General features: G+C 41.4%; 4 protein-coding genes across 10 annotated transcripts in view; all 4 read left to right on the top strand.

Moving 5' to 3' along the window:
• Positions 1-24,360, top strand: part of LOC311057930 (synaptogyrin-1-like) — a gene marked incomplete at its 3' end in the record, with an annotated part of 27,181 nt that extends 2,821 nt beyond the window's left edge. Inside the window, exons 3-5 of one of the 2 annotated variants that reach the window (XM_084075133.1) lie at positions 18,598-18,835; positions 21,220-21,365; positions 24,115-24,360. In XM_084075133.1, the coding sequence (XP_083931259.1) occupies positions 18,598-18,835; positions 21,220-21,365; positions 24,115-24,360 (630 nt within the window). Of the gene's footprint in view, positions 1-18,597; positions 18,836-21,219; positions 21,366-21,841; positions 22,279-24,114 lie in introns of those variants that run through there. The other variant, XM_084075134.1, reaches the window with a different exon arrangement.
• Positions 24,361-30,519: 6,159 nt separating this feature from the next.
• LOC311062279 (D-aminoacyl-tRNA deacylase 1-like) lies at positions 30,520-50,265 on the top strand. 2 transcript variants are annotated; one of them, XM_084081183.1, is made up of 6 exons: positions 30,520-30,613; positions 31,511-31,601; positions 32,763-32,998; positions 34,663-34,760; positions 43,177-43,343; positions 48,295-50,265. In XM_084081183.1, the coding sequence occupies exons 1-5, from the start codon at positions 30,571-30,573 to the stop codon at positions 43,330-43,332; spliced, it is 624 nt and encodes a 207-aa protein (XP_083937309.1). In that variant the 5' UTR covers positions 30,520-30,570; the 3' UTR covers positions 43,333-43,343; positions 48,295-50,265. The 2 variants fall into 2 exon arrangements, with proteins under 2 accessions (XP_083937309.1, XP_083937308.1); XM_084081182.1 differs by having other exon boundaries at positions 48,139-50,265.
• Positions 50,266-53,611: 3,346 nt separating this feature from the next.
• LOC311060225 (sodium/potassium/calcium exchanger 3-like) lies at positions 53,612-123,832 on the top strand. 2 transcript variants are annotated; one of them, XM_084078357.1, is made up of 17 exons: positions 53,612-54,220; positions 58,321-58,449; positions 100,210-100,286; positions 107,099-107,173; positions 108,104-108,188; positions 109,047-109,150; positions 110,982-111,056; positions 112,805-112,830; positions 113,240-113,293; positions 113,781-113,914; positions 115,113-115,273; positions 115,826-116,105; positions 116,499-116,665; positions 118,038-118,152; positions 118,595-118,707; positions 119,650-119,715; positions 120,301-123,832. In XM_084078357.1, the coding sequence occupies exons 1-17, from the start codon at positions 54,010-54,012 to the stop codon at positions 120,451-120,453; spliced, it is 2,025 nt and encodes a 674-aa protein (XP_083934483.1). In that variant the 5' UTR covers positions 53,612-54,009; the 3' UTR covers positions 120,454-123,832. The 2 variants fall into 2 exon arrangements, with proteins under 2 accessions (XP_083934483.1, XP_083934484.1); XM_084078358.1 differs by lacking the exon at positions 110,982-111,056.
• Positions 123,833-139,937: 16,105 nt separating this feature from the next.
• The window catches only part of LOC311063209 (ras and Rab interactor 2-like), a 52,370-nt gene continuing 48,128 nt past the window's right edge, over positions 139,938-144,179 (top strand). For 2 of the 4 annotated variants that reach the window (XM_084082492.1, XM_084082495.1), the window contains exon 1: positions 139,938-140,177. The gene's annotated coding sequence lies outside the window, so the exon portion shown is untranslated. Of the gene's footprint in view, positions 140,182-144,179 lie in introns of all 4 variants that reach the window. The other 2 variants (XM_084082494.1, XM_084082493.1) reach the window with 1 other exon arrangement.

Here is a 144,179-nt window from a genome sequence, read left to right as displayed (position 1 = left end):
GGGTCCCTGGACCCCTCTTTCATAACGTCATCAATGCATGCTCGTGCCTATTGGTGGTCTAAGTCCACATACCAAATGTGGACTTGGTGGCATGCTGCAAACTGGAGTTATAGCTGTTTAAAATCCCGTGCTCATCCCGTGCTCATACGGGGGCAGGGGGTCCCTGGACCCCTCATTGAGAACTTCAGCAATTCGTGCTCGTCCCTATTGGTGGTCTAAGTCCACATTGCAAAGTTGGAGTTGGTGGCATGCTGCGAACTGGAGTTATAGCTGTTTAAAATCCCGTGCTCATCCCGTGCTCGGACATAACATACGTTGGGGGTCCCTGGACCCCTCTTTGATAACCAGTGGTACGTGTGGGCAATGAGAGGAGAGATGACATAGGCAGTGTCCACGTGCATGTGTGTGTGTGTGTGTCTGTGTGTGCGTGTGTGTTTGTATGTGTTTCTTCTTTGCCGTGCTCATCCCAGGCTCATACGGACGACGGACGGACGGACGGACACGGAGTCAAAGCCACGTATAGAGCGGTTGGCACCGCTAAAAAATACATTTTATTCAGAAAAAAAAGTTACATTGTAAAAGATCAGAGTACTGTCAGAGTACTGCCACACACAAATACACACCCACAGGCAAGCACAGAACAAAAATGTCCTGTCACTCACGTCCTTTTGTGGCGGCCAACAAACTGGCCACAGTGAGAGATGTGATGTTATCAACAGGAACACATTGGAGGTGAGACCATAATCATGAGCAGACAGTATCTCTCTCTATTCTCTGTTTTTCTATCAAATAGAAAATAATGTGTGTGTTGGGACATTGTAGATCAACTCTTAAGTTGACTACAAGCGACACCAGCGTGGGACAACAGAGTATATATAACTGAGGCTTTAGTGGCCTCAGGGAGTCAGGCTGCTGTGTTTTGTGATGATGCATGCATGGCAGGCAGGGTGTGAAGACATGGAGAGGTGACAGACACAGTGGAGAGAGAGAGGAAGCTCATTAGCTAGCTAGCTAGATAAACAGAGAGGGAGAGTTACACATAGAGACAGAACAACAACTAGGACCCAGAGAAGCTGCAGTGGGGAGATAGCGTTTCTACTACAACCTTTTCAGGCTGTGACCCCCCCAAAATAATCATATTTGAACTGAGGACCCCCCACCCTGACAAGCACTTGGAATTGTAGGAGTTGAGGCATTACATTTAGTTTGACTCGGTTCCACAGATAAATATTGTGGGGGGGGGGGGAATAGCCGATCTACAAGCTCACAACACCTCTCGTTGCAAGGCAAATCTATTTTCAAAGATGTTGCCTCTTTCTTATATTATTTGACAATTTGGCCAATGTTTGACCAGTTTTTTTTTCTTTCTTTTATTTGTAGGTATTAAAAAGGTCTTAAAAGTCCTTAAATTGTCACTCCACTGTCATCTGGGGACCCCCCCCCCCAAAAAAAAATCATGTGGGGACCAAATTGTATGGAATTGTCTATCTCTATGGGTCTAAGTGAAATCGCTTTGGGCACTGTGTTGTGTAGAGGCCCCTCAATATGTGATTCACATTTGGGGTTGATTGGCAGACAAGTTCAGGATTTCTGACCTTATTTTGTAAAACTAGATTTTCAGGCGGTTTTGTGGCCTGAAAATCAAGTAGCGCTGATGAGAGCACTATGTCACTTGAAGCTTAGCTAATCAAATACGGATGTCAAGATTGTGACCTCCTCTTGGCCAATCAAATCAATTTGACATGTTTGTGACACCCACACATACGTGGCATCCGGTTTGTCACACTCACATCGCAATTGTGATATAGGATAGGCTTTGACATAGTTTAGTAGTCAATTATAGCTTATATGGAATATCAAGAATCTGTATGATACATATTTATCACTTGACTCCATGGATGATTTGAAGAAAATGAAAAATGGTAGAAAATCCATAAATATAAAATGAGCGTGACCTATATGGAAAACTGTGTCATGGTCCAAGAAATCCAGGGTATATATATTTTGTTTTATTGTATGACCTACGGTTCAGCCTGCAAGAGAAGTTTGGCACTGATTGATCAAATAGTTTCTGAGATTAGTTTCGGATTTACAGACTCACACACAGACACCCCCCACACACCCCCCCCCCCCCCCCCCGCCCCCCCACACACACACACACACACACACACACACACACACACACACACACACACACAGGGGCAAAAGCAAACCCCTGCCTCTGGCCAATCCGGCCTGGCGGAGATAATAATAATGGATCCCAGAGGATAGAGCTGTTTCCACATTAGCTATCAGGTACAGTACTCTTCCTTAGTCACAACATATCGTTGCTGTCGGGTAGAAACCTCTTATCTCCATATTTGTAAATTAATGCCCTGCATGTTCATACTGTTTTTGAATTTGAATCCTGAAAAGTAACAGTTTTGGACATAATGAGGTTTCCACCCAAAAGTCATTATCATTTTGTGTTACATCATATTCTGACAGGTTAAGTCCATACTCTACCACCAGCCTGCCCTGGACAGTAACCAAGCAAAGTTACTTGAGTACTTTCTACTTTGCCTAAGTAAATTATTTGATTATCTGTACTTGACTTGAGTATTTTTGGATACTATATTTGGATGACTCCACTACGTTTCAAAGACAAGTATTGTACTTTTGAATCCACTAAATTTCTAGGAAGGCAAAAAGTACTGCATTAACCACTTACTCACTTACCACTTACTTAACCACTGACTCTCCTACTTCAATTATGGCGAAAATAGCAGATCTACAAGCTCACAACGTGTTGCATCGCGAGGCGTTAGCATAGTATTTTAATATTTCAATGTGCACTCAATACTGATGACATACATACACGCAGGCACACACAGTCACGCACGCACGCACGCACGCACGCACGCACGCACGCACAGCGGTGCAAAGTAACATTTACTGTAGCCTACTTAAGAACAATTTTGAGGTGCTTGAAATTTACTTGAGTATGTACATTTTTCAATACTTTATACTTCTACTCCACTAACATCTCAGAGGCAAATATTGCACTTTTGACTCCACTACAATTATTTGACAGCTTTAGTTACAGGTTACTTTGAAGAGTTAGATTAGCATGCACACAAATAATGCACTGCATTCTTTCATCTTCTTGCCACACACACACACACACACACACACACACACACACACACACACACACACACACACACACACACACACACTACACTACACTTAGCACCCACTTGTCAGAATTCTGACACAGAGCTTGGTAATGATTTCAAGCAGTATATTCTTAGCAGTCGGATGGAGTCAGCATGGATGTGTTTGTTTGCTTGTTAATACAATATGACTTATACAATCGGGGTGGTTTTAGTTTGTCTCCCTGCTCTTCTATTGAGATATTTAGATCGTGTCAAAGGTCACGTCTCGCGTAGACAAGATCGGACACAAATTTTGACCTGATGGTCAAGATTCAATTTATCCCCTGAGCAAGCAGGCAGGCTCTATTAGCTCATGGTTAAAAAAATGTCAGCACTTGCTCAGGAAACCGGGTTAGAATTCAGGGTAGAAGAGGAAAGTTACAGAGTGCAGCTTTAACTGCAACAGTACAGTACAGTTAAGATACTGTAGTGTCAGATCAATGGAATTCACCTCGTTTTGGCTGTTGTTGTATTTTCATAATGGTAACAAGTACATACTTGTCTGGTACTCTATGATCATTTAAATCAAATGTTAATCACTTGAACCCTAGCGTCCATATTCTGGGCATAATTGGCGAACATTTGGTGAAAATAGGCATACATTAACCGAAAATAGCAGATATTGTAGATCTGTTAATTTCAGCTAAGAGCTTATTGGTTTAGAGGGAGAAAATGAGGGGTCTAAAGATAGACCCCTGTGGGATCCAATTGAACGAAATATTCAGGGTTTAAAACGGTGGTTAAGAATGAAATGTTCTCACGGAGGTGTGCTGTAAAGACTTTGAGTTCTGGATCCAGTGCACTTAGACTAGAGGACAAGGAGAGACAGAGAGGGGAGTGACTAAGTGAAGTGAGAGAGTGAGAGAGTGAGAGTTGGGAGAGCAAGAGAAAGAGCAAATCATACCTTTTAGAAGACAAGGAGAACAGTGCAAGATAAATGATGAGAAGTGTAGATAGGATAAATGGAAGGTCAGGGTGGTGCCCTCAACTTATGTACTCATCTGTGCCTGCATCTGTCTGTCTGTCTGTCTGTCTGTCTGTCTGTCTGTCTGTCTATCTATAGCTATACTTTACTTACCTCTTTCCCTTTTCTCCTGTGTAAACACACGCACGCACGCACGCACGCACGCACGCACGCACGCACGCACGCACGCACGCACATCATGGAATTATATGAGCAACTGCTACCATGGTGACGGCAGCAATCAGATATCCCCACAGTCCAGACCAACGCACTGCTGCAGACAGTCAGTATAAGTGCACATGCACATGCACATGCACACGCACACGCACACGCACACGCACACGCACACGCACACGCACACGCACACGCACACGCACACGCACACGCACACGCACACACACACACACACACACACAAAATGCATGTGGCTGTACCTGGATTATTCTACAGTTCAGCCACGTTGTTGTGCATGAGTGTGCAGAAGCCTGAGACTAATTCCATTTAAATGAATGCAGCTAGTGCATAATAGTGTTATATGGCAACTATTACTGCACCGTCCTTTCCTTCAGGTGTACATGCTGAGGACACTCAGTACAACGCTGTCATACAGTAGGGTCCAGTCTCAAGCCGTTAGGTGACCTAACCTAGTGGTTCTCTTTTTTCTTTTTGTCGAGGACCCCCAAATTGATATATATTTGGCCATGGAACCCCATCTGAAAATGTTTTGTTCCAGGGACCCTCAGAAGAGAAGATTTATGTAAAAAGCAAAAATGCATAAATTCATTTTACAAACATTGTTTGTCAAAAATAGCAGATGTACAAGCTCGCAGCCTGGCACAAAGTGACACGCTGTGACATTGTATATCTGCTATTTTTGAATAGCCAGCATACCATTTTTTTTAATACAAATTTCACATTTTTGAGAAAACTTAGGTTAGGATTTAGAAGATGTTTTTAAAGTCGGCCTCAGGTCTAAATGGGTTAATGTAACATCAAAACCACTTTAACCACTTTAACCCTATTTATAGGGTTAACGTGGTTAACATGGTATGATCACTTTAACCACTTTAACCCTATATACATAGGCTATTTGAATCATTTGAACAACCCCCTAATCTGGGGGTCCTTCACATGAAAACGTTTGGGAACCACTGACCTGACCTATGAGTCCACTTTAATGTTCTCTAAAGAACACTCTGACCATTGTTTATACAGTTAGTTCAATTAACACTCGGGATATTACTGTGTTCCAGTGTTTTGGTCTGCAGTGTTGTTTTTTGGGGTCTTTTGTGTGTGTGTGTGTGTGTGTGTGTGTGTGTGTGTGTGTGTGTGTGTGTGCGTGTGCGTGTGCGTGTGCGTGTGTGTGCGTGCGTGTGCGTGCGTATGTGCGTGCATGCGTGTGTTCATGCATAATATTGGCAATTGTGAAAGAAATACTCTGACTTGTTACTTAAGTAAGGTACAGAGGCAATACCACTCTGTTATAAGTAAAACCTATACTTGAGTACATTACATAATTATTCACATCAAGTGCCAAAAGTAAAATAACTTATACACATGTTTTTTGAAGATATTACAAAATATGACAATTCTATTTTTGAAAATAGTAGATTATAGTAAATAGCAGAGAGTAAATTGTCTCTGTCGGGTGGAAACCTCATCCAAAGCTCTGTCCAAAGCTGGTAATTTTCAGGATTCAAATTCAAACGTAGCAAAAATATCAGATCGACAAGCTCAAGCTCGAGCTTGTAGATCTGCTATTTTTGATACTTGTGTGCGACGTATTGGTATGATCAAGTAGGGTAGGGAAAAAACACAAAAAGTTTAAATCCACCACTGCATATGAGTGTATGTGTGTGAATGCCATGTGGCCAGGTCAGGTGTCTGCTCTTCATACAGGAGCCAAAATGATTTTTAACCCAATCAATCCGGGAACGCGTACTGTGTTCATTTTAGAATTTTAGCTATAACCATTATTTTATACTTTGGGCTACTTTTTGAGTGAGCTTGTAGATCTGCAATTTATTTTGAAAAGTCTTGAACAATTTGTGCAAATCTTTGAATATACATGTTCTTTAAAGCGAGCATTTTTTAACTGCTTCTGGGGATTCTACAAATGATTTCTAAATCCTAACAGTTGTTTTGTAAAAAATACTTATGTTGCTATAATATCAGTGGTTCTCAAACTTTTTCAAGTCAAGGACCACCCAAAATGATATGTATTTGTCCGTGGACCCCCCCCCCCCCCCCCCCCCATCTCAAAATAATAATAAGGACCCCCAGAAGCAATAAAAAGTTAAAAATGTATATACTGTATACTATTTCAAAATTGTTCTCGATTTTTCAAAAATAGTAGATCTACAAGCTCATAGCGCAGCACTCGTTGCACATCTGCTGTTTTTTGTATAGCCAAATAAATCTAAAATGACAGAGATGCGTTTCCGGATTGAATGGGTTAATCAATACAGCAGCTGTTTTAAATCATTCACAACCAGCTTGATTGATCCGAATGGAGTGATATATGGAAAACCTGCTGAATGGCAGTAGTGTGCAGTGTGCTACTGTGCTGTACATGCATCTCTGCACAGTCAACTATACATTCTGCCTGCACACAGCCTGCTGCCATATTTCTATGTTTATTTGATTGGGAGATATTGGATGTTGCTTGTATGGTATATCCAGAACTAAAAGTAGCATTTCAAACATGAGAACATGTATTTTTATGATATTCCATTTAATTGGTAAAACACAAGGTTTGTATTTGGGACTGAGTTTGACCTTTGGTCAAATAATGTAAGCCAGAGAGAGATTTCACCCAACTTTGTGTGGGCTCAGCTGTAATGCAATCAGTTCAGAGTTCCTGGCCATTGTAGAGTCCAGGTAAGAGGTGAGAGGCACAACAGTCATTTTGATAAACCTTTTGTTCCTTGGTTCAGAGGCATTGACAACCTCTGTCTTGTCTTGATTATCAGAAGAAGTCTTTTGTATTCATTTAAACTAATCAGAGTAATCATTACTCCTTCCTGGGCATAGGTCACAGGCAGCAAATGTGTAGTGATGGGAGCCAGGTCAAGATGGCTAAACAGTCAAATATATACAATTTTATTATTCTTCAGTCTTAGGTCTGCAGTGTGTAGTTAAAATGATTAAAGTCTTGATAACTATGACTAGTATGGTTAACAAAGAGAAATGTCATTTAAGGAAAATATTCTGTCTTAAAGTAACTGTTGTCTTTGTTGACTCATTGTATTTCTAACTGCTGTTTGCAATTGTGAATGTATAATGTGTGTGAATTTGAAGCTTAAGAGATGTTGAACAAGAAATACTAAACCAGCCTTTGTGTAAAAGTAAAGTTTGATAATTGGAAATAAGACAAGGTAGCACATTGTAAGAACATGCTAATGTTATACCAGAGTGTTTGCGGGGGCTCGGCCACGACCCTTTCAGTATTCATGTATTTGATTTGTGATAGGCCTACATGAATTGGGGGCTGGGCTTAAACCACCTAGCCCCTTGTTGCAGAAGGTAACAGTGTATAAAGTGCAATGTTTTGGTGATTCAGGTACACTCTGTGATTGGCAATGCAGGTGTCAACGTCTGTAGAAATAAAAGCATTTATATTGACAAACCCTCTTTTAAACTGGATCCTTGTTCTTCTTGCACTCAGGGAATAGTTATGGAATAGTGTTTTTCCTGTCTGATCAATGGACCAATATACGACACTTGCATACATTCACACATGCACACACACATTTGCACAGACATGCGCATGCATGCACACACGCACATGAACGCAGTCGCACAGAACTCATTTTATTTACTGTAGTGGAAAAAGTACCTAAGTACAATTTTTACGGTTCATACTTCTACTCCACTACATCTCAGAGGCAAATGTTGTAGTTTTTACTCTACTACAATTATTTTACAGCTTTAAGTTACTCAGACTACTAGTACAAATATACAGTGCTTTATTTTATACTTTGGCTATTCAAAAATATCTACGAGCTCACAACGCATCACAATTCAATACCTTGTGAGCTTGTAGATCGTCTATTGTCAAAAAGGTTGACATTTTTAGAAAAATGTCAGTAGTACTGTAGGTATATGTTGATGCCAATACATTTGTACTTTTACTCAAGTTAGATTTTGGATGCAGCCGATGCAGGCCTCGTAACGGAATGTTTTTATATTGTAGTATCAATTCAATGTGCTTTACACCATTGGTTCTCAAAGTGGGGTCCGGGGACCCCCAGGGGTACTTGCTAAATGATGGATAGGAACCTACCAAATGGACCCTTATGGGTCTGTAACTCTGAGAGTGTACAAATGGAACCAAATGGACCCTAACGGGTCCATTTGGTTCCATTTGTACACTCTCAGAGTTACATTAACTTTGATTTTACAATATAAATTGGGGTCCCAGAGATATAAATGCCATTAAATGGGGGTCCGTACTCCGTAGCCCTAATGCATGTCAAATTGAAATTAAAATGGTAGAGAATCACTGCTGAGAGCCGTAAAAATCTAATCTTACGGGGGTCCCTGGCTTATATTTTCAAATGGGGGTCCGTGGGCTAATAAGTGTCAATTTGGGGGTCCTTGACATGAAAAAGTTTGAGAACCACTGCTTTACACAGAACATCAAGCAAAGGAAACACAATTATACAATATCATTAGGATGCATAAAACTAAAGAAGTAAACACATAAATAAAGAAGAGAAAGAAAAAGAAAAAAGAAACGTTACTCAGTCAAAGGCAAAGGAGAGGTCTTTAGTTGTGTTTTAAAAGAAATAAGACACACAAACACGCACACACACTTTTGGCTACACCGGCGGCCTCTAATTTGCCGTGCGTAAGTGACCTTCTGATGATCACAAGACCAAGCAGGACCCCACGTGGTGTCCTCCACAATGCCCGCTTTCTTCAGCAGCAGCAACCTTGTGATCTAGCTGTCTAAGGGCTCAGAGAGGCTGAGAGAGAACACACACACACACACACACACACACACACACACACACACACACGCTGCAGGCAGAAGAAAGGGGGATGGTGTGGAGGGGATTCACATAAGTCTCCGCATTAGTGTCACATGGCTCATCTCCTTACTGTGTCTCTATGGGCGAGGGAAGAAGCAGGTGGTGCAGATAACTGAGCAGCCGGTGATACTATCAACCTGGTAGAGACCAGGCAGGAAGGGGACTCCTTTTCTCTGAGCCTGAGCCTGATAAACTGAAAGAAAACACACGTGCTACAACTATCGATTATCTTCTTAGAGATTATTCTATCGATTACGTTTCCGATTAATGGAATGATGGAGAAGTGCGTTTAAAAATAATATGCGATAAAGCTTTTCTGCCGGTGCTTAGCAATTATGAAGTATTATAATACTTGACTTTATAAGTCATTCTAAAATGCTTTATAATGATTATTGTTATAAATCATTATGAGTATTTATAAGTGCATATAACTATAATTATACAGTGTTATAAGCATAATTCTCATAATAACATATGTGTATAATGCATTATAGACATGGGATGCATGTCATTGAACTGATGAACCCGTCTGTCTGATCTGCATTTTTCTCCCTCAATGGGTTGAGCTTTCACCTTAACTTGCACACAGGCATTGACCTTTTAGCACATGTAGACAGTGAGGAAGCCCGTTTTTTCACTTCCCCCAAATCAAAACTGTTTAATAGTGTTTTTATTTAAACGGCTGAGAGTCCCCGCTACGGGCTCTGACGCTCTGTTGTCATGGCCACAACGCCACACAGAGAACGGCAACAGCGGTACAAAGTTATAAAGGAGTTTGATTTAGCGCCTGTGTCCTCAGACATCCTTTTCTGAGCTGAGCATATCATTTCCATAGCACATGCTCACACATTGACACGCTTCGACGCCGGGTCGTAAATGACAGTGTTGTCACACACACACCACACCACAGGATGACATGAGCAGCTTCCTCTCCTAAAGTGTAACTATGAGCACATAACCCAAAAGCCTGCATATAGTTTGGGGGGCTCACAATCCCCGGGTATGGACTAGTGATAGATTAATCTGCCCCAACTTTGCCCTGTGTTTACATAACAAAACAATTTTAAAAAAAAGTTTCCCTCTATACCACAGATATTAGCCACTGAAGTAGTGTGGTGGTGTTTATACCTGCAGAAACACATTGCCCTCTTGCTGTATTTTGGTGTTTTGACTGTTTGTTTTGGCAGCCCAAAAACATCCCCGTTATCAAAACAACATCAAAATACAGCGAGATGGCGGTGTGTTCCTGCAGGCAAACACCACCACACTACTCCAGTGACTGATGATGACTGCTGCATGAAGGGTAATGAATGGAAAATGTACTCCTTGTTTTGTTATACTGTATTACGCCTTTAAACCATTAAAACCGGGAAAGTATCTGTGTCATTTAGTATTTTTGCGTTGGCTATTCAAAAACAGCAGATCTACAAGCTCACTCGTGACGCTCTGCGAGCTTGTACATCTGCTATTTTTGAACATTTTTGAAAAATCTTGAAAGTGTGTGAGAACCACTGATTTAGAGGGCATTTGTAGAATCGGCCTCAGGTCTTAATGGGTTATGCCCTGGGGTAACACCAGCACAATACCGTACAGATTCTGACTCTGACAGTCTGCATGAAGGCTGTAGTGTATTCACCATCACCATTCTATTCAGCATTAACACTGCGGTCACTGTACTGTAGTACATTAGGACAGATTGAAACTAACTTCATGCTTGATGTTTGAACCTCTTGAACCCTATCGAGTCAGTACTGCTGACTGACTCAATAGGGTTCAAGAGGTTCAAACATCAAGCATGAAGTTAGTTTCAATCTGTCCTAATGGCAACGGATATTCAACCAAGTTTTCCTTGTGACATACTATATCTTAGGGGGAAGATTTACATATTTACGTACCATAATATGACCAAATGAAAGGTGCTATAAAGTAACAATGTAATTCAGGGGTGCTGTGCATGAAAAAGTTATTTGCAGGGGTGCCCTGAGCCACAAAGGTTTGAGAACCACTAATATAAGGGCTTAACAGGTTCTTTGAATGGCAGTGGTGCTACCACTTAAGAGCTCAGACAAGTTGGAGTTTCCTTATTGATATTTGAAGAAAAAAGAAGATGGCTATTATTGTGCTTGGGTATTATGTTCTGTTGTGGTCCAAATGGTAACTGTCTAACAGGTCGGCATTTCATAAACATTAGTCCTTAATTGGGCCTATTTGTATTTACAGTTTCAACTGAGTGTAAATTGAAGGGTTAGTGCTGCTGGAGGAACAGTGTCGTGAAGGGTTGGTTCCGTGCAGTGGAGTAAACTAAAGTAACTAAGTACATGTACTCAAGTAAAATGTTGAGCTATTTTTACTTTGGAGTCTTTACCAATGTTCAATACTTTTACTTCTACTCCACTACATCTCAGAGGAAAATATTGTATTCTTCTTACTTCAATGCAAACTTTAGTTACTAGTTACTTTGTAGATTTTGATTATCATTATGAAAACATACATTACCCACTTCAGCCCTTTACATTTCGTCCATTTGAAAATAGTCGATCTACAAGCTCACTATGCGTTGCGATATGACGCATGAGCTTGTGGATCTGCTATTTTCAAATGATTTTTATACATTTTACACATTTAAAAACATGGGACATTCTACATAATTAGTACTTTCTACTACCTAATACATTTGATGCCAATACTTTTGTTTTGAATTCCAGACATTTACGTGTATTTCTACATGGCAGTATTGATACTTTTACTCAAGTAAAACATGTGAGTGCTTTTTCCACCACTGAGTGTTGGTTCGGTGAACACAGGGACACTGGGCTGTCAAGTGGCAGTCCAGTGCTGCTGAAGGGCGACACAGCGAGGCAGCGTGTCAGCTAGCAACCAGAGAAATAGCACAGTCATTCAGTAGGCCCTCTTGACTGCCATGTGACAGCGAAGGCAACTGTAACCATGAAGAGGGCGTCTTCATGAAACCCAATCAATTTGGCCATGCAGGACACAATTCTTTATCTCTATGTGTGTCTGTGCATCTTACTGAGAGAGAGAGAGAGAGAGAGAGAGACAGGAAAGGAGAATGGGAGAGACAGGGAGACCCCCGGGGATGAGGTTGTTTCCCTCCAGGCCATCACAGGGGATTATGGAATCTATTTGCGCTGCACCATAATAACCTGCAGGACTACAGGTGTCAGTGTCAATGCCATTGTTAAACACACTCACTTGATCTCTTCTGCAGCCAAATCAAAACGTCAAACAGCATGGCTTGGTATTCTCCAGCGATCAAGCTAGGGTCACGTAAATATTGTATTAATTTTTTTTCAGGACTCTTGATCTCTTGCACTCTTGGATTATGGTTGCTTTTAATCCTACTATCCTACTATAAAATACAGAAAACTCTGTCAATCCGTCAGTCCATCTGTCTGTCCTCAGTCAATGTTTCTCCTTAGTGGGTTGAACAAAATTGGTCTGAAATTCTGCATGGACATTAACCACCGGCATATGCAGGGAGAGACTAGCCTGGGATCAATACCATTTTCGGGTTTCTGATCTGGTCTGGAGCGGAAATAACTTTCCGTCATCAGGCTGCCGGAACCCACCACCAGAACCTACAGCGGCGTGCACCTCCAAAATTATGTGGGGAACAAAAACAGTGTGACGCCAACCGGAACACACCACCAGAACACGATAGTTTTTTTCCTTTTTTCTAAACCGGATCACACGGCTCAGTTTTATAATGAATACCAGGCTTTCCTCCGTGGTGGAAAGCCTGGTGACGTGAGGTTAGGGAGAGACAGTGGAGATTTTCGCAGGCAGGGACTGATGAAAATATATTTTTTAAATTTTTGTGAACTCTTGTCACTCAATTAAAACTGTGTAGCCTGTAATCCAGACTGTTTCGCTCCGTTCGTCAGATTTTTTTCTCTCACTTCACTTCAGTCTGGAAATCATGCTATTTCCAAGGGGCGGAGCAAGGCGGGACGGGCACCCAGGAGCCACGGCTTCTGATTGGTCTGTGGTGCGGGGCAGGACTATTGGCTTCCAATCTAAAGGTCAGTGGGCGGGGCGGGACAGAGCCTTCCAATGTAAAATTCGAGTCACTTTCTGATTTGCCTGCGTTAATTGGTGACATTTGGAAATCCGGCTCAAACAGGATGATAGCCAGACGGACAAGCGAAGTGAAGAAAAACAAAACGCTGAACGAGCGCCTCCGTCTGGATTCCAGGCTAAAAACTCTGTCCATCCCTTCTCATCCATTCTTCTCCTCACTGGGTTGGTCAATCAAACTCTATAGATAGATTGATAGATAGATAGATAAATACCTTTATTGATCCTGCGGGGGAATTTCAGAGGCAGCACAGCAGCAGTTAAGAGTTACAGAATTACAGGAACAGAGTAAGGAAAGTACTGTCGTATACAGCAATACAAAGGCAAGAAAAACAATAAGAAGCACCGTCAATACAGAACAACAGTATTCAACTATCCTGCACTATGCAGAAAAACAACGACACAAGGTTACAGTGTCCTCACCGTACCGTATCCCGCCCCAAAACAAATAAAGTGTCCATTACAATCAGTGCAATTCCATTATGGGATCTGTAATCATGGTCACGGTCGCTTTGGCGGTCCCATCCATTCTGTCATGATCAGATGGTGAACAACCAATTTCAGACTTGTGTTACCAACTGTGTTATACATATTCTTGAAATATACGTATGTATTCTTGAAAATTGCATTTTTAATTCATGGCAAAAATGTGTCTACCATAATTAGGAGGATTGATTGTCAGTGTCTTTAAAAACGCCAACAGAGGTGAGACATCTCACTATCTCTCTCTCTCTCTCTCTCTCTCCCTCTCTCTCTCCACATTATTTCAATGGTGCGTGCGTATTTGTGTGTGTGTGTGTGTGTGTGTGTGTGTGTGTGTGTGTGTGGGTGTGTGTGTGTGTGTGTGTGTGTGTGTGTGCGTGCGTGCGTGCGTGCGTGTGTGTAAGGGCAGTATACATCATGGCTTGTGGCATGAATCATGATGTTTCATAAGGAAGTCAGCAACTGTATATGGAGCAATACAGGGAGATTGTGTGTGTGTGTGTGTGTGTGTGTGTGTGTGTGTGTGTGTGTGTGTGTGTGTGTGTGTGTGTGTGTGTGTGTGTGTGTGTGTGTGTGTGTGTGTGTGTGTGTGTGTGTGTGTGTGTGTGTGTGTGTGTGTGTGTGTGTGTGTTCTCTCCAGAGCCCCCTGTGGGCAGAAGCATAACCAATAATGAGCAGAGAGAGAGAGGAACGGGAGAAGACGTGGTGGCAGTTATGATGCAGCCTGTCTAAAAATAGCGCCCCCTCTGGCCCCATCATTCTCCTCCTCTCTTCCCCTCCATCCTGCCATCTGTCCATCTCACCATCCCTCCACCTCTCTTCTTAACGAGATGAGTCGTGGATGGATAGGTGGTGTGAGTCATCACAACCCCCCCCCCCATCCATCCACCCATCCATCCACCTATCCACCCATCCAGCCATGCATCCATCCAGCCATCCATCCATGAATGCCACTTATGGAAGGGAGACAACACACAGAGCAGAGAGAGAGAGAGAGAGAGAGATAGAGAGAGAGAGAGAGAATGGAGGAGAGAGAGGTAGAGAGAGGTGGGGGGGGGGAGGATGACGGAGAGAGGGAGAGAGAGGGGGATAGAGAGAGGATGGGGAGAGAGAGATATCGGGAAGATGAAGTGAGAAGAAAGGTTGTCATTGGTTGCAGCAGACCCTTTCATTTTGCCATTATATGACAAGAACCACAATGTCAGCTGCTGTTGTCATGTACATTCTGTAGGATATTACTGGTCTGCCTTTTATTCCGTATCATAATTTGCCACCTTAAAGTCGTAACTTTGTCAGTTACAACAAAAGTAATACTATTAAACACTATGTTTTATTTGCGAGTGTCTGCCTCCGCACACTTGTGCCAAAATTATGGAGGCATCGATAATGTACCGAAAATGTAGTTATTTATGTATTTTAGAATGTATTTTTTCTGACAAGGTGTTGTTGAGTTCCAAAATATCCTAGGGCGCTGGGACCCTACAGCATTCCTTTGTGTGACGCTGCAGTATGATAAAGTAGTGTGTTAAGTTACGAAAAAACACAAAAGTTAGAATATAGAGATTTCTGCCCGACAGCAACAATATCAACAAAACGGAGCTACAAGCGGTAACTGGTAACACCAACACAGACTACTAAAATGAATCATAAACAGTATGACTTTTAAAATAATAATAGTAATAATTATAAGTTATAAGTTCAGTTGTCATGTTTCGATGTACAGTGGGACAGTTCCACGGGAACCAAAACTATTCCTTTCATTGAATCTTCCGTTATTAATTGGTATGTGGCATTGTGAAAAGGGGCCCCGCCATGACAGCTGTGGGGACTACTACTGAAAAATACTAATCTGTGAGAATTGCAACAGTAGCAGTAAGGTAGTTGGACATTTACCAACAACAACTGTGGTTATATGGGTGTGTACACAGCAATGTGTAGGTTTTGTGACGTTAATACCTAGATTTAGGGGATTGGAGCTGGTAGCTCTGAGTTCAGTGGAGGTTGACAAGATGTGGTTAACCACACAGCTGGAGGTAGATGATATGCATAAATGTTGATGTGAAATAGCGTTTGGAAAGACACTTTGTATAGCCTTGTTGGTGTGCAGACTGTTTCTAGGTCTTTTCTTTTCTTTTTTACAATAAAGAGAACAACAGAGTGATTATGTATTCACTCAGTTATTGATTTATCTCACCAGTTGATATATTAGCCTGCAGTCCTAAGTTCCACAACATAAGCAATAGGTGATAGAAAAGGTATCAAATCATAGTAGGAATAGAATGCTTTTTTTATTGTCACTTACATGCACTTACAATACAGCTGTGGCAACATTACAGTCAGAAGAATTATTGTTCTTACCAGTGATAATGTATCCATTCATAACTTTGAGAGTGTACAAATGTAACCAAATAGACATGTAAGGGTCCATTTGGTTACATGTGTTGTTCTTAAATTAACATCAGTGAGATAGAAGGAACAGCAGCACTAGTTCAACACATATCTAGACAAACAATGTTCGTACGAACAGATGGTCCAGTGATTGGGACATGGCTGCAGCCAGACTGAAAGGCACAGATATTAGACCTACTTGGCCGTCCCTACTGGAAGGGACGGAAGTGCCACCTTGTTGATGGTGTCCTTGTGGCAGATGTCACCTGCTACAACTACAACACTTACAAGAGCGAGGGAAAGTGCTATTCTTCCACCCTTGCACACAAATGATCTCGCAAGCGTATCCTCACTGCCTCATGGCCTCAGGGCAACTGTTTACAGTTACACAACCCCATCTAAATATTAATATTATGCTGCATGGGCATCATTTTACAAAGTGAATAGCTGGACAGGAGAAGAGCTGATGCGTCTTTTGTGTCCTCTCAGGAAAACAAAACAACAGCGTCAAACTCAAAATACAGCTTGCTGCTCGGAAGTGACAGATAACAGTAGGTAATGTAGGTCAACAACACATCTGCTTTTACCACTTTCAACCCTGGTGTCCCTATTTTGGGCTTGTCATTATAGGAAGAAAAATGCTTTAAAATGTTCATAAATCTGTCTCAAAATAGAGAAAAATAGCAGTTCTGCAAGCTTTGCAGAACTCTTCTACTCATTTTATGATGAAGTAATAAGGCTATTAGAGGTTGATGGCCCTCCTGTGCCCTCTCTCCACCTATTGAATAAAGAACGTATTAACGGAGAAGATGAATCGGAAACAAGCGCAGCTTTATCTCAACAACTGTCCCATCTCATCTGACCAATGCTTAACCCGGACACCACTTGCTACAATTAGTTATTAGTTATATTAGTTATCACACACAATACTTAGAAATAGATAATTGTTTTGTTGTTCAAGCAGTGATAAAAGATAGGTATTAAGTGCATCCCTTTAAGGCAGACATATAGATGACGTTCTGACTGAGTCCTTCAGACATTCTATACACACTTAGTTCCTCTCTTGTTCTTGTTAGTTTGAGCCGTGAGTCATTATTTAAAAGACTCTTGTCTGCACTGTTTGCATCCGTCACTTGTCACACATGCACACCCGTACGTGCATGCGAGCAGCACACGCACGCACGCACGCAACTATACAGCTGGGCAAACCAAACCATCTGCCCCAGGCTTATTATTCTATTTACACACACACACACACACACACACACACACACACACACACACACACACACACACACACACACACACACACACACACATTTGCACAGATATTTGGAAACAATCACTCAACAACACTAAACTAATATCACTATTGACGAGAGTACATTTTACAGTAGGTGCATTGTTTACACAGACACACAGACACACAGACACACACACACACACACACACACACACACACAGACACACACACACACACACACACACACACACACACACACACACACACACACACACACACACACACACACACACGCACACACACACACAGCCTCGTTCTAATCCAATGCTGCCGGCATAACAAGGCCCCTAGAGGTTTTTACACTTTTTGTCAGTGGGCGTGTGTTGCCTGATCCTCTCCATTATCAACGGATGTACAAAACAGAGAGCTGGGCAAGAATACTAATACTCTCTTTGTGTGTGTGTGTGTGTGTGTGTGTGTGTGTGTGTGTGTGTGTGTGTGCGCGCGTGCGTGCGTGGTATCGCATATTAAAAATCTAAATGTGTCCCACTGAGACGAGAGGAGAGGAGAGGAGAGGAATCCACTGGTTGCATAGTAACTGATCCATCGATTGACTCCATTTTGTTGACTTCTTTAATGAATATCCATGGAAAGAAAAACATACGTATTTTCAGTGTAAATTCATTTGATTTGTAACCAAATGTACCAATAAGGGTCCATTTAGTTACATTTGCACACTCTCAGAGTTAAGTAGCGCTGATGATTTTAGTGTGTACAGCTGTGATTTAAGATGTTAGGTTCCCTCAGCCCTATGTTAACCCCAACCTTTATAGGACCCTGGGAACATGGGATCCTGAGAACATAGTGTAGGACCCCAGGGCACATGAGAACACCTGTGAACATAGGGTGCGGGGAAGATAGGATCTTGAGAACATAGGCCTTTGGTGACCGAGCCCTTTCAGTAGTAGCCCCCAAAATTATGGAATGAGCTCCCCTCCCATATCAAACTGGCCCTCACCATCGAGACTTTTAAATCTCGACTTTATTCCTTGGCTTTTGATCCCGTTTGAGAGTTCTGTGGTCTTTTCTTTGTTTCACTGTCTGCTGACGCTGCTGCGTCTTGTATTCTATAGTGATGTGTCTCCTTTTGACCGCTTATCGTGTGGTGCTTCCTTCCTCTCTCTCCAGCTCTTCTCCATTGTAATCTTCGGCTGCATCGCCAACGAGGGCTACACCAACCGTCCCGATGAGGTGGAGGAGTTCTGCATCTTCAACCGCAACCAGAATGCCTGTAACTATGGCGTCTTCATGGGCTCCATGGCCTTCCTGTGCTGTGTGGCCTTCCTGGCCCTGGACGTCTACTTCCCCCAGATCAGCAGCGTCAAAGACCGCAAGAAAGCTGTGCTGGCCGATGTCGGTGTATCAGGTAAATAACTACTTTCCATCCTCCGTTATTATTTGAATCCCTATTTTTATGGCACTGCTCCTCAGAGTCAAGCCGTCTACAAGAGAGTCGGTGTGGTTTAAAAAAAAAAAACATGGTATTTTTATTAAATATTTTCAAATTATACTAATTAAACAAGACAGAGCATCAACTCCCAAACACACCCACCCCTCAGACCTGTACCAAGAAAATACTATACTTGTAGCAATATTTAAAGAATAGAAAATTATGGAAAGACGATAACATTGATGGAGGGGGGGGGGGGAGACACATAGCGTACATACACATGCACCCATACACATCTATCTATCTATCTATCTTACATTATCTTCTACATGCAGATATTTCATGACCTCTTAGATCCTTTGAAAACAAATAGTGGTGGTAAAGTCCATTTGAAAAGAATCAGTCGCCTGGCTAATAGAGTGCAAAAGGCCAGTGTGTTGGATTTGACTTCATTCAGAGATACATCCAGTGGTGAAACTTTATTGTGAAATAGGGAGAATGGGCTAATGTTGCTCAAGAACTTTATAGTATCAAGAATATCAAAGATAGATTGGAGGTAAAAAATGATGCAGTGCTGGGCACGTCCCAAGCATAATTATGAGTTAAAACATGTGCCTCCTGCCTCTAGCGAGGTGCCACTCCTCGCCTAAATAAAACAGTATTTCCAGAATGTAAAAACACGTCTGCCATGGACAATCTTCTGTTGTAATCCATTAGCCCAAGTAAGACAAGGAGACCTTGATGTCTGAAATACACTCCTCTACATATAAATGCTTTAATGCATTGGAGAATGAAGAGATATTGGACAGACTTGAAAGAATGATCAGTAAATTAGTGATGGGTGGCAGAACAGAACAGAAACAACATGTCCATTTAGTACCGGAATCAATGCAACTGATCCTGATACATACATACAGCTGCACTGTATATCCTATCAATTGTGCGTGATAATTTCCTACAATTTGTCTCCATTTGGAGATTATATTACTTCAGCAGTCACACTGAACCCATCGCCAAAACAATCAGGGCCTCCTTGGTGGGAGGCTGAAACATGATGACCTAGCCAGAGAGAGAGAGAGAGAGAGAGAGAGAGAGAGAGAGAGAGAGAGAGCGAGAGAGCGAGAGAGAGAGAGAGAGAGAGAGGAGAGAGACAAGTCATATTTGAAGAGTCTTCAATAATAATAAAGGGGAATAAAATATTGTCAAACTCTGATCATTAACACGGTCATTCATGTGCTGTGTGAGTTTGTAACGTCCCTGAATCCTAACAAGCTCTGAGACACATGGTGCTTCATCGTGTCATCACAATACTTCACTGTGTTGAAGTGACCTGACTGAGACAATGACAAGATAGTCGCTTAATGATAAGTTTCTCTATTGTCTCTCTGATGCTTAATTTGCTCCGTCGTATAACGGTGTCGTGCGCCACAAATAGCAGATCTAAAAGCTCACAAATCACATGATTGCATCTTTAGAAATTTCACCAATTTACATTTTCTAAACCTCTGACAGTATGCAATTTAATAAATGTGTTTCTTTTTACTTCAGGAGAACGTCAGTACAAATGATGATACAGTTAGCGAATGCTTTGTGTTAGTCTCATGCAAGATTATCGGAGATCTCTGCCTACCAATGTGTCTGCTGTCATCTAAATTCATTAGAGGGGTTAAAACTGAGTTAAAACATAGAGTTAAAAGAATTGAATTTAAATAGACTTTAGGATTCAGGAAAGGGCACTTCTTAGGATTCAATTTAGATGTCACCAGACCGATCGTCTAGCTATGCAAGACTTTGTATGATTGTTTAATTGATGTTTTTAATGATAAAATTGTATATACATGGACATATACTGTATCTGTGCATATCTGTTAAAAGGATCAAACTCAGAAAAGCTTGAGAATGTATTTCCATTGTGGTTCCTTGTGTTTTTGGGTTGTTGTGTGGGAGGGGGGGGGGGGGGGGGGCAGAGACATAAAGAGAATATTTAATCAATAATGAATACACTCATAAAATGTCAACGTACCAACTAGACAACTAAAATAGTGAAACACTACATGGTTACTGTGTTAAATATGGTGTTAAACAAACATCAGATGACTGCTATGCTGTTACTGCTATGCTGTTACATGTTAAGACTGTTAGACCTCAACCCTGTGGTATCTACTATCTACTTCCTTTCTTGTACTCTTGTACACTCTGTGGAGCAGACGTGAAATGATGAGGAAATGTAGCCTTTTTTAAATGCTGTGCTCTCCACCTTCTCTCTCTCTCTCTCTCTCTCTCTCTCTCTCTCTCTCTCTCTCTCTCTCTCTCTCTCTCACACTCTCTCTCTCTCTCTCTCTCTCTCTCTCGCCCCCTAGCGTTCTGGTCCTTCATGTGGTTTGTGGGATTCTGCTTCCTGGCCAATCAGTGGCAGGTGGCCAACCCTGAGGACAACCCCCTGAGAGAGGGAGGGGACGCTGCCAGGGCCGCTATCACATTCTCCTTCTTCTCAATCTTTACCTGGGTAAGAGCTCTGTGTGTGTGTGTGTGTGTGTGTGTGTGTGTGTGTGTGTGTGTGTGTGTGTGTGTGTGTGTGTGTGTGTGTGTGTGTGTGTGTGTGTGTGTGTGTGTGTGTGTGTGTGTGTGTGTGTGTGTGTGTGTGTGTGTTTATTATATTTTATACATTTGTAAACTTGTGAAATAGGACATTCTGCATAATGAGTACTTTCTACTTTTTTTTTAACAAAAGTAGTTTGATACCAATACCTTTGTGCTTTTACACAAGTACATTTTGAATTCCGGACTTTTACTTGTAACAGAGTATTTCTACATTGCAGTATTGATACTTTTACTTAAGTAAAAAAATTGAGTACTTTTTCCACCACTGTGTGTGCGTGCGTGGTAGTGGTGTGAGCACACTCGTACGCATGTGAGCACCTGCGCGTGAACGTGTGCATTGGCATTCATACTGTATGTGTGTGTGTACATATTCCTCCGCAGGGTGCACAGACTCTCTTCTCGCTGGATAAGTTAAAGACTGTATCATTTGAAGAGGAGTACAACAAACTGTTCCCCTCCCAGCCTCATCTTCCTCTAGTCTGATGACTGTGCTGTCATAACCCTGTCTTCCTCTGCTGCTGTAGCCCTCTTTACCTGCACCACACACACACACACACACAGCCCTGTGACTGACACTACTGTATAGTATCAGAAAGGCAGGGCTCTCATTACCCTGTCTGTTACACTATTTTAATGGAGTTTGGAGGAAATGTTTGATGTTATGCTGTCTCGCCTTAAACTTGTGTTTTATTTGACTTTCATAATGACTTTTACAGATTTTGTCTTGATTTTTGGTAAATAAAAAGCCTATATACAGTAGCTACCTTGTAAAAAATAATGTTTTTTAACCACATTAACCCTAATGTCCCTATTTTGGGCATGCCATTATATAGGCCGGTGTCACGCAGGGACTATAGCAGATCTACAAGCTCATAATGTGTTGTGATGCACTGTGCGACACTGTCGTATGGCGAATTATGAATCTGTTTTAAATGGTTAATGATTAAGACAACAAAGGCTGAAGGTATAGCTGAAGGTATATGTTGATTTCAATCTCCTGTCTGTCAAGCGACATACTAAAGCCTATACCGCTTGTGCTATAACCACGGCCTGCTTCTGTGGCGCACGCGGAACTGCCTCTCTCCTACAACAACAACTGCAGACAATTCTTTTGGCCGATAATATTTTTTGACCGCGACAGAGGCGCGCTGTTTCAAGCTAACTCGGCACCGCCGAGCTAGCTAAAGCGAGCAAGTAGCCGTGCCGAACGTTGCAAAGTTCGCTTGAGCCGACTCAGCGGCGTCCGAGTAATGCACTGATAGGCACAGAATCGTAAATCATGTTTTGGCGAGAGCGTTTGCCCCAGCTGCCACTCAAAGTGGCTACTGGCCAATCACAGCGCGTCCTTGCACAAGTGGTATAGGCTTAGGGATGACGCCTGACAACCCTGTTGCAGGTCTGTAGGTCATTCCCTAAGTGTGAGGGGTCTTACAGGTCTGTAACTTATGGGGGCCAGAAAACAGACAGCAATCAATGAATGTTTCAACCTAATAGGACCTATTAGGTTGAGAGTGTCAATGATTTTCACAGCTGACAACCCATCACATTGCAACTCTTTGTGAGCTTGTAGATCAGTTATTTTTTGAAGATTCCTCAGATATGTTCACCTTTAATGACGTGCTTAAAATAAGACCAGCGATTCTCAACCTGTGGGCCGGGGCCCGTTGGTGGGCCGTGAGGATACTGCAAGTGGGCCTCCAAATAATTGGAAAAACATCATCATCAAATCATTGTATTAATATATAACATTATTATAGAAAAAAAAATTAAAAAAAAAGTGTTTTCATTGTGATACTGATAAAAAGGAACTTAAAGTATACTACGTCCATTGATCCAAGCCGGAACACAATCGATGTATTGATCATTTAAATAAACATGCTCTGAAAATCCACACAGCCCACCACTAAGTGGTCAGATGGGTGGGCCATCAGATTTTCAATGGGCCCCTGATCCAGAAAAGGTTGAAAACCACTGGTTTAGACACACCAGTACATCTGAAGAGCAATGAAGCAGCATCCTGGTACCAATAGACACTTTGGGCGTAAATCAGCAGCATTGTTATCTGAAAATGTATTTCTCTCTCTCTCTCTCTCTCTCTCTCTCTCTCTCTCTCCCTCTCACTCTCTCTCTCTCTCTCTCTCTCTCTCTCTCTCTCTCTCTCTCTCTCTCTCTCTCTCTCTCTCTCTCTCTTTATGTTGAAAGACCTCTAATTATCTCTCCACAGTGAGATGTGAGGTGTTTGACAGTGCTGTGCCTCGGTTGTTTAATCATGCACACAGCCACAGCTTAATTGCACTGTCCCTTTATCCGGTGTTGTTCAAAGTGGCAAATCCTATTATAGAGCCGCAAAGAACAGATAAATACATTTTATACTGCATGAGAACTAACATACGTCTTAATGACTGAAGCTATCTAACAAGCTTTGCTAACTTTCTTGCCAACTAATCAACTTCTGCTTCTCTCTCTCTTTGTTCTCTCTCTCTCTTTCCACTTGTATTGTTTAACTCCCAACATCTCTGCCATAATACCTTCTCAAACCTGCTCACACCCCCTGTTTCCAATCTATCCTTTTATCCATACCTGTTCCATCCATCCATCCATCCATCTGCTTCCGGCACCTGTCTGTCTGTCCATCCCTCCATCCATCCCCCAAGGCTGTTCAGTCATTCCTGGGCTTCCAGAGGTACAAGCTGGGGGCCGACTCGGCCCTGTTCTCAGGGGAGTACACGGACCCCAGCCAGGACCCAGCGGCAGCAGCAGCAGCAGGAGGAGGAGGAGAAGGAGCCCCCTACACCTCGTACACCGGAGGTGAAGACACGGAGAGCCCAGGAGGAGCGCAGCAGGCCAACAGCGAAGGGGCCTTTGATGGCACCGGTGGCTACCAGAGGCAGGACTACTGAGGGGGGGGGGGGGCTTAGAGAGGGTGGGTTGGGTTGGGGGGAGGTAGAGTTATAAGAGAGGGGGAGGAGCTTAAGGGTGAAGTAGCCCATAGACACTGAATTAGGGTTTGCACGTTTTGTTTGCAATTGCTCCACTGATTGCTATAGTATACAGTGGTTCTCAAGCTTTTTAATTTCAAGGACCCCCATAACTCTGAGAGTGTACAAATGGAACCAAATGGACCCGTACGGGTCCATTTGGTTGCATTTGTACACTCTCAGAGTTATATAGACATGTAAGGGTCCTTTTTCGAACCCCCTCAAGGAACCCTGAGGGGTCCCTGGGCCCCACTTTGAGAACCACTGCTATAGTACAAAAACGATGGAGGCTAGATCTCTAGTCAGAGGTTTTCAGGCGACTTTACCCATAACATATGAAGGGTTGAAGATTCTGATTACTTCAGGAGTCAGTCAGTCAGTCGGTAGCCGGAAGAAGTTGATTTTCATCTGTACTGGAGATAGAATAGAGGGATGTCAAATCCATGCTTAGGATTTGGGGAGTTAAGTGCCAGTGAGAGTTCTGTTGGGGAGGGGTTGGTGGTGTAATGCCCAATTTATGCTCCGTCATACATATAATATAGCCGAATATAGCCAATCTATAAGCTCACAACATGTTGCATCCGCAACATGTTATGAGCTTGTAGATTGGCTATTGCCGGCGCTCCACACCGTCGTACAACGAAGTATAAATGGGGGTTAGGAAGACGGGTCACCGTGTTGCAGATCGTTGCTTGTGACCACATTGCCTTCATCCTCTGAGGTCAACTATTGCCATGCTATCTGACCAGGATCAGCATTGAAATACAGACAACACATGTACAAGCAAGAACATGTGCACGTGTACACGCACAGGTACACATGAAAGAAAACATACACAGCACAATGGTTTAGATTTAGAACATACACTAGTTTCAGACAGTTGACAGAATTCCTACAGTAAGTGGTGCATTATAGTTCATCTACCCAGGCAAGGCAACTGCTGTTGCATATCAGACGATAATCCCCAGAAGGTTTTGGCTATAGCATAAGTAGCTTTGTTTTGAAATATTTTAACCTAAACACTGAGCATGTTGATGAGTGTAAGGACAATTAAACCTGATTTATACTTCTTCCTATGGAGGAGTATAAATCTGCCTTTAATGTCTAACCTTTTCTTTCTTTGGGTGTGAGAGAGCATATAGGCAGCTGTGAGACTAATGTGTTTCTTGTTTGTCAGACGAACAACACACTTTTCTTTCCTTGACTGTTGCCTTAGTGTTGACTGCCAAGCAAAATTGAACTAACACAGGGCAACACATATTGTACCCAACGCATAGTATCACAGTTACCTTTCTCTAGCCTTACAGCAGAAATATAGCTACTGTAAATTCTTTCATCTTTTTGTGCTCAAGCACGTAAAACCGCGAACAAAACTTGTGTGTCTGTCACAGGTAATATCTTAATGCTGGCGTGCAGTGGGTTAGTCCCCACTGAAACACAGGTACTATCTCATATATTTCAGGCCAGTAGGCCTATGAAAGAATATCAATAAGCTGCAGGTATTTTATCTATTCATTTATGTTTTTTTGACAAATCTACAGAGGAATTCATGCAGGATGGACCTAAGCTGACACCACTGAATATTATGATCAAATATGGACATTGCATCATCTCCAATTTCTGACGTGAAATATCTTTCTCTATAAATATATGTAAATCTGTAATTCAATATATAGGGGTGTGTGGAAAAGAAGAATATGGCTTTATTTTAGGGCATTATGCTAGTTCTGTACAAAAAGAAGAAAAAAAAAGAAGAAGTATATGGCCTATTGTATTAATTTAGTGTTATCGTGTCCAGATAAATGGTAAGGTCATCCTTGCCTCATCGTCCATGTTGCTTTCAGAGTACGGAGATGTTTTTATTTTGGAATAATAATAATTACTATGGAAAACACGGAAAACAAAAATGTGACCAAACTATCAAAGAACATAGTATATATAAATATATCAATGTAGATGTAGGATTGTGTGACGTTTCTCTGTGAGTTCCAGTAAAAAGCAAAATGTAAAAAATAAATAATAATAATGATAATAAAAATTAATTAAAAAAAGGAAGAAGAAAAAAAAGATGGTGTACAAATGTATGTTTTTGATGTGTTGAATTTTAACCAATAAAACTAAAAGAAATACTGACAAAAGTATAATTTACAGTCTGGTCCTTGTTTTGATGTATAATTTATTTGTTTTACTGTAAAGGGCAGAGGTGGGCAATTATGTGTTTTTGATCTACCGGTACAGTAGATCATGTTGGGCCTTTAAAGTATAGATCAAGGGATCATTTGAAAAACCCAGTCAAAGACATCCATTCATTTCTTTGATAAGACTTTCCTCTGCGGATAGCCAAACTTTATCATTAATATTAAAGCAGCACTATGTAACTTTCCTCTTCTACCCTCGATTTGAACCCAGTTTCCTGCGTAAGTGCTGACATTTTTTACCACTGAGCTAATACAGCCGGCCTGCTTCCTCGAGGGAAAATTGTAATCTTATCCATCAGGTCAAAATTTGTGTCAGATCCTGTGTCTAGGTGAGACTTGACCTTTGACACGATCTAAATGTCTCAATTGAAGAGCAGGGAGACAAAATACAACCACCCCAATCGTGTAAGTTATACTGTGTTAACATACTCTACCATACAGATTGGACAAAATTACATTTTATTAATTTAAAAAAGTTACATAGTCAAGCTTTAAATGATTGACTAATTCAGTGCATTATTCTGATTAGTAAAAGACTAAAGAGTTATTTTCACTGTCTACTTGGCTGGTGATGGCAGCATACAGATCTCAGCAGCCTTGGAAAAGACAAAGTTGCCTAGAAGATCACATGCCCGAAAAGACTCCCCACCCCTGGGGATAGTGCCCTATCTTTCCTTTTTGCAAATGTTCTTCAGTGTTTTTCCAGGCCAAGGACCCCTTAGCTAAGAAAGAGGGACAAAGCAAGGACCGCCTCTATACTGCCTACAATTCCCAATTGTGTTGCATATTAAACTTTTTTCTTTCTTTTTTTGAGAAAGCCTTCCATGCAACTTGATAAGAGGATTTCAAAGCTAGCTCACCATATTTATCTCTTTTCTTTGCCTAAACATAGTAGATCTACAAGCTCACAACGCCTCGCAGTGCAAGGCGTTGTGAGCTTGTAGATCTGCTATTTTTGGCTATTGTTTACCATAGGGATGCTAGGGTTCAAGTGGTTAATGTAAATAAAATAAAAAGCTCTTATCACACATAGATTTGGTGGCCCCCCTTTAGTAACTCTGAGGACCCCCTATAGTAGGCCTACCGGACCCCCTTGTTGAAGAGCCCTGCTTTATGTTGAAGGAAGGCACACCAACCACCAGACACACTCTGGTGCAGTAAGTGGCGGTATGCACCCATATATGCAGCCTCATCGTGACCGGTCATAGAAAGGAAAGGAAGAAGAAGAAGAAACACTTCCGGTTCGAGCTGTCATGGCGGCGTCCTTGGGTAGATGTTTCTGTGTTCGATAAAACACATCCGATCACAGTTTATAGAAACAATTTAAATATAACATTCACCACCATGAAGATCAGAGACTTCGGTAAATGGAACGCCAGAGTGTCAATTGTGTACGCTATCGGTGTATGGACTATGTTAGGCTCTTTGGGATACATGAAATACACAGGTCGACTTGATGTACCCCCCCAACCAGGTGACTTATTGTCCTCCTTACCTTTTTTCATGCATTATTACAGTGGTTCTCAACCTGTGGGTCGGGACTCCCAGGGGGGTCTACACATGTCATCCCCAGATGACAGTGAAGTGACTTTTAATACCTCAAGATTCTTGAGTCAAGAATTGCCAAATTGTCAGATGCTATAAGAGGCAAAAATTGTGAAAATTGCAGATCTACAAGCTCACAACGCCTCAAGGTGTTGTGAGCTTGTAGATCTGCTATTTTCACAATATTTTTCTGTGGAACCGAGTCAAACAAAACTCCTTAACTCCTACAATTCCAAGTGCTTGTCAGGGTGGGGGGGGGGGGTAATATGATTTTTTTTTTGGGGGGGGGGGCAGTTCAAATATGATCAGTGTGAGGGGTCGCGGCCTGAAAAGGTTGAGAACCACTGCATAATTATATTGTGCTAAAACGTGGAGTAGATCTAGCCGCAGGCAACTGTAGATCCTATTTTTATCTGGAATCTAGGGTTGCAACACCAACCCTTGACAGCCCATACATCCAAACAGAAAAGTCCTATCTGATTGTATTAAACAATAAACTCACCAACATTGCAGCTGTACGGAAAGCTTGAATTATTCTCTAAATGCAAAGTTTTTGTTTCATAACAAAATGCACCGTAGTCATGTTATGAGCTACCTTCTGTCAATAAATTCCGTGCAGATGATTATTTTTCTAAGTGTTGGAGTTTCCAGATTCCAGATATTAAAAATAGAATCTTAAGAGTTGCTTGCGGCTACGTAAGTAGTATATTTCCTGTTCCTGTAGCGTGAGGCAGTTTGATATACAAGTACTGTACACCCCCTGAACATGATAGTATGTCACCCAATCCATCCAACCTTTGAGCAGGGAGGCATTGGGTCCCATTTTTATAGTTTTTGCTATGACCCTAATACCACAAGGCCACGGAGCTGGTTATTTGAAACGTAATGTAAAGTAAAAATACCTCAATTTGTTTTATTTAAGTACAGTAGCTTGACTAAATGTAGTTACTTTCCACTAGGGATGGAACGCTTTACTGAAAGGTGTGTCACTAACCGTTAGGACTAAATAACTGCTCACAAAAGTCTGAGTAGACATTAAAATGACCCCAAACATGTTTGAAAGTGAAATATCCCTTTAACCGCGGTTATCCGGCCACAGTACAAAGGTTAAACGTTGACCAAAAAAGATACAAATGCCCATCCCTACTTTCCACTACTGCTTGCTTGTTACTGAATCAATACATTATTCTTGTTACTCCTCCACTTTAGCTAAGAAAGAAGAGGAGGAGGAGCCTAAAAACCCAAACGAATTTGTGTATGAGACTGCACACTCAAAGTCTACCATCACCTACAAGGAAGGCTTTGTTCCTTACACAACACGTATCTACAACTTTATCAAATCCTTCAGCGGAGAAGAACCTGGGACAGGACACAACAAGTAGCTGTCCTGTGGATGAGAAGCACCTGGACTGTAATGTTCTCAATCATTTTCATGTCAAGGATCCCCAAATTGATATGTATTTTGGCCATTGGCTATGGATGAAATTCCAGAGGATAACATGTTAAAATGTGTACTGTACTTTTAACAAAAACAATCCACGCAACATACAGATAACATTGAAGATGCAGTTAAACATTTATTGTGTATAGATGAAATTGCACTCTACCTAAAATCAGCCTTGCATTGGAGTGTATGTGTATACTTGTGAGTGTGTGCAAGTACAATTATCTGTATGAAAGTTAGTTTGTGATGCAAGGGAATAATGCATAATGTGTACATATGTGTGATGCACCTTCATGTCCAAAGAGTAAAGAAAGCAAAGTCAATGATCTATCTAAAGTTTAAACCTTGTTTAATGTACAACATTTACAGTTCAAGAACCCATAAAATACTGAAATGGCCTTTATGCTTGACTTGTAAATAAACTTTGTTTTATGTGGTCACTGGGAATTGGTGTCCTTTGCTATACATTGCAAGTACAATTTTACGTTGTCCCATTGGCATCATAGCGTTGAGAACGCAGTGCAGGTTTTGATAGTAGATAACACCATTATATGCTGCAGCACAGGGGAGGACACTTGGTTATTAGAATTGTTAAAGCAAAAATAGTAGATCTACATGAGATCCTGATGTTTACATTGATTGCTCGGTAATAAAACTCCTTGTTTCTTTGGCAACACCGGCTGTCACACTGGCACTATCACTTCATTAGGCTGTATTATCTCCTGTAACTGCAATCTGAAGGTAAACATTACTCTTTTACTCAAGTAAACAATCTGATGTGACAATGAACTTGGAAGTACAGGCAACAGAGAAGACGCGCTACCATTTGTCCGCCAGCAGAGGGCGACGATAACCGCATCAAGATTTAAAGGGGCAAGGCAGAAGTCGTGAGAACGTGTCTGGTCCGTGCCGCGCCGTGCACACTCCTCCAACAGAACCAAAACAATGAGAGCCATCATTCAGAGGGTCACCAAAGCGAGCGTGACAGGTAAGCGTCCATCCCGAACACAGCCCGTTTACAGCTGTGGCATGCAGGACAGCCTTTCGTAGCGTGACAGCGACACTTAAATTGGTGACACAACATTAATGACCCAGGTATGGCAGCATCATGGTAGCTAGCTAGGTTAGCAATAGCATGCTCCGTGGCTGCTGCAGTAGTTACCCAGAGAGTGGCCTTGAATTGATTCAAGACTGTCATATTATGTGATGGTCTTGGATGATTTTCTAAATAGTGTTTGCACTTTCTCCCTTTTTGGCCCGTACATCTACATAAACGTTTAGATTCCACATATAAAGTGCTTGCCCCATGACCACAAATGTTACAATTATGTACGGGCCCTCAGAAGTACCCGTATATTCCGTATTATTCAATAAAAAGCATTTTTAATCCGATCGGTGGCCATTTTGTCCTTATGCTTTCAACGACGTGACCCTATCGGTTGGGAGGTGTATTGCACTTTTGACACGTTATAACTCCATGAGAAAATGGCCACCGATCGGATTTAAATGCTTTTTATTGAACAATACGGAATCTACGGGTAAATCTTAGGGCCCGTACAGAATTGTAACATCCGAGGCCATGGGTTAAGCACTTTATATTTGAAATCTGAACGTTTATGTAGATGCACGGACCAAAAAGGGGAGAACGTGCAAACACTATTTTGAAAATCATCCAAGACGGTCATGACAGATGATGACCGTCTTGTGATCCAAGGCTAACTCAGCCCAGAGAGCAGAGATGCTGCTGGAGTGCAGGTGAAATGTGTCAAATACCAACGAGGGTCTTTGGTTGACAACCAAAGACCCTTGTTATGTATATACTGTCATTCTTTGCAGTGTTGTCCTAATGACGGCACTCACAGCAGTGTCACTTGTTCTGTTGCAGTGGGAGAGGAGCAGATCTGCTCCATAGGGCGAGGACTGTGTGTGCTGCTGGGGATATCCGTGGAGGACACCCAGAAAGATGTGGACTACATGTGAGTGTGTGTAGCACTGTGCAGAGTAACAATCCTGAGAGTTAAATCTGTTTAACGTACGTTTTTTATAGTGACTCGAATGCTATTGTGTCCAATCTGTATGATAGAGCATGTTAATATGCTGCTGGTGGTTGTATTTGGTCTCCCTGCTCTTCTATTGAGACATCCTGTCCTTTGACACAATCCTGTGGACCATCTTTGACACAACATTTTAATTTGGTTTCTCTCCCCTGAGCAAGCAGGCAGGCTCTATTAGAACAGGAAAGTTAGATAGGCAGCTTTGCCATTACGTGTCCAATTGGTTACATTTGTACGTACTCAACAGTTACAAGTTGATAAAAAAAAAAACAATCCATGGGGAGGAACAGGCTATCCTCCTCAGTTACGACTTTACAGTGTGGCATTGACCTTTCTCGTGATACAGTCTGCTTTGGAGGATGTGATATTCTGTTGTTACATAGCATAGGCTACTTCACACCGTACAATACTTACATAATATATATAATTAAAATACTAAATAGTAATTGAATTATTTAAAACATAACTGTGCCTATTTCTTATAGCAGCGCTCATCAGCTGATAGATGGGTCCTGTCTGCTGATTTATTTATTTTTTGTTCACTTAAGAGCTCCAGAGACCACTGTTATGGATCAAACACTACAGCAATGGTTACTATCAGGGTATTAAGTAAGACAAGTACAAGACAAGTACATCCCCTGCACATGACGGCTAGTATGTCACATACAAGTGCACCCTCTGCCTGGAGATGAATCTAGGATGTCTCTGGGACTTGCCCCCAATCCAACCCTTGATGCTGAGTGCCAAGCAGGGAGCCATGTCTATATTATAAGCCTTTGGCATGTCCTGGGCCTGGCTGGGGGCTTGAACCCCAACCTCACAATCCCACTCAGTCTTAACCACAAGGCCACTGAGCCGGTCGGAATATAGAGCTTTTCCCTTTTTAACAAAAAAAAATGAAAGCATCGGCGGGCCATCCAACGGACCACTTAACACGCTGCCATGTTAAGTGGTCAGGCGGGTGGGCCACATACATTTTCAGAGCATGTTTATTTTAATGATCAATCAATCGATTGTGTTTCACCTTGGATCAATGGAACTAACGTAGTGTACTTTAAATACTTATGTTTGACCTTTTTTCAGAGTTCGTAAGATCCTCAACCTGCGGCTGTTTGAGGACGACAGTGGCAAGGCGTGGGCCAAGAGCGTGATGGAGCGGGAGTATGAGGTGCTGTGCGTGAGCCAGTTCACGCTGCAGTGCGTCCTGAAGGGCAACAAGCCAGACTTCCACTCGGCCATGCCCGCCGAGCTGGCCCAGCCCTTCTACAACCACCTGCTGGAGAACATGAGGAGCGTCTACAAGCCAGAGCTCATCAAGGGTGGGTGGGTGCGGTGGGCGAACCCACATGCTAGGGCAGCCTGAGCGATTTATGACTTCAAATCAATATTATGATTATTTTATATGATTATTTAGAAAAAAGGGATAATGGGAGATCTACAAGCTCACAATGCATTGGGATGCGACACGTTGTGAGCGTGTAGATTTCTTATTTTTTGCACGCTACGATTTTACAAACAAAGCATAAAACGGGGCTAAGTGGTTAATCAGATTATTTTAAAAAATCTATTAGAACTTTTTTTGTGTCATGTATAAGAGAAAAAAGTATTTAAAAATAAACTTGCTTCTCGATTATTTGATTCTTTCGTGAACAAAAGTAAGTGGGTTAATGGTTCTAAATAACCCATATTTTAATGAATGCGATCTTGACAATCAATGTGTTAATACAATATACTGTAACTAGCACATCTGCAGTGACATTGTCAACCAGTAGGACACATACGGGTTGACAATGTCACTGAATTCATTAAACGTCTATTTTATTTATCTATTTTATTTATTGAAATGTAGTTCGGAACTCGTTTCAATTACCTCCTTCAATCAGGAGAGGACATAAAACCTACGGAATGTAACTTTAAGCCTCAGACATGTTCAGTGAAACCACAATCTGCTTCTTGGAGCTATCACCAAAAATGTTCTATTTTTGAAAGTTGTCGTTTATTTTCAGCATAATGACAAAACGGAAAAACAAAGGGGGTCATTGTTCTAGGCGTAGCGTCTTTAACGCCGTCACCAGAGGGATATTTAAAGGCTATTTAGTTTACTAGGAATAACCTGGTATCATGTGTTTTCCGTGATGATAAAAAAAACAAAAAAAACAGAGGGGGCGCATTCGTTACCTTTTCTCGCCATAAGTTTGCGTCACCGTCTCAGTGAAGGTCTCACTTTAGATGGTTTCATCCGGTGGAAGAATACGTCAATTGCAGTGGCGGTGAATTGGGTCAGCCCACTGGGGAGCAGGTGCAGAGAACACCTTGTCCCGGTGAGGGAGGCAGAAGGTTTCCTAATTAGGAATTAGGAAACACACACACACACACACACACACACACACACACACACACACACACACACACACACACACACACACACACACACACACACACATAACCCCTCCATCCCCCCCTCCAGAGAGAAAACATGATGATGCAGCACTTTTCTTTCCACCACAGCCTACAGCTTCATTGTGCTGAGGGTGTCATTAATCTGGACGAGCCACCGAAAGAAAGGAGAACATTTAAGTTTAAACTTCTTGTCCTCCTCCACTCCCTTCCCTTTCTCCCTATCCTTTTTTTGTTTTTTTCTTCTGGTGTCCCCGTTGTTTCAAGCTGCAAAGTCATACGGCAACTAAACAAACTCCTGATTCATGTTTAGTGTCTGAATACACATGGACTTCCAAAACATAACGTCACTGTCGGGTGGAAAAACCTTGTAGAGTACGTTAAAAAAAACATTCCTTTTTTATTATTATTTTTAAAACATTTTAAAATAGTGAAAATATCGGATCTACAAGCTGTGAACTTGTAGATCTGCTATTTGCACTTCTTTTGTGCAACACTTTTGTATCATGAAGTAGGGCATCATTTTACGAAAACACTTGATGCCCGAGAGCAACGATATCCTTCTGTTCTTGTATTGTATTTCTAGATGGGCAGTTCGGGGCCTACATGCAGGTCCACATTCAGAACGACGGACCCGTTACCATCGAGTTGACGTCACCTACTGGACCCACAGACTCTAGACAGGTACTGTACTGCTGAAGGAAGCAATTATTGTGCGCTTGTAGCTCTGATATTTTTGAAAACGTTTGAGAAAATCTTCTAGAAACTTTTCACCTATGACAAGCCTAAAATATGGACACCAGGGTTAAAGGGATATTTGTATATATTCATTACTCATTTATATTTGCATTACATTTTGAAGTTGGATTGTATTTAACCCATTGAGACCTGGAACTGTCTCATTTTTTACACTTTGGGCTATTCAAAAATAGCAGATATACAAGCTCATAGCTTGTAGATCTACGAGCTTGTAGATCTGCTATTTTTGAAAGATCGTGAAAATGTGTGCAAATCTTTGAATATGTATATTTTTAAAGCGAACATTACAAATCTTTGCTTCTGGGGGGTCCCTGGAACAGCATATTTTGATGGGGGTAAATACATATAATTGTGGGGGTCCTTGACATGAAAAAGATTGAGCACCACTGATATAGAAACATACGTTTTTCAGAATACTGTTGAGATTTAGGAGACATGTAGAATCGGCTTCAGGTCTCAATGGGTTAATTTTCAATGTCTTTATTTAGGAATTGACTAAGGTGAAAATATCTGTCCCAGATATACAAACAGTCTTCCTCTTATTGAGGTGTCTTCCATCATTGTCAACCACTAGGTGGTGATGTATGCCCTTGTGATTGGTCTTGATTTAATCGTTGTTACCCATGCTAAGTAGAGCAGTTTATTTTAACCTATAGTTGCCAAGATGAGAATATAAAACCAATACAAATATAAACCATCCTTTGCAAGCATCTGGCTTGGTCTGGATTATGCATTCATCAGTTTAAAATTGCGATTTTGATTTATGGTTAAGTTCAATATATATGAATCATAAACGGCTGTAATTGTGTCGCATTTTGCTTAATTTTTTTTTTTTAATAAGCACACTGTTAAAGGTGGGACAAATGTGCCCGTCGCAACGTGGCGCGTTGTGAGTTTGTAGATCGGAAGAGAGGGATTAAGTGGATAAGCCCCATTTCATACTTCATCATACAGATATAGCCGAACTACAAGCTTTGAAGCTTCGCCTATAATGGCCTACCCAAAATAGAGACGCCAGGATGAAAGTTGTTAAACCTGATATGAAGGTATAACTCATCTGCTTTGTCCTCAACCATTCACCCTCAACCACTTGAACTCTAGCATCCCCAATCTAAAGCAAGCTATCATTTAGCAGAAATAACCCATCTACAACCTAACAACGTGCCATGTTGCGACACATTGTGAGCTTGTAGATCGGCTATTTTCTGCAAAGATATTTAGTGTACAGCAAAAACAAGAGGGGACATGGTTTAGAGTCCTTGGGAATCCGGTCAACTAAGTGTAGGGTTTACATGGTTAAAGCTAAATGGACTAGATGCTGCACCACCATTCCTAGGCAAGATAAAAAACGCCTCCCTAACCAGTCCAGACCCTTTTTTTTTTAAGGGGGAGACACCCCTCGTAAGCCAATGGCCTTGCATTCCACCCATTTTGGATGTTTATTTATTATTCATTCCCGCTGTCCCCCTGAATGTGTCTGTGGTCACTTCCGTGGAACTTTGCCAATGTTCTGATGCTAAGGCTACGGGCTAGCGTTGGCTCCTCTTCCCCTCCGGGGATTTGGCTGGCTGACCCGATAGGGGGATGTTAAAGCAGCCCTCAGAATTTTAATCTAGCCTGTTAGGGATGTTTTGCGGAGGAGGAGAGGGCTGAGGAGTCAAAGCCAAGGCTGGACATAAGGGATAACGGCCCAGCAGTGGTGTAAAGTAACAAAGTACATTTACTCTATTACTGTACTCAAGTACACTTTTGAGGAATTTTTACTTTATTGGAGTGCTTCCAATTTTCAGGCAAATATTGTACTTTTTACTCCACTACAATTATTTGAAAACGTAAGTTACTTTGTAGATTTTGATTATTATTACAAAACATACGTTAACCACTTCAGCCCCATGCATACTACGCAAAGTGACGCGTTGTGAGCTTGTAGATCAGCTATTTTCAAAGCATTTTCATACATTTGGAAACATGTGAAATGGGACATTCTGTAAAATTAGAACTTTTACTTTCATTACTTATTTCAATGTGAATACTTTTGCAGTACATTTTTAATACCAGACTTTAATTTGTAAATGAGCATTTCTACAATGTGGTATTGGTACTTTTACCTTAGAACAAAATGTGACTACTTTTTCCACCACTGCGGGCCAGTCAAATAGGCTGAGGCCAGCAGCGGGATAATCAAGTGATAGCCAACAGACACTCTGACACTGTTCCCTTTCTTTCCATGAATCAGGGATTTTGTCCCATTGGGGGTCAAGTGGCCTGCACACAGTCCTACTGCACAGGAAAATGAAAACCATAGTCTTTGAAATTCCTTCCGCAATGTCAAAGCATGTCAAAGTTGACATGAGCCATCTTTTATTAAGAAAAGATGGCTCATTTGTTTTGTTGGTGTACATGTACCTGACGGCTTAGAATACCCAGGGTGGTACGTTGACATTTTGTGACGAAACTCGACAACAATACAAAATATTATTAAACATCAAATAAGGCTATTTTGGGGTGAACATGCATTTGAAACAAAGTTCTGCAAGGTCACAACGCGTCGCGTTGTGAGCGTGGAGATCGGCTGTTTTCGGCAAAGACATTTGGTGTAGAGCTGTAGCTTATCATTATTGCGACCGTAGGTCGCACTTACTACAGAAAGCTGCTCCAGGTGTCCGTCCGTCACTCCGTCACTCCGTCACACACGTCACACTTTTGCCCTGCTCATATCTCCGCACCCATTGCCCCGATCCATGCCACATTTTGCACACACACTCCTTACCTGCCAAACTACACCCTCCAAGGACCCCCGGAGCTCCAGGGACCCCCAGCTGCCTCGGGGACCCCCAAGTGTAAAAAATGAGCACATGTGGACAAATTACCAAATGACCACCCCAACGGGGCTGCTCACGGGGCATTCCCGGGGACCACCCACTCCTGGTGCTCCAGAACGGATGCAAAAGTGGTGGCGCCCCCAGTGGAGGACCCCCTGCCACTGCAGCTCACATAAAATGCCAAACAAAACTATCCATTGCCCACACAACTAGGAACCAATCGCCGTTACAGCCCTCTTCTGTATACATGTGACCTACGGTCGCTTATCTCCCGATTAGGGAGTCTTACTGGTGATTAACATTTAAATAATTGATATATGAGAAAGGAACGTAATATGCTTGCATATGCATAGGTCTACTACACAGTCACTTTAGATCAGTCTGCCAAATAAGTGTTCACGCGCTGGTTCGTTCTTCTCCCCCACATTTGTTTTTTTTGCAGCATAAACAATTATGCCCCCCCCCCCCCCCCCCCCTCCCCCCGTGGTTCAGTTCTAAAGCACTCTGATGGGTTAATGTGGGAATAACATAGATTTTTGTCTCCAATTCAACCGTGTGAATAATGCAATATTTTTTTGCAATGTTGCCTTTTTTTTTTTTTTGCATGAATTGTCCTTCATAAATATATTCTTGGCTCCTATGAAAGTTTTAGTGGGTGTGTTAGCAAGCCTTTTCCAACGGGGGAAGGCATATCTGCAGTAGCTTAGTGTTGTGTTAGATGGACTATAAAAAATAGAGCGAGAGAGAGGGATATTGTTGAACCAAGGGGTTTTGATTGCAGCAGTGAATAACGCATGGATTAAAGTTCTCAGTTGCCACGACTGATTTCAGTCATTTGGATTCCATAGAAGCCAGCATGTCTTCTATGGGAAGCATGTTGCACAGCGAAAATAGCCAATCTGAAGATAGGCTATATCCGGTTATTATTTTAAGATTTAGAGCATTTTAAGTGGTCAAATATGTTCAGAAGCATCTTTCATAAAATCTTAATTGTATTGGATATTCTATATTAAAGAAAAGGTTAAAGCCTCAATCTATGATTTCTTCACCTGGTTGGCTGTTTCACAAATCGCACATTACGACTTGGTCATACAAACATTTTCAGTTGTGAGATTTTATTTTGCTTCAATCCATGCACGGTAGGCCCACTGAAAATGGTTGCAAGTGGCTGTGTGAGAGGCGGTTTACATAGTGATGACAATAGTTCCATTCTAGTGACCACATGACAGCCCAGAACAGCTCCAGATGAGGACAGAACACATCTGGCCCTTGGTTTTCACAAAGACCATCAGGGAGCTGGAGTAGTGATCTCGGGTCACCGATGGGCTCTTCATTGTTCATTTGATTGTTTATATCACTGGTTCTCAAACTGTGTGTCGGGACTCCTAGGGGGGTCCCTAAATGATTGTGGGGTGTCCCCCCCCCCCAGATGATTTGCTTAATGTGCAACATTTGTTTCTTACTCAACAGTAAAGCCAAGATACAGGACTTTTAAGACCTTTTTAATGCCCCTAAAAGGAAAGAAATACCATATTGACTACTGTATATCATATCAAATGGTCAAACATTGGCCAAATTGTCAAATATTACCTAAGAAAGAGGCAACAATTTTTGATCTACAAGCTCTCGCAACACGAGCCGCTGTGAGCTTGTAGATTGGCTATTTACACTATTTATCTGTGGAACCGAGTCAAACTAAATTTAATGCCTCAACTCCTGCAATTCCAAGAGCTTGTCAGAGTGGGGGGTCCCCATTTCAAAGATTATTTTGGGGGGGAACCACTGGTAATAACAGTATACCAGTTATTATCAACGGGCCCCTAGGATATTGCGGTGGTCCCCCATATAAATGTGCAAAATACAAATATTTTAATGATAATATTATAACATTATCCAGAAAAGGTTGAGAACCACTGCTTCATACTAATTTCTGACACAGTAGATCTTGAGTGAATATGCTGCAGTTTAACTACATGAACCCTAGCATCCCTGGGGGGAAATTAGGTGAAATGTATAATCTACAAACTCACAGCGTGACCCCTATTTTTGGCAAAGATATTTAATGCAGAGCAAATACAGGAGGGTGCCCAGTATAGGGCCCTGGAGGACTTTGGTCAACCAAGTATATTTACGGGTTGCGTGCCCAGGGCCCACAAACTTTGGAAGGCAGTCATAGCCAATTGGAATGGGATCTGAAAACGTATGGATGTCTACATCTGGATCACATGACCTCAGAGATAATGTGTACCAATTTGTGTGAGTTTTGGACAAAATCTGCAAGAGTAGTAGCAAAAAGTGTGTTTTGAATAATACGCAAAATGGTGGAAAATGTAATCTGATATGAAGAGTGATGATCCAAAGAATGCAGGGGGAAAATATATTTTTATTGTACGACCTATGGTTTCAAGAGTTATTGGCCAAAACGTGAAGTGGGCTGTTGTAGTGTTACCATGAGGTCAATGTGAAAAATTTGGGGTGGAGGTTCTTCCTTGGCCTACTGCACGGCACGCTGGGAAAGACCTAGCCGGTTGAATGTCTAAACGGAAGTACCGGAATTTGGCGGAAGTACCGCCCCAGGAAATGACGTTGATGCTTTACAAATCTGTTTGCATTCTCTGTGAATGAAACGAGTGTTGTGATTCCACGGAAATCACAACAGGGGGGAACACGTAAGACAGAAGTCCTGCCCCTATAGACACACTCTGCTTTAGGTCGTGACCAGGCTTTTCTCTTCGCAGATGAGGGCTGGGAACGAGGCTAGGCCTGCTGTGAGTGTGTGTCCAATGTTTCACAGCAATTGGGAGTTCATGATTTGTGGCATGTTCCGCGGGCCACGGGCCACTCCTGCAAACTTTGGATGCCAATTGTATATCGGAATATGAGAAATCTGGCAGATATGTCTTGATCACATGACTACAGAGGTGATGTGTACCAAATTGCGTGAGGATTTGGACAATCTGTAGGAATAGTAGCAAATAATGGGTTCAGCTAAACTCTACCTCATGGTGGCGCTGTAGCAGGCGGATTTGAAAAGAATCAGGGTGGAGATTCTTCCTTTGCCTACTGGACATGGGTTAAAAGAAAGTCATGAGAAATATATGAATGTATGATGTTATGACTACTGTACGTGCTATGCACTTTGGCTAACTAACCCACAATATCCTGGTATCCTGTTAAACCCTATAATCGTTAACCGGGGTCCCTCAGGGCTCTATCCTTGGCCCCCTGCTTTTTTCCCTCTACGCCAAATCTCGTCACCGAAAATAGCCGGTCTACTCGCTCAAAATGCGTCGTGTTGTGAGCTTGCAGATCGACTATTGTCACTGAATATCGGTCTATTGTGTCATGCCCAGAATCGTTATGGTAGGGTTCAGGTGGCAGATTTATTGGCCCAGCCCCACTCAGCAGTGATGGAAACATGACACCTGGGTAGACGTGCCACTTTTCCACCGCAGTGCTGTGAGAGAGCTTCTGCTGAGGGGCCGGGGGAGATAACCGTGGGCTCTACAGTACTCACGTTAGCTCCTAAAGATGTATTATGTGCAAACCGGAAAAAAATATATACGAGCACAGTAAATATTACAACCTAACTGTAATCTTTTCAATCCAAAGTAAAAAGATAATTCATTCTAAGTAATTGCAAATTAGAATTCTCTATTACGCTGATTCTCAATGTGGGGTCCAGCGACCCCCAGGGGTCCTTGAGGTGTATTCCAGGGGGTCTCCACCTAAATAATTGATAGTACTGAACCAAATGGACCCTTATGGGACTGTAAATCAGATGGTGTACAAATGGAACCAATTGGACCCTTATGGGACTGTAAATTAGATGGTGTACAAATGGAACCAAATGGACCCTTACGGGTCCATACTGGCCCATTTGGTTCCATTTGTATACTATCTGAGTTAAAGGACAACTTTGTTTTTTTTTACAACCAAGGTTTATGTTTTAGCTTGTAATTAAAGTAAATTAAAGATGAAACATTTACTGCTTCCTATAGTTTTAGCAATTTTCGCAATGGGAGCAATCTTTTTTACAGTGGACGGGGGCATTCGGGCAGGTGGCTAAATATATTTTTTACACAATAAAAATGGTCCTGTGGTCTTTGATGGTCAGATCTGAGTTATTGGAGGCTAGAAGAGCTACTGTATATAATAATGAAAAAATTGTCGGGTTATTGTGTAAAAAAAATACATATTTAGCCACCTGCCCGAATGCCCCCGCCCACTGTAAAAAAAGGTCGCGAAAATTGCTAAAACTATAGAAAGCAGTAAATGAAAACATTTTAACACATCTTTTATTTACTTTAATTACAAGCTAAAACAAACCTTGGTTGTAAAAAAAACAAAGTTGTCCTTTAAATGAACACTGTAGATTGGGGTCCTAGAAATAAAAATGGCATCAAATGGGGGTCCGTGACCTAATGCATATCAAGATGGGGGCCCTTGAAATAAAAAATAAAAAAACGTTTTGGAATCCCTGCTCTATTATACCGCTTAGTTTGGATAGCTGTAATTGCATATTGCCTCTGGATAGCACATCCCTGAGGGAGAGAGAGTGAGAGAGAGACTACTTCAGGCACTTCTCCAGCTCAAGCGTGTTCATGGCGTTGAACGTGACACATCAGGAAGTAGAAATTCTGCATCGTGGTTGTATGCCTCCGCACAACCATTTGCCATCGTCTGTCCAGACTCTTATACTGTAGTATAGTGAAGTACGTTAATGTAGTTAATGAATTGGTATTTGAGTCAGTCAACAAACTGTCTTCTATTTCGTTTAGACATGACATCTTTTTTTTTTTTTTTATAATCTTTTTTTATTTCCTTTTTGAAGACAGTACAAAGTTACAAACAAAAAAAACAACGCCACGAAAACCAAAAACAAATAGAAAATAGAAATAAATAAATAAATAAAAAAATAAACATGACAAATAAATAAAAAAATAGACATGACATCTTACCGAGCCGAAGGTCGAATATTGTTCGTATTCTCTCTCTCTTGTCTGTGATATGATGAAAACAAATAATCAATTTATTTAAAGAAAATACATTTAGTGATTTGATTCGTGAGCTTGTGAATCAGATATTTACATGCCACAATGTTTTACTATTAATCAATTTAGTCTACTATAAAAAAATATTTGGAATGTTCTCACGTTTATTCGTTGTCGTTGATATATAAAACATTAAAAAAAAGAATTAAGTGATAGAGTAATCCCTCAAGAAAATAATCAACAAGTCGAGACCCAAAAGAGAAATTTTATGTGTCCCTGGCACCCAAACCAGTGAAAATAGCCGATCTACAAGCTTGTAGGTCTGCTATTTTCAGTACTTCTTAAAAAATGTTCTTATGGAATTTCTTGGTTTTGAAAATGTATGACATTCTTTTGAAAAATGTTTGGCTTTTTTATCTATAATAATTTTAAAAAATAATAATCTCGACCCATTGTTTGGGAAGCACTGGTACAGACATATTTACTTTTTTTATGAACGTGGTGTTGTCTGTTGTCCCTTTTTAGATGTCCAAGCTGGAGAAGCAGCAACAGAGGAAGGAGAAGACGCGCTCCAAGGGCCCCTCGGAGTCGGGCAGAGAGAAGGGCTCCCAACGCTCCAGACAGGACCCCAACGCCAGCAGCGGGGCCGACGGCGACGTGTCCTCAGAGAGAGAGCCCTAAAGGGCAGGAAGGTGAGCGAGCCCAAAGGGACCCTAACACACATAGTTACTGTATATGTCGTCACTGTCGGGCAGAAACCTCTTATCTCCACATTTTAACTTTGTGTTTTTTCGCAAATGAATGCCCTACTTGATCATACTACAGCTTCACACACAAGTATCGGAAATGGCATATCTACAAGCTCAAGTTTTGAGCTTGTAGATCTGCAAAAAAAAAAATCCTGAAAAGTAACAGTTTTGGACATAAAGTATGAGGTTTCCACGAAAATCTCCTATACCAACAACTGTTACTTTTCAGTAAAGAAAAAAATAACCTGTGTTCCAGTGGATCCGATTATCATTATAGTTATCATTTAGTCACTAGGTCTTTTCAATAATACTTTTCATTGGTTCAATATTTCTAAAACCCACACACACACTTAACCACTTACACTTAAAAGAATAACGAAGATCTACTGATCTACATGTGAGCTTGTAGATCAGTGTTTTCTTTACTTTTCCGTGACACTCTTGTAGAAAGTACATTTTTATTTATTTAAGAAAAAATAGTTGAAATATGGGGATACAAGGTTTCCGCCCGACAGCAACGATATGCATTGGGTATTCATCTATCTGTGCACACGCTGCTGAGAGGAATGCACACACAAGGTACAGCTGTGTATTATTTTGTAAAATGTTCTTTGCAATAAACGGCACATGTTTTGTTTTTCCAGTCCATAATAACATTTGCACGGAAAATGCACAATTCAGAAAACAAATCCACCTTTCTGCACTTTTTATCTACTGAGCTGCAGCCTTCACTTATGCTAAATAACGTTGGCTGAATCAAGTAAAAACTACCATAGTTTGCCGGGTGGTTGTCACAGTTATTACATAATCGCCAAATCGTAATTGCTTGAGATAATCGCAACTATCCTACAGTAGGTTAGATTCCCGAGCCCGGTGACAGATTTGCTCCATGTCACTCCCCGGCTCTGTCCCTCCCTGTTTCCGGTCTATCTCCATTGTTCTATCAGACATACTGTAAAGGCAGAAAAGTGAGTTTTCTAACACTAGAATTATATTTTTGACAACTGAGTGAGACAACAATGTCAAACAGCATAGTGTAGGCTAACACTAGATGCTGATTCTGTTCATATACGCCTCTGATTCCGGAACGCCCTAACCTAGCATGCTTTGTAGAAAGCACACGGAGGCGGCTTTGTTTGGTTCAGTTTAAAACAAAACAAAAAAAACAGCAAAGCCGGCATTAATGACGCATCTTCTTTTGGCCAGTGTTGTGGGAATCCCTGTATAAAAGTGGCTATGTGTCCGTTTATTGTTGTTGACATTGTTGCTGTAATACAGGCACAGTGCTTGTGAGAGGCAGGCCCTTTGTTTCCCTATACAATAGTCCACAGAATGAACGCATGGGGGCGGAGGTTTCTCATCTTCCCATTCAGAGATTGTTTATTAGTTTTAAAAACAGTTATGAAGGAATGGAGAGAGAGAGGCAGTGAGTCAGCTACCTCCCTCTATACTTGCTGAGACTGCTGCTTGCTCCGTTGGCACAGCACTTCCCACCCCACGTGGAATATCTTTCTATATCTCTCTCACACGCACACAAGTTTGTATTACTATACTTGTGAGGACATTTTAGGACGACGATTTTATGAATGCCATTCTTACAATGTAAGGCTAGAGCCGAAAAATGGCAGATCTGCAAGCTCACGACACGTTGCGAGCTCGTAGATGGCCTATGTTTCGGTGCACGATGACACTGGCACGCAACTATGTGTAAATCATGTTTTACGCTTCATTCCAACCCCTAAACTAATTATTAATTGTAATACTAATTAAACATATCTCTGATTGTAAACGTATCTCTAAAAATCTATTTTCAACCCTAAAAGAAAAAAAAAATTGTTCTCCTGCTATGGCACAAAAATGCGGAACGCCCTACCAACAGTCGTAAAGGAGTGTATGATGTTTTGCATAGTAGTGTATCTTTTGTCTGTCATTAAATGTTTCGATGAATTGAGCACAAAGGTTCCCCAATGGAAACAAGCCATAGGCTTTCCTGGTTTTAGAATCCTCTAAGCAGACCGTGTATTGAATTGTACTTTCCTGTGCTTTTTTTTGCAAACTACTAATAAAGTATTCAATCAATCAATGTTAAAAAGTGATTGAGGCATTTGAACTCTATATTGACATGTGGTGTAATTATTATTGAAGCCAGCCGTTTGCTACTCTGTTTGACTTCAAACTAGGGATGCCACTAACAGATAATTTTGCTATTGCTTAGCCGACAGTTAATTAAGGTTATTAAAAACACACACATATATCTCAATCTGTGATTTCTTCAACTGGTTGTCTGTATGTAGAACAGCAAGAACATAGGTTTAAAATGATAATACCACCAAAAACATCATTTTACATATTGCGCTAAATATTTAGGAACCAGAGCACTAATGTGGTGGATGGGCTCCTTTCACGCTGTTCCACAAATCACTGATTGGGACTTGGGTTCGATGTATTTATTATTATTATTATTATTATTATTATTTTGTTTTGCGTTAATCCCTGCAAATGGAATCTTCTTGTCTTTCCTTGACTACAGCTATTTTTTTATTTTTTTTTGTCAGTAATTTCTTTCTTTTCATTTAAGTTATTTGTCATATCTGCCCGGTGCAATTTTTGATTACGAAGCCTAAAAGACAAACAAAAATGTCTTAATATGTCCCAATGTTCAATGCCAAAAACACAATTAAAATAGTTAATCGCAATTATTTATATGACAATTAAATCGTCCACTTTTGTAATCTTGACTGCCCTAACTGTAGCATAATCCATTGTGTGTCGCCAAATTGCCCGTTTCCCTCTAACCATGGGCCTTCGTCAGATTGCAGCCCCTGTCCCAGCCTTTCCCGCAGCAGAGTAGTACAACTGTAATCCCAAATGCATCCTGGGTAAATACGCCCCAAGACATCGACGCCACCTAACATAAGGCCACTTTGTCTTGATAGAGAGTCATAGCAAGAGAGACAGGAGGTAAATAAGAATCGGGAGCCTGAGAGGCTCAAAAATAAAGGAGTAAATTGAGAGTTGTGTTTCATTTTTAAGAGGGCAGAGTGCACAGGCAGCACTTCTGTAAATGTGCGCAGTAGAGGAGAAGTGCAGAGAAGTGGGAGATATTTAGATTTAACCACATGAACCCTGTTGTGCCTATTCTGGGCATGTCATAATGGGTAACATTCGACAAAAATGGCAGATTTAGATCAGCTATTTTTGGCAAAGAGGTTTGGTGTAGTGGCGGGAAAAAATTGGGGGCCGAGGATTGAGCCCTGGGGGACCCTGGTCAACGAAGTACGTGGGGTTTAAGTGGTTAAGGGAGATGTCCGACAGGGTCTCGCTCGCTCGCTCGGCTCTGTCACTGCATATTTTAAAGGAAAATTGGTGTTCCCTAGGTTTGCTTTGCATGAATTAAACATGAGCTGTGTGCACTTTTCCTCTGAATGAGTAGAGTAATTTGTGACAGTCCTATTTCTCCTCTTCATTCCTCCTCCTGCCTACAGTGGTTTTTGAAAAGAACAGCTCACCGACATGTTCTGATCTTAGAAACCGCGACCACTACGCTTTCTTTTTCCTCATACCTTTTCTTGGAAACTGCAACCACTACTTTATTTTCTCACACGTACCTTTTCTGATTGTACTGTCACCACCCGGCACTCAACTTTTCTTTCTGAGAGAAGAGCAAAGTTTCATCTGTGGATGGAGGAGACTAGAGCAGTCGCCATTTTGAATGCGTTTTAATTTCCTTCCGCTTACTTTTCTAACTTGTGTAATGGTAGACTCTTACAAATTGTCACTGTCGGGAAGAAATATTGTATCTCCTTATTTCAACTTTTTTTTTGTATGCCCTACTTTGTCGTATGAAAGTGTCGTACATAACATCAATTGTCGCCTAATAATAATGACCTGCCACGGATGCCAGATTTAAAGTCGTTAAGTTTGCCTGTGGGTTTTATGAGTCTGTAATCAATGAAAGGTGAATGAAAATAATAACTACATTGGCTCCATTGGAACACAGTTTTCCATTTTTATTTTACCTTTTTATACAGGTAAGATCCCACTGAGATACTAGATCTCTTTTACGAGCGAGCCCTGTCCAGAGTAGCCACAGTACAAAAAGGTTTCAACATGCAACAAACGACACATATAAACATTCACATAAAAAACTGAAATAATTAAAATGATTTAACAGTGTAAGAAATATCACATGGCAAAAAATAATGGCACCTATAGAAAGCATACAATAAAAGCATTAGGTAGGAAAGCAGGTGCAATGTTTCATGGCGTCAGACAGACATTAAACTTTTAAAAGACCTGACGTTCCTAAAGTTGCAGATCTGTCTGTCTGTCTGTCTGTCTGGCTACTTTCCTGAAAAGTCACGGTTTTGGACATACAAGGTTCCACCTGACGTCGACAAAATGACCCGATGCATGTATATCTTTGTTACTTTTCTGGAAATGGAAAAAAGGACCTGTGTTCCAATGGATCCAATGCAGTTATTATTTAGTCACACGCTCTTACTTTTCATTGGTTATAAAAACCCACAGACGGACTTAACTTCTATCACTTTGAAAATGTTTCCAAAATAGCCAATCTACAAGCTCACACATTGTGAGCTTGTAGATTGTCTACTTTTGCACGACAATCTTGTACAATGAAGTAGGGCATTAATTTACTGGAAAAGGAAAACAAAAGGAGATGCAAGGTTTCTGCCGACAGAAACTATATGAAATTTGTTTTCTTTCTGTCGTGCAGACACCCATGTTGGGGGATGTGACGCGGAGCCCTGTTTTCTGAGGATGGTCTTGAGCCTCAGCAACTTGGACACCTGACTGAACTGTCCTCCTTTTTACTGCTTGGAATGTAATAGGGCTCTGTCATTTCTCCTCTCTGGCTGTCTCCTCACTGCAGAACCTTGTCCCCCCCCGCTGGTGTCTTTAGCCACTCCCATCCATGATCACATAGGACCGGATTGGTGTTGAAACAGCCAAAAGCACCAACTGATGCCTGATCACCTCACATCTACAGCGTGAGATTGAAAAAGAATGCAACGGAAAGGGGATGTGCCACACAACAGTGTGGTTTTCAAAGTGGCGGCCGCCAGGGGGCGCCAGGGAAGCCAATTAGGATGGAGAAGAAAATGGGGGGGGTGAATAATAATAAACTATTTAAATTCAAATTCATATTAAATGTGTAAGATTGTTGGCATCCCTATTTTGGGCATGAAATTATCAAAATGTTTCAAAGATTTTCAAAACATTTAGAAAAATGTGTGATCTACGCTCAGAACTGTAGATCGGCTATTTTTGTTTTCTTGTTTTGTTTGTTTTAAGCCATTTCACAATAGGGGACCATTTCACTATAGGTGCCATTGCAGTGCCTTTCATCAGTGTGAGCTTGTAAATCGGCTATTTCGGCATTTTTGTGTAGTTTTAGTTTTTAAGCCATTTCGCAATGGGGGCTTAAAGTACACTGGGGGGTCCCTGGAACAACACATTTTGATGGGGATCAGTGGGATCGGGGTCCTTGACGAGTAAAGGTTTGTGCACCACTGATATAGCAACAATGTTTTTTTTCAGAAAAATGAAGACATTTGACAGTTACAAATGTTCGCTTTAAAAAATATATGTTCAAAGATTTGCACAAATGTTCACGATTTTTCAAAAATAGCAGATCTACAAGCTCAATACAAGAGCTTGTGTATCTGCTATTTTTGAATAGTCAAAGAAATCCAAAATGACAGAGATGCGTTCCAGGATTGAATGGGTTAACACAGCAGGTTGAGAAGCACTGCTCCAGTAAAGGCGCAGAAACATCAGAATGTAACAAGAATGTCTCTGCTTTACTAACTATATTGAACACTCGACACTGTTTACACGACCCAAAAAATAAACGCTTATGCTGCATTCAATGACAATGAATGTTACCTTTTTTAATCTAAAAAAGGTCAGCCTCGTCTCTGATTTGATGAAACTACTGAACCCACTCACATGGAAACCACAGGAATTAGGACCACAGGCCAGGGAACAGTGCCGTACCAGATGGTTTAGATTGAATTGTATTTATCTCTTGGATTGGACAGTATTGGTTATAGTAACATCATGTATGCCATTTAAGCCATCCCCCAACCCCGATTATGACCTAAGAGCAAAATGGCCGGCGTGTGAGTACGGTCAGTTGGGTTAGTGGCTAGCACTGACTTCACATTATCTCTATGACAGAAACGTAACCACTTAACCAACAACATTTTCCGAATTGTTGTCGAAAATAGCCGATCTACAAGCTCGCAATGATCTTCATCGTCGCGATTGGAAATGTTTTTCCGTACACAAGATAATGAGAATCAACAGAGATATTCATTTGAGTTCATTTCATAGTCATGTTGATATTGTCAGATTATGTGATTCCTCTGCTTTAGTATCTTCACTTGTCATTGTCATCCTGGATTAGAACGAATGATCATACATTTGTTTGTGTGTGATATAGCGTTTGTGTGTCAACTAAGATGGCTTGTTTGGTTTAAAAAAAAACATATTTATTACTTTTCAACTAGCTTCTAGCTTCTCCTCTGTATGAATCCTCATAAATTCAGATGTGCATTTTGACCAAAGCATTTTGCCACAAAGTTTTGTTTTATGTTCTCTCTTTTGAAAAGATTTAGGCTATAATGACAGGCCCAAAATGTGATGCCAGGGTTAAATTAGTTAACGGAGCAGAGCCAGAATTACTTTCACACGGAGGGGCTTTGACACCAGTGTGTTTGGGCACATTCTGCCTTTCTGGACGGAACAAGAATGACATTTAGTATTTATACTTGTTTTAACATTGTCATTTGGCATATCTGAATGTAAATGTTTGTCATTTTATAAAGGATGCGAGGATAAAAAATACAATGTGTATTTGTGAATGTTTTTTTTAAGCCCCACTAGGAGCTCTAAGAATGGCTATGTTGGACTATCTGTTCAACACTTGTTTTTCCCTTCAACAAAACCACCTGGGCCATCTATTTGGTACCAACTTTAGCTCTTAAGCTGCATACTATCCTTTTTAGTTCAGCAAACTCTTTCTTCTGTTCCTGACTCTCTCTCTCTCCTCTCTGGCCCTCTTTCTGTCTGCCTACTTCTATGATGCTGAACTGCGGTTTCTTCATGATGTGCTTGAGCAAAGCCGGAGCAGGTCTGCTGAAGCCCAGACTCAGGAGATCTCTGGGAGAGAAGACATGACCCAAATATGTCTGCAGGCTAGCTAGCCTAACGTTGCTCCGAAACCAGACTAGAACAGCAGCCCTGCTCTGCTCTGCTCTGCTCTGCCTGCATTGTGATCCCAGTGCCAGGGAGAGTTTTCACTGACGGTGTGTTATCGTTATCAGGGCAGAGAAAGTCGTTGATGGGGCCTTAGATTATTGATGTGCCGAGCACAAGTGAAAACTGCAGGAGGTTGCAATTGATCCGTAGGTGAAAGAAGCAGCTTACTGGGCAGCTGATGTCCTTAGTATTTCAATTAACACTACTGCACGATCCTAGAGAGAGGGTGAGAGAGAGAAATTCTATACAAAAAAAAAAACACTTTCATCATGGCATACCTATTTTGAGTATGTAATTATCGGTGAAAACTTTAAATTGATTATATTCATGTGTCCCCAAATAATAAAAAAGCTGATCTACGATCTCACGTGTGTTGTGAGCTTGTAAATCGGCTACATTGGCTATGAATACACGTGTGCTTTGAGATTTTGACTTGCAAATACGCGTGCCGTCGGCACAAAAACGTTTGAAAACCGCTGCCTTAAAGCAAGCAAGGTCAGTAAAGTGGGAGTGGGCCCTCTGTCAGTTGGACATGAGAAACTGGGTTAAATTCCGTGCATTCTGTTGCATCTGAAGCTATGGCATTTCTGGTTTGTCCTCGACAACTGTATCTTAACATCTTGTGTGCACGAGTCCCTTGCCAAGCCCACTGGCTATGGAAAAACAATTTAACTGGATTTAATTTGTTGCCCCCCCCTTCCTCTTCCTCCCCTTCCCCTGGCCTTTTCTTTTCTTTTGTGTGCCTCGGAGACGTTGGGAATTCATCTTGTTTAGTAACTCCGTGGCCAGTTCAAGTTTCCTCTGTAAGCTAGGCCAGGTTTCAAGGCAGCCTTTAGACCTCCAGTCACGTCTGGATTGACATGGGTCTCTGCTCACCATATGTGGGCTTCATGGTGGTGTTGCGGCTGTTGTATAAAAGAAAAGGAAAAAAAAAAACCTTGGTTGTGTTGAAAGGTGTTCAGGGGGTTATTCTGTCTAAATTTGATGCTTGGCTACGTTCCCCTCACTCTACTCTCCTTTTCTTATCTTTTGCTTATTGGGCTCATGCCTCAAAGGGTTAAAAAAGCACAATGAAACCAGTTGCCTAGAGCCCTGACCACTTTTTCCATTCTTGCTGGAAAGTTTCCAGAGCTATTTATGTGAAAACCTCAAGCTTGACAATCAAGAAACCCACTTGGTTGCAAATAAAGTATTACCCATTATATCTGTGAAGCACTGTTTCACTTGAATATGGTGCACAGCAACTCAGGGATTGTAGAATGTGTACTGGAAAATGTATTTGGGTTACTGGATTAATGTCAGAACACACAGTCATATTGGAAAAGACAACCAAGATACTGGCTAATCATGGATGTCAGAAGAAAATATGCTTCAACTTTTAATCATCTAGGATGGGATGATTGCCAAACTTTCTTTTTTTCTTTAGGATTTTGCATATGTTCACTTCTATTTTAGGTGTTTACCTTGGTGAGTTGTCATAGACTTGGAAGTCTAGGCCCAAAAGCAATTCATTATATTCAACGTTTGTGTATATTTAGCTATTAGCAAATAGATTTATGGGGTATACGTGATACTTTTTGGTTAAAATAAGTGTCCAATAGCTCTATATTCCTTTAGTCATCTTTGCTATATTGTTTGTTCAGTAGGGGTCTCCCTGGCTCGGTAGGCCTAATAAACCGAAAATACAGATTCAGGTCGGGATACCAATTTCATCCAAAAAATATATAAATTGGAAAATGAGCGGACACAATTGGAATTGGAACACTATACAATTGAAGCTGATAACTGGTTTCTCTGATTGGATGAAATCGGTGTCCCACCTGAAAACACAGGCTATTTTCTGTTTAGGCTGTTAAACAGCTGAGGACATGGGGAGACCCCTGTTACTGAACAAACACTGTAAAGCAATGATTACTATCAGAATATAGAACATTTTAACAAAAAACGCCTTTTCAAAACAGAGACGTTATCATCACTATAGCCTTGGACCAATTGATCGATTCTGACATTTATAGATAGGAAAGTAAAAGACTGACTCGATAAAAAATATAGTAGTCTTGATTCAAGGCTATATCATCACTGGCAGGCAGAAAACAGAGGTGGGAAACACGTTTCACTAACGTGTTTCCCAGAAGAGGGCAGTGAAAGAAGGGCGTGCATCTTTTTCACAGATAGCTACAGTAATATTTGAACCTCAAACAGCTTTCAGTTATGGTTTCTCTCTCTCTCCCCCCCCCCCCCCTCCTCCAGTGGTGGAAGGAAAGTAACTAAGTACATTTACTCAAGTACTGTACTTAAGTGCAATTTTGAGGTACTTTTACTTTACTGGAGTGTTTTCCAACTTTTACTTCTACATCTACATCTCGGAGGCAAATCTTAGTAGCTCCTCTACAATTATTTCAAAACTTTAGCTACTAGTTATACTTTGTAGATTTGGATTATTATTACAAAACATACATTAACCACTTCAGCCCTATATATACATTTCAAAAGATTTGTATACATTTGAAAACTTGTGAAATGGGACATTCTGCACAATGAGTACTCTCTACTTTTGAATCAAATTTGATATTATAGCTGCATCAAAATCAGTTTAACAAATGTACCCCTACATGATAGGCCTCAAAAGGGTTGGTATCAAAACTTTTGATACCAACCCTTTTGTACTTTTACTCAAATACATTTTGATTACCTGACTTTTACTCCCAACAGAGTATTTCTACCTTGCAGTATTGATACTTTTACTTAAGTAAAGAAAGCTCTCTCTCTCTCTCTCTCTCTCTCTCTCTCTCTCTCTCTCTCTCTCTCTCTCTCTCTCTCTCTCTCTCTCTCTCTCTCTCTCTCTCTCTCTCTCTCTCTCTGGACAGCGTAGCCTCAAACTGGTGTCGCGCATGATCCTCCACTGAACAGTTCTGAACTGAGTCTGACACATCCGTGGCGCCGCAGCAGCCGCTCTCCACCTAATAACTATTGCAACAAAATAATCTTTAAAAAAAAAACATGACATAAAGGGGACAATCTTGGCACCAACAACGACAACAATCGGTCCAGCGCCAGCCAGCCAACATCTCGCCACTCGTAACATTCCAGCGGTGCCGGTTTGTAACTTTTTACAACCCCGTTCCCTTACTTTTCTTTTTTTAACTTTTTTTTTGTTTCTGGACGGAAAAAAAGAGCCCGATCCCCCCTCACTTTTTTCCTTTTTTTAAATTTCTGGACGGAAAAAAGAGCCCGATCCCCCCCTGTAAAGAGGAAACAAGAGCCCGATCATCCCCCCTGTGAAGAGGAGGTTTTGCTCTGTTCGTTTGGACCGGCGAACTGCATGGATGTGGATGAGGCGACACCGAGTAGGATGATGATGTCTCCCAGTGCGAGCCGACTCCGGAATCAGCCGACACCACAAGTGATGCTGAACCAGAAGAAGATCAAGGCTCGGCGGAAAAAGCGAAAGGAGTTGGTTTTGATCCAGATCTGTTTGTTCGGAGGCTTGCTGCTGCTGGTGAAGGGCTTCTCCTATCTAGCGGAACATTCAGGTGAGGACGATCTTTAGGGTAACCGGAAGACTCGCCCCAAAACACGCTCGCCCCCATTGTTTTTCTCGCACCGCTCGCCCCCAGCGGTTCTTGTATCTTGTATTTGTTTTACTGAGGATAATAAATAAGTTCAGGTTTAGGCATAGTTTTACTGAGGTTACGTTTAGGAATAAGGTTAGGTTTTGGCACCGTTTTACTGAGGTTACTATGAGGAAAACCAGGTGGCGTGGCGGCCGTTTCGAGGTCGCCGGATTTGCGCCGGGCCTGGAGCGACTGTGTTTTGGGGCGAGCGTTTTGATATTTCGCCGTACCCCGTACTGTAGGGAGAAAGGAATGCCAAAGGATATAATAGCAGCTTTACCCACCATCCAGCCATCCATATATGTTGAATCACATTGTTGGATTACATGTTGTTAAATTAGCCCTGCTTAAAGGATTCTCCTTGTTTTGACAAGGTTTTGACTCCCGTAATTGGTTAGGCCAGTGGATCTCAAAGTGGGAGGACCCCCAGGGGGTCATTGAGTGGGTTCCAGGCCAGGGGGTCCCCAACAAAATGAGTTATATATAGCATCAAAATCAGTTTAACCACTTTATCCCAATTTTATAATTTGTCTATCTTCAAAAATGTTTGAATAATTTAGATTTGATCACAAATGTTAATCTTCTCTTTTTGGGACCCTGGCAACAAAATCTTTTCAAATGGGGCCTGCGGCGAAATACATATCAATTTGGGGGTCCTTGACATGAAACAGTTTGAGAACCACTGGGCTAGATACTGTTGCCTGGTCATGTGTTTATTCTGGATATGAGCTTGTTTTTCCTTTGGCTATTTCATTGTATTTGTTTTTAATGTATGGTCTGCTTAAGATGTTTAAAGCCTGTCACGCATAGATTGTGTTAAGATGTGTTTTATCAAAGTCATTTAAGTACCTTAAATGCGTCAAAAGTTTAAGATAAGTAACAAGCAGCTAAAGCGGATACTACAAAGAACATGTTTGTGCTAGTTGTAAACTCAAAAGTAGACTTTTTAAGCCTCATATACATAGATTTCAGTGCGCCAGGGCATCCATAGTAAGTGATGCACGGCCAGGTACACTGTGCAATGGGGATTCATTTGAGCTTGAACTAACCAAACCTATTCTTGGCAGAAGGAAGCAGAGGCTCCAGTATAAGCTCAGGTGCTTTCGCTGCAGAGCAGTGAAACCAGGCCAAAATGCCCCAGGGTATTCACTTCTCTGGGTTACCGCAAAGCAGTCCACTATCTATCCCTCCACTCAGCCACTCCACCATTTAGACACGCACAGTCTCTTTCTCTGTCCCATTCTCTCTCTTCCTGTCACACTCTGACTCTCTGTATCTGTCACCCTCTCTCTCTCTCTTGCCCTCCCCCATCCCCCGAAGTCACCACTAGAGGCACACTGTATCTATTGCGTCAGCATCAGTTAAAAGTGAGATGTCATATTTATCACATTTCATGGACAGAAGGTCTCCATGAATATTCATGTACACTCATTAGTTGTGCATCATCAGTATGTTCTTTCTCTCCTCTCTCTCTCCCCTCCCCACTGAATATCCTGGTTACTAGGAAATGCAACAGGATTGCACTCTGCGTGTGCTCAGAGCGCGAGACGACACCATGCCGGCTAATGCATTTTCGTTGTCCCCATTGTGCTCTCGCTAACTCTTAATCAGTGTGCCAGGATATCAATTGAAGTTGATTATTTATGATGCCTCTTAATGAAGTTCTGCTAAAGCTTGGATGTTGTGGCGCTGAAAGTGGAGCACTCAACGCTGCCTGCGCAGGGCCACATTAATCACGACTCACTCTTTCTGTGCTCACACAAGCAAGAGATAGGGAGTGTGTGAGAGAGAGAGAGATGCAAAGTGTGTTGGGATGCAGAACTAGGGTTGCCAACCGTCCCTTGAAATAAGGAATGGTTCCTTATTTGGAAACTAAAAGAACTGTGAATCAATCAAGGACACACATCATACAAGTTCAAACAGCTCAAACTGTTCAAACAGCTCACAACGTGTCGCGTTGCGACACATTGTGAGCTTGTAGATCTGCAATTCGTGGGGGGTTCAAGTGGTTAATATATCATACAAAAACTACATACACAACATAATACAGAGAAATTGTATCTTATTCTGGGCGTCCCTTATTTTTCTCAGAAATGAACCCTAGAACCCTGGCGTAGCGGTCCATGCACCTAGGCTCAGTGTAGCCTGACTTGAGCCTGGTTCGAGTCCTGATCCCTACGGCCTTTGCTGCATGTCACCCCATCTCTCTCCCCATTTCCTGTCAGCCTACTGTCCTGTCAATAAAGGCATAAAAGCCCAAAATAAATCTTAAAAAAAAAAGAAATAAGGGACGCATGGCCACCCTATGCAGAACTCACTCTAACTGCTATGTATATGTTGTATGTATATGTTGTATCATGTATATGGCGAGGCAAGGTTGAGCATTCAAACACGTCTTGAACCCTATTTACTTTACTGACCGGGGTCCTCCAGGGCTCAATAGTCGATACTTGGCTGTTGGCTCCCTAATTTCGAATCTGATAGCCGATCCACAAGCCCACAACTGTGGATCGGTTATTTTCGCTGAATGTTCACCCCAGGGTATAGGGATGCTAGTTTTCATGGGTTACTCTATGTCCCAACTCCCAAGTGCTAATATATATACAACTGTGGTAGGTTGCCCGGTTGGCCCAGGGGTAAAGTGCCTTCCCACCACGCACGATGGAGAGTGGGGTTCAAACCCCCGGTGCCTCCAGCTTGGCAGGGCCTTCCAACGATCGCAATCGGCCATGTTCGCGAATGGGAAGCCGGTTGGGGAGGATGATCTCAGTCGTTGCACTAGTGACTCCTACAGCAGTGGTTCTCAAACTTTTTCATGTCAAGGACCCCCAAATGGACACTTATTAGCCCGCGGACCCCCATTTGAAAAGATACATTTTAAGGACCCCCGGTTTGACATGTATTAGGGCTACGGACCCCCATTTAATGGCATTTCTATCTCTGGGACCCCAATTCATGTTGTAAAATCAATGTTAACTTAACTCTGAGAGTGTACAAATGGAACCAAATGGACCCGTTAGGGTCCATTTGGTTCCATTTGTACACTCTCAGTTACAGACCCATAAGGGTCCATTTGGTTCCTATCCATCATTTAGCTGGGGACCCCCTGGAACCCCCTCAAGTACCCCTGGGGGTCCCCGGACCCCACTTTGAGAACCAATGTCCTACAGGACTGGACGCCTGGTCAGCGGGGAGGAATAGTGTGTTCCTCCGCACGCATTACACCCTAATAACAGTGAAAGTCCTCACTTTCAGGTGAAAAGAAATGGTGGTGACGTCACCTGTATCGGAGGAGACATGTGGGTTGTCTACACCACTGTTTTTCCAAATTTTGGCAAGGTTTTAGCGCCATCACAGTCCCATTGACTTACATTATAATGCCATGCAATGTGGGAGTGGGGATTGGCCAACACCAACTCTGGACTCCTGAATTGATGCCCTCCACACCCTCCTGTCTAGGATCAGGGTCTTGAGCTCTGCAGTGTTGTTAGCTCCGCTGTCAACACCAGTGGTGTAAAGTAACTAAGTACATTTACTTAAGTACTGTACTTGAGTACACTTTTGAGGATTTTTTACTTTACTGGAGTATTTCCCATTTTCTATACGTTTACTTCTACTCCACTACATCTCAGCGGCAAATATATTACTTTTACTCCACTACAATTATTTGACAGCTTTAGTTACTAATTCGTTTGCAGATTTAGATTATTATCAGAAAACATACACTAACCACTTCAGCCCTATATATTTCGGCCATTTGAAAAAATAGCCACAATGCGATTGCGAACTTGTAGATCTGCTATTTTTAAGAGATGTTTATACATTTTGAACTTGTGAAATGGGACATTCTGCACAATGAGTACTTTTACTTTTGGTACTTTAAGTACATTTTGATACCAATACTTTTGTACTTTTACTCAAGTTTTCTCAACTTTTACTTAAAGACGGGGTGCCGTGATTTTCAGTGATCCCGTCCCACCATAATCAAAAAAATAAAAATAAAACGTGTCTCCTCCTAGGTTATGACTCCTCGGGTCAGGCAGCGCTGCACGGGCAGAGCTGGGGAGGAAGAAGGCTCCTGCAGGAGGCGGACAACAGCAGCATGGAGCAGGAGGAGGAGGAGGAACAGAAGAACTGCACCGCACCAGGTAAGACAAGACCACAAGTGAAGAAAGAAAGAGAGTAAATGAGAGAGAGGGAGAAAGAAAGAAGGAAAGCGGTATTTTCAAGTAAAAAAAACAAACAATAAAACATTAAATATATATATATCTATTATGATATAATAATCATATATTGTTTTTACATTATTATAAAAAATATATACATATATATAATTGAAATATATTGTATTTTATTTTATAAAAACAACATAACAAATATGACTTGGGCCATTATTTTAAGAAGGTGATGAAAGTAAAAAAAGAAAGAAAGAGGACAGCTAGTCCGTTCTCTCTCTTCAGAAAGTTAAAAACAGAAAGCCTGCAGCCAGCATCCTCTCTCTGTCTTCCTAGCGCGGCTGGCTGGGTTGTTGTCTCTATCTGGATGTGGGGTAACCCAGATTGTGGGGTCAGGTGGTTTCCCATGAGCACATGCTACAGCCCACCACTGGCATTCTGGCTGCCTCAGCGGTTCTCACATTTGGTCTCCATCACACTTTTAGGATCCTGCTGTCACCCCCACCCTCACCCCGACCAGGCGACCAACCAAACCCCCCCCCCCCCCCCCCACACACACACACACACACACTCACACATGTCCTCTGATTCGCTCACTCGCTCGCTCTCTCTCTTTCTCACAAACACACACTATGTTTCTCACATGCTCTCTTGCACTCCCCCCCCTCTCATTTTCCACTTATGGTGGCCATGTCTGAAAAATCTCTTGTTTCCATGACGACCTTTTATCTTATCAACGAATGACGTGTGTTTGAACAGCTCAAGGGTAGCTCTCAGGGATGCTTGAAGGCGTGTGTGTGTGTAACAGTGTATGTATATGTGTGTGTGTGTGTGTGTGTGTGTGTGTGTGTGTGTGTGTGTGTGTGTGTGTGTGTGTGTGTGTGTGTGTGTGTGTGTGTGTGTGTGTGTGTGTATACATACATACATACATACATACATACATACATACATACATACATACTTGTGTGAGGAATGAGGATTTGTGTAATTTGAGGATGTTAACAATAAGGAATATTTGGCAATCATTTTGAAAAGCCCTCCTTAAACGCTGCACTAGCCCAGGCCTTGCACACGCATGGATCTCTTTACCACTGCACACACACACACACACACACACACACACACACACACACACACACACACACACACACACACACACACACACACACACACCAACCTATCTTTTACGACCCACCATACTGCCTCTATTTTTAGAGGTATAGATGGAAGGAAATTTCATGTTCAATCCAGTCGTAATTGATGTGTGGAGGCCAGGCAGCGGGAGAGGGTATGGGGAGGAGGGTAGCGTATTTTAGGCATGTTATTATAGTTGAAAATGTTCACAAATGTATTTATTGTTTTGTCACATTTCTAAAACAGTTAGGGCTGGCCTAAATGGCATGTATCAGGCTTTGCACATTCCGTGGTATTAGCAAACAAACCTTCAAAGCGTTGTGTTTTTTAGGGACACAAACTAACATCATCATTAGGGCTGCAACAGTTATTAAAGGAGCACTTCACCCATTTTCAACCGTATGTTCATATAATTGCTCCTCACTACTGCTCATTATAAGATGACACATGGCACATGGTGGGATATGGACAGTTCAGAAACCTGTCTGCCAGTGACATCATCAATGGGGATTCCAAGCTAATTCTAAGCTAAACTACAATCTTTCTCTTCCTGGAAAGTTAGCATGCTGAAATAGAAGCTATTGTTCTTGCATGAATAAAAATCAAGTTATTCGAAATGACCAAACCTGCCTACCGATGATGTCACTGGTAGGCAGGATTCTGAACTGTCCACAGCTCTCCTCTGAGACACGGAGCGAGTAGACAGAAATGGGGTCATCTTATAATGAGCATTGGTGAGGACCAATTACATGAAGATAGGTCGAAAATGGGTTAAGTGGTCTTTTATTCAAACTAATCAATTGAATTGCTTAGAAACGATAATCGATAATCGATCATCAATTTTGATATTTCTAGGATTGAGTAGGCTACTTGTAATATTTAATCACAAAAGTACTCAATAGAACAATCGTGAAGAGAATAATTAATAAATATATAAAAAAGAATGAATGGACAAGTCCATGTTTCTTAATGATGGAAATAGCTGACTGCACGGAAACATATCACTCATCATATTTTGTCATTTAAGGGGCAAGGCAACCTTTGGTGTTGTAAATAGCTTGAGGGCACAAAGGCCAATTTCCCAGGGCAGGAAGGCCCTCAAATAAAACAATGATTTTAACAATCCTATAATAATGATTGTCCAAGGAAATAATTTATTTAATAACATTTATTTTTATTTTTGATACATAGTACCAGTGAAATACAGTACAGGGTTAGGGTTAGATTTTTGAACCCTACCTGCATTCCTCCATCTGTATGTACTCAAATGTTTTATGTTTATAATGGAACAGTGGAACAGTCAACCTTGAGTTCATAACAATGCATTCTGTTTTATCAGTGACCTGACCTATGGAGTGGTGCATATCAGATAAGACATACTGCATAACTTTATAGGCTCATTTAAAAGTAGATGCGGCATTGACATGGACTGTTTTATGCAGGTAATCTTTTTATTGGTAAGGCCAGAGTACACCAGAGTGATGCAGTACTGTACAGCTGTAAACAAATAAAAATGTTTTAACTGAACAATTTTCAGTTTGTAACATTATGTAACTGAAAATCATTGTTGTGAAAGCAAGTACCTTATTGTAAAGTATGGCATGTCTTCCAAATTCATGCAGTTTTAAAATAATTCAGCACTATGTGTTTCAAGTTTCAATTCAATTGTACAATGTGTGGCCCTTTACTCACTTTATCGAAGCCATATGGCTCCCTGGAAATACATCTTGCCCACCCCTGTCATAGGGCATATCACTTTTTGAGGGGAGCAGAAGGCCAAACTGAGGGGTCACGGCAGCCATGGCCTTCATGGCCTCAATGAAATTCCCTATATCCTGATCATAATTGTCATTTGTTAATGTAGGCCGCTTGTCTGTCTTTTAATGTAGCCCTGCTATGTTATGAACAACACTTTGATAGCCATCACTTGCGGCTAGTGGTCTGTACTGGTCTCTGCTAACTCCCCCTTGATATTATGATAAGTTAATCCACGTTCAGCGATTCCACCTTTGAACTCCTTCGATGGAATCTGCCAACAACTCCTGGATATACAGTACAATGTGTCTTGGTACATGAACAAGGTACATGGACCTGTGAGGGTCCTGTAAGGGTCCATTTGTACACTCCCTGAGTTAAATCTGTGTAGATTGTTGTTCCAGTATACTGTTTAGTTCAGTAATTCTCAACCATTTTAATTTCAAGCATACCCGATTTTATATGCATTAGGCCACGGACACACCCTTTTGATACCTTTTTGTCCCCTCTCTGGGACCCCAATCTACACTGTAAAATCATCAATGTTATGTTTGTTTCTATTTGAACACTCTCAGAGTTACAGACCCATAAGAGTCCATTTGGTTCTATTTGTACACTCTCGAGAGTTAAAGAACCCTAAGGGGCCGCAGAACAGACGATGAGAACCAGTTGGATAGATCACACTGATAGAGAGAGAGAGAGAGAGAGAGAGAGAGAGAGAGAGAGAGAGAGAGAGAGAGAGAGAGAGAGAGAGAGAGAGAGAGAGAGAGAGAGAGAGAGAGAGAGAGAGAGAGAGAGAGAGATTCTTTCATGCGCTCATTAAGCAAAATGGACGTCATCAATCTCCTCATTCACCTGCCCAAGGTCACTGCTGTTATCCATAGAAGGAGGAGGGGTCAGAGTTCGTATTTTGCGGTGCCTATAATAGCTGCTGCTCCCCGCCTCCCCTGCCCCTGCTAAATTTATACCTGCTACTTCTGTGCCTTTGGCCCCCACAAGCCTCTGGAGGGCTTGGAGTTTTCCTTTTTTTTCCACCCTCCTTTTTCTATATCACCTCTGTTAAAGGAGAGAAAAGACAGCTGTGTCCTGCCCTGTGGTGGAGAAAGTACTCAAGCCCAGTATGTATAGATACTGTACTCCTTGTCAAATATTACTCGGCTACAAGTGGAAGTTGTCAAATTTGCGCTTGAGTTAAAGTAAAAATATTTAAATGACCACTTTACCCATTTATCTTCATTATCATTGGTCCTCACTATGCGTATTATAAGCACCGTTTCTGTCTACTCGCTCTGTGTCAGAGGAGGGCTGTCGACATTTCAGAAACCCGCCTACCAGTGACATCATCAGTGGTAGGTTTGGTCATTTCAAACAATGTTTTTGTTTAAGGTTTTTTTTTTTTTAAATGCAAGAACAATGGCTTCTATTACAGCATGCTAACTTTCCAGGAAGAAAAAGGCTCTCATTTCTCTTAGCTTAGAATCCCCACTGATGATGTCATTGGTAGGCATGTTACCCAACTGTCCGTATAGCCCACCAATGAGACACAGAGTGAATAGATGGAAATTGTGCCATCTTAGTATGTGCATTAGTGAGGACCACTTAAATGAAGGTTGAAGTGAAATACTGTAGGTGAAGTGCTCCTTTAAGTGTTGCATGTAATTTATATACATAGAGAATTGCTCCATAATATGGAGCAATTATCTATGTATATAAATATATATTTTCTTTAAATATATATTATGCTTTTAAGTACTGTAGTAGAGTTTTATTATGTTGGGTAGTGTTTTGATAGAGACCTGGGTATCTGTGTAGTGTGTCTGTATGTTATGGGTCCATTTGGTTCCATTTGTACACTCTCAGAGGTACACACCCATAAGGGGCTATTTGGAACCCCATCAAGGAACCATGGACCTTGAGGGGGACCACACTTTGAGACCCACTGGTGCAGCAGAGTGTTTCCAGTGAGCCGACATGCACAATATCAGCACTCTGACTCTGTTTGACCAGAATGGAACAAAGCCTTAATTAGTATCATTGGTAACACCTGTTAAGGAAGAGGCTCAATTTCTATGCAATATGACTGCGGTGCATAGAGCCTTGTCTGTTTGAACTGTTTCCATCTGGTTCTGTTTTCTGCGTCTTCCTCTGTGACTCCGGCCACCTGCGTGTCTTCTCTCACCACATCCATAAACCTCCTCTTTGGCCTTCCTCTTCTTCCTCTTACCTGGCAGATGCAGCTCCATCTTCAGCATCCTTCTCCCAATGTAACCCTCATCCCTCCTCTGCACATGTCTAAACCATCTCAACCTCAACCCCAAACCTTCTAACCTGGGCTGATCCTCTAATTTGTCCTTCCTTGTCACTCCTAATGAGGTACTATGGCACCGTTGCCGCACACAAAGAAGGTGCTATAGAGCACCGCAACCCTGATTACAAGCCGAAGAACCACATTGAATGCTACTGTATGTAGCACCATTTTTGTTTAGTGTGTATGTAGTCCTTGTGAGGGAGCATGTGAGTCATGTTTGGTGTGTGACCTTTGAGAGGAAAGAGCCTCTTTCCTCTTTGTTAAGGCATACACAGCATCACCTCTCTCAAAGAGGTGATGCTGTGTATGCCTTAACAAAGATTTGGAGAACAAAAGTAAGTGCGTGTGTGTGTGTGTGTGTGTGTGTGTGTGTGTGTGTGTGTGTGTGTGTGTGTGTGTGTGTGTGTGTGTGTGTGTGTGTGTGTGTGTGTGTGTGTGTGTGTGTGTGTGTGTGTTCAAGCCAGTCCCTACGCAGTATCCTCAGTGTTAATTTAACTCACTGAGTTAAATGTACTCACTAAACTAAATTAACTCTTAGTTAAATTAAGCCTATGGGCTGTGAGTTAAACCAGTGGTTCCCAAACCTTTAAGCTCGAGACCCAAAAGACAAATTTGATGTCTGACAAGCTAGTGAAAATAGCAGATCTACAAGCTCCTGACCCAGTGCTTGTTAAGGCAGCCAGTGAGCAATGAGGAAGTGTCTGGATGGATGTGAGCTTTGTGTGGTGGAGCGCTGCTGCACAACCGCTCTACTGATTGTTCCCTGAAAACACCTGCTGATCAACCGCTACAGCAGCGCTTCCCAACCTGTGGGCCTCGGGCACACTGGTGGGCCGTCTGGATATTGCAAGCGGGCCCCCAAATCAGAGAGAGAGAGCGCAAGCTCTCATTTTGCTAGTTTCCGCTCCTGGCCACACGTGATATAAGCCCATCATTACACCACCTCCTCTTGATTTTAATTGCTGCCCTCCTGCTGGGTATGTTGATTTCAGACACACGTCTGCTTAGCTATCATTATGTCTGTGCAGGGGAAAAGAGAGAACGGTAGGAACCCATTGGCTGTTTAGACCTTTTCACTTCCGGCCACAGGGTGTCTTCTGCTCCAACTGCCTTCCTGTTTAGGCTGAACATGCCACAAGGTGCTTTACTATGTGAACATGTCATAGTGGTTCTCAAAGTGGGGTCTGGGGACTGCCAGGGGACGTCCTTGAAGCGGTTCCACGGGGGGGTCCTCAGCTAAATTAGTTAATATACAGTAGTATCACAATCAGTTTAACCACTTTAACCCTATTTTGGCTATTAAAAAATTTGCAGATCGACAAGCTCACAGCACATCTCACCCTGACGCGTTGTGAGGTTGGGTCTGCTTTTCTTTTTTAAGTGGAATTTGTTTTGCACAAATCTTCTCTTCTAGGGGCATAAGATATTTTCAGATGGGGGTCTGCGGCCAAGCACACGTTAATTTGGGAGTCCTTGACAGGAAAAAGGTTTGAGAACCACTGGTCTAATATTCAGCAAAAATAGACAAACATTGGGCTAAAATTGGCAGATGTACATGCTTACAACTTATAGCGTGCTAGCTGTGAGCTTATAGATCGGGTATTTTTGCAGAAGAGATTTGGCGCCTTGGGGTGCTCGGTCAATTGTGTGTGTGTGTGTGTGCGTGCATGCGTGCGTGCGTGCGTGCGTGCGTGTGTGCGTGTGTGATTGTTGTGGCCCTCTCTGCCCTACAGTACTTTGACCCTCTGTCTACTACAACATTAAGTACATCTATTGCCTCTGTATCATGTAAGGCCACTCAGCAGGAATATGAAGTCATAAATGAAGTTTATCTTATTGCTAATATACTTAGTATACTATATGCACGCACACCTACAGTACACGCATGCAAACACACACACACACACACACACACACACACACACACACACTCACACACACACACACACACACACACACACACACACACACACACACACACACACACACACACACACACACACACACACACACACACACACACACACACACACTATTGTACCTGAAATATTATGTCCTCCACACTCTCTCTCTCTCTCTCTCTCTCTCGCGCTCTCTCGCTCTCTCGCTCTCTCTCTCTCTCTCTCTCTCATGCTGGCTCTGTGTCCTACATGGTGATGCATGGTGTGGAATAGTGCAAGGTGTGGGAGTAGACAGATATAGTGGGCCAGGGACCCCCGTGTCGCTGGTGGCTGCTCCTCTCTCTCTCCAGGGGTCTCTCCCCGGAGAGGAGGCACCGCTACTCCTGCTGCCTTATTAAAGAGCCTCTCCTCTCTGACGCCACACTCCATTTTAGGAGAGAGGACTGTATGACTTAATCAGGGCTTCCCTGTGAAGAGTGTGTGTGTGTGTGTGTGTGTGTGTGTGTGTGTGTGTGTGTGTGTGTGTGTGTGTGTGTGTGTGTGTGTGTGTGTGTGTGTGTGTGTGTGTGTGTGTGTGTGTGTGTGTGTGTGTGTGTGTGTGTGTGTGTGTGTGTGTGGGTGGCGTAGTGCATGTGCCCTTAGGAGGGTAGCATTGTTAAGAATAGGGTTGATTAATGGCAGGATGCTGCCCCAGCTTGTGTGTGTGTGTGTGTGTGTGTGTGTGTGTAAGGTGCGGGGGGGGGGGGCTCTTGGCACCCCGCCCTGTGTGATAGCAAGTGACGATTACGCCTGCTCTGTCCCCACGATACCGTCGACGAATTAATCAAATCAGAATAAATGATAATTTCTTTAATACCCCTCCTATCCCCCCTCCACAGCCCCCCACCGCAGCCCCCCCCACCCTCTAATCAAATGCTAAACTGACCCAGGGCTCTCCCCCGCAGTGATGTCCTCTGAGAAATCAATTTTACAATATAACTCTCTGAGTGGGCTGCTGACAACAACAACAACAACATCAACAAAGCAGCAACAACGCTAATAACAGTTAAGCCCGAGTTATACAAAGTTGCGCGCAGGAGGTGTCGCATACAGCCGGGAAAATAGCCGATCTACTACGAGCTTGTAGATCGTCTGTTTACCAGGCTGCGCGTGCGACACCCCGCGCGCGGCTGCCCGGGTATAAATCAGGCGTTATAACGGATTTGGTGGCCAAGTTCCCTCCTCCAATAACTGCCTAGTGTGCAGATTGCTGAAGTCGTGGCGCTGCTGTGTTATTGCACGGCCAGAGAAGCCTGGTCCTCAGGGGAATAAGAGCGATCCATCACGACAATTAGCTCAGCTACTCTGAGCTTCATAACCCATACCGCATCTCTCTCTCTCTCAGCCTCCACTTGTCTCTCTAGTCCGCTTTTGTGAGACTGCTGGCGTTTGTTTCGTGGCTTCTCTCTCGCTCTCTCTCTCTCTCTCTCTCTCTCTCACTCACTGTTGCCAGATTTTGTGAGAGAAATAAGCAACCAGGTCTATGAAAACAAGCCCAAAAAGAAGCAACTAGGTCACATGAGCGCTAGGTTTAACCTATATACATCGGCTATTTTCAAAAAGAATCTTGAAAGAAATTTTAAAATGTTGAATGTTTTTGAAAAAGAAAAATAACACCAAACCTGTATGGGGATCCCTGGCACGAAATATTTTTAGACAAATACATATTCGTTTGGGGGGTCCTTGACATGAAAATGTTTCAGAACCACTGGTTTAAACAACATTTAATCTCTCAAGAACAGATTCAGAGCTACGCTACTGAATCTGTTGAGAGCCCCGTTCAGAACGCGTGCGCGTTAGCTTACAAGTGGGCGTGCCTTCAGATCAGGAAGCAGGCCGTGCTTTACCCAATAAAATGTAGTGGGCGGGATTTACTGTCTGTGCGCTCCCTTCCCACTGAAAACAAACTAAAACTCATTTAACAATAGCGTCCTTGGAGCAGACAAAACCACGGAAAGATATTCACATTTTAACTTGCTCTTTCATCATACAAACAAGTGGGCTTATAACCAAAACGATCCATGTTCTCTGGGAGAAGTGGTGTTAGTGTTCCGTGTAGAAATATTGTTAGTGGGAATGAAAACATAAGCGCACCACCGGAAGTGGAGCGCTGAGGGCAGACCAAAAACCTGGTTTCCTTGCGCACAAGTGCTCCATTGAGCTCGGCCCAGAGCCAAGTGAAAGAGTAAAAAACAGCAGAGGGCACTGTTTTTCCTTTCTATTTGGCGATGGGTTCCCAGATTGAACAACATTAGACAGAAGGTCCAAATAAGCAGCTACATTTCAGAAACAACCCCCCTCCCAAAAAAGCAACCCACAACTATCAATATATCGATATTTACAAGCTACTTTACAGAAAAACAAGCCCAAAGTCGCTTATAATAAGCAGACTTGGCAACACTGCTCTCTAGGCCGCTTCTGATTCTGCTGGCGTTCGTTTCGCGGCCTCTCTCTCTCTCTCTGTCTCTCTCTCTCTCTCTCTCTGCCACTCATTGCGACCTCTTGCCATTGAAAGTGCCTTGCAGTTGTTCTGCTGAATTATGGAGTCCCGGCAGGTTTGTTTTGCCGGCAGCAGAAGTGCCTTCCACGCACCTTTAAACATTCATCCTGCTGGTGTGAAAGTGAGCAATGTCAGGCCTGTTTCCTGACAGCCCTGAACATACAGTATAGTCCTACAGGGAATAGAAAGAGACACCTACTCTACTCTACAGGGTGGCTTTCAGAATAGAATACTATACCGTTGCTGTCGGGCACAAACCTTGTATCTCCATATTTCAACTTATTATGTTTTTTATTTTTTTGTGTTTGTATTTGGACCCATTAAGACCTGAGGCCGATTATTTTCTGCAAAACGTATGTTGCAATAGCAGTGGTGCTCAAACCTTTTCATGTCAAGGACCCCCAAAATTATATGCATTTGGCCTCTGACCCCCATATCAAAATATTTAGTTCCAGGGACCCCCAGAAGCAAAGATTTGAGTTAAAAATAAATGTATATATATTATATATTTTGTTTATGTGTTTAAAAAATTGCAGATTTACAAGCTATATGAGCTTTTTATCTCCGGCGATTTTTGAATAGCCATAGTATAAAGTAATGGTTAAAGTGCTGAATGTGATGCTATGTTAACTACTTTTGCCGGGGACCCCCCCCCCCCTGGAACCTCCCCAAGGACCCCTGGTCCTTTGAGAACTTTGAGAACCAATGTGCTATTATAGCTCAAATCTAAAATGACACAGATTCTTTCCCGGATTGGATGGGTTAATGCCTTAGTTCGTCGTACAAAAGTGTCGCACAAGAGTAGGGAAAATATGTGATCTACCTTTATATATGCTCACAACGCGGCACATCGATTGGTCAACCCACTAAGGAGAAAGATGGATGAGGATGGTCAGACGGGCTCACAGTTTTGTTTATTTCATAGTAGGATATAGATTTTTTTTTTGCCATATACTAAGTATATGCTGTATATTAACACATTGCCTGCCTAAGACGTATATATACGTCATTTAGAAATCAGCTGTTGCCTGCCAATGACGTATATATACGTTTTTTTTTTTTTTGCATTTTTTTATAATTTCAACCCTTGTCGAATTATGAACAGATTAGGAGCTAAAAATGTTCGAAGATTTGCTGCTCCATTCACTTCAATGTTAAAATTCAAACGGACAAACAATTCACTTTGTTTTTTGGTTTAAAACTACTGCTTTTGAGCTATATTGAAACATCAACCAAACATGTCAACGAGGTCAAAATGACCTCGTTGACATTTGTGAAACCACACCTGAATCTCATCTGTGATTAGAAACCATCTGGGGATCAATCATACTGGAGGAAAAAAATCTGTGGCTACGCGAACAGGTACCAAAAACATGGCAAAACCCTGGCAGGCAACAGCTAAAAATCTGAAAAAACTCTGGCAGGCAATGTGTTAAGAAATACCGGTATAGTTGTATAGTTCAAAAAAGTTTGGGAAGCACTGCTTTATATCGTTGCTGTCGGGCAGAAAACTCATAGCTCCATATTACAATTTTTTATGTTTTTTTTAAATAAATTAATATTCCCTACTTCACTTTACAAGAATATAACACAAAAGTGAAAATTGCAGATCTATGTCGCGGTGCAATGCGTTTTGAGCTTGTGTATCAGCTATTTTCACTATTTGTTTTATTCAAAATAATAATAAAAATGGGAATGTTTTTTGGACATACAAGGTTTCCACCCGACAGCAATGATATTGCAGTTACTATAGATGGTTTTAGACTGTTTCTGCCAGGGATAGAGTCATAATCGTTTCCATGTTTAAAATATTTAATATATTTTCAAAAATGTTCAAACATAGTGGAAATGGCATATCTAGAAGCTCACTTGTGAGCTTGTAGATTGGTTATTACCAATATTAATTATAAAGTTATTAAATATGTCATATTAGTAATTTCTTTGTATATTTGTCATATCTGCCCTGCGCAACTTCAAAGCCTAAAAGGCAAACAGAAATGTAATTTTCATTCATATGCTCCAGCGTTCAACGACAAAAACACAATTCAATCGTTAATCTCAATTATTTGTATGACTATTAATCGTCGTGTAAAATGTCATAATCGTGACAGCCCCAGTATATGTGCTCCTTCTGTGTTCTCCTGTGATGGTGTGTGCGTGTGCGTGTGCATGCGTGCGTGTGTGAACCTGTTGCTTTGTTCATGGTATCTGCAGTGTCCACCACCACCTCTGTGCTCTGACTCATGCAGCACATCACTGTTCATAACACTGCTCTGTAAACGCACGCCGCTCAGCATGAGAACAGGAAGTCTCCTAACGTTTCCTCCTACCAGATTTTCTCTCGTTCCGTCTACGATGACGTGCCCATAATTGGGACGCCAGCATAGAGCTATATAAGAACTAGAGAACGGACGGCCCCGCCACCCCCTCCTATTCATTTTTTTTTTTTTTTTTTTTTTAAGATTTGTTTTTTGGCATTTTATTGCTTTATTGGAGAGGGACAGTGAAAGTATGACGACAGGAAGAATGGGGTGAGAGATGGGGGAAGACATGCAGCAAAGGCCGTCGGGAACGGGACGCGAACCCGCGGCACGCTGCTATTAAGGATTCTCAACCAGGGTGCCTAGACCGCGACGCCACGGCCTAGGCCCCCTCCTATTCATTTTGATGAAGTTGCTCACCCAGTTGCTCACCCAGCGCATGAAGCACCCGGAACCATTACGACCTGAGTCCGATTCTACAAATGCCTTCTAACGTTTTCTTGTCAAGGATCGCCAAATGTATATATATATAGCCTATATGACCGCGGACCCCACATCTGAAAATGTTTTGTGCCAGGGACCCCCAGAAGAGAAGACCTGTGTTTAAAAAAAACATTTTTGATATTTTTCAAAAATGTTCAAACATAGCAGATGTACAAGCTCGCAGCACGACACAAAGTGACGTGCTTTGAGCTTGTATATGTGCTATTTTGAGAACCATTGTTCTAAACCAATGTTCTAAATCTTATAGAGTTTTTTGAAAAACGTATATAGCTCAAATCTAAAATCACACTTTAAAGCTTTCTTGGCTTTAATGGGTTAAATGCTGAAGTCTTACAATACCAGATTTGACCACCAGGACACGGCAGCGGTCCTGGGGGCTTGGACGCCAGGGTCAACCCATTAAACTCCTAATGGTCACTGTCGACTGGAAACCTTGTACGTCCAAAACGCTTACTTTTCAGATTAAAAAATAATAATATTTAGAATAATAACCTAATAACCTTTGTTCCAGTGGAGCAGTGTAGTTATTATTTAGTCACAAGCTCTCGTTAATACTTTTCATGGTTCAATATTTTTATAAAACCCCCAGACACACTTATCCCCTTTCGCTTTCACTTAAAAAAGAAAAGTCTAAAATAGCCGATCTGCACACTCACAACGCGTCACATGAGTTTTTGATTGGCTATTCTTGCTGCTTTTGTGTCACGCTGTATAACGAAGAAGTAGTAATAATAATAATAATACAATGTATTTATAATGCACTTACATTTGAAACAAATCGCAAAGTGCTAAGAAGTACTGCATTAATCAACTACTTGTCAACCAGTATCTAATCATGACATGCAATGTGTCACCTTCAGTGTTGCCAATTCCGCTTATTATAAGCGACTTTAAGCTTGTTTTTTCTGTAACGTTCCTTGTAAATATTGGTAGTTGTGTGTTGTGTTGTTTTTTTGTTCTCGTTTCCAAAGTGTAGTTGCTTATTTGGGCTTGCTTGCTAAGGTTGTTTAAACCAGTGGTTCTCAAACATTTTCATGTCAAGGACCCCCAATGCAAATTCTGGCAACGCTCTGCTTGCTCTCTGATTGCACAGGAGGTGTGAAAGGAAACACGTGGCTCTTTTACACTACGAAGGGTTAACCCACAACCTTCCATAAACCTGAAACTTTCCACTACCCGCAAAGCTCTGTGATGGTTTTTATGGTCTCATAAAAAAGCTAAAAATTGCAGATATACAAGCTCAGTTTAACAATTAAAAAAAAAAAAGTTCTGGGTTCCCAGAAGGCTCAGTACCTCAGGCAGTCCTCTCCAAAAGGTGAACTATGTTGTATTCAGGGTGCCCAAGGGTGCTCCAAGGGTGCTCCGCTCAAAAAAACTCCAAGAGCTCTGAAATTTGAGGCGCGCGGTACGGTAAGTAGGCCTGTCACAATTATTACATAATTGCCTACTCACAATTATTTGAGATTATCTCAATTATTTTGCATAATGGTCATAATCTTTCCATTTGTAAATGTTTCATACTTTGCTTGTATGCTTGTAGATTGACTATTTCCACTATTTTCGAATATCTCCGAATGTATAAAGTTATTAAATATGGCAGTCATTTATTTGTATATTATAGTTATTTGTCATACTATCTGCCCTGTGAAATGTTTGTTTACAAAGCCTAAAAGCAAAACAGAAATATAATAATATCTATTTATATGTTCCAATGTTGCCAAAAAACCCAATTAAACCGTTAATCGCGACAAAATCTGTGACAGTTAATCGTCAAGTAAAATGACATAATCGCGATAATCCTCAAGTAAAATTACATAATCGTGATAATCCTCAAGTAAAATGTCATAATCGTGATAATCGTCAAGTAAAGTGTCATAATCGTGATAGCCCTAACGGTAAGAGGAGCGCTCCATGATAAAAAATGCATGGCAGGAAAGCACTGCCAGCTAAAAAAAACAAAACAAAACGCTTTCTGAACTGATAAGACATCCTGATGTCTGTGTGTTGGCATGTGTGCGTCTTCTAATGTGTACATCCTATTGCTTGGTGAAGTTAAGATGATAGATCTGTCTTTTTGATTTGTTCCATGTAGGTTCAAGGTTAAGATACTGTAGGTTGGGGTAATGTTTTTATTTCAGTTTTTTTGCTCAGTTTTTGTTTAATGTCATTTTATTTTTATCTTGTGATATGGTGTTTTATTTTATTTTATGTCTTGTTAAAAAAAATCTATTGAGAACTCTTTTTTTCAATGGCTGAATGTTACAATTCTTACTCTCCAAAAGAAATCTTTCTGTGTGGACACTGCCCCTTACAGCCGAGGGGCTCTGCATCTCGCAGGCTTACGAAGGCAAATGTCAACCTGTTTCGTAAATCGGGAGGAAAATAGTAATTTTCCAGGGCAATTGCTTTTCGCTTCAGTGAACTTATTCCCTTTGACTGCGTTCAAAATGAGCACATATGCCAGCTGTGGTATCTCTCTCTCTCTCTCTCTCTCTCTCTCTCTCTCTCTCTCTCTCTCTCTCTCTCTTTATTTTTCATCATCTAGAGGCTTTGTTTATGTGAAATGCATCTGATGCTGAATCTTCAGAAGGCAGACATCTTACAAAGCAGAGATCAATGAAAAGAAAGCAGAGGCAAAGACATGAAGGCGATCAGATAGCTAGATTTGGAATGCAGCGTTAGTTCAAATAGATCAAGATCCACATCCTTTTTCCAACTACTTCACTCCCTACATGCTTAACTGACAGGGGCTTTCCCCTCTACACCAGGGGTCTTCAACAGGGGGTCCGCGACCCCTAAGGGGTCCTCAGAGTTACTACAGAGGCGCAGCCAAATATTTGTGTGATTTTATTCTGAGGGGATCATTAGCCGATTCGGCTATATATCCGGCAAAGTGATTTGGTGTAGGTGTAGATGATAAAAAAAGAGCAGGTATTGAGGGTTTAAGTGGTTAAATGCCTGAAAATACGCATGGACATGAATTAACAACGAAATGTTGTTGTTGTTGTTAATTTAGTTAACATACATTTTTAAATGTGTTGTGTTTTAAATTTTGATATTATCAGTCAACATTTCCCAAAAGTAATAGTAGTATTTTAATTTAATTCAAGTCTGACCAGACGCAGGGATAAAACATATCCCCCACTGGTGTGATAAAAATGAATGGGGCTTATCATAAGCAGAGGCATGGATTCAGTGGTGTAAAGTAACAGTCAAGTCAATTACAGTACTTACAGTAAGTACAATTTTGAGGTATTTTTACTTTACTTGAGTATGTCCAATTTTCTATACTTTTACTTCTACTCCACTACATGTCAGAGGCAAATATTGTACTTTTACTCCACTATAATTATTTGACAACTTTAGTTACTACACTTACTTTATATATTTGGATTATTATTACAAAACATACATTGACCACTTCAGCCCTATTAAAACTTTGGCTATTCGAAAATAGCCGATCTACAAGCTTATGTATGAGCTTGTAGATATGCTATTTGCTTTTTTTTATATATTTTATTTAAAAACCTGTGAAATGGGACATTCTGCGTAATGAGTACTATCTACTTTTTGTACTTTAAGTACATTTTGATACCAATACTTATGTACTTTTAGTCAAGTACAGTTTTAATTCCGGACTTCTACTTGTAACAGAGTATTTCTACATTGTGGTATTGATACTTTTACTTAAGTACAAAATGTGAGTACTTTTTCCACCACTGCATGGTTTCCCCCCTGTCCTCCCCCAGCCAATCCAACCCTGGCATTCAGATAAGATTAGGGAGGAGGCTATCTCTTCACTCAAGGGATAACTTCTTGGTACTCTGTGTGTTTTTCAGAGAGGGAACAAGAAACGGAGAAAAGCAAACCACTACAAAGAAAAGAAAAGAGGAAAAAAATAGAAAATAAATCGAATAAAAATAATAATCCCAATGCGCACAGAAGTGTGAGTACATTCATAATGAACTGGATCGCTTCCAGCTGATGGTAGCTTGACTAGAACAGAGGGAGAGCAAATCCATAGTCCTTCACGCTCCTCTATACAGCCAGTTAGGGAATTAATTAATGGTGTATTTAACTGTTATTCACGAGATAAGATACGATAAGTTAGACCTTTATTGATCCCTGTGGGGAAATTCAGATGTAGTTGCAGCAATAGCAGTATAAGCCTGAAACACAGGATAGGTAGAGGGGCGGCAGTGGCTCAGGAGGTGGAGCGGGCCGCTTGGGAAAACGGAAGGTTCCCAGTTCGATCCCGTGCTCCCCCGGAGTTAGTGTCGACAGTGGTGTCGAGGGGTGTCCTTGAGCAAGACTGGACTCCTAATTGCTCCCGATGAGCAGGTTGGTGCCTTGCCTGGTTTCTCTGCCATCGGTGTGTGAATGGATGAATGTAATGTACATTGTAAAGTACTTTGGATAAAGGCACTATATAAATGCACCATTTACAGTACAGGTACAGGTAAGAGTAGAGAGATAGAGGGATACAAATGAATAGACTATTATTTTACTGAACTACTGATGGTGTTGATGGACTGTGGAACAGGAGGACCCCCCCCCCCCCTCCCCCCTCTGTTAGGGGTACGTCTATGTCTTGTGTTTGTGGACATTTTTTTAAATCAATAAAAAAAATATATATATATACAAAAAATAACAATAGACATTAGAGTCTGACCCTAGACTTGGTCCCCCCCCCCCCCAAGGACCTGGGGGTCCCCAGACCCCACTTTGAGATCCAATACTGTAGTGTACATCCCAGTGGTCCATGTGCAACTGGGCCAGAGAATTGAGCAGGAGTCATTAATCAGGGGGTCAGGCTTGGTTGTGGAGCCTGATGGCTACTGGCTGAGGACTGTCCATGTAGCTTTGCGTTGTGCCGTTGGGACGATGAGTGAGTGGATGAATAGCTTAAGGCTCATCGGGATAAAGGTCCTTACACACCGGGGGCGATTTTTTCATGCGAATAATACGTTTTTTTAAAAAACCTTATAAAGTCAATGCAAGCTTCGACATCAGTTTCGCTCAAGTGTCTTTTATTTATTCGGACCGCATCTGAATTTTGCGTATATTCGCATAATCGCCGGTGTGTAATGACCTTAAAGTCCAGCTCTGTCCCTTCCTTGTAAGAGCACTGTTTCCCAAACCGTGGGTTGGGACCCAAGTTTTATGGGTGGCGAGTAAATATCCACTTCATTTTCGTTTCTTACATTTTGTTTTGAATTATTATTGTAAAAGTTACCGATTGGCCAAGGCTCCAAAAATTCAAGTCCAGAGATGCAAAGTTTGTGGGGTTTATTTTTACCCAAACATCTTCCACCAACATTTCCAGTGCATCATATAAATAGTGCAGGCCTTAAATAACAAATCTAAATACGACTTTACAAAAATACGGAAAATGTAAACACTTGAGGGCAAACTGAACTAAACAAAACAACCTAGGAACTTTAGAAACTGTTACACAGGCGACACCCTTACACAAGGGCCATGGCAGCTCTCCCCTACGTGCTTACAGCTTGTTGCTCCAGGTCTTACTGAATCTCTGAATGTTCCTGCAGCCTCCCTCTTATAGGGAGTGGATCCTACTACCTGGAAAGAATCAATCAACAGTCATTAACCCAGCTACACATTCCCATAGCCTATGACTGATCTAATAGCGGATCTACAAGCTCACAATACGTAGCATCGTGTCATGTTAGATCGGCTATTTTTGAATAGTGGAAGTATAAAATATGGCGTACGTTTCTAAACTGTTCCTCATTTTGCTGGGGACCCCCCTGGAGCCCCCTCAAGTACCCCTGGGGGACCCCTGACGCCACTTTGAGAACCACTGTATAATGGGATGCACACCATATTGTTATGTACTGTATGTCATAACGTACGGTCTGTCAGAGGGAACTTCAGGAGTAAAGGTGCTGTATTTTGGAATTCATGCCGTTTCTTTGGCATAGTTTAGTTGAGTTAGTTGACATGCACGGGGGAAACATTGTTCAATTTTGTAGCAAATCGCACTTTCTGCGTTTGATGCAGCTAAGCTACAATCGCTAGACCCATTGAAAGGGTTTAAGAAGAGTGGAGAGAGTTGTAAGCACATTACTCAAACCTGGTGTCTTTGATGGTTTTTTATTTACTATACAAACATTACAAACATAATCTAGTCTAAAACTTAGTTACCAGTTAGCAACGGTTAGCACTTTAGGCACCGGTAGTTAGTGGTTAGGTAATAAAACCTGAGAGAGAGAATAAGCACATAACACACAGAGTATTAAGGATATGACTTCACATCAGACGTACACATCACAAGTACAAAATTACAATGTTACTCACTATTGGTCTCTCACTCTCTTGTAGGATCTCGGTAAGTTACTTAAAACCCATATTTCAGGTAACCCACGGCACTGTTTCTTCTGAATCTGAGGTCCTGTGTTCAGACAGCTTATTATATCAACTTCACACATAAGGTCCGCCTTTAGGGCAGAACTTAAGCAACAGGAAGTTCTGGTTACCCACAAGGCTTTGCGCTTTGTCATGTACTGCTTCTTATCACACAAAGGCTGGCTAGCTCTGGCCTTCTGCCCTGTCCACCTATTGTTTCTTATCTCACACCCTTCCCCCGCTGGTATGCAAGGAGAACCCTTTGAGGCAGCTTCCTTAGCAGGGGGTCTACAGTGGGCTTGCTAGACTCAACTTGAAGGGACATTAAATTAGTCCAACAGGACAGTTGAAAATAAAGTACATTACTATATCATTAATAATAATCCACAATTATCTTTCATAATCATAGATTATTCCACACCTGCCACCTGTGTGTCTGATCTAGGATCCAGGACACACACAAAACATTCCTCGTGAGCTTTTTGGCTCTTTAGATAACGGCTCGGTAAAACAATTATTTAGTATGGCTCTCTGTAAACTGCTTTGATACCATACTCATACAGGTTACATTTTCAACACACATTGTCTCTCAGTGGCTCCAAACCCATATTTTGAAACAATTAACAGTTCAACTTAATGTTCTCAATTTGTTTGAAATACTTTTTGGACATTGTGGCTAATATTTGATCTCAAATTGACTTTACTTCATAGTAAATCAAGACCAATTTAATTTAGCAACAATTCTTTTCCACTAGTTTATCCCTGAGATTTTTCCTAAATCCCAGGACAAATTAACTTTAATTGTAGTTATTATCTATATTCAAGCATGAACCCTCCAAGGCCCATTTGTTTGACACCCACGTGTCTTGTCTTTTTTCTCTCCTCCCACTAAGTCAATGTCCTATTTTAGGGCATTTTGCCATGGTAACTGACATTGCAATTTGGGCAAAAGGGTTAAAAGATTATTAAAATAGTTGATCTACAATTTCACCTTAAGAAGCCTTAACTTAAACTTCAAGCACACATACAAAAATGCTTTTTAGACAATCAACAAATAATAATTCAAACAGGTCTGATTGCTCATACCATGAGTCAAATATTAGTAGAGAATAATTGTTGTTGTGCGGAAGAACCTCCCAACTTATGTTGCATTTTGAACTTAGTGGCATAGTTTTGGAAGTTACAAGTAGCTTAATACATTTCATTATGCGTTAAGTTTTTCTTCTGTGGTATATTGCAAACCTAGAAATGATACATTCATTTACAAAATATATGTCGAAATTCCTATGTAAACAGTCGCTCAAATAAGACATTTCGATTTTTTAGACACCGCGCTGGCATCTTTTCGCTTCTCGTCCGCACTGCTCCCCTACTCTGAGGGTGGCAGCGCAAGTGTCAGTCCGTTCGCCAGTGTCACGTTGCTGGCACCACCAGCCGCCAGTGGGACTGCTTTTCCAGCAGCACCCATCTGCGGGCTTTTCTTGGCCGCTGCCAAGAAAGAGCGTGGGACTTTGCTTTCCTCCGCAGAGGGTGAAGAAGGCTCATCTTTTATCTTCACCTTCTTTTTTCTAATTATTCCAGCCCCACCAGGACGAAGCATTCTCTCTGCCTGGATCCTGGCGGTAAGAACTGAAGTGACCTGACGTAGCACCCCGCCCCTCTCTTTCCGAGCGGGCGCTCGCATGTCAGGCCACACCCACTCAGACTTCCTTCTGAGTGGTTTTGGGGGTGCTGGGTTGGCGCCCAGCCCCCGATCTCGGACAGACCCTGGTCTGCCTTTAGCTTGTCGCCTGCCACCTTTGTGACACGCAGGCTTGGGGCAAACGCCGCCCTTCTCGAACGCCACCAGTCTGCTTTTAGCTGGTCGCCTGCCACCGTTGTGAACTGGTGGCTCAGAGGACACGCCGCTTTCAGCAGGTAGCCTGCCACCTTGGTTACCCCGAGGCTCCGTAGGACCACCCAGCTGGCTGGCCATGGCTCTCCGCCCTGGCGTAGTGGTGTGCTTCCCCTCCATCTTGGGTGGGCTGGTGTCGACGTCCGTCATAGCGGTGCCCTCTGGACGGTCCTCCATGGCAGCTGTTGTGGCTGACACCTCCGACGGTGCCTCTCCTGGTGCAGCTTCTCCAGTAGCGACCTCCAGCGGCTGGCACCCCTCTGCATTGAATGGTTCGGTGGCGACGTCCTCTGACGCCCTCGCCTGCGCGGCTCCATCGACCATCTCCCTTGCAGCTTCTCTCGCGACCTCCAGTGGCAGCTCCACCGCGCCCGCGGCTTGGTCTGCGGGAGCAGCAACGCTGTCTGATGGCACCTCCTTCTCAGCCGTCAACGGTTCCTCTCCTCCAGCTGTCACGACGACGTCCTCTGACGCCCTCGCCGGCGCCTCTCCTGCGGCCTCTGGTGGATGGTATCCCTCTGCGTTGAGTGGGTCCTCCTCCGTGGCTCTCACGATTGACGCCTCTGTGAAGTCATCGACCTCCGATGGCACTCCCTCCTCGGCCGCCGACTCCTCTGCGACGTTGACTCCCGGCACGGTTCCCCTTGGACAAACCTCCTCTGCGATGAGTGGATAGGTGGGGTCTCCCTCCGCCGCGGTGTCCATCGAGACTGCTCTGCTGGCCGCCTGCTCATCTGCGATGTTGGCGCCTAGCACGGCTCCCTCTGGAACCTTCTCAGCGTCGTCTCCTGGTGCAGTAGTGATGCCATCTGGGACTCTGGGAACTGCTGGCCCAGTTGATCCGGCTGTAGGTGTGACATTCCAACCCCCCTTTGCAGCGACCGGCTTATCTGTAGGACTGATGACATCCTCACCTCCTCCAGCTGCTCTGTCCTTTACGACCGGCTCATCTGTAGGACTGGTGATTCCAACCCCCTCTCCAGGCACAACCGGCTTTGCTGCTATCTCTGTGGGGGAGGTCATTTGCTCTTCCCTCACAGCAGGGGGGTGTTCACTCACTTCGGCTTTTGACCATCTGGTCAAAGTCTCGTCATACTCAAGGCAACAGACATCCTGTATCCTGCAGATCACAGATGAATCGATGCCAACAATTTCCAGTATGGCGATAGAATATGTAACAACCTCCAGGAATCTATCTAAATCAGCTTTTAGCTCCCATGCCAGCCTTTCGCTTGGTAGACCACAAAGAGCAAACTCTGCATTTATCCTAAAACCTGCTTGAGCTGCTTCACACCTCTCTAGTAACTCAGCTAACACTTCCATTCCCCTTTTTTACCTGGCCTTCTTGGCATCTACAGGACTTTAGGTAGGCCTTTTTTAGTTAGTCTTAATTCAATAGGCTGTGAAAGCAATCGTCAGTTCTTTTAGCAAGTAGTAGTGTTGTTAAGCCTTTAGCTATATAACAACAATAATTAATTAACACTGCGTTTAACCTGTAATAGCACCCACCCTGTAGCATTCTATGCAAGAAGCCTGTTAATGGTCTATTCACATTTAGTTATTTTGTTAATCAATACTGGCAGGATTTATTTAGCTCTACCAAAGTAAATAATAGCATTTAACCCACAATGATGACTTAATCCACTGCTATCGTAACTAATCATCTAGTTGCTCACAGTTTTAGTCAATCATAAAGTCTGGTTCAACATGGTATTACACTAGTGGTAGAAAAACCTCCCCCACCCCTTATCAGTAAACAATGGCCTTTAACTCCCGATTATAAGATCACCCCCTAAACACTGTCATTTAGTCTAATTTTTAGCTATATTGCAGTGTCTGGTCTCTCATACAGCCTAGTTAAACCATGAATACTATTTTAAGGTTTGCCTAATCAGCTTAAAGCAAGCATCTATGATTAGATTATTAACCAAACCTAACTACTTCTCCTCTCAAGGCGTGTTAGAATTTGGCGGTTAGCTTAGCACTGTCTTGTAAGTGAACAAAGACAATGCTAATTTTCTCCCCCACCACCCAACAGTGGCAGTTAGCTAGCAGCTAGCACTTTATGCTAGACAATAGATCTGTTAGCACTGTGAGCTAGCGACACTAAGAGTAGCTCTCAGGACTGTTAGCTTTCTAAACCCCCTTATTGGTACGCTAATCAAACTTTTAACGGTAGCCTAGCTACATAACCTGTGGTTAGCTTCTAGCTTCTCCCTCAGCTCCTTATTCTTAGCACGCAGCGTTTCACAATCTACAGTCTCTTTGTCCTCCACGGTCTTCGCAGAACTGTGGGGCTTTGTTCATAGCAACCTGATAGCGAGTCTCTTCCCGGTGGTTCCTCGGGCCCGTACGGTATTACTGCCTCGGTCCTAGCGTCGTGTAGGCCGCCGGCTCCGTGTATCTCCCTTCGCCTCCGTGGACAGATGACTTCCTTCAGTTTGTGTTAGTTGAGGCCCTTTGTCCCCTTTGTTCACACAACTAGCACTGGTTCATTAAGCCAGCGTTAGTTCTGTGAGCCTATTTAAACCTGTCCCATACCAGGCCTTATAATTATTTTATTATTACAACTCACGTCTCATCTTAAAGAGACCGTGCGTCTTCATTCCTATGGCTATAGGAGTTTGTTATTCTTTATATAACATGCATAACATCCGCTCCAAGGCCTCTCTCTTTCCTAGAATTACAGAAGCTACCACGGGACCTTTTCTCAAGGTTCATCCGCTTCTATGGCCAAATACTTTCTTAGAGTTTACCAAGGCTACCACGGGTTTATAATTGTTTGATTACTCTGTAACATTTAAACTCTGTTTAATGACTATGTAACCAATACACACGACTAGTTGTCCCTCTCAGACACACTAGTGGTTTAATTACTGTGTAACACTTAAACTTTGTTTAATGACTATGTAATTAATCTTCACACTAGTTGTCCCTCTCAGACCAACTAGTACTCTGAAGGCCTTATTAAAGGCCAGCACAGTTTAATACTGTGTTATACCCTCTGTATAACACGGTTAAGCTGCTTAAAACTCAGTCGAAAGTCCCCTCCGGGGACTGCCAGAGTTTAATAACTGCATAATTCAATGCTTAAAACTCAAACATGCCTCCTCCGGAGGCATCAGTAGTTTTATTACTGCATAATTCAATGCTTAAAACTCAAACATGCCTCCTCCGGAGGCATCAGTAGTTTTATTACTGTTCAATTTTGTAGCAAATCGCACTTTCTGCGTTTGATGCAGCTAAGCTACAATCGCTAGACCCATTGAAAGGGTTTAAGAAGAGTGGAGAGAGTTGTAAGCACATTACTCAAACCTGGTGTCTTTGATGGTTTTTTATTTACTATACAAACATTACAAACATAATCTAGTCTAAAACTTAGTTACCAGTTAGCAACGGTTAGCACTTTAGGCACCGGTAGTTAGAGGTTAGGTAATAAAACCTGAGAGAGAGAATAAGCACATAACACACAGAGTATTAAGGATATGACTTCACATCAGACGTACACATCACAAGTACAAAATTACAATGTTACTCACTATTGGTCTCTCACTCTCTTGTAGGATCTCGGTAAGTTACTTAAAACCCATATTTCAGGTAACCCACGGCACTGTTCCTTCTGAATCTAAAATCCTGTGCTCAGGCAGCCCATTATATCAACTTCACACATAAGGTCCGCCTTTAGGGCAGATCTTTAAGCAACAGGAAGTTCTGGTTACCCACAAGGCTTTGCGCTTGGTCCTGTCTCTTGTTACACATCACACAAGGGCCGGCTAGCTCTGGCCCTGCTCAGTCAACCAAAGGCTCTTATCTCACAACCTTCCCCCGCTTGGTATGCGAGGGGCCCTTTGAAGCAGCTACCTCACCAGGGGGTCTAATCTGGCCTGCTAGACTCAACTTAAAGGGACATGTATTCTCCCACAGGACAGATGACAAAGTACATTACTATATCATTAATAATAATCCACGATTATCTTTCATAATCATAGATTATTTCCACAAACATGGATTCATGCACAGCACTAGATGCAAGTTTCAATATCGAGACACTTATTTACAACACCTGTCAGCAGGAGGCTTTTGAAAAATGATACAAGAATAGAAGGAGAGAAGAGAAAATAGCAAAAATGAAATAAAAGTAAACACTGGAATTGAATTTCTTTTATGGACTATATCTGGCTTTGTAATTTGAACATTAGTATGATTCCTCTATTGAACACATTTTATCATTTGACTTTTCTACCCCTTCTCTCTCTCTCTCGCTCTCGCTCTCGCTCTCGCTCTCTCCATCTCTCTCTGAAGTTTTGATCAGCCTTTACAGTAATAAATAAAATGCCTAGTCATCAAAAAAGCATCAGCAGCAAAAGAGACACCCACACACACACACACACACACGTGCGTGTAAGCACGGGCGCACTTACACACAGGCATATGCACACATAATCTGTAGCAAGTTGCAGTTGTACGCAAACACACACACACACACACACACACACACACACACACACACACACACACACACAATTCAAATATCTACACGTGCAATCAGACAACCTCCCCAATCGACCCCCCCATTGCCAAATCCCACCAGTGGTGCCTGTTAGTTTCCATGACAACGGCCTAAAAGAATTCTATCATCAGTGAGGGGGAACAGGCCATAGATACACACTCGGTCTCTCACCTCTCTCTTTCTCACACACACACACACGCACGCACGCACGCACGCACGCACGCACGCACGCACGCACGCACAAATGCTCTCTCCTGACTCCCGTTAGTTAGAGCCTATATGGAATGGAGTGCAGGGGAAGCGTTGCATTATGTTACGTAAACACTCCCGAGGCCTGACTCAGGGGAGATGACATCACCACTAGTGGCACAGGAAGGAGCAGATATACATTTAATTTGTGGAGAAGCGGTTCTGTTTGTTACCGTTAATGCTTTGCCAGCAAAAATGGCCAATGGCACATTTCTCTCTCTCTCTCCCTCTCCCTCTCCATGCATTCATTACCAGAACCCCAGTGAGTACAGGAAAAGTTAGACCGAGCTGTTGAAGTTAAGGGTGCGCAACTTAGTTGTGCACTCGTCAAAGTGCGACGTGTTGTGAGCTTGTGAAATGGGCTATTTTTGGTGTGTGGCATGGCACGCAACCAAGTATAAATCAGGCATTATAATTATTACACGCACCGTATCTTTCTAAAGCTACATTATTATATGCATAATTAGGCGCATGTCGCTCTGGAATTACCTGCATGATTAACTACTAAGGGACACTTGAAGTGTATAGGGGAAGTTCGCTGCCGCGAAAAGTCACTTAGTGCACTTTGAATAATTCCCTGTGAATATATTAGCTCATCAACACATCTCACCACTTAATGAAACCATTAACGACCATGTAAAAAGTTACCCACATAGATGTGCTTCTAGCCATCCGTGAGAGTGATACGTTGTTACCCAGTCAAATCCTTAGTGTTCATACTGTATAAGAGAGAGTGTACAAATTGAACCAAATGGACCCTAACAAAAGTTAACCGCTTAGCCCTATATACTTGGTTGTACACAGAAATAGTGAATATAGCTGATCTACAAGCTCACAACACATCGCATTGAAAATTTGTTTCAAAAAGGAAAAAAAGAAGTGAAGTGACAAAAACAAAAAAACATTTGCCCAAAATAGGGTTTATGTCATTATGTGGTTAAATTAACAGAGTATTTTAATGTGTACCGGTATGTGTATACACATACCAATGGCTTCTGTGATTTGCATTTGTTTTGACCAAGGCCATGTATAGAAGGAAAGGACAACTATGTCACCGTCTTGGTTCAGCAATTCCATCTGGGTGATTTATTTTGTAGCATGGGAGACAAACCTAGAGCTGAAAGTTGGATGGAATGCATTGACGTCAATGACAGCTGGATGGACAAAGTGTAGGCATAAGCAATCTGAAGGATTGCCTCAAAATAATCTCACATTGTTTCCTACTGTCTTGTTTTTCAATTGGCACACTAGAATTTTATTGAGGTATCTAAAGAGCACAGAGTACGTTTCTGACTGTGCAGTAACTAAGGGACTGTCAATTATTGACAGCCTTTCAAACTAATTCTCGTGATGACAGCCCATACTGCCCCAGTCAGAAACTTATGAGGTTCTATTTAGATACCTCAATAAAATTGTATGTGTCAAAAAAACATACATGTACGTCTTCTTTTGTTTTCCTGAACCAATTATTAGGTTGCGATCATGAAAAAAAAGGAAAGAATTTCGTTTGTCCACCTGGTTCTCTTTGATTTCAATGCATGTATTCCATCGAACTTCCGGCTCAAGTTTGCCTCCCAGGTGCTTCAATGGCACGTGCGAGGAGTAGATGGTTTCTGGACCTTCTGTGCATGGCCTTGGTTTTGACAGCTTCATTGTAGTGAGTGAGTGAGTGAGTGAGCGTGAGCCCGCACTGCAGCCTTGTCGGCTGAGCGCCGCTCTCTCTCTCATTTAGCACTGACGTCTGCGTCCAGATATTATGATGAAGAAATGGAATATGCAGCAGCAGCAGCGAGGCATACAGCATTGTGCTTTCAGCTTTACCACTCCGCGTAGCGAAAGAATTGTTGCAGCGGAAGGGGTCTGGTTTTCATGTGTGTGTGTGTGTGTGTGTGTGTGTTTGTATGTGGGGGGGGGGGCGGTGTTATGATGGGATGATGGAGGGGGAATTCTATATTTAAACAGCAGTGATTGCAGGATGGATGGAACTCCCCAAAGACGCCGGGACGCATGCTCCTTTCACGCGCACCCTTTTTATCCCCAACTCTGTGGTGATTATAAATAAATGAAAGAGAGCGAGAGAATGGTTTACCGGTGGGACACATAGACAGACACGTGAGGAAGAGTTGAGTTCCAGGCCGAACCCAGATTATAGGCATGTACAAGTAAATGCATGTATACAAAACGTGTACTGTATGTCTCTCTTTCCTTTTCTCTCTCTGCCGCTCTCTCATTCCGTCGCGCACACACGCACACACACACACACACACACACACACACACACATGATAATGATAAACTCACTGGTGTAAAGGGGGGGGGCATATCCCTACGTCTACTTTTTGTCCCCCCCACTTTCTTTTCAAAAATAAGACTTTGTAATGTACTTTTTCTTTTCTTTTCTACCTAGTGTCACATGCTATTAGATGTCATGGCAGTATGGTGTACTGTTTTATTAAATGGTGCGCCAGGCTGACAAGCTCACTTCACAAACCATGAGTGAAAACATCAGTTGAACTGAACTGATATGTCACAACAAGCTTCATCACATACTCTGTCGCAGTGGCACTCAAAGTGGGGTCCGGGGACCCCCAGGGGTTCCTGAGGGGGTTCCAAGGGGCCTCCAGCAAAATGGGGACCAGTTTAAACACCCTATGCCCTATTTTAATTTTACTGCTGTTCAAAAATAGCTGATCTTCAAGCTGATCTCAATGCATCGCCTAGCAACATGTTTTGAGCTTGTAGATCAGCTATTTAAAAGAATTGTTGACAAATCTTGACATGTCTTCTCTTATGGCGGCCCCTGGCACAACATCTTTTCAAAGACAATTAAGCAGCCAAATACATATCAATTTGGAGGTCCTTGACATAAAAAAGTTTGAGAACCATTCACTGCTCTATCGTCATGAAAAAGGAGTTTAATTGTCTGTCCTTTTTTGCATCTATCCCCAAAGTAAGAAGACTCACCAGACTCCTCAATAGTGGATCAAGAGCAATGAAACGGAGATCACACACAGAGCACACTGATCGGGTCGTAGTGTCAGGAGAATCAGGGAAATGAACGACGCCTTTACGGCGCCCATGACCGTCAGTCAAGTTCACTTAAAAGGAAGTGAAATCCAAAACAATATGGAAAGAGAATGATTGACCGGTGTGAGTAGGAAGATGGAGGGGGGAAAAGAAAGAGAGTGGGAGACATAGCAGAAATGCTATGAGAAGCCAGTGGTCTGACACACTTGTACAGTCGAACACGTCAATCAAGCATAAAAGAGGGAGAGTACTAGTATAGCCTACTCTGACATGAGAAGAAGCAAGCCAAACGGTACATCTCGACTCAAACCTTCAGTGCTACACAGTTACTCTAGCTCCAAATTGTCTGGTAAATTAGACTGCCATGGGACGATGCATACAAGGACTGGCAGAGAGAGGGAGAAGCCTGATTGCTGATTGATCAATTGACTGCCACTGATTGGGCATAGTGAGAAGGAACAGGGAGGCCAGTTTGATTGTAACAAGAGAAATGCCTGATTCACACTTGGTTGCATGGCGCACCGAAAACGGCAGATCTCCAAGCTCACAACGCGACACAGTGCGCCGTGTTGTGAGCTTGGGGATCTGCTATTCCGGTGTGCGACACGCCGGTGTCCAACCAGGTCACCCTTAAGGAGAGCCAGTTGGGCAGCATGTTTCTGGCAGGGAGAGTGAAGGTGCATGTGTATGTGTGTTTGCGTGTACTGCAGCCTTCGTAACAGCAGGTGTTAAGGGTCCATCCTCACTTCCTGTTGTACTATTTCACCTATCACAGCTTCACCTTCAATCAGGTCTCTCTGTCTGTCTCTCTCTCTCTCTCTGTCTGTCTCTCTCTCTATCTCTCTCCGTCCGTCCGTCCGTCCGTCCGTCCGTCTGTCTGTCAATGATTTCCCTTCTCGGGAATCATTGTGGACAAAGTTTTCAAGTACTGTAAAAAAAAAAGTAAGGTCAGACATTTCTAGGCATTGAATTCTAGAGTCTCACAGCGAGTTTCCAGAAGTAAAAATCCCCTCGATAGAGGATTTCATTATCAGCTACAGTATAATGTCATAAAAATCCAATGCACTGTGGACTTACTACTAGGCTCCTGGTTGTAAAGCAATGCTATATTCTCCTGTAGAAACCACACCTCTATGCAATCACTCTAGTAAGAAAAACATGTTTAATTCGCAATGTCATGCAGAAATACTACCCACAATCATAATGTGTAGCATGTCTAATTGGTGGAGCTTGCGTTACTATGGAAATGTTACCACTGTCCCCCGCGAATGACACGTGAATTGCCACTTGCTCAATCCCATCGTCCAGAGACATGATCATAAGTAACTATCACTAGCAGCCAACCACATTATTTTACAGCAATATTAACAATATAAATACTAATAATAAAGACAATGATTAAAGTTAAAAAGAAGCAAGCTAAATTATCGTTTTGGCTGGAATCATTGGAAAGGTATGCACAATGGCTCATGGGAGTAGTTCATTCACTCCTAAAATATGTACACACAGCCTCATTTTTGTAAACACTTGTTTTATGGTCATGATTCACCAGGAGCCTGGCTGGCTTGATTCCAGGCTTAAAACTCTTAATAAAATGTTTTTTTTCTGAAACTTCTGTGGAGAAATGAATGGGATTTATATCAGTGGAACCTGCACCAGTAAAAAAATAAACATGGCGGTGACTGTTAAACTCTATTCCCTCCTCTCTCTTCTCTTTTTCCCACAATTCCCGTGTGTCCCATTCCACTCCACCCGTTATCCCCCATACCAACACACTACAGGAATTCCTATCATATGCTGTACCAGGCCACATGCACTACTTCCCCCATTCCCTCCGCAAACATCATGCATAATGTAACCGGGCCCCGCTGTGCATCGCATATCGCCACTGTCGGGTGGAAACCTCTTAGGTCCAAAACTGTATTATTTTCAGGATTCAAATTTGAAAAATAGCAACCCGACAGCGACGATATATTGAAATAGCTCTGTACAGCAGATGTCAATGCTAATGGCCAATGTACCATGGAGCGGCGAGTGAGTCCCTCAGGTAAGGTCTAGCAGTCTATCATTGTGTGCCCACCTCTCCCTCCTGCCACTTAAGCCCACTCAGCTTCAAGGAGACGCATACTCCGTTGCTATGGAGTGGGCTGTACTTCCTTGGCTACGTGGTGGGCTCACTCACATTCACTTGGGCACCGTGGAGCCTGGCGTATTGTATACTTAGGTGCGCGACAGGGTCATACGACATGACTACATTTAAGCATTGCTGTACACAAAGACAGTACACACTCAAGATGGGAGCAGAAATGGTGATCAAATTGGCCTGTGTGTGTGTGTGTGTGTGTGTGTGTGTGTGTGTGTGTGTGTGTTTGTGTGTGTGTGTGTGTGTGTGTGTGTGTGTGTGTGTGTGTGTGTGTGTGTGTGTGTGTGTGTGTGTGTGTGTACTGTGTGGGGGAACTATGAGTGTGTGCGTGGGTATCGGGGCAGAGTGGGCAGATTGGTTTGTGTGTGAACATTATAGAACATAATGATGCATGTGCCATTCTGTAGGTAGTGGAGTGTGTGTGTGTGTGTGTGTGTTTTGTGGAGGGGGGGGGGGGTTATAAACTGTGGTGGACAGTAGTAACAAAGTACATTTACTTGAGTATCTGTACCCACTGCCCGGACCCCACTTTGAGAGAGAGCCACTGTCTGATATACTGTATTTGATAGTGGCATCTTACAGAGTATTCTAACATGATGTTATGCATCAGCTAATGGGGACCCTAATAAAATCAATAAACTCATCTACAGTTGGTAAGCATTTCAAATTAGCAGTTCAGAAAAGAGCCATTTCATAATAGCAATGTGTGCACTGCTGTGTTGTGCTTTTTGTTCATCTCACATGATTTCAGTTTGTGTACCTACAGAATAACTTAGCTCTGTACGGTGCGCTAGTTGTTGTTTTAGTCTGTACTATGAGTTGCCGTTTCAGTGTACATTTGGAACTAAAATGATCAAAAGAATGGAGCCGGGTGGCAGGTGTGTGTGTGTGTGTGTGTGTGTGTGTGTGTGTGTGTGTGTGTGTGTGTGTGTGTGTGTGTGTGTGTGTGTGTGTGTGTGTGTGTGTGTGTGTGTGTGTGTGTGTGTGTGTGTGTGTGTGCGTGTGTGCATGCGTTTGTGTGCCTGTGTGTGTGTTGACCTAAACTAGACAATGCTGTGACAAGGAACACATCTGCCACCTCGATCTCCCCTTGGCGCAGTGGGTATTATTTCATACGGTGGTGGACACGTTGTGAGCTTGTAGGTTGGCTATTTTTGCCTTGCAAAAAACTATAAAATTAAAGCACTATAATAATAATAACTAGAAAGTACTGTTCCTGAAGAAACAGTGTGGGATCGCTAAGAATGTTGCAGGTATTGAGTATTGATAGTGTTAGTAGTGTTATAGGTTTGAAAGGTTTGAAAGGTTTGAAGGGTTTGAAAGGTTTGAAAGGTTTGAAAAGTTTGAAATGTTCTAAAGGTTCTAAAGGTTTGAAAGGTTCTAAAGGTTTGAATGGTTTGAAAAGTTTGATGTTCTAAAGGTTCTAAAGGTTTGAAAGGTTCTAAAGGTTTGAAAGGTTCTAAAGGTTTGAATGGTTTGAAAGGTTCTAAAGGTTCTAAAGGTTTGAATGGTTTGAAAGGTTCTAAAGGTTCTAAAGGTTCTAAAGGTTTGAAAGGTTCTAAAGGTTCTAAAGGTTCTAAAGGTTCTAAAAGTTCTAAAAGTTCTAAAGGTTCTAAAGGTTTGAAAGGTTTGAAAGTTGTGAAAGGTTTGAAAGGTGTTAAAGTATTAGTGTTAAAAGTTTTTATAGTGTTGGCAGTGTTGAATAGTGTAAAATGTATTTTTTAGGGTAAAACAGTGATAGCTAGGTTCTAATAGGCGGTTGCTAGGGTCTAATAGGCGGTTGCTAGGGTCTAATAGGTGGTTGCTAGGGTAAAACAGGTGGTTGCTAGGGTAAAACAGGTGGTTGCTAGGGTAAAACAGGTGGTTGCTAGGGCCTAATAAGCGGTTGCTAGGGTCTAATAGGTGGTTGCTAGGGTCTAATTGGTGGTTGCTAGGGTAAAACAGGTGGTTGCTGGGGTAAAACGGGTGGTTGCTAGGGTAAACAGGTGGTTGCTAGGGTGTAATACGTGGTTGCTAGGGTCTAATAGGGGGTTGCTAAGGTTTAATATGCAGTTTATATGGTCTAATATGCGGTTGCTAGGGTACAAAAGGTGGTTGCTAGGGTAAAACGGTGGTTGCTAGGGTGTAATAGGTGGTTGCTAGGGTATAATAGGTGGTTGCTAGGCTCTAATATGGTGTTGTTAGGGTATAATAAGCAGTTGCTAGGCTCCACTGTGGCTAAATAGCATTCTCCATTGAAATGAATGGGATTGTTTTAGCAGTAAAAAGTGAAATATCTCTAAAAGTACAAATTATTTCAAAAATTCAAATGGTAGCCAATATGTCCTAAGTAGGCTGAACGTTATAGAGTTGGAACGGAGTTTCTAGCTAAAAGTATGAATTTCCCCATTGAAATGAATGGGCTTTTTTTAGAAGTAAAAAGTGCAATATCTCTAAAAGTACAAATTATTTCAAAAATTTGAATGTAAGCCGACATGTCCTGAGTAGGCCGAACGTTGAAGAGTTGGAACGGAGTTTGTAGCTAAAAGTATGAAGGACTAGTTAGGTGCCAAAAAACGGGCGGAATAAATATATAATAATAATAAATATGCACAATAACATTAGTGTGATCGCTTTAGCGATCCCACAACTATAAGCACATAGGCCTAGGCTAATTTTGAGAACCTCCGCCTATAACAACATGCCCAGAGTAGGGACGGCAAGGTGAATATAAAAAACGACAGTAGCCTACAACAATGTGGCTTGGCGAGATTCGTTTTTTTGTGTTTTCTTTTTTTTTCACAATGAAATCAGTTATTTTTGGTGACACGATAAATTGTAATGGTGCTTCAAAAAGTGGGGTCATGCCTATGTTCCCTCAGCTCTATGCTCCCTCAGTTTAGGTTTAGGCTCAGAGTTAGGGGTTAGAGTTAGTGGCAAGAGTTAGTTTTGAGGGAACACATGACTGCAGGAACATATAGGGCTGTGAACACTCCAGAATTCTCCAGTATTTCTGCATACTACATGTGACATGTAAATGACATTTTCACACAAATTCTACATTATATTTTATACATGGTCATAATTTATTTCATGAGGAAATGGTCAAATATTGCATATCTGTGAATGGCATTTGGTATGTGAACCATTGCAAAAACTGCACTTACTGCACTTACTGTTGATCAGCGCTGGATAACTCTCCTCAATAAATAATAAATAATATCTACTTTTAGGATGTTTGAAAATATTTTTTTCACTGCATATTTATGCAGAAATATCAAATTCTAAAGGATTCACAAACTTTGAAGCATCACTGTAGGCAGGATTACATAATTCAATGTTATTCTAATATAAAAGGTACACACAAGTCCTACACATAGTCATTTAAAGGGTTAGTGTAGTTAGGGTCTGCGTAACTTTTTTAATTAAACATTCAAAATGTATGTTATGATTTGGTATGATTGGTTATTGTGAAAAATTGTATATTTTTCACAATAGGGCGGCAAACCCTGAGGAAGACTGTATTAGTCGAAACGTTGGTTTCATTTCATTAAACCTTTTGCATCGTGGCTAGAGTTGTGCGGCCTCATTCCTTTTTCAACATTATTATCTGCCGTGGCCAGCACCTCATCAACTCAGGTGTGCGCTCCTCACTCTGTGTTTGCCTTAATATTTTTCACAATAACCATTATAACTTCTCTAAACACTATTTTAGTCGCAAGTGTTTTGCCCAGACACTCGTTCCACGGTCACGTATTTGAATTCGTACCATTTCTGACAACGTTGTTGTCGTTTTTTTCAAAATAACCTCTGTGCTGGGACCCTGCAATGTTGGTTATGGAGCGGTACATCCTGTGGATTTGTTTTAAACTGAATTCCAGGAATCGCAGTTCTAACAGTAAACAGGGCAACCAGATAATATAATATTATAGTCTTTATTTGTCCCAGAGGGATATTCCATTTCACAAACACATAACAAAATACAACACATAAGGAAAGTACATACAGTAGTGCCCCCGAAATAAACAAAAAAACATATCAGCAAGGCAGTTTGTTTAGCGCTGCAGTGGACACAACTCTTGCAAGCTAAAACGAACCATTTCCCATCTCAAAGTTCTATATCTCCGTCCAAGATGTGTCCCCAAAAATACTACTAATGGATGTTACACAGTATGACTTTAACTCCGAGTGTACAAATGGAACCAAGTGGACCCATATAGGGGGTCCATTTGGTTCCATTTGTACGCTCAGAGTTAAATTATGGATTTCACTGCTGTATTCGGGGCACAGAGGATGCAGTGTGCTCTGCCAACGTGCGCACTCCTCTGTCTTCTCCATCACTATGTCTACTCGACTGGGCTCAGCTGTTGACCTCCTTTACCTCACCTGTGTACTCACAGAGCACACCATTCACTACAGCCTGTAGGCACTGTCCTCGATGTCCACTCGTCACATGCTTTCCCAGTGGTGTAAAGTAACTAAGTACATTTACTTAAGTACTGTAATTAAGTACAATTTTGAGGTACTTTTACTTTACTGGAGTATTTCCAATTTTCTATACTTTTACTTCTACGCCACTACATCTCAGAGTCAAATATTGTGCTTTTTATCCACTACAATTATTTGAAAACTTTAGTTACTAGTTACTTTGCAGATATAAATTATTACTTTATAAAACATACATTAACCACTTTAGCCCTATTTTATACCAAGGCTTTTTTATTACGGACTTTTACTTGTAACAGAGTACTTCTACATTGCAGTATTGATACTTTTACTTAAAGTAAAACATTTCAGTACTTTTTCCACCACTGATGCCAGCTCAGTTTGACGTTCTCACCACGGGAGCAAAGCACAGGCGGTTTGTTGACGCGGAACCAGTGGTGGACAAAGCACACGACAACCCCCCAGCACTTACAAGTCCTACAAGTATACTGTAGAATAGATACTCCTACTCAACTGAAAGTTGCTCTGTCAAATTTGTACCTGAGTTGTTAAAGTACTGAAGTACTTGCTTTTATGTGTTCAAAACTGTATTAAAATGTAGACATTTTCCCTAAAAAATATTTTCAGGGTTCCCACGGCCATGAAATTCCTGGAAATATTTTTAAATTCATTCAGTTTTCCAGGCCTGGAAAAGGTTTGGAATTAATCAAATGTTTGAATATGATTTACATTGGCTATTGATTTTGTAAAAAAAAATGTCCCAAAACATGTCTAGCATTACGTGAAATACGTTTGGCCTATTGTATACAGTACGTCATGTGACAAAAAATAGATCTACAACATACATCTATATATTGCACCGTGATACGTTGTTAGCTTGTAGATCTGTTCTGTTGGCCACATGACACCTTTGCTCGAGTCTGTCTTGGTGTATTGATAAAACACTGGTGTATATACTGTAGCCTCATTATTGCACCACATGATTGCTACAGGCCTGGGTAAAATACTTTGGAAAAGTTATGGGAACGTTTTGAAAATTCAATGTTAAAAATGTGTCGGAAGATTGAAATATTGAAAATAGCAAATCTAAGCTCTCAATGTGTCGCAAATTGATGAATTGTCAGCTGTGGAGTGAAATGTCATAAGTATACAAAAATAGAAATACTCAAGCAAAGTACAGATATTCAAAAAAATATTCAAAAAATGTACTTAAATACAGTACACTACTCAAGTAAATGTACTTTGTTACTATCAACCTCTAGAATTCTACAGTATGAAGAACCATGGTGATCGCTATGATCACTATGGTTGTGAATGTTCTGTTCAGATATGGCCGTGTGGTATTGTATGTTGTTCAGCGTATGATTGTATGTGGGTCTCTCGTGGGGCATGATATGAATTAGTTAAAGGCACTCTGTCATGCTCTGCAGAACAATAATTAGTACTGTGTTCTTATGGCTCTTTGAAGACTGTTGAAGACAGTCATCTTGGGGATTATGCTGTTTTCGTCATAATTTCATGGGATCGTATCCCACGCCCGATGCAGTTTTTTCCCCTCATTACATTATTTTGTTCTCCTTTTCTCATCCATTCTTTGTCTCTCCTTTTTTGTACTGCAGGGGATCTGGCTAGCTCATCTCTATTATTCCTATAGTAGCGCATTTGTGATTTGTAAGATGCCATTCATGGAATTTTAACTTGATCAGACATGTTGAGAAAAACTCTCGCACACCTACAGTAGAATAAAAGCTTTGAGAGCAGGTGCATATAGGCAAACAAGTGCACATCAATAATAAAAGGATACGCCCGCACACTGCCGAACTGCACGGTACAGGAGAAGATTTATTTAACGAGAAGCAACGTTTCGCTCACTGATGACCTTCTTCAGGCAACTTTATCAGACACAATTAAGGGGGAGCTGACATAAATGGAACCCGCAGCACCAGAGTGTATATGCCACCTCATTCTGCTGAACAGCTGGGATACCCAAAACCATCTTTTTAGAGGCATCAATCATATCGACGTCACTATCGCTGTCACCATCTAACAGCTTAGATCGATTGTAGATCGGCTATTTTGAAATATACGAAATGTATATAGAGCTTAAGTGGTTAATGTATGTTTAGTAATAAAAATCAAAATCTAAAAAGTAACTAGTAACTAAAGTTTTCTAATGATTGTAGTGGAGTAAACGTACAATATTTACCTCTGAGATGTAGTGGAGTAGAAGTAAAAGTATTGAAAATTGGAAATACTCCACTAATGTAAAAATACCTCAAAACTGTACTTAAGTAAATGTACTTAGTTACTTTGCACCACCGAACGCTACTGATTTTGATAACCGCATGGCTCCCCTAACACGACCCTTATACTCCCCAGAGGAATCCTACTGATCTGGATAACCCCATGGCCTTTTCTCTAGCACCACACTTAAGTCAAAATGTCGACTTGCTGACAGCATATCTGAATATCTAATGGATGAATTGCCATGCTGCTTGTTGTTGAGCATGTCCATGCTTCCTAGAGGTTGAACCCTAACCATTTTGTGATGCCATAACCTTCCCTCTAGCGCCTCCCTCGGGCCAAAAAAATCCACTCAAGTTATCTAAATTATCTTCATGGCGGATTGCTACTGTCCAATACTTTTACCTAAACTATCCATCCATCCTCAACCGCTTATCTGGAGTCGTGTCACGGAGGCAACAGTTTCAGCAGAGAGCTCCAGACTTCCCTTTCCCAAGCAACATTATCCACTTCCTCCTGGGGAATCCAGAGGCATTCCAAGGGCAGTGTGGAGATATGATCCCCCCATCTGGTTCATGGTCTGCCAGGGGTCTCCTCCCAGTGGGACGTGCAGCGAGGACCTCCCTAAGGAGACACACGGGAGGCATCCATACTAGATGCCCGAACCACTTAAGCTGGCTCCTTTCCGAGTCCCTCGCGGAGGACCAAACTTCTCACCCTATCTCTAAAGGAGAGGCCAGCCACCCGTCTGAGAAAACTCATTTTGACCACTTGTCTGCAATCTTATTATTTCGGTCATGACCCACACTTCATGACTATAGGTGAGAGTAGGAACGAAGATTGCTCGGTATACAGAGAGCTTTGCCTCCTGGCTCAGCTCTCTTTTCATCACAACAGTGCGGCACAGCGACCCAAACCAGATATCATGAAAAACAACTACCTTTGGTGGAAGGAGCAGCATGGGTGTCTAGCAGGCCTTTTAGACGCTTCTTGTTTATAATCTGTAGGCTTATATATTTGTCAGTCATACGAGATGCTTGTTTCTCTGCTGTTCACTCACTATAGGTCAGCATCTGGGCTGGGTTGGGTCGTAGAGCTAGCGCTGGCTTGTAACAGTAAATATTAAACACCTCCAGCTGTCAACGTGTAGTCCTCCTCTTTGCTGCTTTGTTCCGTTCTGTGGCTTTTTACAGGCTGCTCTGCGTTGTGTTGCTGCTTAGGATGTTAGCTATGGAACACAGTGCCAGGCGAGGACTGTGTGATCCACACGCAGCACACACTGCATCCTGCAACACACTGCAACACACCGCATCCACTCATACATGTTTATGGATGCAAGTAGGTCAACACAGCGTATAGGAGAGGAAGAGGGAGAGAGAGAGGGATGCAAACGATCAGGAAGTTGTGAACTATATTTTATGTGCCTATTTCTTCTTTTACTTCAAACCAGGTTTTAGCTTGGAGTAAGTCGAAGTCGAAGGTGTTGTAAAAGGTTTTTTTTTTAATGTGTTTTTTTTATTAAAGCAAAACATTTTTGGGTTAAAAAGTTACAACTATATTATGATGGAAGTGTTGCTATAGAGTGATATAGAGTGTGTTGCTGTATACAATATTCAGTAACACTGGTCTCTGCAGCTCTTTAGTAAACTGTTTTCAGGTGGGTTGCCAGTTTCAACCAATCGGGAGAGAGAACCCATTCATGAACTTCAATTTTATAATTTTATAGTGTTCCGCTGCTAAATTTGTCTGCAAAAGTTTCATTACTCTCGATGTCAATTGTTTATCCTGTATCCTGTTTGAGTTCTCTCTCCTGATAGGATGAAATTGGTATCCGGACCTGAAAATTAATTTTCTGTTTAGTAAAGAGCTGGAAGGACGGGGAGACCCCTGTTACTGAACAAACACTACGGTATATAGCAAAGATTACTATTGGAATATAGAGTTTAACCACTTAAACCCTATATGGTTGACCGGAGTCCCTCAGGGCTCTATGTACTAGTGTATTTTCTGTTTTCTGTTATCGGGAAAGCTTTTGACGAAAATACTCCAATAGATATTTTCCACTCAGAGAACTACTCAGGGGTTTCAAATTGTGAAAATCTTAATAAAATGTAAGTCATAAAAATAAAAATAAAGTTTCTTCCTGAACTTTTTATGCATTTTCTGTTGCTAACAATACTTAATTATTCTCCCTGGGTTAGCAACACTCCCCCTGACATTCACACAGATGCCAACTATGAAGCACCGAAGTCTGACGTAATTCTATATATATAAATGCATCCTATAGAATTCAGAATACCCGCCGTGTTTAATATCGCGTCAAATAAGAACTGTGTTCCAAAAAATAAACAAATGACCCTGGCGGTTTGACTCATATGGATATGAAGCATCAACTGACAGTGAGAAAACGCAATACCGCTGCCGAATTAGTAAAATTTTCGCCAGAAACAGACTGTGTCAAATATGAGTGACTGACTATCGTAAACGATACAGAGCCACTTCCCTGACAATATTTTTTGTCACTGTACTGTATGAGACGATTCTAAGATGACCCAATGTTATTCTCCATAGAGAAATTACCTACGCGACCCAGGGGATGAACAAGTAACGTCAGGACTTCGGTACCCCTTAGTTAGTCGTAATGTCTACTAGGAGAATGCTTTCATGGGCCTTACTGGAACTTTGCACAGTGAGGTCTTGTCCTTGTGCTACAGTATCTGTGTCCATTTTACCAGGAAACCATCTCTGTAGGTGTGTCAGTTCTTTCTACACAACTCTGACAAATTCCTGTAAACGTCTTTTACTGGATGAATAGGTGTCCACGATTCTGATTCCAAATGTGGGCATACTGGTAGCAGTCATTATTAGCATTAGCCTAATGCTCTGGCTGGTGTCTTGCTAGCTTCTCCAGCAGACTTGTATTTATTTTTTCCCTTTCCCTATTTAATGAAATGTGTAACAGATGTTGGCAGTGGCCCATGAACAGGCTTGTTGATTGGTGAAGGAGAGGATGATGTTGTGTAAGTGGAACATCATTCTCCTTGCTAGAGGAGCAGGAAAGTGTGGGTTTTGTCAACACCAGGACAAAGAAGTGATAGAGGGACCATTCAATTAAACCTTTTTTCCTCTATTTTCCTTCACACACCTCTCTCCTGCAAATTTTCTCTCTCTCTCTCTCTCTCTCTCTCTCTCCAATTGATTATCAATGATACCGGCTACACCAAGCGTGCGGATACACGAGTCCCCCATGCGCAGACTTTTAAAATAGGACTGGATCTAAAAGTGCGCGTGTGCGTATATGCGCGTGTGTGCGTCGTGTGTGCGAAAAAGTTCTCTGGTGTAGATCGGCCGCCACTCATGCATTGTCTCTGGCTGAATTGTATTTGCATCAAAATGTACTTAAAGCACCAAAAGTAAAAGTACTAAAATGTTTGAAAATAGCAGATCTACAAGCTCACAACGCGTCGAGATGCGACGCGTTGTGAGCTTGTAGATCGGCTATTTTCAAATAGCCTAGGTATAAAATAATGTTTAAGTGGTTAATGTATGTTTCATAATATCATAATTTATATCTGAAAAGTAACTAAAGTTTTCAAATAAAATGTGAGTAAAAGTACAATATTTTCCTCTGAGATGTAGTGGAGTAGAAGTAAAAGTATTGGAAATTGGAAATACTGGTAAAGTACAAATACCTCAAAATTGTACTTAAGTACAGTACTTAAGTAAATGTACTTAGCTACTTTACACCCCTGCCTCTCATGCATAAAAAGTTAGCAAATTATTGCGATTAAGCTCACACACCCCATTCTCTATCCTCTCTCTATGCTCTCCATCCCTCTTGCTGTACCCTAAATATCCTGCTCTATTTTAACAACTCCCTCTCTCTGTCTCTGTCTCTGTCTCTGTCTATGTCTCTGTCTGTGTGTCTCTCTCTCTCTCTCTCTCTCTCTCTCTCTCTCTCTCTCTCTCTCTCTCTCTCTCTCTCCCCCTCCAGTTCGCCCTCACTTTGTCCTTTTCTAACGCTCACTTTTTCCATTCCCTGGCTGTTCTCTGGTCGCTCTCAGAGGAGGCATACAAGCTCACATAGTCCTTGGCATTGCACAGTTGGACTGTCACACTCGTGCTCACTTGTGGGCATACACACACACACACACACACACACACACACACACACACACACACACACACACACACACACACACACACACACACACACACACACACACAGGGTAAGGTGCTATGGGGCCACTGTCAGGTCACATGAGTTCAGTGTGTTGCTCATTATGTGTAGTAGGCTTCACTACTGGGCACTGATAATTAAAATGCCAACATGTACATACACACACACACACACACACACACACACACACACACACACACACACACACACACACACACACACACACACACACACACACACAGACATGCATGCACACACACCTTTATAACCTGATTTCTCTCTTTGTTCCAGCATTGCACGAGTTCCCAACTGACCTGTTCACACATAAAGAGAGGACAGAGGGAGCGGTGGCACTGCACGTCCTTTGTGTAAGTTTACTTCTACTGTGTGTGTGTGTGTGTGTTTGTGTGTGTGTGTGTGTGTGTGTGTGTGTGTGTGTGTGTGTGTGTGTGTGTGTGTGTGTGTGTGTGTGTGTGTGTGTGTGTGTGTGTGTGTGTGTGTGTGTGTGTGTGTGTGTGTGTGTGTGTGTGTGTGTGTGTGTGTGTGTGTGTGTGTGTGCGCGTGTGTGCGTGTGCGTGCATGTGTGTCAACATGCCACCTGGAGTCAGTGCTGGAAAAAGTACTCAAATGTTTTACCTAAGTAAAAGTATCAATACTGCAATGTAGTAATTGTAGTATTAGTAAAGTTGAGTTGTGGAGTAAAAGTACAATATTTGCCTCTGAGATGTAGTGGAGTAGAAGTAAATGTATAGACAATTGGAAATACTCCAGTAAAGTAAAAGTACCTGAAATTGTACTTAAGTACGGCACTTGAGTAAATGTACTTTGTTACTTTACACCACTGCCTGGAGTACAAACACTTAAGCAAATTTGAAATGATATGAGTCAGCAACATGATTCCTCTCCTCTCCTCTCCTCTCTTCTTCTCTTCTCTCTTGTCTTTTCTTCTCTTCTCTTCTCCTCCTCTCCTGTCAACATTGCTACCACTTTATTTATGGCCCGCTGGAAATACACCCCCAATTACAACCATGTTTCTCTGTCGCTCCGCTGCAGACACAGAGGAAGAGAGACAACACGAAGAGACGGAAAGAGGGAAAGAGGGCAGGGAGCAGGGATGAAAAGAGAACAGAATGAGGGGATGGAGGTGAGAGAGAGACAGAGAGAGAGAGAGAGAGAGTGAGAAGGCGATAGAGAAAAACGTGGAGCAGAGAGGGGGAAAGGAGAGGTTTGAGGAGGAGGGAAAGAATGAGAGCAAGAAGAACAAATTTAGCTTGAAACATAGAGAACTACAGTATGTATGTCAATGTAAGGGGAGTGCAGAGAGTGTGTGTGTGTGTGTGTGTGTGTGTGTGTGTGTGTGTGTGTGTGTGTGTGTGTGTGTGTGTGTGTGTGTGTGTGTGTGTGTGTGTGTGTGTGTGTGTGTGTGTGTGTGTGTGTGTGTGTGTGTGTGTGCGCGTGTGTGCGTGCATTCGTAAACATGTGTAAATGTAAAGCTGTGCAATGGAGAATAACAGAAGGATAAGATGTTTATTTAAAGATTATAAAAATAATCGGTATGCCTAGTATTTGTGCCCTCATGATTTGTATGCAATCAGATCTCATAACAATCATGAGCACCATATTGTATAGTCCTCTAATAGCTCTCTAGCTAAGTGAAGCCTAAGTACTGTATAGCAGCATTTGAGTGGAAACCAAAACTGTCACTTATTTTTCAAAATCTTTAAAAAAAAATCGCAGAACACGTTGCGAGATTGTAAAGGTTTTGCTACTTTTGCATGACACTGGCATACAACAAGGTATAAAATAGTTATTTATACCTTTATTTATGAAAAGAATTAAATGTGGACATACAACAACGACATCCAGTTTCTCTAGCGACCAGGGCAAACCTAATCATAATAATCCATTCGCCAACTTCACAGTGCTGTATGATTCAGGTCTGCATAAATTGTCCCATCTCTGCAGGGGTCAAGACATCCAACATAAGTGGAGGCCGGTCTAACTAGAGGAACCTTTAGTGGTGTTCACTGTATCCCAACTGGCTCAGTGTAGGCGGCGTGTTCCAGCACATGCTAGTGCATTACACTAGTGCATTATACTAGTGCCTTGTCCCCCAGGGCTTTGGCGATAATGGAAGCCTACAGTATGCCAGCAGCGCAGCGTCTCAAGGGAACAGTGCCTAACCGAGGTGTGCTGCAGGACTACCAAGCTAAAGCCTGATTACTACCAAACTAAAGAAAAAATAGCAGCTCTACAAGCTTGTACTGTATGTGCTATTTCACCATGTGACGCCATTGCGTGACGAAGTATAAATTAAGCTATAATAACCTTTGCTCCCCCATCTTACCGGCAAGTGACACTGTCACGCGATGGAGTATAAATTAGGAAGCGTCACTGACCCTATAGGCAATTATGCATCCATGCCTATCTTTCACTTTTGCAGAGCAGTAGCTGAAAGTAAACAGACTCCTCTGTGGTCCTTGGATATTAAACACCTGCTAAAATATATATAATCCTCATCTGCTGCTAGATCAAGTCTGCAGCGGGATGTACATTAGCAGTGCCTGTTGCCTTTTAACGTTCGCATTTATTAAGTAGCCTGCCTTGTATTTGCTTGGAGTACAGTGTACTATCTTTGCAGTATACAGTACTACCAGGAAGGAGTTGATATCTTCAGGGCTTATGGGTTTCATAGTTTAGAATGCTCCCATTATTGGAGTCGTGACTCCGTGGGTTGTTTGCAGAATATGGGCTGTGAAAAGATACCGAAAGGGAAATGCAGTCTGCCGTTATGATTTTGAAGAAGTTATAATATGAAACAAATGCCCCGACACATCTACTGTACCAGATTGGCTTCAGAACTCTTTGGGGAGATATTGTGTTCTTACCCTCAACAGTGAGGCAATTAACCTCTAAATGGCCTAATAGCCTAATATCGCTTGTACTGGGCAGCTTGCAGATGCAACAGTGCATGCGTGCGTCATTCCTCTTATAAATAATACGCTTATACTCACCATACCTGTTTAAAAAAGATGACTAGTAAAAGACAGCAGAGGAACAATTATGTGAAATTGTAAATCTTGTTGTAATGTATTGTCTATAAGGCAGCAGTCATGCAGTTTGCAGCATTGTTATGCGGCCTGTCCCTCCAAGCATTTCATAAGAAGAAAAACCATACCTTCCACATTGAAAACGAACGTGAATGGAGAATGGCCACCGTACAGTAGCTTACAGAAGTATACAAAACAAGGATTTGGGAACTGACCAAATGAATAAAAAGCTCTGTGTTGTTTATGTATTATTTTCTAATATCATTTGTCTACGTAAAATCTTTCTTTGTGAAGCCAAGTGAAGCCACCGTGGTTACTGCTGGATGCAAAATGAAACGGATTAAAGTCAGGGGTTCCAAAGCCTTTCAGCTCGAGACCCAAAAGAGACATTTCTATACGAACACAACTGGCCTGTGTTCGAGGGAGGGAAGCTGGGCGGGGAGGGTGATATTTGTCACTGGCACTGCACCTACTTCTATACGGGCTGGGGTGGCACCTGTCAGCAGGGAGTGTTGGGCGGGAGGGGTAGAACGGAGGCTTTACGTCCCCCTCCTGGGGGCTCGATCCTCACCGGCAGGTATGCCAGCATATGGTACAACAACAGTGACAACACACAGAAATGTGTGTGGGTTGGAATTAATTGGTATAACGACTAAACTGTGGAGAAAAATCTCTCTTCTTTTTTTTTGTCTTAACATCTTTCGAAATGATAATTATTATTTTTTTAAATACAAAGAAATGTAAAAAATAGGATATTTACCGCCAGTGCCGACCCATAAAAATAGTGCCGTGACCCCAAAATGGGTCCCGACCCATTATTTGGGAAACACTGGCCTATGCTGTGTGAAAAGTTGCAGCATTCATTATTGCTGTGTTATCGCCACACTTCACAGCTAAAGGTCATCCTCTTGACTTCTATACTGCTGATTTCTGTACAAGTCTTTGAGGAGTGCATGAGTCATAGAGTCAAGCGACTTTTGGGAAATTCTTTGCGTCTGAAACCTGAAGCAAACTTCAGGGTCCCCACGCTTGGTGTTCATGCACATTTAAAGGCATAGTTCACTCTCAAAATGATTTTTTTTCCTATCGATTAGTTACCCCATGGAGACTTGAATTCATGTTTTTTTTTGTTTTTGCCGCATTCCTAAGCCAATAATTTGATGACCGGCAGCGGTTCCGGTAGGAGACACAAAGAGTCTCCTTTGTGTCTCCTACCGGAACCGCTGCCTACCAGTCCGCTGGTCATCAAATTATTGGCTTAGGAATGCGGCAAAAACAAAACAATATCCATGAATTCAAGTCTCCATGGGGTGACTAATCAATAGGAAAAGAGTATTTTTTTGGCGTGAACTATCCCTTTAACTCTGAAAGTGTATTAGATCTTTTTACACTTCAGGGTTCAATTAATACCCAGCATTTTGCTATGCACATAGCTGTCACCATCATGACATTTGTCTTGACCATTAATTGTCATGCAATGATTTTTGCCATTGAACATTGGAACAATTACTTTTCTGTTTGGCGTTTAGGCTTCGTAAACAAAAATTGCACACGGCAGATATTCTTTTCAACATTTGCCAAATTTTCTTTGCAAATAGCCGCTCTACAAGGTCACCATCACAACACATTGTGAGATTCTGCAATTTTTTTTAGGCGAAAGTATAAAATAAGGATTAAGTGATTGATTTATGTTTTGTAATAATAATATTAATCTACAAACTAAGTAACTAGTCACTAAAGTTTTCAATTAATTGCAATAGTAAAAACTACATTATTTGCCTGTGGGATGTAGTGGAGTAGAAGTATCAAGTGCTGAAAAATGGAAATGCTCCAGTAAAGTAAAAGTACCTAATAATTGTACTCAAGTAATAGTACTTGAGTAAATGTACTTAGTTACTTTGCACCACTGGAAATCTGTGGTGCGGTTCGACCCCATCACTGAGGTGTGATGAACTACCGTCCCACCTGTCTCCGTGGTGATGGGAGGTTGACTCATTCATTCTCACTAGATTGCTCATCTTCATTCCTGTGGTCAGATGCTGGGTAGTGTGGGCGCGGAGGAGAAAGGTGTACACACTGTGTAGAAGTACAGCCATGAATGAGCAATGGAAAAGAGCAACCATATCGTCTCTTGTCGGGTGGAAACCTCACAAAACTGTTACTTTTCAGGATTCAAATTCAAAAGCATCAAAAGCAGCATCTCTACTGTACGAGCTCAAAACGCTTCTTTTGATACTTTTGTGTGACGCTGTAGTATGATTCATTAATTTACGAAAGAAATGAGAGGTTTCTGCCCAACAGCAACGATATTGTCCTCAGTAAGCTTTGTTTGTAACTTTTCAAACCAACATTGGCCTTCGTCAGGGTTTGCCATTTGACCAGTGGTGGAAGAAGTACTCTGATTTTTACTTACGTAAAAGGAGCAATGTAGAAATACTCTCTTACAAGTAAAAGGTGCTGGATTCTTATTTCTAAATGTTACTTGAGTAAAAGTACAAAAGTATTGACATCAAAATATGAGTAAAAGTAAGTAAAAGTACTAATATCCTATCCTATACTAAAATTGGCTAATGGCCTGTCACTATGACTCAGGCATAGCCCTGTCACATGCCCATATATGGGCATATACTGATGACATAAGGGATCTCCATACAGTATATGGGCATAAAAGGGACAATGACTGAAAGGAAAGTAATGCGACATTCGTGTTTGAGGTACTGTATGAGTAACGGACCGAACCTCTAGTTTTACCAAACTTTTTCGTTGTGAGCTTGTAGATCTGCTATTTTTCGAATGGCCTAAAAAGTAAGGCTTATGTCTAAATGTAAATCTGTAACTAGTGTAACTAAAGTTGTCAAATAATTGTAGTGGAGTAAAGAGCACACTATTTGCCTCTTAGATGTAGTGGAGTAGAAGTATAAAGTATCAGTGAGCCACAGAAAAAGGTTCCAAACATTCATCTCTTTATGGGCAGGTGTGCGTGAGACAAGCACGAACACGACAATTTCATGGGATCGCACCCACTTGTCACTATGTCTGTCAGATTGCCCAGTACTTCACTGGGCACACATGTGTAATATTGTGCAATAGTGCTGTACTTCACATAGTATACTCATCCACAGTTATTATGAATCATGTTATGTTAAGACCGGGGGGGGGGTACATATCTCACAACATTTTATTTGTCACATGTTGCTTGCCGTCATTAAGCCTTGTATGACTTGTGTTTATCAAGGTCAGAGTTGCCAGCCGAACCACTCACAAAACGTCATTCTTCATTACTGTATGTTGAAAGCGATAACTTTTGCTTAAAATGAGTGTTAAATAATTACTATTAACTATATTGTGATAGTAATCATTGTTATAGTATCTCTCCAGCTCTTTAGTAAACAGAAAAATAATTGCCAGGTCGGGATGCCAATTTCATCAACTTAGAAGAGAGAACTCATACAGGATACAGGATGAACAAGTGAAATTGGAACTGATGAAACAACAAAAAAAGACCACGTCAAATTTAAACTGTTGACCTGAAAATATTTCCTGGTTACTAAACTGCTGGAGAAACGGGGAGACCCATGCTGAACAAATACACTTTGTATCACTTTTTATATCGCAGACCTTTATGGGAAACTTAACTTAGTCACCCAAAATGTTTGAATTGGGTCCTTACAGTAAGTCAATTTGTATTGAAATTTGTGACTTCATGCAAGTAAGTAAGCAGCCATGGGAACTAATGGTTCCCAAGCCATGTGGCCCATAGTTCAGGAGCCTATCTCCTGTTTCTGTAGCGTGAGTCAGCTTGATGTACAAGTACTGTAGTGTACATCCCCTGGACATGATGCTAGTATATCACATCACATTATGTCATAGGGACTTATCCCCAATCCAACCGTTGATGCTTAGTGTCAAGCAGAGAGGCGTGTTCATAGTCTTTGGTATGACTCGGCTGGTATCACTCTAACCACAAGGCAACTGAACTGGTACTTCCAGCAAGTAACTCACCTTTATTTTCCAGGAATGGGCCCATGCCAGCAGTAGCCTACAAGCTAAAGCATTTCTCATGTAAACTCAGAAGGTGACATGTGAAACTTCGCTGACCACTGTCTATTTGTCACTCTCCTCTTTCTCAGGCCATATATATGTTCTGTGCCCTCGCCCTGGTCTGTGACGACTACTTTGTTCCATCCCTGGAGAAGATATGTGAGGTTTGTGCCATTTACTGTAACCATATCGTTGCTGTCGGGCAGAAACCTCTTATCTCTATATTTTAACTTTTTGTAGTTTTTTTTTTCGTAAACTAATGTCCTACTTGATTATACTACTGCCTCACACAAAAGCTTCAGAAGAAGCGGATCCGCAAGCTCGAAATGCGGCGCGAAGTGACGCATTATGAGCTTGTCGATCTGCTACTTTTGCTGCTTTTGAATTCGATCATATGATTTGGACATATGAGGTTTCCCCCCGACAGAGACCATAATGTTTGCCAACTCCAAGTGACACAGTGAGACAATTTAGGGGACTGTTTCTCAACCAGTGGTCCATGTCATAAATCGTGAAAAAATAATCTACATGCTTGTAGACTATTTTTGGTGTGCTGACACCGGCGCTAACTAAATACCGTAAATCAGGCTTTAAGACCATTAATGTTGAATACTAATTTAAACATATTAATAATAGCAAAATGACTGCAATATGCCTTAGCCTTAGTATATACTATAGTATATACTGAATATACTGTATAATATAGGTATTGTTGTGGGGAGGTGGGGTGGTCCTTGAGGATTGTTCACAATATGCCAGTGGTCCAGAGCTATTTATCTTGGCAAGTTGGCATTGAGATTCCTAGCTCCTCTTTAGTCCCAGAAGAGTGTTTCCATGTAGACATATAGTGTGGATACAAGTATGATGTATTAATAACGACTAGCGTTAGTTTTGGTTTTTATTCTCCAATGACGAGGGGTCAGGGGTCAAGCTATTACTCATTGCTCTTCTATTGTTCTTTTGTTAAGACTTAAGTGGATTGTATTGTTCTGCTGAGTGTAATGGATACCTCCTATTAATAAAACATTATGTATGTCTGTCTGTCTGTCTGTGTGTCTGTGTGTGTGTGTGTCCATGTGTCTCACTGCTCACAGCGTCTCCAGCTCAGTGAGGACGTAGCAGGAGCAACATTCATGGCTGCTGGCAGTTCTGCTCCTGAACTCTTCACATCTGTGATAGGTAACATCCCCTGTCTGTCTGTCTGTCTGTCTGTCTGTTTGTCTGTCTGTCTGTCTGTCTGTCTGTCTGTCTGTCTGTCTGTCCTGGGGGACACCGATCAACTAAGTACATAGGTGTTAAGTGGTTAAAATTGCAAACCGTAAGTAAGGCCTTTCCAGACAGAGAGATGTATTTGCAACTGTAACACCTGGGATTTGAACCCTGGTCTACTACTCGTGCAAGAGGGAATCCCACATTGGCCAGGGGATATATTGGACTTATGAGCTACAGTTGTTATGACAGTTTGCTAATGCTGTACATGCCAAGTAACTGTGCTGTCAGATGAAGTCAATGCTACCCACTCAAACCTTATACATAGTTTAGTATTGCCCAGAGTTCACCCAACGGTGAAAATAGCGATAATAGCTGTTGTACAAATAAATATGTTTTTATATATCGTCGCTGTCAGGTGGAAACCTTGTATGTCCAAAACAGCTACTTTTCTGGAAAAACAACATGCGTTCCTATAGATCCAATGTAGTTATTATTTTGTCATTTAAACAAGTGAAGGGTCCCACACAGAGTGGCAAGAGTCAGTGTGTCTCACTGACGAAGGCTGAATAGCCGAAACGTTTGTTCTTTCTTGTAAAGACGTGGAGACATAAAAAGAAACTCACTCTTGCCACTCTCAGTGTGACCCTTCACTTGTTTTAATGTCATTGCTTTAAGAGGACAGCGCACCAGAGGAGTCAGAGGTTTATCTATCGTTATTGTTTAGTCACAAGCTATTGGTAATACTCTTCATTGGTTCAAAAATCTATATTTATAAAACCTTTGTTTGTGTGTGTGTGTGTGTGTGTGTTCACATTGTCTCTGCAGGCGTGTTCATCACTAAAGGTGACGTTGGCGTCGGGACCATTGTCGGCTCGGCTGTCTTCAACATCCTCTGCATCATCGGCGTGTGCGGCCTCTTCGCTGGCCAGGTATGATGACATCACCATAGTGGCGTGAGAACCCGGTTGACCTGGAGCCATTTTGCACCGGGCACAAATGAAAATGTCACCTATAAATATTCAAACACCTTAAGTTCACAGTGGTGGTAGAACTTCAGCGTAGTCATGCATATGTAGATACGATTAACAAAGAAACATGCACATGTTGTTCTTCATTCTGCTTCTTGCACAGACACAAAATGCCACTTGGAACCTAATTTAAAGGTAGTGTCAGAGTGTTTTGTTTAAAGGTTAAAGCACTATATTCTGATAATAATCATTGCTGTAGAGTGTTTGTTCAGTAACAGGGGTCTCCCTGTCTCTCCAGCTCTTTAATAAACAGAAATACATTTTCAGGTGGGTTTACAATGTCAGCCAATCAGGACAGAGTATCCATTTATCCGCTTACATTTTTATAGTGTCCCAGTTTAAATTTTGCCTGCTCATTTCTTTGTATCATCACTACCAATTTCACTTCTATCTGTCTAATCTGTATCCTGTGTTCTCTCTCCTGATTGGATAAAATTGGTATCCCGACCTGAAAATGCATTTTCTGTTTACTAAAGAGCTGGAGAGACACGGAGACAGTCTATACCAGGGATCTTCAACGTTTTTCAGGCCAAGGACCCCCTAGCTGAGAGAGAGATCAATGAAGCAGGGACCCCCCCACTACATTGTATAAAATTGTGTTACAAATTCAACTTTTTCATAGATTTCATAGATAGCTTCATAGACTTGTTTGCCAGTATCATCAGTATCATCATCATCATCATCATCATCATGTATTTTCAGACAGTGTGTAACTCCGATAGTGTACAAATGGAACCAAATGGACCCTGCCGGGTCCATTTGGTTCCATCTTTACACTCTCAGAGTTAAGGGGTCACAGAGATCAAAATTGTCGCAAATGGGGGTCCGTGGCCTAATGCGTATCAAACTGTGGGTCGTTGTTAAATGAAAAGGGTTGACATTCACCGCTTCGTACCATGTCGGAGGCAAAGTTAGCTGGCCGCATCTGTCCCCGATGCTATCTAAACGTCCCAGGGAGGAGAGATACCGGGCCTTGCATGAGAATGAGCAGGAAAAGCTCCCCCCTGCTCCCAACAGTTTTCGTGTATAATATTATACACCGAGCTCCAAAACACAGTGATGCAACCACAGATGGTGCATTGCATAAGAATAGTGATGGAGCTAGATAGAGGGGTGGATTTAAGGGAGCATATTCAAATTATTCAACTCCATTCACCCACCCCACCCGTTATTGTTTATTGGCTTTGGTGTGACTGCATAGAGTCTATTTATTCTTCAAAGCACCATGTTATTAATACTAACATTGGGTCCATCTATAGAGCCTAGACTACAGTGCGGTGCCAAATTCTACTCTTAACAGCTTCCAGCTTTGTTTGTGTTTATAACTGTGCCCTCTCCCTCTCAGCAGCAGCTGATTCCACGCCTGGATGTGGCACATTCAAGATGTAACTTTTGACCCAGCACTTGTGTATACAGTATACACACACGCTGTGTGGGAGGGTTGAGTTTCCATGCTTTATGGCATTAATCATGGCATTGTGAGCCCCTGTATTGTATCTGATTACGTAAAGTCGATAAACACGTCGGACACCTTTTTTTTCCATGTAGGCTGGTATAGCACTCGCTTGGCTTTTAGTGTGGGTGTGATCTTTGCGGTCAGCTCGTACTTTTGTGTCAGTGCAAAGGATGGAGCCAGATGTGTTCTTTTCTGTTTTCCTTTAAGAATGCAGGAACTAATGCTTGTGTATACGTCCTTCTGCACAGTAATGTGAGTCTGTCCCTCTGTTTGCAGGCGGTGAGGCTTTCTCATTGGACGCTGCTCCGCGATTCCATGTATTACACCTTTTCTATCATCGCCCTCATTGCCGTAAGGGTTTATTGTGTACACACACCACCCACACACACAAATACACACACACACACACACACACACACACACACACACACACACACACACACACACACACACACACACACACACACACACACACACACACACACACACACACACACACACAAAAACAGCCAAACAAACACACGCACATGTATTCACAAGAGGGAGGAGAGTGAGAGAGTGGGAAATTAAATATGGATGCTGAAACGTGAACACAATATTATATACGGTAGAAGGGAGAGCGTACCTATGTTCCCTCAGCTCTCAGCCCTGCGTTCCCTCAGCCTTATGTTCCCTCAGCCTTAACCCCAACCCTAACCACAACCATAACCCCAACCCCTACTCCTGGCCTAACTAACCCTAACCCCAATCCCAACCCTAAACTGAGGGCACATAGGGCTGACCCCCTGTAGAACAAAGTCACACAGTGTTTATGTGCATAGCCTACGTATATGTACAGTAAATGGAGTGGCATGAATGTTTTCAATACTGTTTTTCTTTTTTATGAGTGTTAGAGTGACAGAAAATCATCTGACGCTACTATTAACCACTTAAACGCTGCAGTATATACTTAATTGACTGGAGTCCCAATGGAAATAGGCCCCTAAGGCTTTTTGTGTTATCCTTTTAACATTGTAAACCGTACCTTTGTACAAATTGCAAACTGTTAATAAAGTATTCAATCAATCAATCAATCTATCTATTCTAGCCCCCCTAATTTGTTCCCGCCACACCAAATATCTTTGTTGAAAATAGCTGACCTACAAACTCATAGGTTTTAAGGCATCGTGAGCTTGTAGATGGGCTATTTTCGCCGGATGTTCGCCCTCAGAATAGGGACGTTAGGGTTCATGTGGTTAACCCAGCTCAGCTGCACACAGCATCACTCACTCCAATTAGCCCAACACACTGCTGGCATGACATGGTGCTCTTTCATACCATGACGCAAATACCATTGCTGTCAGGCAGAAACCTTGTATCTCCATAGTTCATGTTTTTGTGTTTGTTTCCTACCATAAATTCTTGCCCTATTTTACAGTTCTTCATATGACAGTGTCACGCAAAAATATCAATCTACAAGCCCACAACGTGTCAAATCGCAACGCAATACAAGTTGTGAGCTTGTAGATCGACAATTTTTGCTCTTTTTGAAAATAATACAGTATATAACATTTTCACCTCTAATGACCTGTCCAAAATAGAGACACCAGGTTGAAAGTGGTTAAGTCTATGTGTTTTATAAATATGTAACCAATGAAAAGTATTAACAAGAGCTTGTGACTAAATAATAACTACATTGGATCTATTGGAACAAAGGTTCTTTTTTCCATTTCCTGAAATGTTGGACATACAAGGTTTCCACCCGACAGTGACAATATACAAACACATACAAGCTCACGTTCAAATGATATGATTGTGCATATGGGATCATCTTTGGGTTCATATTTTTACAGTTAAGGGTGCCACAATAATAGACAGCATGAATGTTCACTTATACAAAAGGGTTAAAAAGAAGAAAACAATAACAAACGGCAGCTTGTGATTTGTTTCACTGTTTAAGACAGAATTCAAAGTTCAAAATGTGACCCTCTCCTGATCTGATTGCTAGAGCTCTTGATGTACTGCACCACTTAGTGGTGACTTATTTTACTGCAGAGAAATGTCAGCCCTCCTACTTTGGCTGCTACTCTAACATTCCCCTTCTCTGTTTTTCTCAACAGTTCATCTATGATGAGAATGTATCATGGTACGTGCCTGAATGATCTGTGAAAGCCTCAATGGGTATTTAGGGAGGACATAAGTTACCGCTGCAACTATCCATTATTTTCTTAGCAATTATTCGATCGATTTCTGGATTTGGATTTTTTTATAATTGACCAAGTTGATTAGTCTGATTAACCACTTAAGCCCTATTTTATACTTTGTCGTACGACGGTGTTACACGAAAAGAGCAAAAATAGGCAATCTACAAGGTCACAATGTGGATGCAACCTGTGGTGAGCTTGGAGATTGGCAGTTTTTCCTTTTTGTAAGCACATTTTTTTCAATTAAATTGGATTAAATCGATTAGTTTGATTAACTGTTGCACCCTTAACATAAAACACTTCAACTGAGTGTTGAAGTACTGTTACTAACTTGTTTGTGTTTGTATCTAGGTGGGAATCTCTGATCCTGGTCCTCATGTATGTGGTCTACATCATCATGATGAAGTAAGTATCTCTCCTCAACAATTCCTTGCCGTGGTGGTTTTCAAAGTGGTGCTAAAAGTAGAAGTAATAAATAATAATACATAAATAATGCTATACATACATATATATATTATATTTATGTATTTTTTATTTCAATTCTTTATTATTTTATTTTTTTCTAATCTATAATATTGTAGACAATATTCACTCCTCTAGATACTGTAGTAGCTAAAACAGCCACTTCAAATGAACGTATGAGACCTGATCTGTATTAATAGTCTATGCATCAAAGCTACTATGACATTAATAGTTTACATGTAAAAAGATATATAAGTTACACTTAACCACTTAAGCCCTATATACATGATCATACAAAAAATATGAAAATGTTGGTCAAATAACTGACTTCAGATCCAAACTGTGTGAATAGAGCCTCCATGTCGCTACTATTTTTTGCCTGTCACAATCACGTCAAGCTGACATGTTTGTGTGCACCCATTGTCGGCAGGTTTAACGGCAGGGCACAGCGCTACTTTGACCGGCGGAAGAAGGGCTCAGGGGCCATGGCCAACGGCTTGACAGGGAGCACTGACCTGGAGGACAATGTCACCTGCGATGCCACCGCTGTACTGCTCAAGAAAGGTAACCGAATCATTTACCTCGCGTCACCAACAGAGCATGTGAGCGGAGCGACGCGATTTTGACGTGAGCGCGGAGCTGGTTTATAAAAAGGTTGGAGCGCTACTCAGAACGAGGACTGCCTCCCGCTCCAAGCCGCCCTCGCGGGGTCCGCGCACCGAATGTTTGAGCATGCCCGGTCGCACGGACTCGAGAGACACACAGACATCCAGCAGTGCACAGCGCACCGAGATTTCATTAGAATTTCTACTTTCTTTTTCTTTTCTTTTCTTTACTGTTGAGCGACCCGGTTTGAGCGGAGCATGGAGCGAGAGGTGCGCAAATCAACGTGAGCGAGGAGTGACGGGGAGCGGAGCGCGGGGGGAGTCAACGTGAGCGAATAGCGAGTGTGAAACCAGCCCCCTGGAGCGCCGAGCGGCATTTCCACCCGCTCCGCTCCGCTCACGTGCTCTGGTCACCAAGCTTTCCACCACTGAGGAAAGCCTGGTATTCGTTCTAAAACTGAGCCGTGTGATCCAGTAAAAAAAAAGAAGGGTTCTGGTGGTGGGTTGGCGTCACATTGTTTTTGTTCCCCACTTAATGCGAATACATTAGTTTAGTGTCGCTAGTTGCGCTACGAGTTACAATGAAAGATGAATATACCAAACGATTATTATACCAAAAGAAACTAAACTATTATACCAAACTACCCTAAACACATTTTAAACTAGGGGAATTATTTTGGAGGTGCACGCCACGGTGTGTGGCATGGTTCCGGTCGAGGACCTGATGACGTAAAATTATTTCCGCTCCAGACCGGATCAGAAAACCGAAAATGGTATTGATCCCAGGCTCCCGAATCATAGAAAGAATATCATAACAGAATGGATGTGCTGCCGTTGACAGAGACTTGTGAAGGTGTAAAAATAAAGTCTAGTCTCTTCTAATACAATTTACAATTTAGGCATAATCAGCAGATGCTCTTATCCAGAGCCAGTGTGTGGACAAAGTATTCCCCAGTACTCGAGTCAAAGTATAGATACTCCTGGTCTAATATTTCTCAACTACAAGTGAAAGTTGTTCAGTCAAATTTGTACTTGAGTTAAAGTACTGCAGTGCTTGCTATAAAGCAAATACTTAAGTATTCAAAAGTACAAATGACAAAGTACCTTTTCTTTTTTTACTGTACAGTATATCAATGCATTGCTGTGTATCCCTCTAGCTAACTTCCACTGTACGCCATCTGTGCTGATGGTGGATGAGCTACTGTCGGCCTACCCGCACCAGCTGTCCTTCTCCGAGGCTGGTATGAGGATCATGATCACCAGCCACTTCTCGCCCCGAACGCGTCTCACCATGGCCTCACGCATGCTCATCAATGAGGTACATGCACTGTATACAATGCCCCACTTGTTCTAAAGATGATTCATACGTCGCTGTACAGTGCTGTGTGTCGGTGACTGATACATTGTGAGCTCAAGGATTGGCTATTTCCAGCGCATATGGGTCAAGCTAGCTCTGGTTCACAGCGTTAGAAGGAGTTCTCCTTCTAACGCTATGGGACTGTCGAGCCTTTGCACACGCACCACAGGCTGTGCAGCCTCTCGTCTGTAGTCAAAATAAAAAATACACCTTCGCTACTCAACAAAACAAAGACGGTTTTATGGAGTTGAAAGCCTACTCTACTTACTTTGTAGATTTTGATTATTAATACAAACATACATTAACCACTTCAGCCCTATACTTTGGCTATTTGAAAATAGCCGATCTACAAGCTCACAATGCGTCGCGATGCGACACATTGTGAGCTTGAAGATCTGCTATTTTCAAACGATTTGTATACTTTGTATTTGCTGTAGTTGTGTTATTGATTCTAAATGTCGGTTTTCGTATCAATGTAGCTCAAGTTGTGGTGTTCATTGGCTGTTTTCCCAGAGGCAACGGCTGATCAACACCAGCGAGACGCGCATGTGTGTCAACCGCATCACCAACGGGGACTCCGACTCGGCGTCCAGGGCACAGGAGAGGCGGGGCTTAGAGAACGGGATGGGCGGCGGGGCTGAGAGGGGTCTCAACGGGAGGTGCAGGGTCCAGGGGCCGGAGTCTGGAAACAAGACGGAGAACGAAAACGACGACAACGAGAACAACGAGAACGACGAAGAGGGAGAGGGCGACGACGACAAGGACGGCCCTCTGGTGCCGCATAGAGCTCCAGGTGACACAAAGGGTTCCACTTATAGGTGGATCACATTTGATGACAAAGTGCATGATTAGGTTTGGGATCGTTTGGGATTTTAACGATTCAATCCGGGAACGCATCTGTGTCACTTTAGATTTCTTTGGCTATTCAGAAATAGCAGATATACAAGCTCATAGCGATGTAGCCTGGCATGGCCAGACTAATATCACAGATTTGTCAGGTTTCCAGGCTAGTTTCGATGTAACGCGTTGTGAACTTGTAGGTCTGCTATTTTTGTTTAAAGTTGATTTTCTTTTATAATTGATTAATAGTTTGAATAGTTTGACTAATTGTTGCACCCCTATACCGTATTCATTATTATTATTAATATACATTTTTTCACGTCTCTCCCTGGCGGTCGTGGTGCAGCTGGTGTGTGCAACAAGATGAAGTGGCTGTTCATGTGGCCTCTGTGTTTCCTGTTGTTCTTCACGGTGCCAAACTGCAGCAAGCGGCCCTGGGAGAAGTGGTACTTTGTTTCCTTCATCACAGCCACCATGTGGATCGCTGGCCTCTCCTACATCATGGTCTGGATGGTCAGTCAAAAGTCTCCTCTCACTCGCTCACTACCACGTTGACCACATAAGCCTCGCTGTTGGGTGGAAAACTTGTACTTACTTTTAAGGAAATGGGGGTGAAAAAAGAACCTGTGTTCCAATGGATCCAGTATAGTTAGTATTTAGTTACAAGCTCTTGTTAATACTTTTCATTGGTTCAATATCTATTAACTCATTGAGTGCCATTAACGTGTTTCACGTGTTTTAGCGCTATGGTGTTGAGTGCCATTAGCGTGTTTCACGTGTTTTTTTTTTGTTTTTTTTTCCAAAATTTTTATCCCACGATTTTGTAACCCCTATATTTTTCACCCAGTGCCAATGCCTAAGCGTGTAATCCTGGGCACTACCTTCCCTCTGCCAACCTAGGGAGGCCAGGGCCGAGCTCATGCCTCCTTCAATGCATGAGAGCCAACTGACCTTCTTATCACCTGACAGGGGAGAGTTTCCCTGGTTGGACGTAGCGCGTGGAAGGAACACGTTATTCCAACCAGTTCCCTTCCCCTCCATCAGGCGCCCCGGCTGGCCAGGGGGAGGCAGTATTAGTGACCAGGATTACTGCATGTTTTTTGTGAGGGTACCTACCCTAGGAGACACGGGGAGAACATGCAAACTCCACACAGAAAGGGTTTTTTAACCCAAGATATCATAATCTGAAGATTTGCAGCTCCATCCACTCCTTGTTTAACTTATAACTTAACAAGGCTGTATCTCGCTTCCTAAGCACTTTTTTTTTACTTTGAAAAAAAAAAAAAAAAAAATTGTAATGGCCAGAAAGATAATAATAATTTGGGCACTCAATGAGTTAAACCCACAGACAGACTTTTTGGGCATGTAATTGTAGTCGAAAATCTAAATAAAATATATATAAGTGAAAATAGCAGATCTACAAGCTAATTAAAAGTATCAACTTTTAGAATTAAGAGCTTGTGACTAAATAATAACTACATCGGATCCATTGGAACACAGGTTATTTTTTTTCCCATTTCCTGAAACGTTTTGGACATACCAGTGACAATATGCATTTTGTCAAATAATTCAAGTAATGTCATACTTCGCGTGGAAACTTCAACTTTTCTGAATTCAAATTCAAAAGTATCAAAAGTAGCAGATCCACAAGCTTGAAACGCGCCGCTTCGCGCCGCGTTTCAAGCTTGTAGATCTGCTACTTTTGATGCTTTTGTGTGACGCTGTAGTATGATCAAGTAGGGCGTTAATTTACGGAAAAAACACAAAACGTTAGGATATGGAGATACGTTTCTGCCCCCGACCGCAACGATATGTTTATCATTCATTGGTATGAAGAAATGTCCTTTTCACAGTGGATGTCTCAGATGTGTGCGTTTGCTTTCAGGTGACAGTGATTGGCTTCACTCTGGGCATCCCTGATGTCATCATGGGCATCACCTTCCTGGCAGCGGGCACCAGTGTCCCCGACTGTATGGCCAGTCTCATAGTGGCACGGCAAGGTGTGCTGCGCCCGCACACGCACGCACACACACACACACACACACACACACACACACACACACACTCCATTCTGCATTCATAACAGTATTCAATATCTGTATTTATTTATCAAATAAATAGGCCTATCATTGCGTTCATCATGTGTTGTGAAGTCTCTTAAAGGGATAGTTCACCCCCAAAAATATTGTTTTTCTATCGATTAGTCACCCCATGGAGACTTGAATTCATGGATATGTTTTGTTTTTTGTCGCATTCCTAAGCCAATAATTTGATGACTGGCACTGGAGACACTAAGAGTCTCCTTTTTTGTCTCCTCCCGGAACCGCTGCCTACTTTATTTCTTTTGGCTGAACTATCCCTTTAATTCGAAGTCATAATTCATTTTGTCTGTTTGACTGAATATACAGACCTTGACACAGCGCTCATCTCTCCTTCCCTCAGGTCTGGGTGACATGGCCATCTCCAACTCCATCGGCAGTAACGTGTTTGACATCCTGGTGGGACTGGGTCTGCCCTGGTGTCTGCAGACGCTCTGCATAGACTACGGTTCCCTTGTGAGTGCCTGTGCCTCTCATCTCTTCAACTTAAACCCATTAAGACGGGGAACGCATCTGTTTCATTTTTAGATTTCTTTGGCTATTCAAGCTTGCTTGTAGATCTGCTATTTTTGAAAAATCGACAAAATGTGTGCAAATCTTTGAATATGAATATTTGTATTCTTTTTTTTTTTAAGCGAACATTTTTAACTCAAATCTTTGCTTCTGGGGGATTCTACAAATGTCTTCAGGTTTTTTGAAAAAAATGTATGTTGCTATATATATCATTGGTTCTCAAACTTGCCCAAAATGATATGTATTTGGCTGCGGACCCCATCTGAAAATATTTTGTTCCAGGGACCCCCAGAAGCAAAGATTTTAGTTAAAAATGTATACATATATTCAAAGATTTGCACATATTTTCACGATTTTTTCCCCCTCAAAAATAGCAGATCTACAAGCTAATCTATGTATTGTATATCTGCTATTTTTGAATAGCCAAAGAAATCTAAGTTGATACAGATGCGTTCCCGGTCTTAATGGGTTAAACCACATGAACCAAAGCGGCCATATTCTGGGCATAGGCATAATATCTCTGTAATGGGTCAACCAACATTTTGCGATAGTAGGCGCATGTTCTTTGAAAATAGCAGATCTACAAGCTCACAATACCTTGCAACACGTGAACTTTTAGATTTGCTATCACGCGATCACAATTGCCTTGACATAATAACAACATACTGTTTGCAATTATATGCAGAGGACAATAATCAACCATATACTGTGTACAGTTCTGGAAAGATATGGCACAATATCATTATTCATTGTAGACAAATACACTTACAAACTCAGACTTGAATTCAGATAATGTACTGTAGATGAATGGTGATCAGTAATTGACTGTAGATGAAAACTGAATCTTTACTGGTTCATAATTCTATTTTTATGTCTTTGTCCCAGGTTTACCTAAACAGCAAAGGACTAATTTTCTCTGTTGCTCTTCTACTGGGCTCAGTATTCCTCACAGTAAGTATCATGTCATAGTAAACTGCCTCCTGGTTTTCATATCAAGGACACCCACATTATTGTACAGTATTAGGTTGCGGACCCCTTCTGAGAAGATGGTGTGCCAGGCACCCCCAGGAGAGAATATTTGGGTTAAAAATGTCTAAATTATTCAATTGTTTTTAGATTATTTTTTACCAAGACTTTTCAAAATGTACACATTCAGAACCACTGTATACTGAGTACTTGTGGTTGCTTTCTTTCCAAATGATGATTTTTAAAACAAAATAATAATTGCAATACAGATATCCTGGTTTCACAACAGGTATACAAAGAAAAAAAGAAAGAAACAGTAACTTTGACAGTTTTAGAAGTTTCAAGGCACACCTGGACTTTTCTCACAGCACAGCGCAGTGTGCCTCAACACACCATTAAGATAGGGATTAGCAGTGATAAGGACTAAATGTGTAGGGGAACCAACTAGGACTTGGCATAATTTTTAATATTTTTTAATATAACCTTTCATTGATATATTTTTCACAATAAACATTCCACATACAGTAAATGTGTTTTTTTTACACAGTATATTGACTCATTGCTCCTCAGGTTCTCGGTGTCCACCTGAACAAATGGACCCTGGACCGACGACTGGGGATAATCTGCCTGTTTTTCTACGCCGTTTTCCTCTGCTTCTCCATACTTATCGAGTTCAACGTCTTCATCTTCGTCAACCTGCCCATGTGCCGAGACATCCACTGATCTCCCTCTTCCGCCCTCTTCGTCCTCTGGCCGGTGGGACCGGCGAATACCATAATATCTGGCTGCTGGTCTCGCTCTGGTGCCGAGTCCTCCTACCTTCTTCAAGTAGAAAAAATAGAGTTCTATATGATTTACTTTGGTGCAATACATACGTACGAGAGCAATGTGGCCAGAGTTTTTTTTGGTTTGCAGGACTTTGGTCCGGTGGAGACTGAGGCAGCATGCCAGGAAGCCCTGTCTGCTACAAAGGAGACGCCAGACACTCAATAGGACTGCCTGTCTATTGTGTTCTGAACTGAACTGAAGTCAGTGGGGATGAACTAAACTGCATTAACATCAATGGTAGGCTACTGTTGGTGAAGAAGCTGCTACTGTAACTAATATTGATTGACTGGCTGAAAGAGAGGGATCATTTACTAATGGCGATTTTGTTTTTTTGCCAATAGGATTGTTTGTTACTCTTTGTACAAGTTTGGTCATAAGCGTTATGATTAAGGGTATTTTTAAGTTAAGGCTGGATTTCTCTGTATATATTTGAAGATTATTATCAGCAGTAATATTAGTTGATTTGTGGAATTCTCTCTTGCACAACTGGATCAGCATTGCAAAGATGACTGATGCATTGACAGTGAATATAATGTGTATTCTAGCTTAGCAAAGTGCAGTGACTTGGCCTGCCAGTGATGCACCCAAAATGCTTACGTCTCTCTTCCTTGCTCAGTAACAGCCCTAACATATTGATGTAGCATGTTGTACTAGCCACAAGTCTACTCCTTTAGCTCTGCACTGAGAAAGGGAACCTAGATATTTAACACTATTGGTATACAGTCTAGTATTTGGTTTGGTTTGCTTTCTTTCTGCGGACATATCCAAGTTTTTTTTGTGGGGTTTATTTTTCTTCAGTATAGCCCAAATAAGAAAGGGATCTCCCTGGGATTGAAATCCAGCACTGTCACTTTATTGATTAGAGGTTATATTACCGTTATACAGCATCTATAGGTAGTTTCATCATGTAACTACTGACTTTAAAGATTATTCTAGTCTTTAGACCTCTTGTACGATAGAAAAAAAAACACATTTATAGTCTCTGCGTTGAGTACAACATTGCTACTTCTTAAAGACAAAATTATTTTTTAGAATAAGAATAAGAGTTGTACACTGTCAACAGAGAAATGTGGGCTGAGGTATATGAGTGAGAGTGTACTGTATCTGTACTGCGCGCGTGTCTGTGTGTGTGTGTGTGTGTGTGTGTGTGTGTGTGTGTGTGTGTGTGTGTGTGTGTGTGTGTGTGTGTGTGTGTGTGTGTGTGTGTGTGTGTGTGTGTGTGTGTGTGTGTGTGTGTGTGTGTGTCTGTGTATTTGTAATTTGTCACAATCTCAAGAGGAACCAAGGACACCACTGTTACAGGGAAGACATAATCATGATTTATTTATGAATTAATTTATTCAAGGATAATGTCTAACCCCCGGTCTCAGCTCTTTGGCTCGTGTATGACGTGTTCATTCCTTTATAAATGACTCTGTACATTGTACTTTACCTAATATAATCGAAATACTGGGAACTGACTTGATGTTGTTTATATTTAAGAATAGAACTTTATAATTTATAAGTTTTGTATAGTTCAGAGAGATGTTGCAGCATTTGTATATTGTATAAGAAAAAGAAAAAGAACTGAACTTTTTGCAGATGACTCAAGGTACGTTACCTCATCCGGTGTTGCCACCGGAGAAGTGACAATGACATGGAGAGACACACTCTCCTGAAATGGCATTTATTTTCTCTCAATGATCCTGAAAAAGAATTATAGCTTGCCATTCTGACTCTTAGTTGTATATTATTATTTACCTGACATGTTGATATTGTGAGATAAAGTTTCTACCTTTGTCCTTCATATTCCCTAAAATGGCATATTGGTACTTTGAGGCTAACACTAGATTTTGTTGTGTCCATGCTACACTACAGTGGCCTGCTAAGTCGACCAATGCTAACGCGTCACTTTAGGGTTAACTTGGGGAATTGTTGAAAGCTTTGGCCACAATATGAAACAAAATGCATAATTAGATTTGTTTTTAATGTCAAACTATTCATTGGATGAACATGGCTGGATTGATAGATTCCAAGATGACCCTACCATGTTAGTTTAGTAAATAATTCATTACTCAAAGGACGTAAAAATATTAACATTTCAAAAAACAGCAAACTGATGGCAGAAAGACCAACTGAACTTGCACAACATATCTCTTCTTAACACAGTGTACCATTCTGTGTTCAGGCTTCAAAATGAACCCTTGTTTCTTGTATTTGAGCCAAAAAAACACCTTTTGTCAACAGTATTGCCACTCTGTTTCAGCATGTGTACAAACCAAATGTGGAAAATGTAGTTTTGTCTTAACCTAACAGGATTCTTACTTAGAACACTCAATGTTTAGTTGTTGGTACTGCTAGTTGAAAGCGTCCTCCATAGAGGTTGATGCTATTACTGCAGCCACAAGGGAGTGCTGTATAGCTGAGTTTGTACGTTTCCAGTTGGGGAATAAGGCTATTATTTCACTCATACTGTACGGAGTAGTTTCTGTATTTTCAGATACATAGGAAAATATATTGGTTCGTCTGCATGCCTGTTTCACAGTTCAAATTATTTTGTGTGTAATTTTAAGTATTTCTTAGATCAAAAGGCACTGTTTTGATCATGCTGTACATACAGTACTGTATCAGATGGTTATGCTATGAACAGATGTTTGAATAACTTCTGATGAGCAGTCATATTTGAGATGTATACAGTACTTAGAATGTAGGCCTATGCAGCTAGTTTTCAACAAAACATAATTTTATGCTCATGTCTTTTGAATTGTTTGTAAATCCTTATTTTTTTGTGGAGGGCCTCTGATTATAGCTCTGTATCATAGAAGGAGATTCGGCATTGTTACCTGGGCCCAGTTGTTCAGAGGTAATTTGATGGGTTTGGATCAAATCCTGAATATGTGTTGTTCAAAAAGAAAAGATTCTGAGATCACCTAATCCAATCTTGGTTTTGATCTGGAGCAAAGCTTCAGGGTGTAACATTTTAAGTGGGATTGGGATACTTTGATGCAAAATAATAATAATAATCAGGACGGATTCCAGGAGGAAAATGTAACAAAAAGTTCAAATTTGGTCAAATAACACATTCTTTATTTTGTAAAGATTTGGACATTTAGCCTTTTTATGAACATGTGTTCCAAAATCTCCACAATGTAGGCTATTTGTGAATAATGTATATTTGTTTGTATTTATTTATTTGTTGAGTCAGATGAGGGTCTGACTGTTTAAAAGAAATTGAAAATGAAAGGGGATGTTTGTATTGTTTAATTGTGCTGTTTTCTGTCTCTTCAAATAAAAACACTTATAGGACAACTTTGTTTTTTTACAACCAAGGTTTATGTTTTAGATAGTAATTAAAGTAAATAAAAGATGAGTGTTCATTTTTTTTAATTTACTGCTTTCTATAGTTTTAGCAATTTTCGCAATCTTTTACAGTGGGCGGGGGCATTCTGTCCGGTGGCTAAATATGTCTTTTTTTTTTACACAATAACCCAGTGTTTTCTTTATTATTTACAGTAGCTCTTCTAGCCCCCAATAACTCACATCTGGCCATCAAAGACCACAGGACCTTTTTTATTGTGTAAAAAAGGCACCGGACAGAATGCCCCCGCCCACTGTAAAAAATATCGCGAAAATTGTTAAAACTATAGAAAGCATTAATTGAAAAAAAAAAAATAACACTCATCTTTTATTTACTTTAATTACAAGCTAAAACATAAACCTTGGTTGTAAAAAAACAAAGTTGTCCTTTAAAGTGAACCCAACTCTGGTTATTCTACCTGCTGTCCTTTTACATACATACAGTAGCTAGTTAGTAGCCTACATTGTGATAATATGTAGTCCCATTTACGATTATGACGATTATCTCAAATAATTGCGATTAGACAATTAAATAATAATTGTGACAGGCCTACCTCCTCCACCACTGCAAGCGCTGGAGGAGGTGACCAGGATGGAGCTGCTGGAGCTGACCGCTCCGCCTTTTACTTCTACTCAACTACATCTCAGAGGCAACTGTTATACTTTTACTACACTAAAATTATTTGAAAACTTCAGTTACTAGTTACTTTGTAGATTTTACAAAACATACATTACCCACTTCAGCCCTATATACATTTCAGCCATTTGAAAATAGCCGATCTACAAGCTCACAATGCGGGCACAATACTTTTACCTGTAACAGAGTATTTCTACATTGCAGTATTGATACTTTTACTTAAGTAAAAAAATAGAGTACTTTTCCCACCACTGCCACTAGTCTACTATTTCCCTAGTCTACTATTTCCCTCCCATACCCAGGCCTGCATTAAGGCAGTATGGATAACAGTTGTTTTGTCATCAGTCAAACCTCAAGCCTGAAATAAAACTCAGACAGACATTTTTCGAACACTTGATATTGCCAATCTTCAGTTACTGGAATGAAGAGCTTTTCATAGCTTATATTTCACAGTAAAGCCAAAGAGAAGAAAATAAAGAGATGAAGCTTCGATATATGATTATCATATAAAATGCATTATTTATTAAACAAGATATAACAAACTTTAACTGTATAAGATAAAAGACAAATCATATTTAATGCATAAAACAACAAGATTAAACATACTTTGTAAGAAATAAAAAGTACTCAGTATACATTATAACACTATTTACAGAACTGTTACAATTTTCACATTACCATTTACAAACAAAAGATCATGAAAGCATACTTTCTGTACAAAATTGCATGACTATACTGTTGAAGTTTATTTAAAACAAAAGATGAAAGCATTACTGTAAAATTCTACTCAAATGAAAGGGTGACTGGTTGTCTAAGACTAGGACCCATCTCGTAGTGGTGTCCGATAAGATCTTAACCTAAATATCTAACCTGTGTACTGAAGTAAATATAAATACTCAAGTACCGGTATTCAAAAGTACAAATTACAAATTACATTCTCTTTTTAATAACAATGCATGGCTGTATTTACATATAGAACATCTCCCAAAAAAAATGAACAAAACTAGATTTACAGAAATTCTGAAAATAGCAGATCAAAAGCTCCCAACGCGTTGCGGTGCAACGCGTTGGGAGCTTTTGATCTGCTATTTTCGCTCAAATTTGAAAAGGGCATAAGTTGTTAATTCACAAAATATTTTTGGATGATTGGGTCCCAAGAGTCCCGTCATAGAAATGTAAATGAGTCAAAAGAAAAAACATTTCTACTTGAAATGTATTGGAGTGAAAGTAAAGTGCTTGCAAATAAAAAAAATAAACACTCCAAAAATGTACTTGAGTACACTACTCAAGTAAATGTCCATAGTTACTGTTCATCAATGCCAGTGTGGCTCAAAGGTCCTGAAGTTCGGAGATTCTGGAGAGCGGTGACTGAATGAAGGCGCTTGGCAGACAACCTTCATCCTTGGCTGGGTCCAGGTCTCTTGGTGGCGATGCAGGCAGAAGATGGTCTCTGTGCATGGAGAAGAAACAACAGCGTGTTAGTATCAATGTCCAGCCCTTTCTCGACTACAATACGTTAATATCTTGCTAATTAAAACCACTTGAATAAAGCATACATAGAGTAAGTTATGTCTCGCCCATAAAGAAGATAGTTACATATTACGTATTCAAACCATGTAAGTCACGAAATGTTCTAAATTATTATTATTATACTAAATAACTACAACTCAACATTTAATCATAATATTGTATCCTTGTTTGTATTTATTTAAATTCCATCAAGGAGGGAGCTTACCAATATGTACATAAAACTTAAAATTAAGCTCTGTTTGGTGTCGTATATGTCGGTAAGCTCCCTCCTTAAAGAAATTAAAATTAAAAAAAACATTTTACCAACTCACCTTCCTCCGAACCATCCTGCTGTTGTTAGGAGCATCGATGACGATGCACGTCCTTCTGTTGGAGAAGACCTCTCCATCGATCTGTTGGAGAAAATGTAGTGATTTGTAACTTGAGCCGATTTCCTTCATAATCTAAACTTAGCTATTTCACAATTACAGACAAACTCGTGGATGCTTTTTTCATGTCTCTGCTTGCAACTTAACCACATGAACTAAATTCATAAAGACAACAAATGGCGTTTGGGGCAAGCATTCTGCAAAAATAGAAATTCTACATGCTCACAATGCGTCGCGTTGGGAACTTCTAGATTGGCTATTTTTGACAAAGACATTTAGTGCAGAGTGAAAAAAGGAGGGGGAAGTACAGACCCCTAACTCCAGATTTAAATGGTTAAAGGTTTGTTGAATGTGAGCTTAGCCTAGTTTAGCTCACCTCTTGGACTTTTATGAGATCAAGCACCAACTCCAACCAATAGTAAGAAAATGTAACCGTAATTTTCTTCAAAGATGGATGACTGGTCTAACTAGACTAAACAATGTAACTGATGTATTTATCAATTGATGAATTCCACTTAATTCCTCTATTCTAGAGATCTGTGTCTGTAGTAAATGTGCACTTACCAGAAAGTGGTGTTTGGCTGGTGGTGGCCTTTCTCCTTTGCAGCGGACTCCTTGGCGGCATTCTCCGTGGCAGATTTCAGTTTCTCCTTTGCAGGTTCGTGTTTGTGGCCTTGTATTGTTGCACGTGCTCTGACAGGTGATCTTCTGCTGGAGGAAGCCTTGCATACTCCTGCAAAAAGTGTGAGATGGGAATAAGCAGGGTAAGCATGAACTCTAGTCAATAAACAAGGTAAATAGTCACGTAAATACAGTGCAGAGAGAACAATGTAGTGCCTCAAAGAAACTAGGATTCCAGGTAAACAATGAACCTAGCATCTATACAACATGCTATCTAAATAATATTCTTACACATTTGTGGTCAAGAAAAACAAATGTATTAAAATAACAAAACCGAGACCGAGATGCATCTACATACTTCATCCAACCAGTCATGGGTCCTCGCTGCTTCTTGGGGACGGCAACCCTCTTCCTGGTGGTGGTGACCTGTCTGGGAGGAGAAACAGAGTCAGTTTTCGCGACTGAATCGTCGGTCAAACACGGAAACCAACTCACCTTGGTTGGCTGTTTGGGTGCTTCTCCTGGTGAAGCATCCTTCACTGGCACCTTCCTCCGAACCATCCTGCGCTTGTTGGGACTGGGAGCATCGATGACGATGCACGTCCTTCTGTTGGAGAAGTACTCTTTGTCGACCTGTTCGAGAAAATGTAGTAATTTATAACTTGAGCTGATTTCCTTCATACATTTAACTGAATAAACTTCAGACATAGTTTTGAGTGGAGGTTAGTGGTGGTAAATGTACACACAAACCACATCACTGGTCAATCAGTTCACTTCAACAGGCAACACGGTTTTTAACTTTTTCACAATTACAGACAAACTCATGGATGCTTTTTTCCATGTCTCTGCTTGCAGCTTAACCACATGAACTAAATTCATAAAGACAACAAATGGCGTTTGGGGCAAGCATTCTGCAAAAATACAAATTCTACATGCTCACAATGCGAAAGAGATTTAGTGCAGAGGGAAAAGAGGGGGAAGTACAGACCCCTAACTCCAGTCAACAAGGTTTATAGGGTTTAAATGGTTAAAGGTTTGTTGAATGTGAGCGTAGCCTAGTTTAGCTCAACTTTTTATGAGATCAAGCACCAACTCCAACCAATAGTAAGAAAATGCAACCTTAATTTTCTTCAAAGATGGATGACTGGTCTAACTAGACTAAACAATAGTCTAACTAGACTAAACAATGTAACTGATTTATTTATCAATTAATTCCACTTAATTCCTCTATTGTAGAGATCTGTAGTAAATGTGTACTTACCAGAAAGTGGTGTTTGGCTGGTGGTGGCCTTTCTCCTTTGCAGCGGACTCCTTGGCGGCATTCTCCGTGGCAGATTTCAGTTTCTCCTTTGCAGGTTCGTGTTTGTGGCCTTGTATTGTTGCACGTGCTCTGACAGGTGATCTTCTGCTGGAGGAAGTCTTGCATACTCCTGCAAAAAGTGTGAGATGGGAATAAGCAGGGTAAGCATGAACTCTAGTCAATAAACAAGGTAAATTCACAAAAATACAGTTCAGAGAGAACAATGTCAACAAGAACAAATGTATTGAAATAACAAAACCATGAGAACAAGAGACCGAGATGCATCTACATACTTCATCCAACCAGTCATGGGTCCTCGCTTATTCTTGGCGACGGCAACCCTCTTCCTGGTGGTGACCTGTGGTGGAGGAGAAACAGAGGAGTCAGTTTCCGCGTCTGAATCGTCGGTCAAACACGGAAACCAACTCACCTGTGGCTGTTTGGGTGCTTCTCCTGGTGAAGCATCCTTCACTGGCACCTTCCGCAGTGTCGCCCTGGGATTCTGGGGGTCATCGACCAAGGTGCTCGTCCAGTTGTCTTGAGCGTCCTGTGTGAGAAAATGTAGACAATTGTAACTTGAGCTAATTTCCTTCAATAAATTAAACTGCAGGAAGTCCATTGGATTTTGTTTTTAAATAAGTGTTTTGTGTAAGACAATTGGATGCTTTCTTCCAAGTCTGCTTACAGAGACATGAAAGAGGTTCTGCCTCTTTTTTTTTTTTATCTTCCGAAAATAGCAAGTCTACAAGCTCACAGCACGTTGCATCGTGACACGTTGTGAGCTTGTAGATCAGCTATTTTTTAATATACAACGTTTAAAATAGGGTTAATGCATTTTCTTTTTATAATAATCTAAATGTACAATGTAGTAACTACATTTTACCCTACATTTTATAACAATTGTAGTGGAGTAGAAGTATTAAGTATTGAAAAATGGACATACTCGAGTAGAGTAAAAAAGATTCTTCTAAATTGTGGTCAATTACAGTACTTGAATAAATGTACTTAGTTACTTTCCACCACTGGTAGTAAGGCTGTACTTACTTGAAGGCGCTCGGTCCAAACTCTCTTCCGAACCACCCTGGAGTTCCACGGGTTGTTGGGGTCCTGGATCAGGGCTGAAGTCCAGGTGAAGCTGGCAGCTGCAGCATTCTGTGGGAGAAAATGTAGATATTTGTAAATTAAGCTCCAAAACAGATACTTTTCAGGATTCAAATTCAAAAGTATCAAAACTAGCAGATCGACAAGCTTGTAGATCTGCTATATTTGATACTTCTGTGTGACGCTGTAGTATGATCAAGTATAGGGTCTTAATTTACACAAAACAACACAAAAAGTTTAAATATGGAGAAACGGTAAGAGGTTTCTGCCCGACAGCAACTACATATATTTTTAAACAATTGATTTGAAAAATCAAATGATAAATGAAACTTAGCCAGGAGCCCAGCTCCTTAACGTGGAAAAGGTTCAGGCATCTAGTACAGATGCTTCCTCTGGGCATCTCCCTAGGGTGCTCCTATGGGAACGTCCCACTGGGAGGAGGCCAAGAAGCAGATGGGGGGGTATATCCCCACGCTGGAAACACCTTGGGAAAACTCAGGATGAAGTGGCTAATGTTGCCAGGGAAAAGGAAGTCTTTCAGCTGGAAGGTTGAATCCTCAACCCGACTCCAGATAAGCGGTTGAAGATGTATGGATGGAAGATAATACAGTTAGTTATTTGATATTTACACAGTAAAATCCTCAGTGTTCATTTGTACGTTTGTAACTCTGAGAGTGAGTAATTGTTTACGGTCCCCAGCACAATATAGTCTCAAAATCAGTTTAACCACTTTAACCTTATAGGGCATAGCCGTGGCAGCCATTTTGTGGTGCCACAGATAGACAACCCATACTTTTTTCCCATATAGATTTTCAAACGTATTTATATAAATTATTTTAAGCCTGGACCAAGACATCCAGGCTCCTGGTGAATCATGACCATAACACATTTCATAATGTTTGAAAAAAGATTGGAATATTTAATTATATTATATACTTTATTTAATACCCTTTTTTGGCGGTTTTCAAATACTTTTTCACACATCAAATGTTCAATCTGTGGCACCACAAAATGGTCACCACTGCTATGCCCAATATACTGTACATTACACCATCTTATTAAAAATAGCCAATGTACAAGCTCGCAATGTGTCACTATGCGACGCGTTGTGAGCATGTATATCTGCTATTTTCAAAACATCCTTGAAAAAAAAAACTGGAATATATTTTTTTTAACGACACAAAATCTTGTATGGGTCGATTCTTCCTTGTCAGTTGTCACAATATTTTAGGATGGGGGGCCGTAGCCATATACATCAATCTGAGGGTCGTCGTTGTTGACATTTAAAAAAAAAAACGTTTGAGAACCACTGATTTAAACAGTAACGTCCTCAGGGTTAGATGGCCGTTTGTAACTTGGATCACAAGACGGTCATCTGTCATCACGACTAATATGATGACAGTCTTGTATCAAGAATAGAACGAACATCAACTCGGTTGAAAGATGCAGTTTAAAAAATAAAAATAAATGAGTTAATTTCCCCAAATAGCTGACTCTCAGAGTTACAAACGGCCAAAACACTGAGGACGAATTACTCTTTAAATCAGTGGTTCACAAACGGTTTTTTTGAACGTCAACGACGACCCCCAGATTAATATATTTGGCTACGGACCCCCCAACTTGTTTGAAAAAGGCGTTTTTTTTAAACTGCATCTTTCAAACGAGTTGCTGCTGTTGGTTCTAGCCTTGATACAAGACTGTCATATATTGGTCATGACAGATGCTAAATGCTACATTGTAAACTGTAATAATGGGCCATATTACAGTTTACAATGTCGGCAGTAAACGCTCATATGTATCTACAGGCACAGCGATTTAAAAGTGCAAAGTAATTCATCATTAATCCTACAGTCAACAAAAGACATGAACGAAAACGACCCCATGCTAACTAACTAACGTTTCAAATTAGCCTAACCAGCTATAGAGCCTAAACAAACCGTCTTAAACAACGTTCTCTAAATAACATAATTACACGTCTACAGTACATATTATATATTAATAAACAATGTTAACTTACCATTTCCATGGCCTCAGATAACGTTGTCGTTGGTGTTGAACAGTGAAGTTTTGTGAAGTAGAAGTAGAAGTCAACGGTCCGCTCGTGTCAGAATGTCTCAATGAAAGTCTGGCTGGCAGAAAGTCAGAGAGTGAATGAAGATCTGTCAGTCGTTAGAATTTATAATAATACGTCATCACAGACACCTCTTGTCTGATTGGCTCATTTGCCGGCAAGCGACAGCTAGACCCGCTGTGATTGGCCAGTCAAATCGGCAACGGCTCTGTCGCGCGCCGCGAGAGCAGAGATACAAGCTCACAGTGCGTCTCACCTGCAACGCCTTATGAGTTTGTAGATCTGCTGTTCTGTGCAAGCGTCGCGATGTTTGTTTTTAAAATTCAACGTTTCCCATAATGCTTTGAGCGGTGCTTTTCATCACATGACATAACGTTAACAACAACAGCTGAGAAGTTACCACTGAACTGAACTGCGAACAGAGGATTGTTTTCAACTGGTTAGTCCTTATCAGTGGTGTAAAGTAACTAAGTACATTTACTCAAGTACTTTTGAGGTATTTTTACTTTACTGGAGTATTTCCAGTTTTCAGTACTTTTACTGATTGCCTGTGGACAGTAACATGAGTGCTGGCAGGATTGACTGGTCTAACTTAAGTGAGGAGGATATTAGTGAGTACCATCGTCAGTCTAACACCTTGTTGAGTAGCGTTGAACTGCCAAGAGATGCTGCTGTGTGCAGTGATGTTAACTGTAAGAATCCTCAACATAGCATGAGCTATGTACAATGTATGACTGCATTGTAGAGTCCCTCCTTATGTCCAGCAGGCCTCTGTATAAACACAGGACCAAGATGTACCAGGTTAAGCCAGGGTGGAATGAGTATGTGGGTGAACTGCATGCTGAGGCAAGAGGGGCTTTCAAAGCCTGGGTTGAGTCAGGCAGACAAAAACATGGTCCTTTATTTGAACAAAAAAAAAGGGCAAATGCAAATTTTAATTAAATATGCTCTGCGTTTCATTAAAATAAACGAAAATACCATGAGGGCTGACTCTCTGGCAAATAAGTTACAAAACCATGACACAAATGAATTCTGGAAAGAAATCAAAGTACTGAATAACTGTAAAAAATCTTTACCAACAAATATTGATGGTGTAACTGGCCCTGAGGAGATTGCTCAGTGGCAGAAACATTATTATGAACTGTTCAATTGCGTGCAAAGCAACTCCTTTGTAGTGGGAAACATTGTTAATAATGATGAGGCTGTGACTATCCCCTCACTAGAAGTTTATGATGCTGTCAGGATGCTGTAAGACAATAAAGCGTGTGGTATGGACAAGATATCTGCTGAGCATTTAAAGTATGCAGGCAGAAAATGATGTCCCTTACTTGCTATCTGTTTCACTGGGTTTTTAGTTCATGGTGTTTTACCAAAGTCCCCTTTATCTGTTTTATTAGTGCCTATTATTAAAGACAAATCTGGGAAATTGAACAGCTCAGATAACTACCGACCAATAGCCCTGGCCAGTATTTTCTCTAAGGTACTATACTGAACAAATTGGAGAGGTTTATCCTGACCTCTGACAACCAGTTCGGTTTTATACCTAAACATAGCACAGATATGTGTATATTTGCCTTAAAGGAAATTTTAGATTTATATAACGGACACAATACCACAATTTTTACATGTTTTATTGATTTGTCTAAAGCCTTTGATCGTGTTAATCACGAAAAGCTGTTCAAAAAATTACAGAACAGAGGGGTCCCTACATTTTTAATAAGAATCCTGGTTTTCTGGTACGCACATCAGACCATGTGTATTAGATGGGGTAACTGTGTTTCTGCTCATTTCACAGTAAATAATGGAGTCAGACAGGGAAGTATTCTTTCTCCTTTGCTCTTTAATTTATATATGGATGACCTATCTAAGCAGCTGAGCAGCAGGGTTGGTAACAAAATAATCAACCACCTGATGTACGCAGATGATTTGGTAATCCTCTGTCCATATAGTGCTGGCCTTCAACAGTTACTGCGGGTCTGCTCTCAATATGGCTCAGACTGTGACATTATTTACAATGCAAAGAAGAGTAATATCATGATTATAAGAAGTAGAGATGACAGTAAACTGTAATTTCCTGTCTTTCTTCTGTCTGGTACTGACCTTAATGTTTGTGATGAGGTCAAGTACTTAGGCCATTATTTGACAAATGACCTATCTGATGATAGGGACATCTACAGACAACGTAGAATGTTATATGCGCAAGCCAACATGCTTGTTCGTAAGTTTAGTACAGTATGTATGTGTTCAGCTTCTGTGAAGTCCACACTATTCAAAGCTTTTTGTACACCTATGTATACTGCCCACTTGTGGCGGCACTACAGAAAGAGCAGTATGCAGAAACTCAATGTAGCTTATAATGATGGCATGAGACTGCTGCTTAAAGTGCCACGATGCAGCAGTGCAAGCCAAATGTTCGTTAGTATCGGTGTACCCACCTGCTCCGCAGTGCTGCGGAACCTCATGTACAAATGTATGTGTAGGCTGTCTGATTCTGCCAACAGCATCATTTTAATCCTGAATAACCCTTTATTTAGCTCGGTCAGGTTTGTTTCTAAACTGTGGAACCATTGGCGTGTAAGCCTGTATATGAATCTGTGATTTTAATGTGGACTATGTCCGCCTCTGTTGTTTGTGTATTGTATGTTTTTTTTATGTGCTATGGACCATGTGTCCTTAATGAAGTTTGATTGATACTCCACTCTCAGAGGCAAATATTGTACTTTTACTCCACTACAATTATTTGAAAACTTTAGTCACTAGTTACTTTGTAGATTTTGATTATTATTATAAAACATACATTAACTACTTCAAGCCTATGTACATTTTGGCCATTTGAAAATAGCCGATCTACATTTTCTCTGCTTTTTTCAAAATAATTTTATACAATTTATACTTTTGAAAACTTGTGAAATGGGACATTCTGCATAATGAGTACTTTTACTTCTGGTACTTTAAGTACATTTCGATGCCAATACTTTTGTACTTTTACTCAAGTACATTTTGAATTCCGGACTTTTACTTTTAAGTTACAAGTAAAAGTTAAAAGTTACTCTGTTAAAAGTTGTAACAGAGTACTGATAACATGTTGAGTACTGCTGGTTTTCTATCCTGGAGGACCCAGTAGCTACTGCTGGTTTTGAGCCCAGCTACCAGGACCTCTAGTACTGCTGGTTTTCTATCCTATCAGGAACCTTACTACTACTTATTACTATACTTAAGTAAAAAGCAATAGTATTACTATACTTAAGTAAAAGTAGCAATAAGATACAAAAATACCCTGTTACAAGTAAAAGGCCTGTGTTAAAAAATGTTACTGATAAAATAAATGTAAATGTTATTGATAGTTAAGACCAAATGGACCCCTGAGTGTACAAATGGAACCATATATGGATCCTTACAGGTCCATTTGGTTCCATTTGTGTGTTGCCTGATACATACCGAACTGGGGGTCCTTGAAATTAAAAAGTTTGAGAACCACTGCTGTTACATACAGTTACCTGTACTTATTGTGCTGTTGGCTGCAAGTTGGTGTAGCAGTCAGTGTGTTATATTCTCTTAACTCTTTCATAACTATTTTTAATTGTATTTAGATGTCCTTTTATAATGTGTTAGTCTGTAATCTTCTAGATGTTTTTGTCCTAATTTCTGTGGCTTGTTTTTCCCCGTAGTCCACCTGTGCAGCACCACCAGGGTTCAGAGGACCAACTGGACACAGTCGGACTCCACTGCACTGTGAGTATATTCTCATTATGTTCTCTTATCTTTATAACATTTATTCAAATGTCCTTTTATAATTGTTTCTTTTTAATGCTTGTAATGTTTTGGTGTAAATATATTTTTCTTCTTGTATTCTAATAGTAGACAAAAGACGTGGTGAAGTGGAGGATGGTGAGGAGGAGGAAACCGGTTGCGTCTTCAAGCGCAGAAAGCTGCTGGAGCCAGAGACGGACAACCCTGCAGCTCATTTCCTCATGTTTTTGAAGGAATTTATCCCTGAAAAACATTAGGATGAGGAAGGCAAGGTGAATACATTGCAAATATATTCTTGTATTTTTGCCAGGGACACTACACCCACAAGAGAAGATTTGTGTTCTAAATGATTCAAAATCTTTTCAAGTTTTCTCAAACTTAAGAAAATAGATAAAGCAGATCTACAAGCTCACAACGCGCATCGTGGCGCGTTTTCAGCTTCTTTTTTTTATGCTTGTGAATTCATTACAGTTAGTTGGTTAGTAACTTCTGTCATTGCACAATCCAGTGTGAATAAAGATCGTTTCCACATTCACTCCACTGTCAACAAAGAAGGGCTGCAACTATCGATTATTTTCTTAAAGATTACTTTTTTAACCTTTTTAAGACCTGAGGCTGATTCTACAAATGTCTTCTAATACTAACAGTTTTCTGAAAAACGGATGTTGCTTTATCAGTGGTGCTCAAACTTTTTCATGTCAAGGACCCTCACAATTATATGGATTTGGCCGCCGACCGCCATCTCAAAATATTTTGTTCCAGGGACCCCCAGAAGCAAAGATTTGAGTTAAAATCTTTGCTTTTCAAAATATATATATTCAACGATTTTTCTAAAATAGCAGATCTACAAGCTCATAGCACTGTAAGAGGTTTTAATGGGTTAATCAATTACAGTAGTTTAATTAACTACATTAAAGTCTTATTGTGGGGGATCCTTGTGTTTTCTCTTTCCTCAAGAACAAGGAGTTGGCAAGCTGGAGAGCAGTGGAAGAGTGAGGGAAGCAGCTGGAAGAGCTGTTGTTCTCCCTCAGCCTGGTGCCTCCTCATGTACTGCCGCTGTTAGGTGACTCTCTTGTCCTGCCCAAAGAGCTGTGCGAGATCAACATAGAGCACTGATATTGTCTCGTGGAGATCGAAGCCTGCAGGTGTCATCGTGCTTAAGGCAGCGAGATCCAATCCAATGTTGCTTTGAAAAAATGTGTGATTGGATTAACTGATCCTGGATTGCAAAACCATATTCGGATAATTCTGATCCAGACGAAACTTTTTGAACAACTGGGCTCAGGCGTCATCGTGCAATAAACAGATATACATACAGTGTTGTTTCATATGTTTCTTGAGCGGTCCTTTGGATCATGGCTATAAATATCATTAATGTTTTGTCAGCAGGCACATAATAAAACTGAGCCAAAAAAAACACTGCATTGGAAATCGTCTGACAGCAGGCACAAAGAAGAGGCCACAGTGCAAACACTTACAAAATACATTTAAAAAATGACATTGTTTGTTTCAAATCACTTCAAGGAACTAGGATACCCAATGACAATGTAGAATTAATGAGGTAAATAGATAGCCCAGTTAGGAAGAGGGGGTCCCCCATGCATGGACCCGCTGATTCCTAAGTGAAACCCCATTCATTGCAACCTTGAAAATGAGTAGGCCTGCTAGAGGTCCTGGTAGGGTATAAAACCAGCAGTACTAGAGGTCCTGGTAGGATATAAAACCAGTAGTACTAGAGGTCCTGGTAGGATAGAAAACAAGCAGTACTAGAGGTCCTGGTAGGATAGAAAACAAGCAGTACTAGAGGTCCTGGTAGGATAGAAAACCAGCAGTACTAGAGGTCCTATTGGATAGAAAACCAGCAGTCCTAGAGGTCTTGGTAGGATAGAAAACCAGCAGCCCTAGAGTTCTTGGTAGGATAGAAAACCAGCAGTGCTAGAGGTCCTGGTAAGATAGAAAACCAGCAGTGCTAGAGGTCCTGGTAGATAGAAAACCAGCAGTGCTAGAAGTCCTGGTAGGATAGAAAACCAGCAGTACTAGAGGTCCTGGTAGGATAGAAAACCAGCAGTTCTAGAGGTGGTGTTAAGAGTTAATAAAACATCTACTGATGCACAAACTTGGACACATCATCAGTGTTGTTTCCTGGAGTCACTGGGTGTTTCGGGCCTTGCAACAGATACCCTCCTCCAGGCGACCCGACCAAGGCCGATCAGACCCCGGCCTGTGTCCAAGTGGCATGCTACTGCCCCCACTGTCTCTTGGGGGCTTAGGGTGGCTGGTGAGATGTTAGCAGCAGGTGTCGGCGACACTAGGAGGCTCTAGTAGGCAATGTGGGATGCCTCTGAGCCTGGCTCCTTTGTTTGACCAGAAGTGAGCATTCTTCTGTGCATTGCGTCGTCGTTGCTGCTGCCTGGGCACAAACATCTCATTCTGCCTTGATGGATTTTTAAACCCTCCTTGCAGGTTTTACCTAAGACATTGTGATAATACTATACTATGATGATATTATGATACTAGGATACTACTGCATGACATTATTATGATCCCATCATAATGCTATAAAATACTTGTTTAATCTTGCAACAAAAGGCTATTTAAGCATAATGGAAGGAAGATTGTAATCATTAAAATGCAATTCCAATCACTTCCACATACTTGTATTATGCAATAAATTGGGTTCATGGGTCTCTGTACAATAAGGTTAAAAAGTTTTTTGGATTTAGACCTGTTTTGTCAATAGAGGATATGCGCATGCTTAAAGTGAATGGCACATCGAGTGGCAAAGCAACATGCAAAATGAGTTTAACATTGTTTAATGTTGTTTAATGCAATCAGATATGACTTTTCTGTTTGGATGAATGGGCTGTCAAGGCCAGAAAGTATTTTTTTGACACTCAGTAGGCATTCCTGCATAACTTCCGGGTTTGATGATGATGTCACACGCATATCCTCTATTCACGTATGTGACAAAAATCCAACTTACTGTTAAAAAAAAATAACCCTAACCCAAACTTCTGGAGATTTTTTTTTATATGAACATCCAAAAGTGTCTACTATTAACTTCAAGGTTGCAAGGAAACAGTTCGTTCATCCCTCAAGCAAGCCCATAAGACAAATGGTGAAAATAGCCGATCTACAAGTTCAGAGGGGGTGGGGGGTGGCATTTGCACAAAATAGGGTCTCCTTAGGGGATTGGCCCAAAATAGGGTCACCAAGGTTAGTGTGGTTAAATCAGTGATTCTCAAGTTTAGCTGGGGGAGTCAGGGCCAGGGGACCATAGAGGGGCACCGTCCCCCAGCTAAATCATTGATAGTTGGGAACCATATGGACCTTTGTACACTCTCAAAGCTATGGGGGTCCATGCCATGGCCTACATGCATATCAAACTGGGGGTCCTTGATATTAAAAAGGTTTGAGGTTGAATCCAGTGGGTGCGAGGGGGCCACAGTAGGGGCCCGGCCATCCCATGGTGGGGGGCCCTAAAGAAAACAAAACACTTCAGTCACATCACTGCAAGACATTCCGGCGTTCGTCACGTGACGTGCAGTCGACGCGCTCTCTGTTGTGTTTCCATTGGGTACAAACAGACATCTCCGTTTGCAACCGTACGAACGGCCGGAAGTCCCATCCACTCCCATGTTAAAAAAAAAAACGGGTACACGCCCCCGTTTTTTTTTTAACATGGGAGTGGATGGGACTTCCGGCCGTTCGTTCCGTTGCAAACGGAGATGTCTGTTTGTACCCTCTGAACAGAACCAGACAGCAGTGTTGCCATGTCTGCTTATTATAAGCGACATAGGGCGGCCATAGCTGAGTGAGTGGTTAGTGAGCCTGCCTAGGGAGCCAGAGGGCCTGGTTGCCCCAGGTTCGATTCCAGGCCGGGCCAGCATATGTGTCGATGAAATGAAATTTGTCCCTGAGCAAGACTCTTAACCCCTAATTGCTCACAGGTTCTCATTGGAAACAAGACCGCAAGGACTTTCATGAACGACCTGTTAAAAGGAATTATCCTTATCCTTACTGTGGCCTTGTTTTTCTGTAAAGTTTCTTATAAATATTGGTAGTAGGTTTTTGGGCTTGTTTCTGACTAAAGTGTACTTTTCTTATTTGGGCTTTTTTCCGTATGTCGTTTAAACCAGTGGTTCTCAAACATTTCCATGTCAAGGACCCCCCAAATTAACATATATTTGTGGGGACCCCCATATTGGCCATACCAGATGTGTGTTGTTAAAATGTTTCAAGAAAAAAGAAGAAAAAAAAACACTTTTCCCAAGATTTTCTTTTGAAAATATAGATATAAATAAAATGCTCATGTGGCCTGACTGGTCGCTTCTTTTGGGGTTGTTTTCATAGACCTGGTTGCTTGTTTCTCTCGCACAATCTGGCAACACTGCCAGACACAGAGTGAGAGAGAGAGAGAGAGAGAGCCGGCGCGCCCTATTAGGCAGAGTAGGCAGTTGCCTAGGGCGCCACTAGGGGGGGGGGCGCAAAAAAAAAAAAAAAAAACTTTTTTTTTCTTATTTTTTCCAGAATCTAGGTGGCGCTGTGGCAGAAAACGGTGGCGGTGCGGGGGGGGGGGGGGGGGAGGGGGCGCCAGGAAAAATATTGCCTAGGGCGCCAAATTACCTAGCACCGGCACTGAGAGAGGGAGTGAGTTAGAGAGAGTCCATTAGAATGCAGCTCATGTAGTCTATATTCTATTCTACACACATTAAACCACCAGCAAAAACAACATGTTACCGAGGACTTTACAACAACGTAACCGAAACAAAGGGAACAAAGGAAACATATTAAAGTGTTAAAACCTTTAAAAAATGAGTTTGTGTGAAGAAATGCACGGACTGTAGCCAGAGAGACAAAAGACTCCAGTTGTGTGTGTTGTGTTCAGGAGGAAACTTCTTAAAGGTGAGTGGATGCACTGTAATGCAATTCTCTCTAATGTGTTACTACTTTGATCTAACTAGTAGTGTAAAGTAACTAAGTACATTTACTCAAGTACTACTTATAACTATAAGTAAACTTTTTGGGTATTTTTTACTTTACTGGAGTATTTCCAATTTCTGTCGTTTTAGTAGACTTCTATACTCCAATGTAGTGGAGTCAGAGGCAATATTATGCTTTTACTCCAGACTGTAGTTACTTTGTTGAGGATGATTACAAAACATTGTAAACATTGTAAACAACCTATACAAACATTGTGATCCTGTAGATCTGCTATTTTCAAAAGATTTGTATACATTTGAAAACTTGTGAAATGGGATATTCTGCATAATCAGGACTTTCTCATTTTGGTACTTAAAGTATATTTTGATACCAATACTTTTGTACTTTTACCTGTAACAGCTGTGTTTCTACATTGCAGTATTGATACAATACAATTAAGTACCTTTTCCACCACTGACTGGATATAACGTTACTGTATCGCCGTTGTTGTGTCTTCATTGTCCCTCGGGGTTAACAAGGAGGAATTGGATATATTAGTCTTCTTGCATCGATCGAAATAAAGCAAAGAAACAAAATGCAAACAAAAGTGCAGCTAACAGACAGACAGCTGCCATGTTGTTGATGCTTTACAGTGAGCACTATATGGCTTTGTGTATGATTCATAAGGAGGAGTAAAGTAACTAGTAACTCAAGTTTAGTGGAGTAAAAGTACAATATTTGCCCTCTGAGATGTAGTGGACTAGAAGTAAAAGTATTGGAAATACTGAAGTAAAGGACAAATATTTCAAAATTGCACTTGAGATTTGGTATTTGGCAAAGGCGAGGTTGACCCACATAGAAAGCATTCAACAGTAGGCTATATGCTGGTACTAGTGATATTTCTGGTGATATGTAGGTCAGGCTGTTCATTATTTGGGAATGGTGTTTTTTTGTTTTGTTCTTGACTTAAGAATTAGGGTTGTCATAAACACACTACTTCAATTGAGCTGTATTTCCTTTCCCCTTGAAATTTGAGTTTTATATCTATCAACCTGCCTGTCCATTATGTCTAGAATAATTATGTGTATTCTATTGGTGGTTGGTTTCTGTGTTTAATAGGTGTAATCTCTTCCTCATTGATTCTGCATCACCAGGCAGCACTGATTCAACTGCATTCCTCTGGCACAACTCAAGCAATCCTCCACTTGTACTTGAACTGATGTTATCAGCAGCTACTAATAATGTCAATAGTTTAATGGCTTCCTGCTAATTCATCCCATCCCAAAAACTGTGCCTAGCACAAGAATTGAAGTGGTTACTGAAACATTATTATAATAACAATATCTCAAATTTATACAGCTCTTTTTTAAGTACCCAAAGAAGCTTTAGATAGGGGGCATGAGAAAACAACAAAAACAAAAACTTTATTAGGGGGAAAACAGCATTATATATGTAGTGACAACCTCTGTTAAAATGTTGTTTAGTAAAAGTACAAAAGTAAAAGTATGCAAAAAAGTTTTTAATGTATAAAAATCTTTGGAAAATATAAGATCTACAAGCTCACAATGCATCGCATCGCGACGCATTGTGAGCTGCTATTTTCAAATTTCCGAAATGTATACAGAGCTGAAGTGGTTAATGTATGTTTTGTAATAATAATCCAAATCTACAAAGTAACTACTAGTAACTAAAGTTTTCAAATAATTGTAGTGGAGTAAAAGCATAATATTTTCCCCATTCACCTCTTTTCTCCCCTCAGTATTTTTGTTGCAGAATAAATGCAAACCTGCCTGAACCTGACTGCTTATAGACAGGGCTTAATCTTTTAGCAGCACACCTGCAGTCTAGTCTTCTTTGTTGTTGTTGTTGTTGTTGTTGTTGTTGTTGTTGTTGTTGTTGTTGTTGTTGTGTGGACTGAACAGTCAGTAAAAGTTGTTTTTCTTTTAATGTAATACTGGGCACATTTTGCTGAGCTAAAGCCGCTCTGGAATCTGTTAACGAGATCAGCAGCGCCCACTGCACCACCAGACAGTTCCATGCTGTTACAGGGATATGAATAAGCAGAAAGGTATTTTAATACATGGACTTGGAAATTACTAAGATCCCATTAGGTGAGGTTAGTTTCTGAGATTCCAATGTTTCTATATATCGTCTCTGTCGGGTGGAAACTGGTCCAAAACTGTTACTTTTCAGTGTTCAAATTCTTGCTTCTCTTTTTCCCAAAGATTATTTATTTAGGCTTTTATGCCTTTATTGACAGGACAGTAGGCTGACAGGAAATGGGGAGAGAGAGATGAGGAGTGACATGCAGCAAAGGGCGTCGGGATCTGGACTCAATTTGCTTCTTTTGATACTTGTTGTGTGTGACACTGTAGTATGATCAAGTAGGGCATTCATTTACCAAAAAAAAAAAAAAAAAAGTTAGAATATGGAGATAAGAGGTTTCTGCCCGACAGCAACGATACCTCACCTGTTGTGCTATTTCAGTGGTTCTCAAAATGGGGTCCAGGGACCCGTGTTATTATGGATCCCACTTCAGTTCTAGGCAAACCCCGCTGTGATTGGCCAGTACTCTGTGATTGACAGTTCTTGTTTTTGTAACTATGCCTAAACCTAACCTTAACCCTACCCTAACCTCAGTAAAACCAGGGAGCCAATCAGACAGGTAAAGCGGGTCTATATCCTATAACGTTGGTGGGATTCAAAATCCCGCCAGGGACCCGCAGCCCACAGGGTCCCCCCTCCCCCCTCCAAGGGTTCCAAATGGACCCTTGGAGGCCTGTAACTCTTGAGAGTAGGCCTATAAAAATGGAACCAAATGGATGCTTATGGGTCCATTTGGTTCCATTTGTATACTCTCAGAGTAACCTAGCAACAACCCCAAGTCATATTACTTGCACCTGCAAACGTACTTGGCTACTTCTGATTCTGGAATTTCTGCTGTTCTTATCCAATGCGCTGGTTCGCAAAGTGGGGTCCGGAAACCCCCAGGGGTCCTTGAGGGCGTTCCGGGGGGTCCCCAGCAAAATGAGGATTGAGAACATTTTAAACCCTTAAGCCCCTGTTTTATTTCCTGGCTTTTTCGAAAATAGTCGATCTACAAGCTCATAGCGGTTGTACCGCAACGTGTTTTGAGCTGGTAGAGAGTAACAACAGCCTGCTAGCTTTTATTCCGGCACTTGTTTCTTTGTTGGTGTTGGAGCTTGTGATGTTTCCGCCTGTGACTTAATGTGTGTTCATCTGCATATATTTTCTACTGTGTGTACATTGAGACCAGCTCTATGTCTTGTCTACTAGCTTAGACTTGACTTTTGACTATTTCCATCACGTTTAGAGCCTGACTGAATTGATAGTGGAGGCCGATGACATTACCAATATTAGTGAGTAAAACCACCTTTTTCTTTATTTACATATACCATGTATAATAATGTTTTTTCAGTGTTCCCTCAAAAGTGGTTATCAAACACTTATAATAAATAATTCAACTAATAACGAATACATAATGGAGGCAGCCTATTTTACAGTTGAACGATAAACTTTAGTGTCCAAAACAGTCAACTTTACTGTGAATTTAATCATTATCTCCGCCTGGACAAAGGTGTGTCTGTGTGTCAAAGCGCACGTTACCTGGCACCTACGTATATGTGTACAGGTGCTCTATATACAGAGAGAGAGAGAGATAAGAAAAATAGAGACCACAGCTGTGACACATGCACATGTGTGTCATAGATGTGCGTGGACTGGAGAGACATGCCGTTCAGTTAAAGCCCATGACACCAACACACTAAACATAACAACCTACCCCGGCCCGCACATACACCTATGATGCACATGCATGCGTGCACGCACACACACTGGAGACAGGTAGAGGTAGAAAGACGCGTTGTGAGCTTGTATATCGGCTATTTTCAAATAGCCTTGGTATAAAATAGGGCTAGAGTGGTTTATGTATGTTTTATAATGTCATAATGTATATCTGCAAAG

The sequence above is a fragment of the Gymnoscopelus microlampas genome, assembly GCF_963454915.1.
Source record: "Gymnoscopelus microlampas genome assembly, chromosome: 2".
Taxonomy (NCBI): Eukaryota; Metazoa; Chordata; class Actinopteri; order Myctophiformes; family Myctophidae; genus Gymnoscopelus; species Gymnoscopelus microlampas.
This window is presented reverse-complemented; position numbering and strand designations above follow the sequence as displayed.

Coding starts and splice junctions, on each gene's coding strand:
- LOC311062279 (XM_084081183.1), top strand. CDS start 30,571: ATGAGAGCCATCATTCAGAGGGTCACCAAAGCGAGCGTGACAG. Junction 31,602..32,762: donor CAGAAAGATGTGGACTACAT/GTGAGTGTGTGT, acceptor ACCTTTTTTCAG/AGTTCGTAAGATCCTCAACC. Junction 32,999..34,662: donor CAAGCCAGAGCTCATCAAGG/GTGGGTGGGTGC, acceptor TTGTATTTCTAG/ATGGGCAGTTCGGGGCCTAC.
- LOC311060225 (XM_084078357.1), top strand. CDS start 54,010: ATGGATGTGGATGAGGCGACACCGAGTAGGATGATGATGTCTCCCAGT. Junction 107,174..108,103: donor CCCTGGAGAAGATATGTGAG/GTTTGTGCCATT, acceptor CACTGCTCACAG/CGTCTCCAGCTCAGTGAGGA. Junction 118,708..119,649: donor GCATAGACTACGGTTCCCTT/GTGAGTGCCTGT, acceptor TCTTTGTCCCAG/GTTTACCTAAACAGCAAAGG.